This window comes from Dama dama, chromosome X (assembly GCF_033118175.1).
Source record: "Dama dama isolate Ldn47 chromosome X, ASM3311817v1, whole genome shotgun sequence".
Classification (NCBI taxonomy): domain Eukaryota; kingdom Metazoa; phylum Chordata; class Mammalia; order Artiodactyla; family Cervidae; genus Dama; species Dama dama.
Window position 1 is genome coordinate 24,237,385 of NC_083714.1, and position 120,346 is coordinate 24,357,730.

The 120,346-nt window shown below is 39.2% G+C and overlaps 2 protein-coding genes across 7 annotated transcripts; one reads left to right on the top strand and one right to left on the bottom strand.

The window, feature by feature from the left end:
* Window positions 1-40,675: 40,675 nt before the first annotated feature.
* Window positions 40,676-84,686, bottom strand: CUL4B (cullin 4B). 4 transcript variants are annotated; one of them, XM_061137275.1, is made up of 21 exons: window positions 84,593-84,686; window positions 69,504-70,052; window positions 67,326-67,441; window positions 57,950-58,054; window positions 57,240-57,308; window positions 56,388-56,461; window positions 55,417-55,579; window positions 55,041-55,130; window positions 54,720-54,802; window positions 53,982-54,049; window positions 52,630-52,748; window positions 51,833-52,025; window positions 50,750-50,854; window positions 50,149-50,259; window positions 49,601-49,686; window positions 48,380-48,487; window positions 47,342-47,455; window positions 46,500-46,605; window positions 45,359-45,531; window positions 43,143-43,295; window positions 40,676-41,221 (listed from the first exon to the last, which is right to left on the bottom strand). In XM_061137275.1, exons 1-21 carry the CDS (start codon window positions 84,669-84,671, stop codon window positions 41,126-41,128), a joined length of 2,760 nt encoding a protein of 919 aa, XP_060993258.1. In that variant the 5' UTR covers window positions 84,672-84,686; the 3' UTR covers window positions 40,676-41,125. The 4 variants fall into 4 exon arrangements, with proteins under 4 accessions (XP_060993258.1, XP_060993257.1, XP_060993259.1 ...); XM_061137274.1 differs by having other exon boundaries at window positions 49,595-49,686; XM_061137276.1 differs by lacking the exon at window positions 84,593-84,686 and adding an exon at window positions 70,805-70,921 and having other exon boundaries at window positions 49,595-49,686.
* An 18,478-nt stretch (window positions 84,687-103,164) lies between these two features.
* MCTS1 (MCTS1 re-initiation and release factor) lies at window positions 103,165-112,833 on the top strand. Of its 3 annotated transcripts, none has more exons than XM_061136204.1 (7): window positions 103,165-103,527; window positions 104,107-104,211; window positions 104,758-104,910; window positions 105,450-105,547; window positions 109,541-109,674; window positions 111,325-111,392; window positions 112,627-112,833. In XM_061136204.1, the coding sequence occupies exons 2-7, from the start codon at window positions 104,198-104,200 to the stop codon at window positions 112,706-112,708; spliced, it is 549 nt and encodes a 182-aa protein (XP_060992187.1). In that variant the 5' UTR covers window positions 103,165-103,527; window positions 104,107-104,197; the 3' UTR covers window positions 112,709-112,833. The 3 variants fall into 3 exon arrangements, with proteins under 3 accessions (XP_060992187.1, XP_060992188.1, XP_060992189.1); XM_061136205.1 differs by having other exon boundaries at window positions 103,165-103,429; XM_061136206.1 differs by lacking the exon at window positions 104,107-104,211.
* Window positions 112,834-120,346: the final 7,513 nt, after the last annotated feature.

Sequence of the window (120,346 nt, forward strand, 5' to 3'; positions counted from 1 at the left end):
TATCATCTTGGATCCCACAAGCTTCCTGAAATTCCTTGTGCCTCAGTAGTTGTTAGAGGAGGGAATTTACACATGTATGAAAATACAAAAGACAGTGATGTTCTGTGATAAGGAATGCCGGCAGCCTATAGAAACTAAAAAAGGCAAGGAGAGACCTCCCTGGTGGTCCAGGGGTTAAGACTCTGCGCTTCCACTGCAGGGGGCACAGGTTCCATCCCTGGTAAAGGAACTAAGATTCCGAATGCTGCACAGAGCAGGCAAAAACATTAATAAACTAAAAATACTTTTTTTTTTTTTAAAAAAAGGCAAGGAAACTAATCTCCCCTTGAGTCTCCAGAAGGAACCCAGCCCTGCTGACATCTCGATTTTTGGATTTCTGACCTCTAGAACTGTAAGATAAGTTTGTGTTGTTTGAAGTCACCAAGTCTGTGGTGATCCATTAAAGCAGGAACAGAAAACTCATACTGCAGCCCCTATATTAGCTTGTTGTTTAGCCGCTAAATCGTGTCCGACTCTTTTGAACCTATATGGACAGTAGCCTTCCAGGCTTTTCTGTCCATGGGATTCTCCAGACAAGAATACCAGAATGGGTTGTCATGCCCTCCTCCTGGGGATCTTCCCGACCCAGGGATCGAACCCGCATCTCCTGCCTTGCAGGTGGATTCTTTACCACTGCGCCACCTGAGAAGCCCATATTACCTCAAACCAACCAAATAAATGAGAACTCAGAAACTTCATGAGGGGGGAGTACAACACTCCACCCTGAAATGTGCCACTGTGGCAAACCCCAACAGACTCAGGAAAAGCTCTCCCCCTCCCCCTTAACTCCCTGGAAGAATTGAGGTAGGCAGCCTGCACCAGGAAGAGAGCAATTAACAGAGAACTTTTATTATATCAGAAAGACTTCCTTGACTGGCCTGGGAAACATTTGTTTACCAAACATTTCCTCTTCTCATCTCCCTGAGAATGGTTTTCCTTTCCTTTGAAGCCCCAGAACCCTACCCCCTTCTCCTCAGCTCTGGAATGTACAGAAACCTCAAGTATCTGACTGCTACTGACTCCTCATTTTCTCCGTGGGGCTTCTGTATATATGTAAGTAAACGTAATTTGAATTATTTTTCTCCTGTTAACTTGTCTTATATCAACTCAGCAAAAGAATCGAGAAGGGAAGAGAAATTTTCTGCCCTTACACTTATATAAAGGTAGATTTGACCTGGGAGTGGCTATCTGCATTTCAAAGGATGCCTCAGTTCACAGGACGAATTTACCACAGGGCTATTTCAGTTGGTTTGCTCAATTGAAAATGTTGGAATTGAATGTCTCAAAATGGAGGATTAAGTAAACCATGTCACATTCATACAATGGACTATCCAAGGGTCATTAAAAGTTGTGTTTTTCATACAGTGGGGATATGCAAGCCTTGTTTTGAGGGAACATAAATTGGAAACAAAATTCTATCATTATAATGATTTTTTAAAATCCATAGTAAAAAGCCTGGAAGGAGAGACATCAAATTATTAACAGGGATTGTTTCTGAATGTTGAGATTGTAAACAACTTCCTTTTTGTCTTTTGAGTTGTCTGATTGTCCATATTTTCTATAATAAGTGTAGTATTTTTATCACAAAGATTAAAATAAGCCTTTAAAAGCAAAAATCAAGGTGTGAGTTCTAAAAATTCAATTTGCAAAACTTTTCAGAATTGTCACTGGTGGGGTGTGCCTGTGGAGGGGGGTCGGAATTTCAGCACATCCGTTTATCATCTTCAGCTAATTTCCCATTTGCTTAAGAATAATTATATAATAATTCAGTAACTATGGGAGAGGAACGGGGGGGAAAATCAACACCTTTTAATATCTTTTCAAGAAAATGCGTGGCAGTTGCTTCCGTAGAAAATGAGGGAGGAAACTATGTTAAGTGGTTATTTAAAACCCCTATCTCATCATTTTACCGGCTTGAGATGAATTGGTGAAAGGAATTTAACCCGTGAGTTATTTGTTCTTTGTACCGAATGGGAGAATTCCCTGTAGAAATTCAAAACTGGCAGGTAGGACTATATCAAAAAAAGGTGAAGGCGGTGACGACAAACCAAGACATTAAAGGAGGCGGCTTGGAGAAATCGCTGAGTCAAGAGTCGGGCAGTCACGTGAAGTTTTTAATAAAAACGAAACTTAGCCAGAAGTGGTTGGCTCCCTCCCTTCTCCACGCCCTCTTGGTGGTGTTACACGAGCGGGGAGTGTGGGTTTCTATGCTTTGGATCCTCGGCGGGCGAGGGCCGGAGCGGCAGGGGTGGCAGAAGGAGGGGGATCTGGGCCAGCTAGGCGCGCCTCGGAACACGTGGGTCAGCGTTTCGGGTGGAACACATCGATCTGGGCGAAACATTGGCTTTTTGTGTCTCCTGCGTTTGGTACCTTCGGAGGGCCGGCTGCAGCTGTGGGCGGCCGTGCTCGCTGCCAGCGGTCAAGGCGACCTTGCTCAGCAAAGCGACAATTGTACTTTGAGCTAGTGACTCCGGAGGCTTTGTCGCTTTCCAGGCATTCCTCCAGGACCATTCTACCCCTGGAGGCCTAGCCTTTAAACGCAGTTTGTTTTTGCAATGTGATGCTGCTTTATTCTTGGCTTCGGCGCCGAGTAGCCTGTAATTCTTAGCAGTTAATCACGACCTCTCGGAGAAAAGAACAGTAAAGTACGGTCCTTTATGTCCAAAGTTGGTGCTTTCAGAAGTTCGCTGACAGTAGGTGCTTTGACGTCTTTCTCCGGCGCACTTAGTCACCTGGTATCCTTTATGGCTGCAAGAATCTGCACCAAAGCCTGGCGCCTCTGCTGGGTTGGCTATACGTGACTTAGACACCACAACTGGTTCGTAAATGTGCCTATGTCAGAGCCCATCAAATGGTACATTTTAAATGTGTATAGTTTTTTCGTTGTTTTGGTTTGGTTTCTGGCTCTGCGGTTCAGTTGGTAAAAAAAATCCGACTGCAATGCACTCCCTCGATCAAAATACCTATTATTTTGTTATTACTAGTGGGGGAACTACCTACCTACCCCATAGTGTTGTGAGTACCGCATTAATGAAATAAAATAAGTTGGTAGCAGAGAGCCCTAGATGAAAGAGATACTCAGTGGGTGCTGGTTCTCTTCCCTCTTTTCTCTCGCTGCTTTGAAATGTTCACCTGAGATTCAGCCCACTCCAGGAAGCTTTCCCTGCTTCGCGTCCCTCAAGGCAGTGTCTGCGGCCTTTCTCGTGGCTAAGGGCCGGGACACAGGGAAGCCTCGTGCGGGGGACCCAGGGTGTGTCATCTGGTGCTGAACTGCTGGGAATCATCTAAGTTTGCACTGAAGTGCTGCCCTGGACTTTATGTACTTTAGTGGAGTTGCTGTGAGGGCAAGAAGTGGGGTGTCACAGCTTGGGTTTTCCAGAAGCAGATGCTGAAGTAGAATTGGGGGTGCAAGATGTTTAGAGATCAATATCTGTGAAAGGGCAGCATGGGAGGCAGGACTGGACAAAGGGGAATGTGGAACAGTGATGCCAGGCTTACAAACCGTGGACAACCCCACAGGGAGGTCTGGAGCGAGTGTTGCCCGGCAGACTGTCCCCGATGGGCTGACAAGGCCAGGCCTTTATTTGCCTCTCTCTCTCAATCATCTGAAGCAGGCTACCCCCATGACCTTGAGATCTGACATGGAAGCGGACCCCAAAGTGGCTGGGCTGACGCTGGGGTCTGAGCACATTCTCTGCAGCTGGGCATCAGGTCTTTCCTTGAACGGGAATCAGATTAGGGTGTAAACCAATGGTGCAGAAACACACACCAAATTGCTGACTGTTCGGAACACTGAATTCCAAGCATATCTCAACATGTTAAGGAAGATTGGCAGTCCTCCCTTGATAGAGGATAGTAGGAAAAGTGAGTTGAAATGTCTGTGCTCCAGACACTTGTACATGTAAGAGCAGAGTTTGCTCTCCCCAAGAGGAAAGGAGAGCAAGCTATTGCCAGGTGGGTCCTGTGTGATTGGTAGGCTTTTCTATAGCATGGAAATAAGAAGTTAGAATGAGGGGAGGTCAGGGGCTGAAAGTAAGTTGCACAGTTGTGTCTGACTCTTTGCGACCCCATGGACTATACAGTCCATGGAAATTCTCCAGGCCAGAATACTGGAGTGGGTTGCCTTTCCCTTCTCCAGGGGATCTTCCCAACCCAGGGATTGAACCCAGGTCTCCCACAATGCAGATGGATTCTTTACCAGCTGAGCCACAAGAGAAGCCCAACAATACTGGAGTGGGTAGCCTATCCCTTCTCCAGGGGCTCTTCCTGACCCAGGAATTGAACCGGGGTCTCCTGCATTGCAGGCAGATTTTTTACCAACTGAGCTATCATGGGAGCCCAGGGGCTAGAGGCAGAGTAACTCTTAGCTCAGGGCTGCCCCAGAGATCAATCTGGCTTCATAACAATGTTTCTCATGGTTTGGGATGCTTCTTAAATTCTCAGACCCAGGTCACTACACTGTTCTAGCCAATTAGAATCTCTCAGGTTAGACCCAGGATCAGTGTGTATAATAGGCATCCACATCACTGCTGCTTCTTTTTTTAAAATCAGTTAATTAATTAATTAGGCTGTGCCAGTCCTTAGTTGCGGTATATGGGATCTATTTCCCTGACCAGGGATCGAACCCAGGTCCCCTGCATTGGGAGCACAGAGTCTTAGCCACTGGAGCACCACAGTCTTTTAACGGAGATCACACGCCTATCTCAGGACTCTCAGGCTCTTGATGTCTCATCAAAGAAAGAATTCAGCCAGAGACAACGTGATAGGTAAGAAATGGATTTATTTAGAGAGAAGCATACTCCACAGAGAGTGTGGACCATCTCATAAGGCGAGAGCAGCCCACACTGCTTCTTCTGCAAGTTTCAGTTTGAGAACCCTGCACATCTGAACAACAACCAGTGATAATCCATCTCCTTTTCTGACCCTTTTCAGACAAACATAGTTAACCTTCCCACGAGGGATAAAAGGAAATGTGCTCAGATCACGGCAGCCAGGGACAGCTATCATCGTCAGGTTTCAGGTGGTGTTGGAAGATGTATTAGACACTGTTCCACTGCCCGCCCCCTGCACACTGGCCGGTTGTTTTCTTGCCTGTGAGTTCCAGATAATGAGTTGTAGAAGCTATCAGGTCTCTAGTTGGAAGGGTCAGTGGGAGATGTGGGAAAATAAGGTTAGGTCTACGGGAAAGATGTGTCGGGAACAGAAGCTAGCAGTCCTTCCAAACAGTCTGAAGATTCTTGCAACTGTGGTTGTGTAATTTCTCCATAGTAGAAATCTACAAGTATATTTTATTTATTGATAATGCTTTTCTATTTTGCAATAAATCCTCTTAGAGGTAAGGAGCACAAGTAAGATGAAAGTATGTGTTTATAAAAATCTAGGCACTGAAGTTGATGACATATATGTAGCTCACACATAATGCCTATTGATGTTTACTATTCATGGAGGCCACAGTGATATAACCACACAGAAACCAGAAGACATCTATCTGCTGAAGAAGAATCACCATCTACTTCAGAAGAAGGGTTCAAAGATTTCCACGTGCGGGTATAGAAGGTTTACACGTAACTCTGTGCAGCGTGACTTGTCAAGTATATCAAGTGGTTCTCCTAAAATTATTTTGCTTACTTTTTACTCTAAATATCCTTGTGCACATATGAAAAGTGAAACAGTAGCCATGAAGGTGTTGGCTGAATTAGCCAAATGAATGGTTCCATGACGCCAACTTTATATTAGTGCCTTCAGGTGCTTCAAATAGAAGAGAAGCTAAAATAATAATGGTTCAGTTATTTCATCCAACACATGCAATCAAATAATAATTTTGACTTTTTAATTTTTTTTAGCTGTGCTGCACAGCTTATGGGATCTTAGTTCCCCAGCCAGGGATTGAATCTGGGCCTTGGCAGTGAAAAGTGCTGAGTCCTAACCACTGGACCACCAAGGGAATTTCCCAAATAACAGTTTTGGAAGTAAATTTTGATGAAGGTGAAACATTTGCCAGCAATGTAAATACTATTTTAAGTTCAGTAAAAAATGTTTAACATTGAAGATAAAATTATTTGGGGTTTTTTTTTTTTTTTTGGTGATGAGCATAAATTTTAACAGAGGAAATTGTCATGGTAAAAAATAGTGTTCTGACTTGATTAAGAAATCTGTAGAGCAGGAAGATCCTTGGGATGGTTGTAGTTCACATACAATTGATGACTGCCTCCAAAGTAGCTGTTTGGATCCTTATTGAAAGAGATTATGTAGTGTCAAATTTACAAATATATTTTTTTCTATAAAAACAATTAGGGTCTGAACTATTATTTTTGTATGTGACAAAATTTATGTTGAATATCCAAAATAAGAAAGAAAAACTCAGCATGTGCTTTCTCTCTTTGCCCGCCATCATCAGTCAGATGTTAGAAATGTTTGTGCTTTTGAACCCCTTTGTTAGTCCACCTAAGTGTACTACAGTGGTATTGAACCTTTTATAATGAGTTCTCTGAACTTGGGGTTATTTTACTCAACATTAGTTGGAAATGTTTAATAAAAATATTCAATAAATAGAGTCCTTAAAAAAATCCCTTTGGCTTTTGAAGCTCTCAGCAAATCAGTTCAGTTCAGTTCAGTTCTGTCACTCAGTCATGTCTGACTCTTTTCGACCCCATGGACCGCAGCACGCCAGGCCTCCCTGTCCATCACCAACTCCCGGAGTCCACCCAAACCCATGTGCATTGTGTCAGTGATGCCATCCAACCATCTCATCCTCTGTCGTCCCCTTCTCCTCCTGCCTTCAATCCTTCCCAGCATCAGGGTCTTTTCCAATGAGTCAGTTCTTCACATCAGGTGGCCAAAGTATTAGACTTTCAGCTTCAGCATCAGTCCTTCCAATGAATATTCAGGACTGACTCCCTTTAGGATGGACTGGTTGGATCTCCTTGCAGTCCAAGGGACTCTCAAGAGTCTTCTCCAACACCACAGTTCAAAAGCATCAACTCTTTGGCACTCAGCTTTCTTTATAGTCCAACTCTCACATCCATACATGACTACTGGAAATACCATAGCCTTGGCTAGACGGACCTTTGTTGGCAAAGTAATGTCTCTGCATTTTAATATATGCTGTCTAGGTTGGTCATAACTTTTCTTCCAAGGAGCAAGCGTCTTTTAATTTCATGGCTGCAGTCACTATCTGCAGTGATTTTTGCAGCCCTCCCAAAAAGAAAGTCTGCCACTGTTTCCACTGTTTCCCCATCTATTTGCCATGAAGTGATGGGACTGGATGCCATGATCTTAGTTTTCTGAATGTTGAGTTCTAAGCCAACTTTTTCACTCTCCTCTTTCACTTTCATCAAGAGGCTCTTTAGTTCTCTTCACTTTCTGCCATAAGGGTGGTGTCATCTGCATATCTGAAGTTATTGATATTTCTCCCAGCAATCTTGATTCCAGCCTGTGCTTCATCTAGCCCAGCGTTTCTCATGATGTACTCTGCATATAAGTTAAATAAGCAGGGTGACAATATACAGCCTTGATGTACTCCTTTCCCAATTTGGAACCAGTCTGTTGTTCCATGTCCAGCTCTAACTGTTGCTTCCTGACCTGCATACAGATTTCTCAAGAAGCAGGTCAGGTGGTCTGGTATTCCCATCTCTTGAAGAATTTTCCACAGTTTGTTGTGATCCACACAATCAAAGACTTTGGCATAGCAAAATAGCAGTTAGCAAAAACAGGAAGGCATTCAAATGTATCCCTAATAAAGGACTGGAGCAAATTATGGTAAACAGTGACTAGGATTTAATTGTGAAATTCTTTTAAATAACTTCTGTGGAAGTATTTCCTGAAGATAGCCTATAAAAATACTGAATCACTATGTGTGCTGTACACTTGAAACTAATATAATATTGTAAATCAACTGTATATAATAAAATATTATATTATATTATATTTTTATTTATTATTATTTATTTTATTTTATTTATATTATTTTATTTTATTCTAATAAAATATTATTCAATAAAAAATAAAATAGGCAGAGATTTCCCTGGTGGTCCAGTGGTTAAGACTCAGCTCTTTCACTACAGGGGGCATGGGTTCCATCCCTAATTGAGGAACTAAGCCCCCACAAGCCATATGGTGTGGCCAAAAATGAATAGATTAATTAGACGGTATGTTAAAGAAAGAAAAATAGGGTGGTTTACAGAAATGTGTCAGTTGAAGACATGAACAATTTGAAATTTCTTAACCATCAAATTCAAGGTTGAAAATTATTGCACACAATTTTATTTTAGAAATTTAAAAATAAGAATGACATATTGAAAAAAATACGTTTTCCACGAAGATGTATTAATGATTCACTGTAAAAGGCAGGACTAAGAAACTGATCAGATTATGTGAATATGTACCAATAAAAATTACTCTATGTATGCTACTTTTTGATGTTCAGACAATCAATATAAGTAACTTATATTTTGCTTTAATATATACAAGTAGATTTAATTTTCATTTTTTAACAAAATATTTTACTTTTGACTGTAAGTTTTGCACAGTAGATAATTAAATCAGATTTGGTGAAAAAAACTTAATATTTCAAAAATTATATAGTTATTTTTAGAGTTCCTTCACTCTCAAAAATGTCTCGGTTTGGACAAGAAGTTTTATCACCATAGGTATAGCATACTTAAATATGTGCTTGGGCAGCAGCTGGCCAGGGCTTCAGCCACAGCTCTGCAATTTAGTAGCTTTGTGATCTTAAGTGGTCACACACACACTCTTCCAACAACACAAGAGAAGACTCTACACGTGGACATCACCAGGTACTCAATACCAAAATCATATTGATCATATTCTTTGCAGCCAAAGATGGAGAGTCAGCAAAAACAAGTCAGCAAAAACAAGACCAGGAGCTGACTGTGGCTCCGATCATGAACTCCTTATTGCCAAATTCAGGCTTCAGTTGAAGAAAGTAGGGAAAACCACTAGACCATTCAGGTATGACCTAAATCAAATACCTTACAATTGTACAGTGGAAGTGACAAATAGATTCAAGGGATTAGATCTGATAGACAGAGTGCCTGAAGAACTATGGATGGAGGTTCATGACATCGTACAGGAGGCAGGGATCAAGACCATCCCCAAGAAAAAGAAAGACAAAAGACAAAATGGTTGTCTGAGGAGGCCTTACAAATAGCTGAGAAAAGAAAAGACATGAAAGGCAAAGGAGAAAAGGAAAGATATACCCATTTGAATGCAGAGTTCCAAAGAATAGCCAGGAGAGACAAGAAAGCCTTCCTTGGTGATCAATGCAAAGAAATAGAGGAAAACAATAGAATGGGAAAGACTAGAGATCTCTTCAAGAAAATTAGAGATACCAAGGGAACATTTCATGCAAAGATGGGTAAAATAAAGGACAGAAATGGTATGGACCTAACAGAAGCAGAAGATATTAAGAAGAGGTGGCAAGAATACACAGAAGAACTATACAAAAAAGATCTTCATGACTTAAATAACCACGATGGTGTGATCACTCACCTAGAGCCAGACATCCTGGAATGAGAAGTCAAGTGGGCCTTAGGGAGCATCACTACGAACTAAGCTAATGGAGGTGATAGAATTCCAGTTGAGGTATTTCAAATCCTAAAAGATGATGCTGTGAAAGTGCTGCACTCAATATGCCAGCAAATTTGGAAACCTCAGCAGTGGCCACAGGACTGGAAAAGGTCTGTTTTCATTCCAATCACAAAGAAAGGCAATACCAAAGAATGCTCAAACTACCACACAATGGTACTCCTCTCAGATAATAGTAAAGTAATGCTCAAAATTCTCCCAGCCAGGCTTCAACAGTACGTGAACCATGAACTTCAAGATGTTCAAGCTGGATTTAGAAAAGGCAGAGGAAACAGAGATCAAATTGCCAACATCTGTTAGATCATCAAAAAAGCAAGAGAGTTCCAGAAAACCATCTACTTCTGCCTTATTGACTATGCTAAAGACATTGACTGTCGATCACCACAAACTGTGGAAAATTCTTCAGGAGATGGGAATACCAGACCACCTGACCTGCCTCCTGAGAAATCTGTATGCAGGTCAGGAAGCAACAATTAGAACTGGACATGGAACAACAGACTGGTTCCAAATTGGGAAAGGAGTACATCAAGGCTGTATATTGTCACCCTGCTTATTTAACTTATATGCAGAGTACATCATGAGAAACGCTGGGCTAGATGAAGCACAGGCTGGAATCAAGATTGCTGGGAGAAATATCAATAACTTCAGATATGCAGATGACACCACCCTTATGGCAGAAAGTGAAGAGAACTAAAGAGCCTCTTGATGAAAGTGAAAGAGGAGAGTGAAAAAGTTGGCTTAGAACTCAACATTCAGAAAACTAAGATCATGGCATCCAGTCCCATCACTTCATGGCAAATAGATGGGGAAACAGTGGAAACAGTGGCAGACTTTCTTTTTGGGAGGGCTGCAAAAATCACTGCAGATAGTGACTGCAGCCATGAAATTAAAAGACGCTTGCTCCTTGGAAGAAAAGTTATGACCAACCTAGACAGCATATATTAAAATGCAGAGACATTACTTTGCCAACAAAGGTCCGTCTAGCCAAGGCTATGGTATTTCCAGTAGTCATGTATGGATGTGAGAGTTGGACTATAAAGAAAGCTGAGTGCCAAAGAGTTGATGCTTTTGAACTGTGGTGTTGGAGAAGACTCTTGAGAGTCCCTTGGACTGCAAGGAGATCCAACCAGTCCATCCTAAAGGGAGTCAGTCCTGAATATTCATTGGAAGGACTGATGCTGAAGCTGAAAGTCTAATATTTTGGCCACCTGATGTGAAGAACCGACTCATTGGAAAAGACCCTGATGCTGGGAAAGATTGAAGGCAGGAGGAGAAGGGGACGACAGAGGATGAGATGGTTGGATGGCATCACTGACTTTATTTTGAGCAAGCTCCGGGAGTTGGTGATGGACAAGGGAGGCCTGGCGTGCTGCAGTCCGTGGGGTTGCAAAGAGTCGGACACGACTGAGTGACTGATCTGAACTGAGCTGACCTTAAGTAACTTCTCTGATCTCTCTCAAACTCGATTTCCTCATCTTTAAGATGGGAAAATAACAGAAATTCTTTCAATGGGCTGTTGTGAGGATGAAATGAGATAACACGTGTAAGGCACTTGGCACAATGCCTTGGCCTACCCAGCCCTGAATAACCATTATTGAATTACTGATAAATATCATTACCATGGTTGTTGTTATGATTATTAAGAAGCTATGATCTTGATTATTGTCAGAGTTTATCACTGATGTGGTGTCCTGACATTAGCAGATTGCTCACTTAACCTTGCCATGGGTGATCAGGAAGACTCGCCAAATTAAATTATAGCACAGACCAGCATTTTCAAGCATATTTTTCTTACAATATTGACATTGCAAGATGCTCTGCCGGCAAAGGGTTCTGCAGTCAAGAGACACTGGAAAGCTATAGTCACATCTTGCAAATTCACAACATGCACTGTATGAACACTGCAAAGTCTGAGCGCTCCTGCAGTCAAGAAACTTATTTTGTTTAATCTCCATTTTCCAGATTTATTTGCTAAGGTAACCTCTCCTCTCTCAATTATGTGTATGTGGTATCTCAAAATTAATAGAGTAGTCTACAAAGTACATTCCATGAAACATGGATTTTGTCTAACTTTTTAAAAATTTTATTTAGTTAGTTAGTTAGTTTTGGCCATGCTGGGTCTTCATTGCTTCATGAGGGCTTTCTCTAGTTTCAGGGAGTAGAGGCTACTCTCTAGTTGTGATGCACAGGCTTAGTTGCCCTGGGGCATGTGGAATCTTCCTGGACCAAGGATGGAACCCATGTCCCCTGCACTGAAAGGTGGATTCTTAACCATGGATCACCAAGAAGTCCTTGTCTAACTTTTTCACTTGAAAAATGAGAGACCTAATTGGGAGAAGGACTTTCCCCAAGGTCACACAGTAATAATAGATACATAGGTCTTGACTCCAGGTCTCCAAATCCTTATGTCTTTTCTTCTAGGAAAGTCTCTTTGTATGTAATAATCATGGTCCACTGGAGAATGGAATGGCAAACCACTTCAGCATTCTTGCCTTGAGAACCCCATGAACAGAATGAAAAGGCAAAAAGATAGGACACTGAAATATGAGCCCCCCAGGTCAGTAGGTCTCCAATATGCTACTGGAGAAGAGTGGAGAAATAGCTCCAGAAAGAATGAAGAGGCTGAGCCAAAGCAGAAATGACACCTAGTTGTGGATGTGACTGGTGATGGAAGTAAAGTCCGATGCTGTAAAGAACAATACTGCCCACTACAATATTGTAAACTAATTAGCCTCCAACTAATAAAAATAAATGAAAAAAAAAACCAACAAAAAAAAGGAAAAAAAAAGAACAATACTTCATAGGAACCTGGAATGTTAGGTCCATGAATCAAGGTAAAATGGACGTGGTCAAGCAGGAGATGGCGAGAGTGAACATCAACATTTTAGGAATCAGTGAACTAAAATGGACAGGAATGGGCAAGTTTAATTCAGATGATCATTATATCTACTACTGTGGGCAAGAAACCCTCAGAAGGAATAAAGTAGCCCTCATAGTAAACAAAAGAGTCCAAAATGTAGTACTTGGGTGCAATCTCAAAAACAACAGAATGATCTCTGTTCATTTCCAAGGCAAACCATTCAACATCACAGAATCCCAAGTCTGTGCCCCAACTACTAATGCCAAAGAAGCTGAAGTTGAATGGTTCTATGATGATCTACAAGACCTTCTAGAACTAACACTGAAAAACAGATGTCCTTTTCTTAATAGGGCCCCGGAATGCAAAAGTAGGAAGTCAAGAGATACCTGGAGTAACAGGCAAGTTTGGCCTTGGAGTACAAAATGAAGCAGGGCAAATGCTAACAGAGTTTGGCCGAGTAACAGACTGGTTGTAACAAACACACTCTTCCAAAAATACAAGAGAAGACTCTACACATGGACATCACCAGATGGTCAATACCAAAATCAGATTGATTATATTCTTCACAGCCAAAGATGGAGAAGCTCTATACAGTCAGCAAAAACAAGACTGGGAGCTGACTGTGGCTCAGATCATGAACTCCTTGTTGTAAAATCCAGACTTAAATTGAAGAAAGTAGGGAAAATCACTAGACCATTCAGGTATGACCTAAATCAAATCTCGTATGATTATGCAGTGGAAGTGACATAGATTCAAGGAATTAGATCTGATAGAGTGCTTGAAGAACTATGGACAGAGGTTTATAACATTGCACAGGAGGTGGTGACCAAAACTATCCCCAAGGAAAAGGAATGCAAGAAGGCAAAATGGTTGTCTGAGGAGGCCTTATATAAATAGCTGAGAAAAGAAGAGAAGTGAAAGGCAAGGGCAAAGGAGAAAGGGAAAGATATACCCAACTGAATGCAGAGTTCCAAAGAATAGCAAGGAGAGACAAGAAAGCCTTCCTCAGTGATCAATCCAAAGAAATAGAAGAAAACAGTAGAATGAAAAAGAACAGAGATCTCTTCAAGAAAATCAGAGATACCAAGGGAGTATTTCATGCCAAGATGCACAATAAAAGACAGAAATGGTATTAACTTAACAGAAGCAGAAGAGACTAAGAAGAGGTGGCAACAATACACAGAAGAACTAATCAAAAAAGATCTTCACGACCCAGATAATCACGATGGTGTGATCAGTCACCTAGAACCTGACATCCTGGAATGAGAAGTCAAGTGGGCCTTAGGAAGCATCACTACGAACAAAGCTAGTGGAGGTGATGGAACTCAGTTGAGGTATTTCAAATCCTAAAAGATGACGCTGTGAAAGTGCTGTCCTCAATATACCAGCAAATTTGGAAACCTCAGCAGTGGCCACAGGACTGGAAAAGGTCCGTTTTCATTCCAATCCCAAAGAAAGGCAAAGCCAAAGAATGTTCAAACACAATTGTACTCATCTCACACGCTAGCAAAGTAATGCTTAAAATTCTCCAAGCCAGGCTTCAACAGTACATGAACCATGAACTTCAAGATGTTCAAGCTGGATTTAGAAAAGGCAGAGGAACCACAGATCAAATTGCCAACATCTGTTGGATCATAGATAAGGCAAGAGAGTTCCAGAAAAACATCTGCTTCATTGACTCCGCCAAAGCCTTTGACTGGGTGGATCACCACAAACTGTGGAAAATTCTTCAAGTGATGGGAATACCAGACCACCTGACTTGCCTCTTGAGAATCCTGTATGAAGGTCAAGAAGTGACAGTTAGAACCAGACATGGAACAACGGACTGGTTCCAAATTGGGAAAGGAGTATGTCAAGGCTGTATATTGTCACCCTGCTTTTTTAACTTCTATGCAGAGCATATCATGCCAAATGCCAGGCTGCTGGATGAATCACAAGGTTGAATCAAGATTGCCAGGAGAAATATCAATAACCTCAGATATGCAGATGTTGTTGTTGCTCAGTCATGTCTGACTCTGCGACCCTATGGACTGTAGTACGCCAGGTTTTCCTGTCCACCATCTCCCCAAGCTTGCTCAAACTCATGTCCATTGAGTCCATCTCATCCTCTGTCGCCCCTTTCTCCTCCTGTCCCCAGTCTTTCCCAGCATCAGGGTCTTTTCCAATGAGTTGGCTGTTCGAATCAGGTGGCCAATGTATTGGAGCTTCAGCTTCAGCATCAGTCTTTCCAGTGAATACTCAGGGTTGATCTCCTTTAGGATGGACTGGTTGGATCTCCTTGCAGTTCAAGGGACTCTGAAGAGTCTTCTCCAACACCACAGTTTGAAAGCATCCATTTTTCGGCACTCAGTCTTCTTTATGGTCCAACTCGGGCTTCCCTGGTGGCTCAAAGAGTAATAATATGCAGATGATAACCCCCTGATGGCAGAAAGTGAAGAACTAAAGAGCCTCCTGAGGAAGGTGAAAGGAATGTGAAAAAGCTGGTTTAAAACTCAACATTCAAAAAATGAAGATCATGGCATCTGGTCCCATCACTTCATGGCAAACAAATGGGGAAACAATGGAAATAGTGACAGACTTCATTTTCTTGGGCTCCAAAATCACTGTGGACGGTGACTATAGCCACAAAATTAAAAGACGCTTGCTTCTTGGAAGGAAAGCTATGACAAATCTAGACAGTGTATTAAAAAAACAGAGATATCCCTTTGCTGACAGAGGTCTGTGGAGTCAAAGCTATGGTTTTTTCCAGTAGTCATGTATGGTTTTGAGAGTTGGACCACAAAGGAGGCTGAGTGCCGAAGAATTGATGCTTTTGAACTGTGGTGTTGGAGAAGACTCTTGAGAGCCCCTTGGATAGCAAGGAGATTAAATCAGTCAATCCTAAAAGAAATCAACTCTGAATATTCATTGGAAGGACTGATGCTGAAGCTGAAACTCCAATACTTTGGCCATCTGATGTGAAGAGTCAACTCACTGGAAAAGACCTTGATGCTCGGAAAGAGTGTGTGCAGAAGGAGAAAGGGGCGACAGAGGATGAGATAGTTGGATGGCATCACTGATTCAATGGACATGAGTTTGAGCAAACTCCAGGAGACAGTGAAGGACAGGGAACCCTGGCGTGTTGCAGTCCATGGGGTCGCAGAGTCAGACATGACTGAGCAACTAAACAACGGTAACAACAATAATGTGAACTGAGGGTAATAAGTAGCTGTTTGATACCTTTGAAAATTCAAGGCCAAGGACACTTTATGATAGCCAGAGGTTTTGTATTGCAAAACCTGCAGCTTTAACAACCTTCACATTCTCTGGGACTGAGAGTTTCTGCACAAAAGGCGATAGGCAAGGGACCACAGATCACAATGGGACATTGTCTCTTGAACTGACACAGGATGAACGCCAGAGGGCGCCCGTTCCCAAGGTTATCAATTTAGACGCGAAGAGTAGGAAGCCACAGAACCAGCAAGCTTCAAATAAAGACTGACTGAGGAAGACAGAAGATATTGTCACTAGAGGCATGATAATATTTAAGATATAAAGTCATGGAAGACAAATTAGAAAATAAAGAGAGGCTGAATAGGAGTATATCAACGTATAAAACTTCTGTTTTATAATCAACAAAACAAAGATAAATTTAATTTGAAAAAACTATAGATATGGGTGTCTATTTATGTATATGTATATACATATATCCTATAAAAATATATGAGATCAGCAATTTTCCAACCAACCAAATTATGTCAAGTTCATATTAGATGAAATAACATAGAAATAATAATTGCTAATATTTATTAAGCACATTCTATGTATTATGTATCTTATGCGCGCTATCTAATGAACTCTTATACAAGCCTATGAAGTAAGTATTATTAGAGTACTATCCTCGTTTTACACATGTGGAAACTGAGGCTTAAAATCTTTTTTTTTTTTGAGGCTTAAAATCTTAAATGACTTGTCCAATTTTACACTAAGAAGAGACAGCAGAGACTGCAAGTGTCCTCCTCATTCCCTCCCCATGGTTTATAAGGCCCTGTGTGGCCTGGCTCCAGCTTCTCTCTGCAGCTTTCCTCATCACAATTTACATCCAGCAGGAATGAAGTCCAGTTCCCTGAACAGACCATATTTCCTGCTTAGAACCCTTTTCTCTCCATCTTTACCTGACTCAATCCTACTTGTCCTTCTGGTCTCAGCGTAGACATCACTTCCTCCAGCGGTCTTCTCTGCTTTGCAAGTCTGGTTTAGGTGACCTTCCTTTCTGCTTCTCTAGCTCCCCATCATATCATCACACTGCATGGCAGTTGTCCATTTCCTGATCTGTTAGACTGAGAATTTGGGGAGAGCAGAGACTGGGTCTCTCTTGCTGGCCATTGCACTCCCAGCTCCTGGCACAATGCCTGGCATAAGTAAGTTCCCTATATGTACAGAAACTCCTCTACTTGAGACATTTCTTAGAGCCACAAAGCTTTATGGAGGGCAAATGTCATCAACTTTCTCTGCTTCCAGCAGCTTATTGACTGTCATTTTAATCTCTGGCATTGGCATTCATCAGGTGTGTTTGCTGTGATTTTGCCTAGGTTTGACCAGTTCAATGAACATTGTTAATATATATGATACATACAAAAGCAGTAAGAGTGTTGAAAGTCCTAGTAATAAGTGACATAGGGTTGGAATAGATAGGAAAATTACCAGTGTTGTACAAAAATATACATGAATAATTGAAGAATAGTAAATATTCTGATGGGCAAACACTAGATTATGCAACATGCGAACAACCTGGAGCCTATGGAGGCCAAAAAATCAAGAAGAACTAGGTATTTGGCCTGAGGAAATTAATGTCCTAAGCTAATTCCGAGAGCACTTTATTATGGGGAGAGATAGAGGTCTCTGCCAACTTTCTGGAAGTCATTTTTCAGTCCTTTAACGACACTACTGTCAGAGCTTCATTGAAAACCATTATTGTGAAATCTTGAATTTAAAGATGTTATAGCCAAGAGCCAGGATAATCAATCTTTATGAAGAAGGGCTACATCCTTAAAAAAAAAAAAAAAGCAAGTTGCCCCCACTGCATATACCCTTGTTCCATTTGTATAGAATTTTATAAAATATTATCATCTAGGTTTTATAATTGATTATTACTTCTTAAGTGCCTGTTAGAGGTCAGGCACTTCCGAACATTATCTCACTTAATCCTCACAATATCCCTGTGAGACAGATACTGTTATCCCATTCTACAGATTAGGAAACTGGCCCTGAAAGGTTAAGTGACTTCCTGAAAGTCACACAACTATGGAGTATTTATACTGGAGTTGGAAACATATGAAAGAGTTAGTCGCTCAGTTGTGTCTGACTCTTTGTGACACCATGGAGCCCACGAGGCTCCTCTGTCCATGGAATTCTCCAAGTGAGAATGCTGGAGTGGGTTGCCATGCCTTTCTCGAGGGGATCTTCCCGACCCAGGGATTGAACCCGGATATCCTGCACTGCAAGCAGATTCTTTACTGTCTGAGCCACTTCCCTAAAGTTCCACAACTATGAAGTGTTTATATTGGAATTGGAAGCATAATTTTGTTGAATCCAACATGCTCTTATTTTTTTTTAATTTTCATCCCATTATATTCAAGTTTATTATTGATATGGTTGGATTTACATCCTGTATTCTACTTTTCTTTCCTACATGCCTCATGTCTTACTCTTTTAAATAATTAACTAAGTTTTAAAATTTTGGCTGTGCTGGGTCTTCATTGTTGCACAGGTTCTTTCTCTAGTTTCTGCAAATAGGGGCTACTCTCTAGTTGCAGTGCATGGGTTTTCCATTGCGGTGGTTTCTCTTGTTGTGGAGCACTGGCTGTAGAACTCGGGCTCAGTAGTTGTGGCACACGGGCTTAGTTGCTCTGAGGCATGTGGGATCTTCCCAGATCAGGGCTCGAACCCATGTCCCCTGCATTGGCAGGCAGATTCTTAACCGCTGGACCACCAGGGAAGTCCCAACATGGTCTTTTCACTACACCAACGAGCCTTCCTTCTATCTAATTTCATCCTCACAACAGTCATACAAATGAAGTTAAGAAAAATATTTCTCTGTCTTCAGATGAAGCAGGGAAGCCCAGAAATGCTCAAGGTCCCACCATTAGGAAGTGTGAGAAACAGAGGTAAAGTCAAATCTCTCTCTTTTTTGGTGGTACCACTCCACTTGCGGGATCTTGTTCCTCAACCAGGGACTGAACCTGGGCCACAGCAGGGAAAACCCAGAATTCTAACCACGGAAGCCCTAAACTCAAATCTTTTATCTCTAAGTCCAGTGCTCTTTCCAGGTGACCATACCTTTGCTTCGGCCGAGGAGTGTGTGCCTGAGGAGAGGTAAGGGAGGGGCAGTGTGCTCTTTTGGTGGGATGAGGGAGGGAGCTGCACCTGAGGCCCTGGCCCTTGGATCTTGTCCCCTAACTTCTAGGTACTTGCCCTTGCCCTGGCCTTTTAGTGGCATTCCTAATCTGTCCGATGGAAAGTGTCCCTTGTTGACCTTTACTCTTCAAATGCAATCCTGGCCAGGCTATATGGGGTATGATAGATTTCGTGTGCCCTTTCAAAACACTGTGTTCTGGATTAGGAGGCCTCTAGATAATTGGTTTGGTGACACACTGGTCTTGTATGATTAATTGCCAGCTTGTGTCTTTAGGGAAATTGCACAGGATGACCCATTTGTGGATTAATGCTTTATAGGTCTTCCTTTGTGGCTCAGACGGTAAAGAAGCTGCCTGCAATGTGGGAGACCTGGGTTCGATCTCTGGATAAGGAAGATCCCCTGGAGAAGGGAATGGCAACCCACTCCAGTATTCTTGCCTGGAGAATCCCATGGAGAGAGTAGCCTGGTGAGCTACAGTCCATGGGGTTGCAAAGAGTCAGACCTGACTGAGCAACTAACACTTTCACTATGCTATCCTGGAACTCAGGGCTGCCTGGGAGGGTGCCAGGGTCCCGGAGCAGATATTAAACCCTGAGAACAGATTCTGGTCAAATTTCCTGAAATGATTTCCCTGAGAGCTATATGTTTTTCATTTTAATGAGATTGTATCCATTTCTTTCTTTTTTTAAAAAAATGTTAAATTGATTTTATTTTTGGCTGTGCTGGGCCTTCATTGTGGTGTGGGAGCTTCTCCAGTTGCAGTGCACAGGCCTGTCTTATTGCAAAACATGGGCTTTAGAGTGCAGGGGCTCTCTAATTGTGGTGCACAGGCTTAGTTGCCGTGTAGCATGCGGGATCTTAGTTCCCTGACCAGGGATTGAACTCACATCCCCTGCATTAGAAGGCGAATTCTGTTTTATTTTTTTCCAATTTAAAAAAATTAATTTATTTTAACTGGAGGATAATTACTTTACAGTATTGTGGTGGTTTTTGCCATACATTGACATGAATCGGCCACAGGTACACATGTCCCCTCATTCTGAACCCCCCGCCCACCTCCCTCCCGACCCATCCCTCTGGGTTGTCTCAGACACCAGCTTTGAGTGCCCTGCTTCATGTGTTGAACTTAAACTGGTCATCTATTTTACATATGGCAACATACATGTTTCAATGCTATCCTCTCAAATCCTCCTACCCTCGCCTTCTCCCACAGAGTCCAAAAGTCTGTTCTTTACATCTGTCTCTTTTGCTGTGGAAGGCAGATTCTTAACCACTGGACCACCAGGGAAGTCCCCAATATTGTTTCCATGTCTGACGTATCTATCTTTAAGAATTTCAAATATTATTATTAGTTTAGCTTGCCATTAATCTGATGTTGAACTTTTATGCAGTTGTGTAATACTTATGCAGAATACTAATGCATAATACTTAAGATAAATGTATGGAAATGTAGAGGACTCCTGCCTTCAGCTAAGATGGAGTAACAAGGACTGAATTTATGTTCTGCCTGAAACAGCCAAAAAAGATTAAAAAAAACATACAAAATTCATGAAACAATGATTGGTTTTTAAAGACACATCAGGTAATAAATAAAAACTGATCTCTGAAAGATGGTTAAAAAATTAGATGAGTCTTTTGATGGATGCCGGCTACATAAGCTGCAGGGCCCAGTCAAAATGAAAATGTAAATGCCTTTATGCAAAAGGCACAAAAAAAGTTTTCCTTTTCCCCTCACAGTCTCTCTCTTAACCCACCATGGTGGCTTTTATGTGCTGTTTAATGCTACACTCTCTCAGACATGGGATTCTTGCAGGGCAAGTGCAGACCCTCACAAAGGTGCCCAGAGGCTGTGCCCTCTGACAAGGCATGCACACACATGCTTGCAGCAAACCAGCTGCTGGCTTCTGCCCCATATTGTTCATTCGCTCAGTAGTGTCTGACTCCTTGTGACCCCATGGATTGCAGTATTCTAGGCTTCCTTGTCCTTCCCCATCTCTCCAGAATTTGCTCAAACTCATGTCCATTGAGTCAGTGATGCCATCCAACCATCTCATCCTCTGTCGCTCCCTTCTCCTCCTTCCCTCAATCTTTCCCAGCATCAGGGTCTTTTCCAATGAGTCAGTTCTTCAAATCAGGTGGCCAAAGTATTGGACTTTCAGCTTCAGCATCAGTCATTCCAATGAATATTCAGGACTGATTTCCTTTAGGATGGACTGGTTGGATCTCCTTGCAGTCCAAGGGACTCTCAAGAGTCTCCTCTAACACCACAATTCAAAAGCATCAATTCTTCGGTGCTCAGCTTTCTTTATGGTCCAACTCTCAACATCCATACATGACTACTAGAAAAACCATAGCTTTAACTAGACGGACCTTTGTTGGCAAAGTAATGTCTCTTCTTTTTAATATGCTGTCTAGGTTGGTCATAGCTTTTCTTCCAAGGAGCAAGCATCTTTTAATTCCGTGGCTGCAGTCACTGTCCGCAATGATTTTAGAGCCCAAGAAAATAAAGCTTGTCACAATTTCCATTCCCCCCCCCCCATCTATTTGCCAGAATCCCATGGACAAAGGAGCCTGGCTACAGTCCATGGGGTTGCAATTAGTCAGGCATGACCAAGCAACTAACACACACACACACACACATTTGCCATGGCGTAATGGGACCAGATGCCATGATCTTAGGGTTTTTAAAAAAGTAATATTTTTACTTATTTATTTGATTGTGCCAGGCCTTAGTTGCCGCACATGGGATCTAGTTCACTGACCAGGTATCAAACCTGGGCCCCCTGCATTGGGAGCACAGGGTCTTAGCCACTGGACCACCAGGGAAGTCCCCATGATCTTAGTTTTTAGAATGTTGAGTTTTAAGCCAGCTTTTGCACTCTTCTCTTTCATTTTCATCAAGAGGCTCTTTAGTTCCTCTTCGCATTCTGCCATTAGGGGGTGTCATCTGCATATCTGAGGTTATTGATGTTTCTCTCAGCAATGTTGATTCCAGGGTGTAATTCATCCAGCCTGGTATTTTGTATGATGTACTCGGCATACAAGTTAAATAAGCAGGGTGACATAGCCTTGATGTATTCCTTTCCCAATTTAGAACCAGTCCATTGCTCCATGTCTGGTTCTAACTGTCCTTTCTTGACCTTCATACTGGTTTCTTAGGAGGCAGGTAAGGTGGTCTGGTATTCCCATTTCTTTAAGAAGTTTCCACAGTTTGTTGTGATCCACCCAGTCAAAGGCTTTAACATAGACAATGAAGCAGAAGTAAGATGTTTTTCTAGAACTCTCTTGCCTTTTCAATGATCCAACAGATATTGGCAATTTGATCTCTGGTTCCTCTGCCTTTTCTAAATCCAGCTTGTACATCTGCAATTTCTCAGTTCACATACTGCTGAAGCATAGCTTGAAGAATTTTGAGCATTACCTTGCTAGCATGTGAGATGAGTGCAGTTGTGTGGTGGTTTGAACATTCTTTGGCATTTGCCTCTCTTTGGGATTGGAATGAAAACTGACCTTTTCCAGTCCTGTGGCCACTGCTGAGTTTTCCAAATTTGCTGGCATATTGAGTGCAGCACTTTCACAGCATCATCTTTCAGGATTTGAAATAGCTCAACTGGATATTCCATCACCTCCACTAACTTTGTTCTTAGTGATGCTTCCTAAGGCTCACCTGACTTCACATTCCAGGATGTCTGGCTCTAGGTGAATGACTGACCCATCATGGTTATCTGGGTCATTAAGACCTTTTTTGTATAATTCTTCTGTGTATTCTTGCTGCCTCTTCTTAGTCTCTTCTGCTTCTGTTAGGTTAATACCACTTCTGTCTTCTATTGTGCCCATATTTGCATGAAATGTTCCCTTGGTATCTCTAATTTTCTTGAAGAAATCTCTAGTCTTTCCCATTCTATTGTTTTCCTCTATTTCTTTGCATTGTTCACTTAAGAAGGCTTTCTTGTCTCTCCTTGCTATTCTTTGGAACTATGCATTCAGTTGGGTATCTTTCCATTTCTCCTTTGCCTTTTGCTTCTCTTCTTTTCTCAGCTATTTGTAAGGCCTCCCCAGACAACCATTTTTGCCATCTTGCATACCAACCACTGAATCAGTGCCCTCAGAAAGGTGAGCCAGGAATCTCCACTTCCCATGGCTCTGACACCCCAAACCACTGTGGATGGGCAGCCCCCAAGAGTATTGAAACTTCTGTGCCAAGATGGGTAGATAACTAAGAAAGTAGGCAAGAGGTTCACCCTAGCTGAATCTCCTGTGAGGCTGCCAGCTTGCGGCAGGGATGGTTGCCACCATGCCCCTCCCTGAGATGCCACAGGGACAAGCATTTGATCCTGACTTTCCTTGTGCCCATGCCCAAGGCCCCACTGGTGACAGACAGCAGCATTAGTTATTAGATGAAGGGACGAGGGAGGAGGTTGGGGTGTCGAGAGTGGAGAGTGGTCAGCAAGAAACTATCCAAAGAAGTAGTGAGACAGAGAGAGGAAGGGCAGCATGTGAACCCAGGCTCCAAGCCCCCAGTGTATGTTCTCTCATCTCATGGGATTTCACTTACAAAACACAAAGATAAAATTATTATGAAGTTCAAGATGGTGGCCACAGAGTATTAAAGCCAAACATGGGCTCTTTTGGAGCTTGGGGCCCTGCGCTACTGTCACAGGTCCATGGAGCCAGCCTTGTTTACCAAAAAAGATGAACCAAGGCATCTGGCAGACTTCCTAGACTGAGTAGACACAGATGAGCATCTGGACACTCCAAGGCAATTGGAGCACCTAAGACAGAGTAACAGGAGAGAACTGCACAGAGGCAGATCTCCAAAGATCTGCAGGTGGTGCCCCTCAAGTGTTCAGCAGAAAACTAAGCAGTGCATTCATGTGAGGAAAATAACTCACACAGAAAAGAACCATCTGAAAGAATGTGAAGAAACAATGCGTGGTGCTCCTGTAAGCCCAGGAATGGTGCCTGTTCCCACCAGCCTGAATAGAAAACCTCATGACATTCAGGGCACTGAGTACACAGACAAGTCTTGCTGGAGTAGTGGAGAATAATTAACACTAGAAAGCTCAAGAAGATTCATAGAAGTACAAAAATATACAAGACCCAAATGGTAAAATTGACAGTGCCCGGCCTTCAATTAAAATTACTAGACATGCAAAGAAGCAAGGAAACACAAGCCATGTTGAGGAGAATAATCAATTGATCAAAAACAAAGCAGAAATGTTAGAAGTAGCAGGAAATATTAAACCAGTTATAAGTGTATTTCATATGTTCAAAAAATTAAGTAGTCACATGGAAGATATAGAAAAGACACAAATGAACTCACAGAGATAAAAACTACAATGTTTAATAAGAAATATATACTGGATGGAATTAACTGCAAATTAGACATTGTGAAAGAACATATTAGTGATCTTAAAGGTATAGCAATTGAAAATATCTGACAAAAAAGAAAGAAATTGGACCCCTATCTTATACCGTGCACAAATATCACCTCAAAATGGATTAAAGACTTTAATGTAAGGCCTAGATTGATAAACTAAAGAACTCATAGAATTCAACAGAAACAAAACAAAAACAAAAAATCCAATCAATAAATGGGCAGAGGAGCTGAACAGATATTTTTCTAAAGAAGACATGCAAATGGCCAACAGGTATAATAAAAGATACTCAACATCATTAAGCATCAAGGAAACACAAATCAAAACAATGAGATGTCACCTCATGCCTGTTAAAAGGAATACAAATCAACAAAATGTCTACAAATAACAAATGCTGGAGAGGATGTAGAGAAGAGGAAATACTTACACACTACTGGTGGGAATGTAAATTGGTGCACCCACTGGTGAAAACAGTATGGAGGTTCCTCAAAAACCTAAAACTAGTCTTTCCACATGATTCAGCAATAAGTTGGCTTAAAACTCACCATTCGGAAAACTAATATCATGGCACCTGGTCCCATCACTTCATGGCAAATAGATGGGGAAACATAGATAAGCTATTTTTTGGGGCTCCAAAATCACTGCAGATGGTGAATGCTGCTGCTGCTGCTAAGTCACTTCAGTAGTGTTTGACTCTGTGCGACCCCATAGACGGCAGCCCACCAGGCTCCGCCATCCCTGGGATTCTCCAGGCAAGAACACTGGAGTGGGTTGCCATTTCCTTCTCCAATGCATGAAAGTGAAAAGTGAAAAGTGAAAGTGAAGTTGCTCAGTCATGTCCGACTCTTAGTGACCCCATGGACTGCAGCCTACCAGGCTCCTGCATCCGTGGGATTTTCCAGGCAAGAGTACTGGAGTGGGGTGCCATTGCCTTCTCCAGGATGGTGACTGCAGCCATGAAATTAAAAGATGCTTACTCCTTGGAAGAAAAGTTATGACCAACCTAGACAGCATATTAAAAAGCAGAGACATTACTTTGAAACAAAGGTCCATCTAGTCAAAACTAAGGTTTTTCCAGTAGTCATGTCCATACATGTGAGATTTGGACAATAAAGAAAGCTGAGTGCCAAAGAATTGATGCTTTTGAACAGTGGTATTGGAGGAAACTCTTGAGAGTCCCTTGGACCGCAAGGAGATCCAACCAGTCCATCCTAAAGGAAATCAGTCCTGATTATTCATTGGAAGGAGTGATGCTGAAGCTGAAAGTCCAATACTTTGGCCACCTGATTTGAAGAACTGACTCACTGGAAAAGACCCTGATGCTGGGAAAGATTGAAGGCAGGAGGAGAAGGGGATGCCAGAGGATGAGATGGTTGGATGGCATCACCGATTCAATGGATATGAGTTTGAGTAAACTCCGGGAGTTGGTGATGGACAGGGAGGCCTGGCATGCTGCTGTCCATGGGGTGGCAAAGAGTCAGACACGACTGAGTAACTGAACTGAACTGAAGCCGTATTAATATGAATCACTCTGATGTAGTTCAAGCAAGAGATTAGTAAGCAATGTATCTATAAAGTAACATAAATCTTAGATTTTCAGCATTGTACCAAATATGATATTTAGAAATGTTAGATAAATGATACATCTTTAACATATTTAATATGGGGCTTCCCTGGTAGCTCAGCTGGTAAAGAATCTGCCTGCAGTGCAGGAGACCTGGGTTTGATTCCTGGGTTGGGAAGATCCAACCCAGGGAGAAGGGAGCAGCTACCCACTCCAGTATTCTGGCCTGGAGAATTCCATGGACTGTATAGTCCATGGGGTCACAAAGAGTCGGATACAACTGAGTGACTTAAAAAAAAAAATTATGGCAATAAACTTCAAGTTCGGGTCAGTAAAAATGTGTCAGTCCTGCAATCAGAGAAAGTGTATTTGCTTCCCAGACAAATCCCTCCATCTTGTTGCCTTAGTTCTCTTTAGTTTTCAGGCATATGGCAGAACCAGGTCCTCAGGGTGCTGAATTGCTATAAACATACTTCAAACTTTCAAGTAATCTCAGTGGAAGTAGCCCAAGTTAAGCTTGAGCTGAAGGAGTTAACAACTCATCTGCCTCTCCCCTCCCTATCCCAAACCTCTCCATTCATGAAGCATAGCATGGCCATAAATTTTCCAAAGAAATCTCCAGAAAATCTCTAATCCTTTTTTTTCTTTATATATTTTATATTACAAATAGGATGAGAAATTTTAAAAGTTGTACAATAAAAAAAAGTTGTACAATCAGCTTTGAAATGTTTGTTTACTACACATGGTGATCTCTTTCATATTCAGATTGGCCCTTAGTCAAAATGAAAGACTATTCCCAAATGACATCCTCTGAAAAATAACTTTTTGAAAAAACATTGTTCTATCAAGGTGTATAATTGACAAAATTGTAAGATATTTAAAGTACATTGTGGCAATTTGATATATATACAGGTCAGTTCAGTCACTCAGTCGTGTCTGAATCTTTGCAACCCCATGGACCAAAGCACGCCAGGCCTCCCTGTCCATCACCAACTCCTGGAGTTTACTCAAACTCATGTTCATTGAATTGGCAATGCCATCCAACCATCTCATCCTCTGTTGTCGCCTTCTCCTCCTGCCTCCAATCTTTCCCAGCATCAGGGTCTTTTCCAACGAGTCAGTTCTTCACATCAGGTGGCCAAAGTATTGGAGTTTCAGCTTCAACATCAGTCCTTCCAAGGAACACTCAGGACTGATCTCCTTTAGGATGGACTGGTTGGATCTCTTGCAGTCCAAGGGTCTCTCAAGAATTTTCTCCAACACCACAGTTTAAAAGCATCAGTTCTTTTTTTTCCATTTATTTTTATTAGTTGGAGGCTAATTACTTTACAATATTGTAGTGGTTTTTGTCATACATTGACATGAATCAGCCATGGATTTACATGTATTCCCCATCCCGATCCCCCCTCCCACCTCCCTCTCCACCCGATTTAAAAAAAAAAAAAAAGCATCAGTTCTTCAGTGCTCAGCTTTCTTTATAGTCCAACTCTCACATCCATACATGACTACTGGAAAAACCATAGCCTTGACTAGATGAACCTTTGGTGGCAAGATAGTGTCTCTGCTTTTTATTTTATTTATTTATTTATTTATTTTTCTGACTCTGGGACCCCATGGACTGTAGCCAGCCAGGTTCCTCTGTCCATGGGATTTCCCAGGCAAGAATACTTGGAGTGGGTTGCCATTTCCTTCTCCATGTCTCTGCTTTTTAACATGCTGTCTGCTGCTGCTGCCATTGCTAAGTCGCTTCAGTCGTGTCTGACTGTGCGACCCCATAGATGGCAGCCCACCAGGCTCTTCTGTCCCTGGGATTCTCCAGGCAAGAACACTGGACTGGGTTGCCATTCCTTCTCCAATGAATGAAAGTGAAAAGTGAAAGTGAAGTCGCTCAGTCGTGTTCGACTCTTAACAACCCCAGTCTAGGCTGGTCATAACTTTACTTCCAAGGAGTAAGTGTCTTTTAATTTCATGGCTGCAGTCACCATCTGCAGTGATTTTGGAGCCCCAAAAAAGAAAGTCAGCCACTGTTTCCTCATCTATCTGCCATGAAGTGACAGGACCAGAAGCCATGATCTTAGTTTTCTGAATGTTGAGTTTTAAGCCAAATTTTTCACTCTCCTTTCACTTTCATCAAGAGGCTCCTTAGTTCTCTTCACTTTCTGCCATAAGGGTGGTGTCATCTGCATATCTGAGGTTATTGATACTTCTCCCAGCAGTCTCGATTCCATGTTGTGCTTCATCCAGCCTAGCGTTTCTCATCACGTACTCTGCATAGAAGTTAAATAAGCAGGGTGAAAATATATAGCCTTGACATACTCCTTTTCCTATTTGGAACCAGTCTGTTGTTCCATGTCCAGTTCTAACTGTTGCTTCCTGACCTGCATACAGATTTCTCAGGAGGCAGGTCAAGTGGTCTGGTATTCCCATCTCTTGAAGAATTTTCCACAGTTTATTGTGATCCACAGTCAAAGGCTTTGCCATAGTCAATAAAGCAGATGTTTTTCTGGAACTCTCTTGCTTTTTTGATGAGCCAGCGGATGTTGACAATTTGATCTCTGATTCCTCAGCCTTTTCTAAATCCAGCTTGAACATCTGAAAGTTCATGGTTCACGTACTGTTGAAGCCTGGCTTGGAGAATTTTGAGCATTACTTTGCTAGTATGTGAGATGAGTACAATTGCGTGGTAGTTTGAACATTTTTTGGCATTGCCTTTCTTTGGGGTTGGAATGACAACTGACATTTTCCAGTCCTGTGGCCATTGCTGAGGTTTCCAAATTTGCTGGCATATTGAGGGCAGCACTTTCACAGTGTCATCTTTTAGGATTTGAAATAGCTCAACTGGAATTCCCTCACCCCCCACTAGCTTTGTTCATAGTGATGCTTCCTAAGGCCCACTTGACTTCACATTCCAGGATGTTTGGCTCTAGGTGAGTGATCACACCATTGTGATTATCTGGGTCGTGAAGAACTTTTTAGTACAGTTCTTCTGTGTATTCTTGCCACCTCTTCTTAATATATTCTGCTTCTATTAGGCCCATACCATTTCTGTCAATAAAGATTGAGTCCATCTTTGCATGAAATGTTCCCTTGGTATCTCTAATTTTCTTGAAGAGATCTCTAGTCTTTCCTATTCTATTGTTTTCCTCTATTTCTTTGCACTGATCACCGAGGAAAGCTTTATCTCTCCTTGCTATTCTTTGGAACTCTGCATTCAAACTGGTAGATCTTTCCTTTTCTCCTTTGCTTTTCACTTCTTTTCACAGCTATTTGTAAGGCCTCCTCAGACAACCATTTTGCCTTTTTTGCATTTCTTTTTCTTGGGGATGGTCTTCATCCCTGTCTCCTGTACAATGTCACGAACCTCCATCCATAGTTCATCAGGTACTCTATCAGATCTAATCCCTTGAATCTATTTGTCACTTCCACTGTATAATCGTAAGGGATTTGATTTAGGTCATACCTGAATGGTCTGGTGGTTTTCCCTACTTTCTTCAATTTAAGTCTGAATTTGGCAATAAGGAGTTCATGATCTGAGCCACAGTCAGATCCTAGTCTTTTTTTTGCTGACTATATAGAGCTTCTCCATCCTTGGCTACAAAGAATATAATCAGTCTGATGGCTTACCTTTTCTTTTACTCAAAAATTATTTAGGGCTTCCCTGGTGACTCAGTTGTAAAGAATCTGCCTGCCAATACAGGAGACACAAGTTTGATCCCTGGCCTGGGGATCCCACATGCTGTAGAGCAACTAAACTTGTGCACCACAACTACTGAGCCTGTGCTATAAAGCCTAGGAGTTGCAGCTGCTGAAGCCCACCCGCCCTAGAGCCCATGCTCTGCAACAAGAGAAGCATGGCAGTGAGAAGCCTGTAGACTGCAACCAGAGAGTAACCCCCACTCGCCCCAACTAGATAAAAACCTGTGCAGCTATGAAGACTCAGCAAAGCCAAAAATAAATAATTATATAAAAAATTACATAATGTAGTACACCCTCCTTCTTATTGTTCGTGTATTTATCCTAGAAAACAGGCAGGAGGGACTTCCTTGGTGATCCAGTGGTTAAGAATCCACCTTGCAATGCAGGGGATGCAGGTTAGATTCCTGATCAGGGAACAAAGATCCCACATCCATGGAACAACTATGCCTGAGTACTGCAACTACTGGGCCTCTGTGCTCTGGAGGCCATGAACCACAACCAGAGTCCGTGTGCTGAAACTAAGACCTGACACAGTCAAATAAATAAATAATAATAATAAAAAAGAGAAAACAGGCAGATCTAGAAAAGCAGAGAAAAATTAAAACAAACATTCTATGATCCAAAGCTTGAGAAATCATACAGTGATTTATTCATGGGTCCTAATTTATAACTCCTGATTTCTTGCTAACAAACTACTTAGAGAATTCAAACTATTAACTGAAAGTCTTAAAATAGTACAAAATAGTATCCAGAAAATTAATTTTATAGGGCTACTTTTGAATTGTTCACAGATCGGAAATATTCTTTTTAGTGGCAAGGGGTTTATACATAAAAATTAAGCCATTAAGAGACTTTTATTTTTACTATTTATCTAGCCACATTGGGTCTTATTCATAGCACATGGGCTCTTCCAGCTCTTGGTTGCTGGCACACAGGCTTAGTTGCCCTGCAGCACATGAGACCTTAGTTCTCCGGTCAGGGGTCAAACATGTGTCCCCTATGTTGAAGGAAGATTCTTAATCACTGGACTACTAGGGAAGTCCTGAGACTCTTCTTTTAAAGTTGAGTTGTGGAGATTATTTTCTTGTTATCACCTATTTGGTTTTTAACCTAGATAAATGCTACCTGCATTAATGTTTTAAAGGAAGAAATATTCATTCTATTAAATATTTGCCATGCTCTTGAATACTTCAAATTTGAATACACTGCATATTGAAAAATTTGAATACATTGTATATAACAATGAAGTTTGTAACAGTTAAATATCAGATGTATATGACCATTGAATCATTTATCTTAAGATAGATCCATTTGCAAATGACAGCAGTGATCCTTAACCCAAGTCTTTAACAGCTCATTTATTTTTGACCCATTTTTTGATATAAACTGATAACTGTTACAATAAAAACTGCTTTTGAAAACAAGCAACAAACAAAACTACCCAAAAGGAAATATAAAGGGACTTCCCTGGCAGTCCAGTGGTTAAGACTCTGAGTTTTCAATGCAGGGGGTGAGGGTTTGATCCCTGGTTGGCAAACTAAGATCCTGCATACCTCATGGCCAAAAAAAAAAAAAAAAGGAAACAGAAAAACCAGACCAAAAAGCATAAATGAACTGTGAGAGAATCTTAAATGGCCTAACTGAAGTTCATAAAGGATGGAGAGCAGAGAAAATGTCTGAAAAAAAGGCAAAAGAGTTTCCAAACTTTATGACTACTATAAACCCACAGATCCAAAAAGCTCAGTGAACCCCAAATTACAAGAAACAGGAAGAAACACCACCATAAGGAACATCATAATGAAATATTTCAAAACATGTGGCAAACAGAAAAACTTAAAAGCAACCAGCGAAAAAAAGAAGTTTTGTACACAAAGAATGACATCAGATTTCTCACTGGAAACCATGCAAACAAGAAGGCAGTGGAATAAAATATTTAAAGTACTAAAAGAAAAAACTGTAGACCTAGAATTATATATCTAATATCTTCCAAAAATGAAGGTGAAACATGTTCAGACATAAAAAAAATACAGAAAGAATTCATTACCAACAGATCCCCCACTAAAAGAAATGTTAAATGACGTCCTTCAGACTGAAGAAAAATTATGCTAGGTGGAAATCTGGATCTACACAGGGAATGAACAGCTTTGCAAATGATAACTACATGGGTAAATATGTAAAATTAAAATAAAAATTTTTATTTACTTATTTGGCTGTCATGGTTCTTCAATCTTTGTTGTGGCTTGCAGGATCTTTCAGTTGCGGCATGCAAACTCTTAGTTGTGGCATGTGGGATCTAGTTCCCTGACCAGGGATTGAACTCAGGCCCCCTGCATTGGGAGGGCAGAGTCTTAGCCACTGGATCACCAGGGAAGTCCCAATATCTAAGAGTTTAAAAAATCATTTAAATCTCTTTATTAAAACAAAAACAGTAACAGCATTTCATGTAGTTTATAAAATATGTAAATAGAAGGGAAGAATACTATTGTGTGATTCTTGTAGTATAAATGAAGTGGTACAGTATCACCCAAAAGTAGAATATGACAGGTTAAAAATGTATGACTATAAAATCTAAAGTAACCACTAAAAAAAAAAAAAAAATCTAAAGTAACCACTAAAATACCTTCAGAAGTTATAGTTAATAAACCAGTAAAAGTGATAAAAATAATGTTTTATTAGGTCAAATTTATCACTTTTTCCATTTATGAATCAAATCATATTTTGATTTGATCTGAGAACATTTTAGCATAAGTCCCCATAGATTTTTCTGTTTTTTTTCCCCAAAAGTTTTATAGTTATACATATTTCATTTAGGTTCACAATAAAATGTTTTTTTTTCATTTATTTTTATTAGTTGGAGGCTAACTACTTTACAACATTGTAGTGGGTCTCGTCATACATTGACATGAATCAGCCATGGATTTACATGTATTCCCCATCCCGATCCCCCCTCCCACCTCCCTCTCCACCCGATCCCTCTGGGTCTTCCCAGTGCACCAGGCCCGAGCACTTGTCTCATGCATCCAACCTGGGGTGGTGATAAGATCACGATAAAATTTTAAAATTGAAACCAATTTAAGACATCTCTGGGATAACATTAAGTGTACCAACATTTGCATCATATGGGTCCCAGGAGGAGAGAGAAGATTGAAAATGTATTAATGAAATTATGACTGAAAATTTCCCAAACCTGAAGAAGGAAACATCTGTACAGGAAGCACAGACATTCCCACACCAGGACATATCATAATTAAAATGGTAAAAGCTAAAAATAAAAGAGTTCTTGGGACTTCCCTGGCGGTCCAGTGGTTAAGACTCTGCTTCCACTGCAAGGAGCATGGGTTCAATCCCTGTTTGGGGAAAATTCTGCATGTTACATGGAATGAGTTTTAAAGGCAGCAAGAGAAAAATGAAGAGTCATGTACAAGGGAATCCCCATAAGGCCATCAATGGATTTCTCTGCAGACACTTTGCAGGCCAGTAAGGAATGACATGATATATTTTAAGTGCTGAAAGGGAAAAACCTACAATCTAGGATACTCTACCCAATAAGATTATCATTTATATGGATAACCAACAAGGTCCTACTGTATAGCACAGGGAACCCTGCTCAATGTTACATGGCAGTCTGGATAGGAGGGGAGTTTGGAGGAGAATGGATACATGTATACATATGGCTGAGTCCCTTCACTGTCCACCTGGAATTATCACAACATTGTTAATCAGCTATACTCTGACATAAAATAATAAGTTGAAAAAGATTACAATTTAGAAAAGAAAATGAGACAAGGAACCTTCTAAGACAAGCAAAACCTAAAAGATTTATCAATACTAAACCTATCCTGAAAAAATTCTCTAAGTGGATAAGAAGACTCTACAGGAAAGGGAAAATCCCACTCAGAAAGGCAATTATACAGTAGGACTGAAAATCAACCACTTAAATAGGCCAGTATGAAGATAAAAAGACAAAAATTCATAAAAACTAACTATAACAATTAAGGGATAAGCATGAAGATATAAAATAGGACATCAAAAATACAAAATGGGGCGGGGATATAGAAACATGTTATCTTTTAGAATGTTTTTGAATTTAAATGACTACCAGTTTAAACCAAGTAGATATAATTGTAGGTAAACATATATGAACCCTATGGTAACTACAAATTAAAAACAATAGATACACAAAAACTAAAAAGATAGGTACTTAGTTCAGTTCAGTCGCTCAGTCGTGTCCGACTCTTTGTGACCCCATGAATCGCAGCACACCAGGCCTCCCTGTCCATCGCAAACTCCCAGTTTACTCAAACTCATACCCATCGAGTTGGTGATGCCATCCAGCCATCTCATCCTCTGTCGTCCCCTTCTCCTCCTGCCCCCAATCCCTCCCAGCATCAGAGTCTTTTCCAATGAGTCAACTCGTCGCGTGAGGTGGCCAAAGTACTGGAGTTTCAGCTTCAGCATCAGTCCTTCCAATGAACACCCAGGACTGATTTCCTTTAGGAAGGACTGGTTGGATCTCCTTGCAGTTCAAGGGACTCTCAAGAGTCTTCTCCAACACCACAGTTCAAAAGCATCAATTTTTCGGCGCTCAGCTTTCTTCACAGTCCAACTCTCACATCCATACATGACCACTGGGAAAACCATAGCCTTGACTAGACGGACCTTTGTTGGCAAAGTAATGTCTCTGCTTTTTAATAGGCTGTCTAGGTTGGTCATGACTTTCCTTCCAAGGAGTAAGCGTCTTTTAATTTCATGGCTGCAGTCACCATCTGCAGTGATTTTGGAGCCCCCCAAAATAAAGTCTGACACTGTTTCCACTGTCTCCCCATCTATTTCCCATGAGGTGATGGGACCAGATGCCATGATCTTAGAGTATACTACTAAAGAAAATCATCAAACTACATGGGATGAAACAGAAGAAATAAACAGAGAGCTACAAAAACAACTGGAAAACAAGTGATAAACTGGCAATAAGTACATTGTTGTTGTTTTAGTTGCTAAGTCGTGTCCAACTTTTTTGCAACTCCCTGGATCAATAATTACTTTAAGTGATAATAAAGAGTTCTTAACCACATCGAGTTCTTGCCAATCAAGACATAGGGTGATACGATTAAAAAAAAAAAAAACATATATTTCAATATTCTGCCTACAAGAGACTCACTTCAGGACTAAGGGCTTCCCCAGTGGCTCAGATGGTAAAGAATCTGCCTGCTAATGCAGGAGACCTGGGTTGGGAAGATACCCTGGAGAAAGGCATGGCAACCCACTCCAGTATTCTTGCCTGGAGAATTCCATGGACAGAGGAGCCTAGTGGGCTACAGTCCATGGGATCACAGAGAGTCAGACATGACTATAAGGACACACAAAGACTGAAAGTTAATATTCCTAACCATTAGGCCACCAGGGAACTCCCTATATCAAGCATTTTTTTCCCCAATCATAATGACATGAAACTAGAAACCAATACAGGAAGAAAATGGAAAAGTACAAACAAGTGAATACCAAAAATGTTATTCAAAGAGGAAATCAGAAGGAGTTCCCTGACAGTCCAGTGGTTAGGACTTAGCACTTTTAGTGCCATGGCCTGGGTTCAATCCCAGCTTGGGGAACTAAGATCTCACAAGTTAAGTGAAGTGGCAAAAAAAAAAAACAAAAAACAAAAAACCAAACCCCAAATAAAGAGAAAGATTAAAAAAAAGGATAAGACAGACTATCCATAAGAAAAATGGCAAAGTATTTGAACAGAACACTACAAAAGAGGAAATCCATATGGTTAAATTAATATATGAAAAACATGCTTAACCTTAACCTTATTAGTAATCAAGAAAATGTAAATTAAAATCACAATGCAGATGATAACAAATATGCAAGGAAACAAACCACCCTCAATGAATCAGCAGAAATAATAAACAACAAATACATATCCCTCAAGTGCTTTAGATATTGGAATTACCCAATACAGAAAACAAAGTTGCTAGTGTAAAAAAAATTAAAAGAACCACAAAAATGAGCCATCAACAGCAGACTATAGAAATGATCAGGTAGATTTATAAAAGAAGCAAACAGGATTTTTAGAAGTAAAAAAATGTAAACTGTTTAAAAGTTCAGTAGATGAATTAAACAGAAGATTGGGCAGTGAAGACAGAATTAGTTTATTGGAAAACAGTTCTGAAGAAATTACCAAGAATGCAGCCTTACAGGTGGAAAATGTGAGAGAGACACTGTAAATAAAATAAGAAGCTTTGTATGTCTGACTTAGTTCCAGGGCGAGAAAGGAGAAAGAATGGAGGAGGCAAGAGTTGAAAAACAAAATAATGGCTGAGAATTTTTCAGAACTAATTTAAGACATGAATTCACATGCAAATGAAGCACTATTATATGCCAAGGATAAATAAAAGCAAATCCACAGTTCTCCATATTGAAACTGCAGAACATCTGCTGCAAAGAGGCAATCTAAACTGTAATCAAGACTGATAAGTCATGATCATCTGTAAAGGAAGAAAAATGAGGCTAACGGGTAGATTCTTTATCACAATAATGGAACCTGGAAGGCAGTATGATGGTATCTTCCAAGTGCTGAGAAAAAGTAACAGGCAACCAACAATTGTGTGGCTTGAAAAGTAACATTTCAAAACAGACTTGAAACAAAAATGTTCTTGGTCAAGAAGAAACAAATTTACACAATGTACCTACACCCAATACACTTCTAAAAGATGTACTTCAAGAAGCAAAGAAAATTAACTGAGAAAGAAGCTCTGAGATGCCAGGAGGTATGGTGAAGGAAAAATCTGACAAGTATATAATCTATATTTGGTATAAAATAAATCATTCATTTACTTAGCATGTATCATTTATCACCTACTATAGTAAGCTGAATAATGTTCACCTAAAGATATTAGGTCTTAATCCCTGGAACATGTAAAATGTCACACCTTATTTGGAAAAGGGGCTTTTACAGATGTGATTTAAGGATTTTGAGATGAGATTATTTTGAGATTATCTGGTAGGTCCAGAATGCCATCACACCTGTCCTTTAAGGAGAGGTAAAGAGAAATTAACCTTCCCTGGTGGCTCAGACAGTAAAGCATCTGTCTACAATGCAGGAGACCTGGTTCGATCCCTGGGTGGGGAAGATCCTCTGGAGAAGGATGGCAACCCACTCCAGTACCCTTGCCTGGAAAATCCCATGGGAGGAGCCTGGTAAGCTACAGTCTGCGGGGTCGCAAAGAATTGGACATGACTGAGGGAATTTACCTACTTCAAAGAGAAATTACACACAGAAGTCAGTCATGTGATAGAAGCAGAGTCAAAGAAAAGATGCTATGGAACCAGCTTTTAAAGTGGAGGAAAGGGACATGAGTCAGGGAATGTAGCTACAGAGGGAGTGTGGCCCTGCCAACACCTTGATTTCAGCCCAGTAAAGCTGATTTCCAACTTTTGGCCTCTAGAACTGTGAGAGAATTAATTTCTGTTGTTTTAAGCCATGACATCTGTGGTAATTTGTTACAGCAGCCACAGAAACCTACCATGGCTAGAAACTTCCCTACGTGTTTGAACAAAACAAAGGTCTTTACCCTAACAGAACTTAAACTCTATTCTCAACAGACAATATGCCATGAGTATCATTAACAAGTAAACTGCACAGCATGTAAAAGGTGACAAATGATATGTGAGAAAGGCAAAAAAGTAAGGTGAGTGTGGAATTGGTAGTGTGTGGTCGGGCTGGTGAGCAAGTTGAAATTTTAAATATAATGGCTATGGTAAGCTTCCCTGAGAAGGTGGTATATGAGCATAATAATGTTTTAATTTGTGGTATTCATTTTTTAAAAAGAGGACAAAACTAAAGCACTGGACAATAATACTGTGTAAGTTGGGGAAGAGGTGATCAGTATTAAAGTTTTCTAACATCTTTGTATTAATTGGGAGGAAAATTTAGACATTCATTTTAGATTTTAAGCATACATACTAAGATATCAAAGGTAATCAGTAAAAGAAAAGAAATAGAATATATACTTTCCAAATAAATAGTGGGGAAAATGGAATAAGAAAGTAAACAAACAGAACTCAATATATGTATTTTTTAAAGCTGAGAAAGGAGAAAAAGCAAAGAAAATTAGGATAGAGAGCAACCAGTAAGACGTTAGAAACAAATGCAAATAATTTCCCAGTTAAATGACAGAAATTGTCAACTATACTCCAATAAAAAAAAATTTAATGTGTATTATGCAAAAAAAAGACAAAAATTGTCAGATTAAGGGAAAAAATGGGAAAACCCATCTAACATGAAGAGAATATGAGAATATAAGGAAAGGCTGTTAAGCAATAAGCAAATACTAGACAAAAGTCATAGTAGTTATTTTAAGACAAAATACTAAAACCAACTCAAGAATAGAAAATCTGAAAAAAAACTGTTAAGTGGAGAGATTGAATCAATAATCAAAAAATTCCCCATAAAAGCAAGCCCAGGACCAGATAGCTCCATTGGTGATTTCTAGTAAATATTTAAAAACACCAATCCTCAACTTTGAGGACTTCCCTGGTGGCTCAGATGGTAAAGTGTCTGCCTACAATGTGGGAGACCTGGGTTCAATCCCTGGGTTGGGAAGACCTCCTGGAGAAGGAAATGGCAACCCACTCCAGTATTCTTGCCTGGAGGGCTACAGTCCATGGGGTCACCAAGAGTTGGACGTGACTGAGCAACTTCACTTTCTTTCTTTCTCAACTTTGGGGCTTCCTCAGTGGCTGAACGGTAAAGAACCTGCCTAACAATGCAGGAGATGTGGTCGGGTTCAATCCCTGGGTCAGGAAGATCCCTGGAGAAGGAAGTGGCAACTCATTCCAATATTCCTGCCTGGAAAATCCCATGGACAGAGAAGCATGGTAGGCTACAGTCACTCCATGGGGTTGTAAGAGAGTCAAACACGACTTAGGGACAAAAACAACAAGTAACTTCTCAACTTTAATCTAGACTAGTTTCATACTGACTTTATAAACTATTTGACTTTAAAGATTTGGATGAAATGATGTTTATACTTGTGCTTGATTTTTCTAAAATAGGACAGTTAAGAATAAATACTCACCTTGAGGATTCCTGGAAATCACCCGTTACCATCCCTTCCCCTCTACACTCCTATAGCATTATCATCAAATCACCACAAAAATAAAGAGAAATTTTAAAAATAAAATTGACAACTATGAATTCATTAATCATTAGGAAGAAGATTTTAAGTTCTGTGGTTTTATAACATTCTTAGAATATCTGAATTTTAAAGATCTTCTCCACAAATTTTTTTTAAATAAAAAGTTTTATTGGAGAAAAATAGAACCACCACGTACACAGGGAAAAGAGCACAAAAATTCAACTGATACAGAACTGAAAGTCACAACTACCCAATGTTGTTTGCGATTACTTTTCAATTTCTTAAATGGCTTCCATCAATTTTTTAAATAGCCTTGCCAATTTTCAGCTGAAATAGAATCAAGTTTTCAAAAAATTAAGAGCCTCAGCGAAGGGACCAGCTCTTAAGATAACAAAGGTGACACCAAGAGTCTCCTAATAGGACCAATTCTACCGAAAAATTCCTGAAGCACATAACTACTGAGTCTGGTAGAACAGTAGCTCAGAGACCATCAGGGATTAGTTAGAACACTGACTCAGACGGTCCAGTATGCAGAGAGGGCAAACAAAAAAGCTGCATTTCCCTGTCAGATGAGTTCACATAAGAAAACCAAGGAGGCGCTAAGAAAATACAGGCAATGGCTGCTCAAAATAATTAAGAAGGCATTCTAAATACCACATATTATTAGACAACAGTGTGTAAAGTGATGCAATTAGAAAACAGGCAACTTAAAAAAATATGGTCACAGGTCTTTGAGAACTCAAGAAAACAATCAATAGCAAACACTAGAGCTGAAAGTCTTCTCAGCTGAGGGTTGAAAGTGAAAGTGAGAGTGAAGTCGCCCAGTCACATCTGACTCTTTGCAACCCCGTGGACTGTAGCCCACCAGGCTCCTCCGTCCATGGGATTCTCCAGGCAAGAATACTGGAGTGGGTTGCCATTTTCTTCTCCAGGGGATCTTCCCGACCCAGGGTTAGGACCTAGCTATTCTTCCCAATAGTTTCAAATAGTCAAGGAAATAAACTACTGCAAAAAGCATTATAGCAGTTCTGATTTTTTTAACCCAAAACAAAATTTCTGCTTCTCTTCCAAGATTAATTCCCTTCAAAGCTTCAAGGAAAAACAAACAAGGAAGCAAAACACAACCCCAAATACAAAAACAAAAACCCACTGATGGTAAAGAGAAGCTTTTTACTCACATTATCAATTTGAAAAAGACAATACTTTTGCTGTTTTCTATGTATGAACAATCCTAGGATGTTCCTCTGAAAAGCAGGTGTCCAGTGGCTATGAGAACTCTTTATCTTTAAGCAACTTTGAGAAGAAGATCAGCACAATACAGAATTTGAAATTCCAACTAGGGGGTGTGTGGGGGAAAGGAGGAAGGATCTAGTTCTATCTAGGGCTTTAAGGAAGTTAAAATAAGGATGACAGGAAAGACTAATATGCCAACGAAAAGGAGTTGAGGTGCTTCCAAAAAAAACTTTGGTAGAGAAAATAGGAATGCTAAATCCCAGGAAGCCTGGAACAATCTACAATTGGTCCAAGTTAAAGACAAAACTGTCCAAACAATGTTGAAGTCTAAAGGAAGTTGAAAACTAGTTTGTGAATTTTTGCTTTTGTAAAAAGTTACAAATGTGGGTTTGGTCTCTTTTGCAATGCTCATATTAGATTCATTTTTAATATGAAGAAATCATTGGGTTTTTCTCTCCTACCATGTTCTTCTAGCACAACTGATCAGCAATTTTCTATTTCAGCTATTTTTATAAGTACCTGTTAATCAGCACAGTAAACTCAGGGCTGAACCATACACACACATCTCATAAATGGAACATTTTAGGATGTGTGTATATAAGACAATATGTAAGCAACTGTCCCTCTACTTGAAAACTTGTTTCCAAATAAAAATTTTAAAAACATCCCTTTCAGTGTAACAGAACATTACTTAGTAAAATATCAAGAGCTATGACAACGTATTTTTCTCTTCAAGGGAAATCACAAAACAGGTGAACAATCAAGTCCAGGGTGGTTTTTCTATTTGATAAATACATCCAGAACTCTGTACAGTAAATAAAGTTTGCATGCAGTTTAAGTATCTTTAAATGACATTTTAAGCAAATAAACCTTTTGCTTCATAATTAAATGGTGTATAAGAACCCCTTCCTCCTTCTTTAATAGCCATAAGGACCTCTTCCCCAGTTCCAAATAGGAATCATGAAAACCGGGTACTTTCTTAAAAGAGTTTTCTGCACATCATACTAAATAACATGCAAAGAGTTCGACAACATTCTTCTTAAAGGTAAGTATTACTCTTTAAATGGGCATGTTAACCACTGAAAAGTCACTCAACTATTCCCATTACACTGCTTCATTTGGTCATTGGTAGTATAAAAGAATTCAAACAACAACAGGTTAGTTTATCCACTGGCTATTGTATATGACAGCAAATGCTTCAAGGCCAACAACATTTTATGCAATGTAATTGTACTGATTTGGATTTTCTTTGTCTCTCTCCATGTAGTCCCGGTCAATTAAGGATTCTATTCTCTTCTTAAGATCAGCAGGCTGTAAGAGAAGGCAAATTTTCAGTGCATAGTTCATAACCCACTGGCTCAAACCCCTTTATCAATATTCAATTTAAAAAAAACAGCTTAGGCTCACTGAATGTATTTAATTTCCTTAATTTTTTTTTCTTTTTCAAATCTCCTTAAAGAGGAAAGCATGATGAAAATAAATCAGGTTAAAAATGTTTTTCTACTATACACATACTGTCATATCTTGTCCTATTGTTATATAGTACATTCTCTATTTTAAAGAGGTCTGCTAAGAACCAGCTCTTCTCTGCACAAATACAAAAGACCATCATAACTTCACACGAAGAACATGTTATAGTTTAAGGAAACAGAATACTATTTAGTTTTGCCAAGACAGTTTGAGAAGATAACTAGATCCTAAATTTGGAAAAAAGCTGGTTCTCAAAGTCAGGTTTTGTTGCTGTTGTTGTTGTTGAGTAGCCAAGTTGTGTTCAATTCTTTGAGGCCCCATGGACTGTAGCACACCAGGCTCCTCTGTCCTCCACTATCTCCCAGAGTTTACTCAAATTCAAAGTCAGGTTGCATTTTTACAAATTACAGATATACTATGGAAATCACTATTTACACGACTACTACAACAACTGGCTTGGTAAGTGAAGTATCATCTCATAATTTAAATCTCTGTATTCCAGGTTTAATGTGAGATTTAACTGTTACTTGCCCAAAATGATTTGAATTTTTAAATTCTACTTGTTGAAAAATCGTTAAGAAAGCTTATAGCTTGTTCTCAATTGCATTCTTAGCTGTTGGGCAACGAAAGTCCACTGTCTTTTGTATCTAGCCTTAAAGAGAATATAATCTTGCTTGCTAATAGCTTTTCAGGTTGTGTAAAATGTGTACTTGATCAAGAAAGTTAAAGAGCGAAAGTAGTTTGATCGGGCAGTCAAAATTTCAGTGAAGTTTGAATTCCAAGGTTTGAAAATCAAAATGACTTGCTCTTAATTATGGTGAAAGACCAAGAATATCAGCATATTTATTATAGTGGTCCTAATAACTTCCTTAGCTATCCAGTATCAGTGAGCTCTGGCTGGAGGTGAAATGATTGTTAAGGCATAGGATAAGGGTGAGAGTGTGGTCATGAGGAGACAGTATCAACAGCTAACAAGCATTTATGTGTCAGGCCCAATGCTAAGTTTTTAAAAATATCATCTCATTTAAGCTTCACCAAAATCCTATGAGGTAAGTACTATTATCATCTCCATTTTACAAAAGAGGAAAACAAGCTCAAAAGGTGAAACAGTCAAGAGTCTATCCAAAGTCTAAAAAGTATTTATCATCACAAGAGTTTAGGAATCTTCTATAACATGAGATACAGTCCAGTACACCACCACATTGTCTAAGGTGCTTCATTACTGGGAATTTATATTGAAACATATCCATGTGATGACTAATTTTAGTTTGCCAGAACTATGACTAAACTTTACAAAAAGATGCCTAATGATGACTTTATAGTTTTATTAAATTGGAATATAATTGCCTGTATGGTTTTTAATGGACCTTTACACAAGCTAACTAAACAGAAGACTTAATTAAAATAACCAAATCTGTCAAATAGCAAGGTATTCTTAGGAGAAAAAAAATTTAAAAAATAACAAATAAGCTAAAAAAAAAACTAAAGTGAATAAACTTGGAAATTTCAATTTTCAGGTATAAGAACTTTTATAAATTGTTTTCCCCCTTTGTCACAGCTGCCCACATATGCCAATAAAGGGTTTTTTAAAAAATCATATATATAAGCATGAGAAATGAAAACTTTTGTCCCTCTAAATGGTCTTGAGGTTTTATTCTATGTTTGTAAGATTTGTGTCTAAAAAATCTAATTTATATATACATATAAAACAATATAATTTTTATATATAAGCAGCTCAGTAATAAAATACAGAAGTACCTACCTTGACTGGAAATTTCAACTGGTTGTACACTTCTGAAACAAGGAGATTGTGGCTAAGTGTCTTTCTCATCTTCATAATTCGAACAATTGCAGCATCAATTTGATATTGTCTATCTTGAAATACTCTTTCTGTGGTACTAGCTTGTTCTTCAACCTAATAAAAAAAGTTTTAAACTTAGGAACTGTACCTGAAGTGAAACCTGATTACTTATACAAACTGTATGTTTTAGGGCCATGACACAATTAATGCTTTAAATATGCTGAATTATCAAAAGAAACCTCATAAATACAATGACCAAAAAAACCCTACAAACATAATTCCTGATCGTCCTAGTGGCCTGTATCAATGAAGTAATACCAATATTAGTTAACAGAAAAATGCCATCTTGGTTTTTCTAGAGAGACAGCTGATGAAGAATGTATCATTTCCTTTTATTCTGTTCTCAAAATCTTAATGTGTCACAAGCAGTTGCTGACCAGATTTCTGTGTGACATTAGCTTATCTGTAAAAGTGACTGACACTGACATCTGACTCAAACAAAATATGGTACCACCCAGCTAAGCTAATTAGAGTCAAACTTTTTTTTTGAGAGTCAAACTTTAAAATTTATTTTTATTTTGTAATACACAAGTCAGAAATACACAGTTTAAAAAGCCAGTTAACCAATTTTAATGTTACAGCTAGCATGTTCCTCTTTAGTACTTAAATTAGAGGAGTAGCTTGGACTTCTTTTTATTTTTTGCCACACCGTGCAGTTTGTAGGATCTAAATTCCCCGACCAGGGATCGAATCCATGCTCCTTGAAGTGGAAGCACAGAGTCTTAACCACTGGACTGTCAGGGAAGTCCCTAGTTTGGAGATTTTGTAGTCAGCTTCTTTCTGATACAGTATACATGTTTTAAAATGACACAGTAATTTAAGGGAATATCACACCTTTGGTGTGAATGTTAACAAAAGAGGAACTTGTCTGCAACACTGACCTCTGTGCTATGCTAAATCACTTCAGTCGTGTCCGACTCTTTGCAACCCTATGGACTACAGCCTGCTAGGCTCCTCTGTCCATGGGATTCTCCAGGCAAGAACACTGGAGTGGGTTGCCACACCCTCCTCCAGGGGATCTTCCTGACCCAGTGAGTAAACCTGTGTCTCTCATGTCTCCTGCATCGGCAGGTGGGTTCTTTATCACTAGCGCCACCTGGGAAGCTTAACATGGACCTCTGAAAGTGAAAGTGAAGGTCGCTCAGTCGTGTCCGACTCTTTGTGATCCCATGGACTGTACAGTCCATGGAATTCTCCAGGCCAGAATACTGGAGTGGGTAGCCTTTCCCTTCTCCAGCAGATCTTCCCGACCCAGGAATTGAACCAGGATATTCTGCACTGCAGGCCGATTCTTTACCAACTGAGCTATGAGGGAAGCCCACATTGACCTCTACCCCATATTAAAACTTTTTCTCAAGTACTACATTAAACCTTGTTGAGATTGAAACCAACTGGTTTCAGGAAATGCTGCAGTTGCTGGTTTCCTTAATAAAAGTCTCTAACAAACTCAAATGACAGAAACGAAATAGTCACTGCTGATCAAAAAAGTACTAACTAAATCATTCCAATTTTTCACCAAGGAAGCTGGCAGAGAAAGAAAAAGAAAATATAATCTTTAGTGCTGGCGAGGGCACAGTGAGACAGGCACTCATGCTATTAGTGTAAATTAGTCCAGTCTTTCTGGAACACAAAATAGCATAATGTATTAAGACTCTTAAAACGTTCACACTCTTTAACCCAAAAGATCTACTTCCATGATAAATTTATAAGGAAAGATCAGAAAGATTAAGATTTAGGTACAGAGATGCACCTTGCTGTTTTATTTATAATACTAAGAAGTTATAAATTTAACTGCCCAACAATAGACATTGGCTGAATAAATTATTAGAGCTGCGTAAAAGAATATTGTGTGGCCATCTCCCATTTTACAAAGATGTTTAATAGCATGGAAAAATAAAGACCTAAAACACACAAAAAAGCAGTATATAAAACTATGTTGAGTATTAGGCCCTACAAAATCAAATACTGAAATACACTGAGCTAGATACAGGCCCAGATAATATTAATGCTGGTGGTGGTATTCTAGGCTAAAATCTTCTTTATAAAATCTTTATTACTATGAACACATATAATTCTAGTACATCAGGATGCGGAGAATGCAAAAAAAAAAAAAGTACCGTTTCTTTCATCTGAATTTGATTGATCTTTATCCTGAAAAGTTTGTGCTTGAAATCATCATTACAAATGAACTTGTCACCATCTTCAATATCTTTACCCTTTGGATTTTTCGCCAGAACTCTGGCTTTGCCACAGGCCAATGACTGCAATGTTCTCCTTAACTCTCCATCCTCTGAAGAAGAAAGAGTGGTTTAGCTATCTGTTACTAGCACATCAACATGGTCAGCTACATTCAACCTCAGTCTAGCTTCTACCCTACCCATCTATTACAATTGTTTCATTTTTCCTCAAGGTTCATGAACAACATCCTCTTTGTCCCACCCAATCACTTTTTTCCTGGTCATCCTCTAAAGGCTTCAATTATCATTCCATGTGGATAACCATCACACCTTCAGAAATGACATCCCACTTTTCCCCAGCCCCACATTTAAAGGCTACCTCCACCTGGCTCTTTTATGCTCATCAATTTCAGTATGTCCAATATTTTAGTCACCATCTTCCCTTTAAAACTGTATCTTCTTTCCAACTGTCAGTCATGAAGCTACCAACCTACTCTGGTGAGAAATCCTGGAATCATCTTTTAACTCTTTCCTCTCCTTCATCCTCCATGTATCTAGTAGTTGCTTCCTTAGAGATGCCTTGTCTCTCTTCTCATTGGTCTCATTGTAGTCTAAGCTCTTTATCACTTTATGCCTGAATTACCCCCAGGAGCTTCTGGCCTGGAATCTCTTCAACTTCCAAGCTGCCCTACTATCTACTGATTCTAGGCACGCTGCCCAAATGACTCCTGCCCAAGGTGTGCTCATTCCTTTCTCCATACCTTTTCTCATGGTATTTCATCTTGCAATGTAACTAAAATTTGAAGGCCCAGCTCAAACCCTACCTCCTTCATGAAGGCGTTCCCCATTGTGCCAGTCCACACTGGTCTCTTGCTTGAATGAACTAACACACTCCGTCAGCACCACAGACTGGTACTCACTGGTTGTAAAACTATTTTAAGTGTCATTTCCCCCTTTCCCCATGGGTCTAAGTCCTGAGGAGAGGGATTATTTTCTTAGAGTCCCCCAGACCACTTAACCAAGTGAGGTGCACATAGTGGACACTGAATAATGCTTGCTAATCAACTGATTCAACACAAACCTATTCCAGTAGCCTGCTTGATCTCTTCTAAACTGAACTCCTCTCCCTCATTAAACATTAGCAGCACCAGTGTTTGAAAAAGAGAGACCTGGAGTTCTTTTTTACCCTGTTGGAGAAACAACAGTGTTTAGCCATCATTTTTTAAAAAAAGCACATGAAAATTAATCAAGTAACTAATCTCTTACTGGAAAAGCATTTTTCAATTAGTGGATTTAAAACCACAGATTAACATTATCCAGAAAAGTCAGTATGTTAAATGGAGGTTTTAGGTGTGATCCTACCTAAAATAGGAGGAAGGATTGAGTGACCTTTCTACAAGTCTTTTTTAAGCCTTATAATTAAAACAGAACAACAAAGTAATGAAAATTAATAACTCAGCTTTATGTGTCATTACAGATATTTATTAGGAGCAGTAAGAAACCACTATTTCAATGCATTTTCAGTATGTCTGATTCAGATTAGTCATGAAAAGCTGTAGGAATTTTTTGAAATTAGATATGAGAACTGTTCCCCTTAACACCCACTCTCTTCTCTAGCTCCCAGCAACAAAAAAAGAAGTTTCCTGTCAAAAGTGGCAGCTTGAATTTTGCATCCACAGGTGAGGAAAGGATGTGGGAGAAAAGAGTTACTGGTTTTGTTTTGTAGTAGAGCCCAATCAAGTGTGGAAAAGACCACATTCATATACACAGAGCTGTGACAAGCTATCACTATGTCATGCACATATATAAGACAAAGTTATAAAACACCTTAAAAAAAAACACCTTAAAAACTTTTAAGTTAAGAGGGATGATCTCAGTATAAAAGATGAAGATGAAAACTAAGTTGGGGGAATATCCACTTACCTCTTTAAACTCTGCCTTTAGCACGCAGTGTCCTAAAGTTGATTGCCATTGAAGTTTCCTGCCGCTATGTTTGCCAAGGTAAAATGTCTTGAAAATCTCCTGAAGTTTTACCATCTACAATAAATAATGCTTTATTTAAGCTCTGTATCCAGTATCACATTCACTACTTTTTTATATTTACATGTGTAAAATTCTGTGGAAGTTTTATATACCCAATAGGGCCACTGATCACTTTGATGTAAGGTTAATAACCACCAAATTTAATAGTATTAATCAGATTTACCCTCTCTGATCTGTCTGCAACATTTTATCATCCTCTCTTTTTAAAACAATATTTATTTATAAACTTAGTTGCAGTATATGGGATATAGTCCCTGACCAGGGATCAAACCCGGGCCCACTGCATTGGGAGCTGGTGGTCTTAGCCACTGGACCACTAGGGAAGTTCCATCCCCTCTTCTGAAACATTCATCTCCAGTGTTTTTTGTGCCTCTGCATCATGCTGGTTCCTTTATCTCACTAGTGCTTCTTCGTTAGTTTCCTTCATAGGGACCTCTTCCTACCACCTACCAATTGTGAGCCTTTTTCAAAGTTCTGCCTTAGGTCTGTTCTTTTTGTTTCCACATTTTCTCTCTTAATGAGGAAGATCTGTTCCCTGGGCAGATCATCTTCATGAAGGACTCAGTATCTATCTCTCTAGCCTTAACCCCTTTCCTAAGCTTCAGTCTTGGGTTAAGACATTTCCCCAGGAGTTAGGATGGATTTACCCAAGTATCCATCACTCAGCAATCCCACCCTCCGGCCCAGGTAATATACCATCACGAATTTTTGAGAGCTGGGCAGTGATGGGTACTAATACAATCTGGGGAACTGAAAGAAGAGTCAAGGAAATTAGCCCCAAACTCAGGAATTGGCATCTTAAGCTATGCTCTAATCATACAAGTATAGAAGTAATATAAATAAAAGAACAAAACATTAAAAACAGTTGACATTTGGTATGGGTGTGTTTACATGAACTTTTAAAACAGTAACTCTTACCTCTGGTGGTAAATGAACTTCCATAGGCACATATGTTGGCCAGTAACCCATTGTCAGGATATTCACAGTTAATTCAATATTCCCAGGTACATTCTGGTTCTGCATATACTACAATAAGATCAACACATACACTGAGATCTTAAAAAATTAAAATGCATACGTTTCATGCCATAAAAATGACCCATTATAAGAAGCTCCTCACTACAAAACTACATGTGAATACTGACCATCTTTAAAATAAAAGGCAAAACTATTAAGAGAACTATAAATGAAGCCTATATTAAAAGCTCCAGAAAAGTACACCAGGTAACATTTTGCTACAATGTACACACGGATCAGGTGACTCCTTCAGAGGCATTAACAACTTAAATAATTTCTCACATATGACTGGGCTGTTACAGGATTTCTTCTCCATTCTTTTCCCCATACCACCTGCAGTATCCATTTTTGGAGAACCCTACATGGCTTGGAAAACCCGGCAGCAACCCCCCATTCCTCACCCCACCAGCAAGCCCAAGTGTCTGGTTTTTCACTTGTTCCACTGTGTGTTTGCAGGGAGTGACCTGAAATGGGGAAGGAAGAAGAAGGGGAGAGGGCAAAGCAGGTAAATCCTATTCTGTAGCTACTACTACAGGACCCATGATCCTACTAATCCTGATCTTTCTCTTGAGTCTTCCACTCTCATCTCCCACCATAGCAACATAGTGATAAAGAAATCACTGTTAAAACCCTAGGAGAGGAAAATCTATCTTGCTATCACTATTACCTATAATCTTACATGTTTCAAAACTAGCTTCTACCAACATCTGCAAAATATATAGATCTAGCGTTTCATTCCCAAGGTCCCCAAACGCCTTATACAACCACTCTATCACCTCTTCCATCTCTATCACTAGCTCTGAATATGCAACTCACCACCAGTGGTTAGATGCTAGAAGCCCTGTTTTCACTAGCTACAGCCTTTCCTGTCCTGACTTCTTCTGCTCAATACATTTCATGTCTATTTTTGTGTTATTTTGGGAGTATATTGAGAATAAATTTTGATGTAGGTCAAATATACTTACTTTTCATTGGTTATTATTTTCCTCTACTGTGACTATCATCTAAGTTGCTATGAAGTATTTATAACAGATACAAGTTTCTACTTATCCTCTTCAGTACAAACCAAAATAAGAAGATAACATTTAAGTTGGAGGAATTAAGAGTTTAACTCACTTTTACCTGTTTGAACTGAATCATGATGTCTTTAGAAAGTTCCATGTCTTTAAACATTCCTTCAAGTTTGCTGGTGAAAGCAGCTCCACATTCTAGTAAAGATGTTCGTACATTTACAATATTTTAAAGTGGTTAAAAACAAAGAATTTAGAATTGAAAACATGAAATGTAAAACTTACTTTAGGATGAAATATGGTCTGTAACTATTCATAAGAATAAAAAGAGCCTTACCCCAAAGTGTATGCCCCACTAAGTCAGTCAAATCTTAATCCTGTAGTAACTTTATCTACTTTTTAGGCACAAGATAAATGGGAAATTTTATACAAATGATAAAAACAAGAACAATATTTTATTTTTTTAAAAAATTATGACAACTCTGCACATGTAAGTAGGTTGGAAACCTCATGAGCTTACTCAATTTACATTTTTAATCATATGAACTTACAATGACTGACAAAAGAGTAGAATGTACAATGACTGAAAGAGTAGAAATTAAGCTAATATTTTCTGTCAGAAATTAAAGAAGAAAAGGATCAGAAGAATGACAAACATACCATGTTTAAGTTTGGACAGCATTGATTTTTCAGCATCGACAGATGCACTTTTCCCAACTAAAAGGCGCTTGGCTAAATCTTTCTTATAGAAGGCCTCAAAAACATCCTTACCTATATAAATAATAAAACACAACTCTTACATTCCAATATAAGGTTTTGACACAATTGACTCAAAGTGCTTAATAAATCAAACCATTAACCCAAGTCATTTAAATGTACACATTTTATCCAAGTTTGCTAAATGCAAGAAACATTAGAGGTAGATTTTTGTGCCAGACATTTCAAGACTTCTTTGCTGTACAGAATTAAGACTGAATTAACTTTTCTTTAGAAAAACTTTAGTTGACTAGTAGTTTTAGCATCAATACTCCTGAGATTAAAATAAGCAGCAAAATTCAAGACTCTTAACAGTGGAAAAGTCAGAGCACAAGGCAATTAAGCAACGTTCCTCAAGTACCCCAATAATTTAAAAGCAAGGAATTTAATAGAATTTTAAATATTTAGCCCCCAAGTAAATATACCTTACAGGTTGATTTTACTCGCCAGTTTCTCTGTTGAGTGCTTTGTTTTAAGAGAACAATATTAAAACAAAAATACATACCATATATAAATCTAAATATAATCATAATCTTATCCAACATTTTTTCAAGTTCTTCATCGGTAGCTTCTTTGTTGCCTGCACGAAGCTTTGAATCCACATACTTCGCTAAAATGGGGGGAAAGTTTGTTGTTCAGTGATCATCAGTACCCATGAGATACTGGTCACTATAAATATCAAACAGGAGTATGATATACTGAGTATATCAATGTTTTACATGTACACATGCATTTTAAAAAAGTTTCCAAAGTCAGGGAGATCATCAAGCGACTTGTTCCGTGTCACAGAGTTAAAAAAATACAAGAGCTTCAGCTCAAACCCAAGTCTTCTGGCTCCAGACCTAATGTACTTTCTACCATACTAATGGGATAAAGAAACTCTGGTGGGGGGATGGTGGTGGAGGTGTTTACAGCCTTGTGCAGGAGGTCAAAGTCACTGAAAGACATGGCATATCTTCTGGAATGTTCATTTTACACTGATGGTAGGCAATCTGAAATACTACTTTTCTATTAAAACAAATCAGATACATTACAGAGTAGGAGGCAAAAACTGCAAAAATTGAAAGGGTAAACAGTAAACCAACAAAATTTCATCCTTTAAGTGAAGGGTCTTCTCAGGCACCTCCTCCTCTGACCCAGGTGGGGAAAACTGAGAAGAACTGCAGTACACCACACTCTTTACTCTAAATAGGCCCAGATTCCTAGGTTTATTTTCATCCTGAACATTCTTTCTCATTGGCAACTGTAATTTTGTGCTAGCCTTTCCTGTGTGTGGGCCTCAAGAAAAAGTACCCTGTCCCACCTCTAAATTGCTGTAGGCTTGTAAAACAGCTATCAAGCTTTTTATACATAAAAAGTAAACAGGGTCCAATGTACTGTCTTACAAAGAAAGACCATGTTTGATAATGTGGGCTTTGAGATATTCTTTAGCATGAAGGACTACTCCTTGCATCCAGCTTCTTAGAAACCACCACCAAAGTAACTAGAAATAAATTAGACTGTTATTGAAAGACATGGCACAAAGATGTTAATATACAAAACCTTATAAAAGAAGAACATTAAATGGGAAAAGGGACTGGAAAAATACCTATAAGTTCAGCAGGCTTGTTTGGTCTTTTGTTAATGAATGTTTCAAATGCTTCTTTCATAGCATTGATAAATTTTTCATTCTTCAGGAAACAGATATCAATTATATGGTCAACCTTATCTTTAAAATCCAGCAATTCTTGAACCATGGTTTTATCCTTTTCAGGATTAATTACAATAGTGCTACCAAATGCCTAAAAAAACAAAAATGACTTTTTACTAGAATTTAATTATCTGCAATGAAGACAACCCCCCAAATCATATTTTAAGTATATACACATACCCACATACTTTAAAATTTCAGAAAACTAAATAAAATAAAGCAGGTTCTGAAATCAAGAAAAGAAAAGATAAAGTGATAAAACATCCAGACTGATACCACTCATCTATAATCACAAGGTAAGGAACAGCCACTGGGTATAAAGTATCATAATGGGATCTTATTGTAGAAGTTTCTAGGATTTTTTCCCCTACTTTTAAAGTCAGCTTGAATTTTTAAAAAATGGCAACCTGCCTTCAGTGTAAGACCAAAGGAAAGAAATTTGGATCCAAAAAAAGTCCTATTCCTTTTTCCACATTCACTACAATTATTGGAGCTAGAAATCACATCACACATCACGAAGATAACTGTTTTATTGTTAATTTGCCACATGGCTATTATTCTCAGACTGACTGCTCTCAAAACTCCCATTACTTGAAAAAAAAGGGATCTAACAAAAAAGAAAACACTTATTCATATGTACTCTAGGTATACAGATTATAAGCCATGAGAGGAAAAAAAATGGTTAATGTTAATACCTTAATGTACTCAATCCACTGTTGTAAGAGAACCTGAACGCCACCTCGAACTCTACTGAAGAGCTGATACAGGAGAGATAAATCTTGAATTCGGTTTTCATCAAGGAGGTTATTTAAACCTGATTTTTGAAACATTTGGTATTTAAAAAAAAAAGTGAACAAAAATGTCAGGTATTTAAATAAAAAAGAAGTTAAAATTATTCTGATACTGGTTTGAACTATGACTAGTCTGTGAATTTTAATATAGAGTGTGCTTTGAATTAAACTCAAAGAGATAATTACCTTTCCAAGTGAAAACTAAATATAGGGAACTTACATAAAAACAAAAATTATATAATGGTCTGTACCATTTAACATAGTAGATCACATGTATAAACCAACTTATAAAAATTGGTCTGTGTAAATACAGTATTCTTGGGCTTCCCTTGTGGCTCAGATGGTAAAGAATCCGCCTGCAGTACAGGAGACCCAGGTTTGATCCCTGGGTTAGGAAGATCCCCTGGAGAAGGGAAAGGCTACCCACTCCAGTATTCTGGCCTGGAGAATTCCATGGACTGTACAGTCCATGTGGTCAGAAAGAGTCAGACATGACTGAGCGACTTTCACTTCACTTTCAAATACATGTTACAAATACCTCATATGTGCAATAGCCATATTATATTTGCATTACTGTACACAGTTATATTTCAGAGTATTGGATAGGGCCTGTGGTATATAAAAATTATGCATCAATAGGCCAAGTTTAAATGAAGTCCTAAGGTATTTGATTTTTAGAATGAAATAAAAATATAACTGCATTAAAGTTCTAAGATATTTTATACAAAAGATGGCTGGAGAGAAAGGTAAGACTTTTGCCTATTTGTAACACTGTTAAAGTAAAATTCAGGGTATACTCATATATCACTTAGGATTAATAGAAATGCTTGGTTTTATATGCTAGAAACAAAAACACTTTAGTGCAAAAAGGAATGCATTTCCTTATTATTGCTTATTATTTAATATTTAATATAATTAATATTAATTTAATATTAAATACTTAATATTTAACATTTCCTTATTATTATTCCTTATTTCATTATCCTTAAAAATTAAATTAAGAATCCCCAAATTCCTACTGTTTCTTTACTGGAGTTGGTTAAGACTCCTCTCATCTCGCTTCCTGTATCTTTGTAAAGTTAAGGAAAGAGGCACCTCCTACAAGTTTACTGTGATGAATAGGGGCAAAGCGTTGTGTCCTACCTCAGGAATGCAGTGATCTGCTATCAAACCTTTAAAAAGGCAAGCTTTAAAAATGTTTTTACTTGTTTGCTACTATTTTAAAAGTAATCTCTTATTTGTAAATTGCCAATTACCTTTCTGAAGAATAGCTGTTAAGTGTTCTCCTAGAAGTTGTTTTTCCACAGTAGCAATTAATGACTTCCTATAAGGAAAAAAGAAGTTTAGAATTAGACAAACATCGCTTCTTGGCCTTTAGGCAAAGATCAAGTGTAGAATTAGACAATTGATTCTGCTGAAAATTTAGTCTCTCCTGGGGGATAAAAAAATTAACTAGCTCGCTTTGTTAATTTCAATATTCCTATTCTTCTGAATAAATTTATTGTGCTCAGAGTTACTCTACTTTATGCCTAGAAGGAAAATATTGTGTATTTCAGAATTTTGGTATATCACGAAATAAATATTTCAATGGTCTTGCCATGGCTGGCTTTTCCTAAACTTCTCTGCTTTTACTAGGAAGTATTTACCTATCTGCTTATAGGAATTCCTTGGTTGGTAATATTAAGCAAAGCAGAGAAATACTTTCTCCTATGAATGCTCGCTGAATTTTAATCAGTCTGAAGATTTCAAAGATCACATCAGCTTTTAATACTATTCTTTAATTACATCCTAAACACATATGGACAACCAATAATCAAACCCTTGACTAAACTAAGTAGGGGAAGGAACAACTTGAAGTTTGCATTATGAAAACAACTGTTAAAGTCTCAAGTTTTACCTGAAAATACTTACTAACATGTTTGGGGATGCCCAAAGTGCCTTAAGTGATTCCGCAGCACAGGTTAAGGCTATTAGGCTAAGCGTGTAATACTTACTGGGTGGTCTGATCTAAGTAAGTAATAAGTCTGTCAGCTTCTTCTTCTAGACGTTTATTAACATGATGAAGGTATTCAGGAACCTACAAAGATAAGTTATTTATATATTGTTTTCCTCTCCATAAATCATTTAGTAAATGTCAAGTCCAAAAGATCCTGGAGTAGTCCTGTCAAATGTGACAGGGTTGAATCATAAGTAAAATCCCATGTAAAATTATCGCAGCGTAACATTTGGAAGATAAATGAAAGGGCAGCTTACGTTCTATAAAGTAGGGTCTATTATGAGACACAGTGGATTTATTCATCATGATTTTTAAATACCTCTCTTTCCTGCATTAATTTTTGGCCTTCAGCTGCATACAGTCTGTTAGTTTCTTCCAAAAATCGTTGTTCAAAAGAATCCTGATAAATCTGGGAGGGGGTAACAAAGTAAAGAAGTTCAATTATTCAATAAATGTTTACTGAATGCCCTGTATGTGAACAGCATTATGAGTCTGGCTTTTTTTTTTAAGTTTTTTTGGCCACACCACAGATCTTGTGGGATCTTGGTTCCCTGAACAGGGATTGAACCCAGGCCCCTCAGCAGTGAGAGCATGGAGTTCTAACCACTGGACCGCCAGGAAATTCTGTGTTTGTTTTTTAAACATCAGACTAGGTATAGCAATCAGTTCTGTAGTAAGTGAAGTAGTTAACTTACTTGCAAATCAGAGAGCATGCTTAGAAGGCTTCGGAGTAAACTTCTATCGATTGCTTCACCATTCCTCTCCCTCTCAATCAAAAGAAGAATGCCATCAATTGTCTTATTCTGGACTTTCTGATCACTTATAATATGAGCCCTAAATAACTCCAGTCCCATGTCCCTAAAATAAAAAAATATACACATAATCTAAATTAATTTAAAACGATACCACTTCTGGAGAGGCTTGCCTAACTTCTCACCACATGTTAATTAGGGTTCCAGGCTTTGAAGCAACTACTGTAAAAGTATAAAATCCACATATTTAATTTTAAATAACATTATTAGATGAAAGCATACAGGAAACTCATTTTGTCTTTAATGAGAACTGAAGCTAAATTCCCATCTTCCTCCATAACAAAGTTTTATTGATTTATTTCCTTTGGTGGATTTCTTCCTTGGTCAAATCAAGAGACAAAATTAGTTCAAAGCTATAAAATGGTCTTCACTGTACTCGTAATGAAGGCTTAATTGCTCATTTGTCATCTGCCTTCAGTACTCAAAAATCAGTGAACTCTGATAATTGCTGTAGGTAGAGGCTAGGCACACGGTGGAGGGAAGAGCTCATTATACTCTTCTATTTTTGTGTATACATGGAATTTTCCCTAATAATGTTAAAAGATAATGAGTGAACTCTTGATCAGCAACAAAATGATGCACATTCAGACAGTCCAGAGCAAACTTCAATCCTTTTGGCTAACAAAAAAATGTCTTCGTAAATTTTTATATGCTCAGGGAATGTTAGCTATCTCCAATATTAGCATAGAAAAGACATAAATAAAAAAGTAAAACTGCTATAAATACAAGTCTAGAAGCTAAATGTGAGTTTTTAGGAGAATATTCCCTGTATTACTCTCTTCTATTAGTGTAATTAAGATTTGACTATGATTTGTTAACAAATCTTTTCATAATTTTTTTTCTTGCATCCTTACCAAATGGATGGTAGCATTGAATTCTGAAGAACGTAAGTCCTATCCAGAAACAAAAAAATGCTCCTGATCATGATCTGTCAATGAAAAAAAGAAATCAAACAATTTTTTATATGTTGTGAAGCTGAAATATTTTATAAAATAAGACTGCAGGGTTTACTTGTATATGTACTAGACTACTAGGATCAAACATACAGATTAACACATCTGAGAATATGCCCATACCATTTTTTATTAAACTATTAATAAATCTTAATTCTTGCTGTAGTTTCTAGGAAAAAAAAGGGGTCCATGACCTCTTTGCAACTTGAAAATTAACTAAAAATCAAAACAGAATCAAGGGGCATATAATTTTTCGTCAGCAACGGTTCTCAGGGTGAAACTGTCTTAAAATTGTATATGTGGGATTTTGGATGTGTGGGACAGATTTTAAGATTTTTAACTTGCAGAATATAAGGTTTAAAATAATACCAGATTAGGGAAAAAGGAAAGGTTGTGATGTGAATAAGCTAAAGTGCAGGACCAGCAGGCACTTTGGTAGGTAACCAAATAACAGGTGGGATAGCCATTAAGACTGACAAAATGTAACACTTATTTGCATTTTACACTTGTAACACTTATAGTGCTACAAAAATAAAAATGATTCTAAGGTATAAGTCATTCTAAAATACTGGTCTACCTATAACTTGCAATTTTAAAGTAGAAAACTCAACCAAAATTAGTTTTTATTTTTTTTTCCAAAATTAGTTTTTAGTCCCCCTATTGCAAAACTTTTAAAACTAATATTCTTGTATTTGAAGAAACTTATTTTAACTACAATATTTAACTGAAATGTAATGCTTTTTTCCATCTTACCATCTGTCTACAATGGTTCTGCCAACATCTATCAATCTTCTTGAGAAAAAGAACACTATCCAAAGAGTCTGTGCGATACACGTTAAGGATATTTTTAAAATGCTTAGGACAAGCTAATACATGCAATGTTTAAGAGCACATTTGTCTTAAATATGGAAAGCCCTACATACTAAATGAAACTAAATAATACTTATAGAACAAAATGCTACTTCTTAAACTGTAAAAACATGTTAGATTCCACTAAGAAAGAAAAAAACCTTTAAAAACAAGTCTTAGGGACTCCCCCGGTGGTCCAGTGGTTAAGACTGTGCTTTCACTCCAGGGGCCATGGGTTTGATCAATCTATGGTTGGGAACTAAGAACCCACATGCCACAAGGTCAAAACAAAACAACAAAAAGCAAGTCTTAGGTATAATTCAGCATTGTGTTTTCAGTTTATTATTTCCTGATTATCTTTCCTCAAATGGAAATTTGTTAGGACAAAAAGAGTAAAGACATAAAGAAATTTTATTTACATTAGTAGTACAATGTAGATTTGGACCCTAATTAGAGGTAAAAAGTGAAATTTTGCTTTTTTCCCTAGAGGCAAGATGAACAAAAAACAACAAATCTACAAAACACAGGCATTCCATTCTAAGCTGGTTTAAAAAGTGAGGGACAGAGAGGAAGGAAAAGATGAAAATACAAGGTTTTTTGTTTTTAAAAGGATATTCTCTGAACTGATGAATCTGTGCTTTGATGTGATCTTCACAAATCTGTCTCAGCTGTTTGTACAAGTTTGCAGAAATCTTGTAAGAACAGAGATTTTCCACAGCCTGCAAAATTAAACACATACTTTCTTAAGGAGTGAATGTGTGTCTGTGTGTATATATTTCTTGATTATTTACATCTAATTCCTATTATTTGTTATTTCTACCATGTCAAATTATTAAAAAGGATTATTCATCCATTTAAAACACAAGGTAAAACAACCAAATATCAATGCAAGTAGTGAACTTTTTTCATAACCAGTGTACTATACCACCCCTCCCCAAATTAATCTGTTTATTCTGGCAGTACAGTTTAAGTATGGGGGGGAATCAAGTCAAATTCTTCCCTTCTAAAGATATCCAATTTATAACAACTGCTACATATAAATTCTGTCTTATTTCATAAAAATGTTAATTGTTTTCATAAGCAGAATTCCATTTTGAGTTTGAAAAATAATTTCACCAATTGTTTATTAGATGGGTTAGGGAGAAGGGAAAGGCTACCCACTCCAGTATTCTGGCCTGGAGAATTCCATGGACAGTATAGTCCATGGGGTTGCAAAGAGTTGGACACAACTGAGTGACTTTCACTGGGCAGTCCAACTACCACTGAGTTTAAATTTATTTATACTTTCTTTGGTTTCCTGAACAGAGAAATGCAGAATTTATTGCAAGCAGTGTTATGAGAATGAAATAATTATACAAGGATTTGTCTCCAATGTTGCAGCTTAAGAATATTTAAATAAAGATGTTTCAAATTTTGCACAATGGAATAAACATTAATTACTAAAGAAATACTAAATTTTTATTTCTTCTAATTGTTGGATTGGTCTTTTATAGTCAGATCCCAAAAGGACAAAACTGAGATTTCACTGAGTTTCTTCTTAGGTGTATCAAAAGACTTTCAAATTTACTACAACAGGCATGGTAGGACTCTGAAATAATCTACGATTCCAACTAGTAATGACTTAAGTATAACACCAGGATTTCTTTCTCACCACAACAGAAGGCAAAAATTCCATTAAAATTGACTCTAAGGGACTATCCAAGTCCTGTTGGTTGGATTGGAATTTTATAAATATGTAGTTGGAAGTCATATTCCCAGCATGCAGGTCCAGCAAATAAACTCATAAATGAAAAGAAAACTTAAAGGAAACCACTTACACCAAAGGAGGAAAGGTGCTACACCTTACCAGGAAATAGCAGACCACTTAGATCCAGCAGCTAAAGAGGAATAAGAAAGCTAAGTTCCTGCTGGCCACCACTTACGATGGGGCCTTGGGTCAGGCCACAAATGTCTAAGAGTGCGTTTATGTTTATTTCATGTGCCTGACTGGTTCACAATGGTCCCCCCTCTATGGACTCTCTCTCTTCCTCCTTCTCATTGTATCTTGGTGTTCCTTTTGAATGACTAATTTTCTTAGCATTTCTTGTTTCCCTGCTTAAATTCTCTTTGTACTGCATCTTCTTCACATTTCCCACTTCAAGTACTTTTCCAAGTCCTACTTCTACCATTCCCTTCTGCTGTGATACTTTCTTCCATACATTAGTTCTCATCTCACCTGTTTATCTTCTCATACAGGATACCACATTCCCTTACTACTCAGCGAGGTTCCACTTCTTCCAATAAGCTTTCCTTAGCTGTCTCAGCTACCAATGACTCGTATGGCGCTATCAACAATCATACCACACTGACTTGTCACTGAATCAACACTGAATCTTTTAATGTGTATATCCTGGCCCCCAACTCTCCTTAATGACAGAGAGAGACCAGACCATGGGCTCATGTACCTGTATGTTCTTTAATACTTCTGGGGCTCTAAACCAGGTGAATATAGTAAATATTAAAAAAACTAATGTACTTATAAATAGCAATGTGTCCTACACACAGAAGGGGCTTACAGCATAAAGCAAAAACTGGTCAGAAAATATGTATTTACAACACACTATTAGGTGCTATGATGGGGATAAACATAGAGGTGAGGTCTCTAACTCAATCTTTATGGCATGGAAAAGTCAGGAAAGGTTTGCTGAGCAGAAGTAAAGAGGTAGAGTTCCAAAGACCCAGAGGGATGTGGATAAAGAGCTTATGAGAATAGTGAGAAACAGAGAATTGGGCCCAGGTGGAGCAATGGTAGGAAATCCACCTGCTAATGCAGGAGATGCAGGTTTGATCCCTGAGTTGGGAAGATGCCCTGGAGTAGGAAATGGCAACCCACTCCAGTACTCCTGCCTGAAGAACTCCATGGACAGAGGAGCTTGGCAGGCTACAGTCCATGGAGTTGCAAACAATTGGACACAACTGAGCGACTAAGTGCGTGTGCACGCACATTATATGCATATGCCTTCACGTGTGCTTAGTCGGAGAGTGGTTTAAGATTGTTTGTTGTTGTTCAGTCACCAAGTCGTGTCCGACTCTTTGCAACCCCATAGACTGCAGCACACCAGGCTTCCCTGTCCCTCACCATCTCCCGGAGTTTGCCCAAGTTGACGTCCATTGCATTGCTGAAGACATTCAGCCATCTCATCCTGTCACCAGGCTTAAGTTATTAGAAGCAATAAAAGAAGGAAAGGCAAAAAAAAAAAAAAAAAAAAAAAAGGAAAGGCAAAGGCAGGAGGATCTAAGATGAGTTTTGAAGGTCAAGATGGACTAGAACCCCTTGCTAGTCTCTAATATAGCCTTGACTGCTTAACATATAGACCAGATCCAGTAATTTTCCATCTTTAAGAACTTTTCCATCAAGCTCTTCAGGTACTGTTATGGAGAAATTCCCTAACAGGTATAAAAAAACAAAGTACTGAATGGTGTGGTGCTGAATGGTGGTCTACTATCATTTATATATATAAAAAAGAAAACTGAGAAAACCTCCACACAGCTGTTTTTGCACACATGAAACATTTCTGGAATGATACCCCTAATAACATTTGTTTGCTGGAGGAGGGAGGTTGGAGTGGAAGCGAAACTTTTCACTACATGCTCTCTAATATTTTTTGGGTTTTGAGTCAGATGAATATATAAAATATTCAAAAAATTTAAGTACTTGCCTCCCCCAATAAAACACTATCTTTCCCACCATCATACTTTCCAGCATGGAATTCAAGGTTCAATATTACCATTATTTACTCTCATGTCTGTTTATAATCTTCCATACACCCCGTGATCTAAATACTCTTTCTTCACTTTCAAGCAAGGTTTGTTTGGAACAATCATGTGTGCCTAAAACAGTGGCTTCCAGAAGTTTTTGACAAGCCACAGTAAAATACATTTTATGTCACAATCCATTGCACATAAAATTAATTTATGTAAACAAAACAGTATCTTCATGAACCTGCACTTACCATTACTATACGTGACCTACTCCGATATTTTCTATTTTACTTCTTTAAAAAAATGCTGGTCATGAACTACTAACTTCATGAGCCTACTAGAATATAAAGACCTCAGGGGCAAGGACTAAGTGATCTCTATATGTCCATGGCATTTGTCTAGCTTTGCACATAGTAAACAGTCACTGACTCAAGAAGAATGGGGTGTTTACTAAGAACTCTATCCTGTTAGATGCTGGGATAGAAATACAAATAAGAGTTAAATCACCACTTAGGAGTTTGAGGTAAACTCTATTTTATTCCAGATCTTTGAAAAGGAATTTTAGAAATGTATTATTTTACACTTCATTAAACACTCTGGAAATCCTTGGAAGTTTGATCTGGTATAATTATTACTAATATAACCTCATTTCACAGGTAACTATAGTAAACAATCTAGATAATTCTATAAGACTCTTAAATAAAAACTATCTTTTTATTTAAGCTCCCAATCACTACTGGTTAAATATGCTGCCTTAAATCCTTTTTGCAGGTGTCAGCTATAAAATAAGAATATTTTAATAAGGTTTTAACTTTTATTGTTCCAAATCCCAGCCTCTTCCCTCCAAGTTGCATCAGAAACATGTTTATCTGAAGAAAAACAAACAAATAATACTCCAAAGAAAATATAAATGTGTAGCAAATGAAATGCAAAACTATAGTTCCTGAAATTAGATGCTTTATGGAATACAAGATTTAAGAAACAGCAAAGGCACATAAGCTTCCATTTAGGACGAAGAGTGGAAATGAGGTTAAGACTAGAATTTAAAAAATGAGGATTGAAATAAGGATAAAAAATACAAAGAATGCAAAAATTAATGGTAAGGGAGGAAATCTAGAAAATTTTCTGATTCAGCAACAAGAGACACTTAAAGATTCAATTCCCTCCAGGGTGCTGAACTCTGGTCGCTGATCTAATGAGTTGGGGCTTCTTTTTCAAACCATATGCTTAAATAGAGAAAGAAAAACCACATCACAAAACTTTTCAACTGATATAGCAATAAAACCCAAATTATGTCTTTTTATGTCTAGTAAAAATGGCTAAAATAAAATGATCAGAATATATAAAAAACTGAGAATTGCAGGAAGGAAGCCAAATAATGAAACCTAAATTATTTTTCTTTTTACATCCAGTAAAAACACCTTAAATAAGACAAATTATCAAGGACTAAGAATTTGTAGTTGGGTAAATAGCAGGGATAGTATTAACAATGCAGTAAAAACAGTAGTAATAGTAATGTGACAGACTAAGCTTAAAAATATCAACAGTTAAACTCACAGAACACAATAGCTAGTTATCAACACAGAATACAATAATCACATCTGCTAAGAATCTTCCTAGTCGCCCATATCCAATGACTACTTACGAAACCCCATTTTACAATGGGAAATAAACTATACTTGGATGGATGTACTATTTCTTTCTAGTATTGTGGCCATCCACTAGATTAATACATCACTAATTGATTCATTTACAATCACTAATTGGCTCGTTATTTAATATTTATTTCACAAGCAGCAAACCAAACAAGAGTTCCCATTATTAATGAATTATTTTCATCAGATCTGAAGTAGGAACTAATCTTCAAAGATAAGAACTAGACATTTATATCAAGAATAAATGTAACACTTTCATACAGAAATAACCAGCCAGCTTCAAAAGAGGCAGCTGATTTAAAAACACTACACAGGGGCTGCCCTGGTGGCTCAGTGGTAAAGAATCTGCCTGCCAATGCAGGAGACACAGCTTCCATCCCTGATTCAGGAATATTCCACATGCCATGGAGCAACTAAGCCCATGCGCCACAACTTTTGAGCATGTCCTCCACAAGAGAAGCCGCCTTAGTGAGAAGCCTGAGCATTCCAACTAGAGAAGCCCCCGCTCGCCACAAGAGAAACTTCTGCACTGCAATGAAGACCCAGCACAGCCAAAAATAAATAAAATTATAAAAAAAAACCCCAACAACACTACACAGCTACTCACACAAGGCTGAGAACATGAGGAAAATAATCCCATTACTTAAAATATTACTTAGTAAAAGTCACACACTAAAACCAAGATTTCAACTATTAAGATACCACATGTAAAAACAAGACACATTCTTGAGAAGTGCAGAGGGACACTGTTCCTAGACAGTTCTCTTTTTCTATCATTTTTCAGTTTGGCTAATGATGGTTTCTTTCCTTTTTTTTTTTTTTTATTAGTTGGAGGCTAATTACTTTACAATATTGTAGTGGTTTTTGTCATACATTGACATGAATCAGCCATGGATCTGATGCACCTTCGGAATGTAATCTATTTATGAGCCAGCTGTTCTGGCCTAGTGTGGATTTAGAATTTAAAAATATGTGTGGCTTTAGAGCTGTATAATAAAATGTAATCTCAAAATAAAGATATCTTTTTTTAAAGACTCAAATACTACTTATTATCATTATCATCATCGATGACACAGACATATAGCAGGCTGTGTATTTAAGTACTTTTTCGCAGTATTTATTTATAACCACGCCATACAGGTAGTGTTAGTCTCCCTGTTTTGCAAATGAGAAAACCAAGGCTTAGAGAAGTAACAGACCCAAAGTTATCATGAGTTGCAGATCTCTAATCTAAGGCAGGCTGATCAACTCAAAAGTCAGTGCATTTAACTATACTCCTATCTGTTGTCAATCAAAATTAAACTAGCAGAGACTTCCCAGGTGGTCCAGTGGCTAAGACTCCGTGTTTCCAATGCAGAGGGCCCAAATTTAATCCCTGGTCAGGGAATTATATCTCATATGCTGCAACTAAGAGTTCACATGCCACAATGAAGAATAAATAAATATTAAAAAACAAACAAACAAAAATATCCAAACCAAAACAACATGAACCACTGCCTCACTCTTATAGGATTTCAAGGTTGTGGAGGAAAGATAAGTCTCACTTTGAATCACTTTTAAAAGATGATATTTACTTACTGCAAATATACTCAGAACAGCAAGTTCTTTTCTAGAAATTAAAAACTTAAGAGGAAGTATATGCAATCTACACTAGGGAAGACTTCCATGCTGAAGCTTTAAAGCAAAATGGTTTTTCATTCATAGAAAAAAGTTCTGCATAGACATATGCCAAATAAGTATTTACATCAAGGATAGAGAGAGAGGCGGGGAATGAGGAGTTTGGAGAACTTTTGTTTGGTATGCTACATATTTCTATATTGTTTCAATTTTAGGAGAGTACTTTTAAATTACATTTCAACCACTCAAAAATGAAACAACCACTCAAAAATGCAACAAGCACCTGAAATCCAGATGGTATGAAACAATTTAACTTTTTTATCCTCTTTTTTGAACTTGAACATCTCAATATAATCTTTCTGAGAACAATCCAAAGGAGCATTTACAAAATTAAGGTAAAAAACAACAAAAGAGCTAGAAACAAATGCTTTTAAATTTATTATAGCAGAAGTAGTAAAGTATTATAAAAATGCTAACAGTAAAAAGTTATAACTGATTTTAGGCTAAAGAAATGCAACTGAACAACACCAGGTAGAAATTCTGAAGCATAAGAAAGGAAAAACACACAAAAATGTGAGCTATGAGCTCCTGAAACATAAAGAGATTTAACAGAAACAATGTATCAGGAAAAGGGACGTCCTTGGCAGTCCAGGGGTTAAGACTCCGTGCTTCCACTGTAGGGGGCGCGGGTTCAATCCCTAGTCAGGAAACTAAGATCCCAAAAACCACACTGCATGGCCAAAAAAAAAAAAAAATTTATCAGGAAAAATAGTTTTTAACCCACATGCTCCAGAAAAATATTCAAAGTACAGCAAATAGAGTTCATTAACAACTACAATCATCACAAAGATAAAAACAAGTATCGTATATTAAGGCACTTATACAGAACCTAGAAAAACGGTAGTGGATGAACCTAGTAGAGAATGGACTTATAGACACAGTAGGGGAAGGTGAGGGTGAGATGAATTGAGAAAGTAGCATTGACATATGTACAGTATCATGCGTAAAATAGATAAGATAGTGGGAAGTTGCTATATAACACAGGGAGCCCTGTCTGGCCTTTTGTCATGACCCAGAGGGGTGGGATGAGGGGAGGGGAGGGACACTCAAGAGGGAGAGGAATATATATATATATATATGGATATATAATTATGACTGATTTGTGTTGTACAGCAGAAACCAACACGACCTTGTAAAGCAATTTTCCACCAATTAAAAAATAAAATTAAAAACTAGAAACTAAATGTTATAAACATGAAATACATAACACATTACTGAAATTAAAGCTGTATGCCAGCATCTCCAAAGAAACACCATATACATGCATGTATGAACAAAAATTACCTTCTCTGATGACAGACTTTCTTTCCCCTAAAGTAAGACTATTTGCTTCAAACACTGCACTACAGAGGCATGTGGAGTGCGTGCACTGGACTAAAAATTTGGGTATCTCAGTTTAAGTCCCCTGCTCTGCCAATATGCTCTCCAGTGCAGAGTCCCTTTGAGACTTCATTTCTTCATAGAATGGGGATAACAACTACTACCTTATCTAGTTCACAAAGCATTTCTATAATGCTTAAACGAGATAACCCTACTTTGTAGGCTATCACAGACACTGCATGAAGAGAAAACACTGGACCACATAACCACTTCAAGTCTAACTGCAATTCCACATTTATTATTGTACAACTCAGGACCCACATGTGTAATGTACCAACACAGCCAAAGGAGGTGGGCTTGGCCTTAGTAATACCTTAGCACTACTCCTCTTACCTGACACGTGTGTATACCACACAGCATGATTACTGTGCAGTGGGCACCATTCTGAGAGTTTGGCATGTGCTGATACATTTTATTTAAATAGCAACAGAAACTGGTGATCTCAATTGACACACTCTAAGTAAAAAAATCATACTGTGGCTTATGAAAGAACTAGTGATAACATCAACTTATATTTCTATCATAGTGCTTCACGGTATTTTTCACAAACATCTTATTTGAGCCTTATAGGCAACTTGGTGAAATAGATACAGCAGTTCTTCCCCCTGTTTACAGAGGAGGAAACAGAAGCTGAGAGAGGTTTAATACCTTGCCCAAGATCACAGGCTAATACAGCCAAAACTAGATCCCTTTGTCTTGACTCCTGATCCACTATTTGTCCATCACCATACTACTTCCACAACTAAAATGAATAGATGAAAAATACAAATTTTAATAAACTGAACCAACATAATTTCTTACAAGGTACTCATTAATACAAAAACTCAAGCCATTGCAGCACTTTTTTAAAATATGAAACTGCTAACACTATAATGGAAAGTAACTTCTTGAATTGGTTGTGGCAAAAATACAGTAGGGCAAAGTATCTTGGTAACAAGAAGTCTAAATCTGTAACTGTATTTTTAAGTTAAACATTTCAAGGACAGATCAATTTGTTAAGCAAAAGAAACAAATCTGAACCTCAGACCAAGTTGATGAACAACCTGCTGCTTGTTTTGGGGGCTAAGGTGTGTCTTGTAGGTCAAGAGATACGACAAACATAAAGAAGAGAAATAAACGACAAGAGCATGCCAAGAGGAAAGAGGTAGAATAAAGTATACAGCATTTCTTGAGGCCTTTCCTATAGGTAATACCACTTAGCAAGAAGTATCACAATAGAAAATGTCACCAGAAATTATCTTTGGGATCCAAGCTATAGGTTTCTATTACAGGTAAAACTTACTATACCAAGGTACTCCAAACTGTAAATCCTAATTAGAAGGGTCCAAGATAAGCCCAATTTATACCAATAAGACTGTAGCCATAGTTGATGTCAGAATATATGGTCTGTTTATAAAACAGTGCATGCATTAATCAAGAAATTGGAACTAGAAGGGAACCAAAAATCTACATAAGCACCCATTTCAGAAAGCAAACTCCATATGCACTGCATCTCAATTTATGCTTACCAAATCTGGTTATCCACACCTATACATACCTGATAGAGTTCTTCTAAATTGTACTTAATTGAAGTACTATTCTGGATAGCTTCCACTGCTTCTTTCAGTTTCTGCCATGTTTCATCTGTGTAGTTTTCTGGTAATTTAGGCTTATCTAGATGATATAATAAAAGGTTTGATAATCAGAATAACATGCAAGATATACTAACAAAAGGATCCATAAACTACTAGTATTATTGCTCTTCAAGGGTAAATTGTGATGTTTATAATTATCATACCTAATTATTAACCATTATATTTAGGCTTAGTAATAAAATTTCAAATGCCAGAACACTGTGCAAGTCATTTTATCTCCCCTATTAAAACGGAAGGTGAGAGTTTTTTTCTATTGTTTGAATTGCTTCAAAAGGCAAAAATCTGAAAATGACAGATAAAAACTAATCCTGATCCTATTCCAACATGTGTAAAACCTAAGTCAACATGAATTTTGTATCTGAGATTTAAAATACTGAATGCCTGCTATGTACAAAGTACTTTATAAACATCTTAATCTTCCTAATAATGTCCTAAGGATGGTATTATTATCCTTATTTTGCAACTAAGGAAACTGAGGCTGGAAGACTCATTTACTAAAGTTTGCCCAAGGTCACCACAGATGGTCAATAGCAAAACTGGGATTCTAATTCAGGTCTGTCTGACTCCCATATTTATGTACCATCTACAGAAATGGAGAGAAACATCCTAATTCATGTTTTAATTTAAACTACATTTATGAGCAGAATGAAATATAAAGAAATCAAAACATTCTAATAACTCCAGAACCTATGTAGCACTTTCAGAATAAACAGGAACATCTTAATCCAGGCTTTAATTTAAACTTCCTTGACCAGCAATTTTTTTTTATTAGAACATCCAGATACCTTAATAATGTGTTTCTATTTTAGGAGGGGGAGAAACAAAAACCCAAACAAAATCTCTGAAACCAGTATACAAATGCAATTAGGGTCATAGCTCATATCTTTAAAAATCCTTGGCTATTAAATTGATATATTTAAAGTAAAACAGTGAACAAACTAGTCAATTATAATTCATATTTACTCAGACAGGTCTACTATTAAATCAGAAAGATTACAACACTTCAGAGCCTGGAGGTGGGAGTGGAGTGACAGGAAAAAGAAAAGGTTAAAAACAACACTATAACCCTCTGCTTGAGACAAAATAGAGCATATTCCTGATTTCTACACTAATGGTGAAAATACAATCATGGGGAATCTAATTTTCTCAATCCTAATATTTAGTCACAAGGCACTGATCTGGTCAGTATTACTTTAGTTCATTCATTTCACTTCTCCACTTAATAAACATTTTAGCATTAGTTGCCAGTTAGGGTGTTGAAAAAGTCAGGCAGAGAAACCTAAACACACTCAATAGATTAAAAAGTAGCTCAATTACATTATGCAAAATTGCTGATTTTATATTTGCATCAATGCATTCATAATACTCTCAATCACATACCTCAAAAACTTGAACAAATTCTCCTAAAAGCTGCAGGTCAGTACTTTAAAACCCATTTCAGTGATATGATAAAAAAAAATAGATGAGCTACTACTAGAGTTACTACTTCTGTGTATACACGGTATTTTTCACTTCCAAACCCTACCTTTGGAAAGAAATGTAGAGATCATAAATACTTTTCTCCAACTACTGCTCCCATGAGTTCCAAGAATGTAGTATTCAACATTATAAATCTACACAAAAGTCTTCTTGGAACATGAAAAGATCACTATTGCTACCTGAATTTCTAGAGACTAGATAATATGGCCTACTGAAGCATAAAAATAAAAATCCCAGCAGTGCCAAGGTTCACTATGCACCTGAAATAAATGAACATTTTTAGAGTACAAATTTCTCACCTGTAAAATCCGGATCAATCATATCGGTTGCCAATATTATGAAGAATAACAGATCAGATACAATAGGCTGAGACAGACCTCAAAATACTGCACAGAAATACCTGGTGTATGCTTCAGCAGGAGGATACTAACCACCCCCGGAAAATGAACCCTCCACCCAAAAAGGACCTCCCTCCTCCTCATTGATTATGCATAAAACATTAGGCCACCTCTATACTGTTTAACATATTAGCATAAATAGAGCACGTGACCACTCAAGTGTCAAATCCTGAGTACGTGATCATGGATTTTGGCCCTGGTTACCTTTAAAGTTCTTGATCACTAACTTCTTAGCAGAGCCAGGCTTGCTGTTAGCAAAGCTAGACACGGTGGTGGAAGATTTGGCCAGGCCGTTTGCGTGATGCACCGAAGCCACAGTAGAGATTAATATACTCTTATTTTTAAGTTGCTGCTGCTGAGATGTTGCAGCAGTTGGTGAAGATGAGGACGAGGACGAGGAGGATTCCTCAGCCATCTTCGCATCAAACCCTACAAACTCCAGGTTATCTTCAAAACGTAGCTTCTTCTGTATCGGTACGTGGCTGGGAGCAGTCACTGGGACCCCCAGGCACGAGAAGGACGAGGTTGAAGGGGATGCCGAATCCCTGGGTTGTAAAGGAGGAGTGGAAGAGGAGGAAGAGGTGGAATCAAAGTCTTCTCTCTCGTTACTACTGTTACTGCCGCTACTGCTGCTGCTGCTGTTTAACTTTCTCTTCTTGGCAGAGGTGGGCGGAGTGGTGCTGGTATTACCATCAGTGGCTGATCTGACCTCTTGAGCAGCAGCAGCAGCTGAGGGATTGGGGGAAGAAAAACCTGTTGGAAACATGAAAATAGCGGGGTCAACAGGCAGACGAGCATCAAAAACCTACGTTTATATGCCTGCGTGCGTGTAGGAGAGAAGGTGGCAATGCTAGAGGGGGAAGGGAATAAAGAGAGGAGAAACACAGAGGACGAGAAGGAAAGTGAAGGGGGGGCTCCACCCGGGGAATGGGAGGGTTTGGGAAGGAGGATAGGCTGACACCAGGAGTAGGCAGAACAAGGGGGGAGAGCGAATGAGGAGGCAGACAGGTAAACGGCCGTGCCGTCCCCCTCCCCTGCTTTTCAGTCTCTCTCCCCCCTTTCTGCAGGAGCGACTCAGTAAGTCTGAGAGGCTGCAGCTCCTCCTCCTTTTCTCCCTCTCTCTGGGAGGGGAGATGCAGTGCTTGGGGGGAGGGGGGAGGGGGAGAGAACCGGAGCTTGTTATTGTCAATAGCACAGGAGGCTAAAGATGGCGCCACTTCCGGTCACGCGGCACCGAGGGAGGAGCGGCGTCAAGTCTGCGAAAGGGGGGTGGAGAGAAACACTGCAGGCGCCCGGGGGGCGGGGGAGCTGGCGCGGGGGGAGGCGGTGGGAAAGGGGCCGCTGAGGCGCCGGAGACGCTCGCGCTCCTGCCCTCGCGCTCGCTCTCCCTACCCCTCCCTCTCCAGCTCCCCTTCCTAGGCGGCACTCTCCTCCCCCGGCCCACCGATAACTCCCACCCTCTCCTAAAAGGTCCCGCGGGAAGCTTCGCGCCGCAACGCCCTTACCGGAAGTGACTGGGCAGACACTTTTCATAGCGCCCAGATCCCGAAGCCCCCAGGTCTGCAGGACTGGGGGGGGGGGGTAGGGAGAAGGGGGGGCAGAGAAGGGGACAGGAAGGAGGGGGCGGGCCTTCGAGACACCTTCGGAGCTCCGGATTGGAGCTTCCTGAAGGCGAGGCGGGCAGGGAGGGGTGGTGGCGGGAGAAGGAGCGGGAAGGAGTCTGCAGGGGAGGGAAGGTGGTGACGGTGAGGGGCGGGGTGAGCTAGCTGGGAAAATAAGAGGGAGGGAGGGAGTAAAAGGAAAGGAACGGAGAATAGAAACTTTGAAAGAGATAAAAGAATAAGGAGGGGTTGCAAGGCGAGAGGAGTAACTTGAAATGAAGGGAAACAGTCATGCCATTATGCCTGATGCTAGGGAGGATGTCATGATAAGACAGGAAAGGAAAAGAAAAAGAGCTTAGATACAAAGAAGATAAATGAGTTTTTCATTCAGTTGAGCTATATACATTGTTTCTCTTTCATGTCAAGGACGCCGCTGACTCAATACTGAGTTTTGATACTTTTCTCAGTAACATAGATGCAAATCCTGTTACCTTCCTACCGGGAGCATTCTCTAAGATGGCTGGCTAGAGTTAAAAGGGTAATACATTCTAAGATCAAGGAACGGGAAGGTAACTAACACGTCCCTCTAGCACAATTCCTAGGGCCAATCCCAGCTCCAGCTTCCATCAGCCGTTAACCCGGTAATTTACAGACTAAACAAAACCACTTCTTTTTACGAAATCCTGGTTCATGTTATTTCTCCAGGCATTTTAAGAGAACAATATCGGTAAAAGTCAATGTTTTCTACCAATATAGTACACAAGCCCAAATTTTAAAACATTAATCCTAAAAACAAACCTTTAAATTTGGTTACATTAACAACAATAAGCCATGTAAATCCCCTGTTGGGAGTTTTTATTTAACCCGAGGGTATTGGAGGAGGGGAGGTAGGAGAACCTGGCAAAGAAAACTAAATCTGACAACCTGTTGCTCTTCCTAACCGCAGAAACATTCAAGGAGCATGCACTGAAACACTGTATGCCAGACACAATACCAGGTCCTGTCATTGAGAAGCAGTGGGAGAAGAGTTTCAAAATTAGTTTCTGTAACAGTTTTATAACGTACAAAGTGCTGTGGGAACAGGTGAAAGACATTTGAGAGAAGTCTGCAATAGTTTGAGCTTCATGGAAGAATTGAGGTTGATGCTGGGTCTCAAAGAGGGAGTTGCCACAAAGACAGGGGAGAGGACTGAAAGGCACCCTGAGCAGTGGAAACAGGGGCAAAACAGGGAGTTGTGCAAGGACCGGGCCTGTTTATGGAAATATGAAAAATGCAGTGAGGCTGAAAAGTAGTATGTCTGGTTGGAAGTAAGAAAGATGAGGCTCAAGGATGCCTGGCAGGTGAAGTAAAAAATTTTGGAGTCTACCCTGTAGGCCAAAGTAGACAGTATAGAGACCAAACTGGGCTTTTAAAAGCCGGGTAGTAAGGGGATTGTGAGGGAATAAAAGCAGTTTGTATTGTATAGTTTGAGATAGACAAATCAGAATCCTAAGAATAAATCAGTTTTCTAATTTTGTTTACACAGTTCCACTTTTTATTTTTTATTGTCTTAAAAAGTCCTTCATTAAAAAGCAAATCCTCCTAGAAGAGGTACCACCTTGGGCCACTATCCAGCTTTGTGCGGTTTGATGACAATAGGCTGAAAGCCAGGCTCTAATGGAACTTAGGGCCCAGGACCACAGAGAGAGAGAGAAGAGGCCTCAAAGGGGAAAGATGGGCTCCTATTTGTTTTGAATGTGCCATGTTGTTCTTCCTGCCCAATATGAGACATGTAAGCACTTAAGGCCAGGGAAGGTGTCCCAAAATATTAAACCCTCCCTTATTGTGTCTCACATTTCACACGGTGCTGAACAACTGTAAATGCAGAGTAAATACTGAGTTGAATATTTCATTGAATGAGAATAAAATAACACCATGTCTTCGTAAGGGAAGATTAACTGGCCAATTTTCAGGACTTAATGGTAAAGGTCATTCTCATTTATGTAGTTATATTCCTTAGAAGGTTATATGGATGGGCCAACTGATAATAGCCCAAAGTGGTATCCTTTCTAGGAGGATTTGCAGTTTAACCAGGGACCTTTTAAGACCAAAAAAAAAAAAAAGTAGGCTATGTTCTACTTCATGTAATTATATTCCTTAGAAGGAATATAGGGAAGTGTTAGCTATTTAAAAAATTACAAATCTTAGTGCCAAAGATAAACTTTTGTGCTAATATACAGGATAGCCGAGTCCTGTTAATATTCAACTATGTGGTTGTAATAATAGCTCCCAATCTGACGTGGTTATCTAAGCCCTTCAGTCTTCCGTGTTACATGTTAGCTCTAAAAGCACAGATCCTTGGCTCCTGAGCTCTAGGCTCACTTTGAATGACCCAGTAGCTAACCTACTAGTTAAGTTTTCCACAAAATATCTTTAAGTGAGATTTAGAGGAAAATATTTTTTCTTTTTGATTAATAAAAATCTTCCTTTTGACATTTTACAACCTTAACTTATTTTGTCCAGGTCGATTCTTACATATTTAGCACATCTTAGTATGAATATGTAATTTATGTAATTTAAAAAATTTAACATTTACGTTTTGTGGCACAAACCAACTTAGATATTACTGTGTAATGTATGAAGACTAGAACTTTGTGTCTTTTTGGAACTTTGGACCAATTTAAAAGGAAGAAAAACCCACGTTGCTTTGTAAAACATCTTTGACGTCAAGAATCAACTAATTGGGGCTAACCAAAACATACAATCATGTGTGCGTGTTCAGTGGTGTCCAACTCTTTGTGACTCCAATGGACTATAGCCCACCAGGCTCCTCTGTCCATGGGACTTCCCAGGCAAGAATACTGGAGTGGGTTGCCATTTCCTCCTCCAGGGGATCTTCCCAACCCAGGACTCAAACCCATGTCTCCTGTGTCGCCTGCACTGGCAGGTGGATTCTTTACCTCTAGGGCCACCTGGGTGTCTACTGAAATGTTTGTCAACAAGTACTAAAGACATTCTCAACAGTAAAATACATTTTTCATGGTTAACTCAATGAAACCACAATAATAAAACTGTGCAATGTAGACACCATACATTTATGGCATTATCAGATTAAACCCAATTGGGCACTGTACACATATTCCATACACAGAATCTTTCATCTTGTAAGTTCAACTCATACCTTAGAAACATTAGTTAATACCCCCAGATGAAGTATTACTGGCCTTCTTTTAATCAAGTAAATAAATAAATCTGTAGCTATTTATAAAGGTAAATATATGCATAAAGGAAGAGATACAAATAAAGACAGGACTCTCTAATGTCCATCCCTCTTTCTCTGTAGGCATCTCTCTAAATAGGCAGAGTGTAAGCAGTTTTCCTTTTTTGATCACGGGGATTCCCCAGGGTGCTTGGTTTGGGTTCTTCTCTAGACATCTCTGAGGAGGGGCTTGTCAGTGAATAGTTACTCTTTGAAGCCTTGTTATTTATGGGTGGGATTTTCCTTAAAAACAGCAGACAGTGCTTGCCTAGAAACATGTTTCTGCAGCAAGCCTTTTTTAAGAATCTGTCCAAAAAAGACAACTTCTGGGGAAAAGTGGTACATGTTCTCTATCCATTTTTCTGAAGGACCGTCTTTGAAGGAGAGAAATACAGATGCGTCAAACCAAGCAGTGGTGACATAGTAAAAATTTTATCATAATAAGGGCTTTCTTATGCTATCAGCAGCAAGGGACTGCTGGGGGATGACTGAGGAGGCCAAAGCTTAAGCAATGATGCTCCAACTATACATTGTGTATTCACACTTTGCCCATCCTGGAACTGCTTTATAAAGCAAGGAACTTAATTACAAATGCTGAATCTATGATGTTCAGTAAAATGTAAATAAATGACACAGATCTCATGTTTTAAAACAAGATCAAAAAATAAATAAACAAGATCATTTCTGTGTTATATCATTTCTAAAGTTATCAACTGAAGATTTACTGACTTGGAGTAAATTTATCCCCTTGTTTCAGAAATTTTATGTGCTGTCCTACCTGTGAACCATCTGGAAAGTAGATTTAAGGACTAATAGGGCCAGGCAGTTTCCTCTGGGGGTTTGGGAGTGGGGGACAAATCAGTCACAGACTACTTCTTCCTTTGGTGCTGCCAAGCACTTGCTTATTATGGAGTTGAGTCTTTCTACCTCCATCCTACTTTAAGGTTTAATCTTACAATGGCATTCAGCTTTTCCTTCTCTCAAGAGCAGGGCCAATTTAGGTTTAAATCGGGTTCCCAAAAAACACCCATGCCCAGGTCTGAACGTAGTCCTTAGGAAGCATCACTATGAACAAAGTTAGTGGAGTTGATGGAACTCCAGCTGAGCTATTGAAAATCCTAAAAGATGATGCTGTTATAGTGCTGTACTCAATATGCCAGCAAATTTGGAAACCTCAGCAGTGGCCACAGGACTGGAAAAGGTCAGTTTTCATTCAAATCCCAAAGAAAGGCAATGCCAAAGAATATTCAAACTACTGCGCAATTACACTTATCTCACATGCTGGCAAAGTAATGCTCAAAATTCTCCAAGCTAGGCTTTAACAGTATGTGAACCAAGAACTTCCAGATGTTCAAGCTGGATTTAGAAATGGCAGAGGAACCAGAGATCAAATTGCCAACATCTACTGGATCACTGAAAAAGCAAGAGAATTCCAGAAAAACATGTACTTCTGTTTTATTGACTATGTTAAAGCCTTTGACTGTGTGGATCATAATAAACTGTGGAAAATTCTTCTTTTTTTTTTAAACTGTGGAAAATTCTTAAAGAGATGGGCATACCAGACCACCTGACCTGCCACCTGAGAAATCTGTATGAGGTCAAGAAGCAACAGTTAGAACTGGACATGGAACAACAGACTGGTTCCAAATTGGGAAAGGAGTACACTGAGGCTGAATATTGTCACCTTGCTTATTTAAATTATATGCAGTGTACATCATGCGAAATGCCAGGCTGGATGAAGCACAAGCAGGAATCAAGACTACCAGGAGAAACATCAATAACCTCAGATATGTAGATAACAGCACCCTTATGGCAGAAATCGAAGAAGGACTAAAGGGCCTCTTGATGAAAGTGAAAGAGGAGAGTGAAACAGCTGGCTTAAAATTCAACATTCAAAAAATGAAGATCTGGCATGGCATCTGATCCCATCACTTCATGGCAAATAGATGGGATAAAAATGGAAATAGTGACATACTTTATTTTCTTGGGCTCCAAAATCACTGCAGATGGTGACTGCAGCCATGAAATGAAAAGACGCTTGCTCCTTGAAAGAAAAGCTATGACCAACCTAGATAGCATATTAAAAAGCAGAGACATTCCTTTGCCGACAAAGGTCCGTCTAGTCAAAGCTAAGATTTTTCCAGTAGTCATGTGGTGGCTCAGCTGGTAAAGAATCCGCCTGCAATGCGGGAGACCTGAGTTGGGAAGATCCCCTGGAGAAAGGAAAGGCTACCCAGTCCAGTATTCTGACCTGAAGAATTCCATGGACTGTGTAGTCCATGGGGTTGCAAAGAGTCAGACACGACTGAGTGACTTTCACTTTCACTTTTCATGTTTGGATGTGCGAGTTGGACTATAAAGAAAGCTGAGTGCAGAAGAATTGATGCTTTTGAACTGTGGTGTTGGAGAAGACTCTTGAGAGTCCCTTGGACTGCAAGGAGATCAAACCAGTCAATCCTAAAGAAATCAATCCTGAATATTCATTGGAAGGACTGCTGCAGAAGCTGAAGCTCCAATACTTTGCCCACCTGATGCAAAGAACTGACTCACTGGAAAAGACCCTGAAGCTGGGAAAGATTGAAGGCAGGAGAAAGGGACCACAGACAATGAGATGGTTGGCTGGCATTGCTGACTCGATGGACATGAGTTTGAGCAAGTTCCAGGAGTTGGTGATGGACAGGGAGGCCTGGTGTGCTGCAGTCCATGAGGTCGCAAAGAGTCGGACACAACTGAGCAACTGGACTGCTTGAACCTAGTCCAATGGAATTAAATCTCAATTATCAGTATTTTAAAGAAGTTCTCTGGGTGATTCTAAATAACTCCAGGATTGAGACCACAGCAGTAGGTGAAGTACCATGGTGATCTGAATAAGGCTGATAACCCTTAGTATTTCTTTTAATGCCTGAAATTTCACAACTATTTATTCATTCCTTTTGATAAAAATAGTCGCCTTCTCTAGGAATCCTTCTTTCAAATGCAAATTAACCAGAGAGACTTAGTTCCTGACCCTTTTAGGTGAATGCTTCTTAGAAACAAAGGATAATACAAAAGTCTTCAGTGCTTGGAGGTAAACAGAACTCTGTGTAGGCCCTGCAGTGTGGGTAGGAGGAAAAGTTACCATCAAGGGAGGAAAGATTTCTGAGAGTACATTTTGCTGACCTCACAGTATTGCCTGGGGCCAACCCTGCTTTGAAAGGACTGAATATTTAGCTTCAAGTCAAAATTAACAGCTTATCTCAGCTGCCAAAATCATGTTAAAAGAAAATTCATCTTTTTAAAATAAGCAAAACAAAGAGCAGACATTGGGAATGTGGGTTTGGAGCTATCCATAAATGCCCGACTTCTGAATTATCACTCACCATATGGATGTTTCTATTGCCAAATGATCTGTTTTTTCTGATTCTATTAAATGTCCTTTATTCCCACAGATAGCATTATCTCTCTTGCCAATTCATTTGGTCATTCAACAAAAATGTATTGAGCAAACTACTCTGGGCAAGGCATGGTGCTAGATCTCAGAAGGGAGTACAGAACTAATACAAAATTCCATTTGCAGTTGATTTTACAGTTTTCCAAAGCACTTTCACACACAATCTTATTTTATCCTCATAACCACACTGTGAGATAGGTCAAGTGCCATCCGAATTTTACAGATGAGAAACAGGCTTGTGGAAGGAGGTTAAAATGACTTGCCAAAGTCACAAACATTTGAATACTGACATTTAAGTCTCTCAGTCATGTGGGACTCTTTGTGATCCCATAGACTATAGCCTGCCAGGTTCCCCTGTCCATGGAATTCTCCAGGCAAGAATACTGGAGTGGTAGCCATTCTCTTCTCCAGCAGATCTTCCCAACCCAGGGATCCAACCCGGGTCTCCCGTACTGCAGGTGGATTCTTTAGCATCTGAGCCACCAGGGAAGCCCAAAAAAGCAGACTTAACCAAATCCAGCTTTTCTCTAACTCCAAATACAGTACTTCCCATAGTTTATAATTTAGTAAGGAGATATGCCATAAAATTGTTTCAAGTATAGACAAGTTGGGAAAAAATGTCCAGAGCCCCACTCACCAGGACAAAAAAAAAATGAGGAATAATGAAACAACTCTTTTATTGAGATGAGCCAAATCACAGTGCCCAAAAGGAGAGCAAGCTTCTTGGATTTAGTGCAGGCTATCATCAAGTACACAGAACACAGCAGCAAGCAATGCACATTCAAGGAGAGAGTGGCAATTTGGCTCTAGAAAGTCAGTCCATCCCCTGGCTGGAACCTCAGCCAGTGGTGATCTTCACTGGAGACTGAATCCAGCTCCTTCTCCTAGTCAAATCCAGGCATATACTGAACAAACCTTGTCTCAGGACCAGTTATGATCCAGTCACTGAGTATACAAAGACAACCCTTGCCCTCAAACAGTTCTCAACTGGCCTAGTGGGTGAGGCAGACAATTATAGGACAGAGTGGATAAAGGCTGGTAATGGGAACACAGTCCCTTACAATTATACAGTGGAAGTGACAAATAGATTCAAGGGAATAGATCTGATAGAGTGCCTGAAGAAATATGGACAGAGGTTTGTGACACTGTACAGGAGGCGGTGATCAAAACCATCCCCAAGAAAAAGAAATGCAAAAAAGCAAAATGGTTGTCTGAGGAGTCCTTACAAATAGCTGAGAAAAAAAGAGAAGCAAAAGGCAAAGGAGAAAAGGAAAGATATATCCATCTGAATGCAGAGTTCCAAACAATAGCAAGGAGAGATAAGAAAGCCTTCCTAAGTGATCAATGCAAAGAAATAGAGGAAAACAATAGAATGGGAAAGACTAGAGATCTCTTCAAGAAAATTAGAGATAGCAAGGGAACATTTCACACAAAGATGGGCACAATAAAGGACAGAAATGGTATGGACCTAACAGAAGCAGAAGATATTAAGAGGAGGTGGCAAGAATACACAGAACTGTACAAAAAAGATCTTCATGACTCAGATAACCATGATGGTGTGATAGACTCACCTAGAGTCAGACATCCTGGAATGTGAAGTCAAGTGGGCCTTAGGAAGCATCACTGCAAACAAAGCTAGTAGAGGGTGATGGAATTCCAGCTGAGCTATTGATGAGCAAAAGATGATGCTGTGAAAGTGCTGCCCTCAATATGCCAGCAAATTTGGAAACCTCAGCAGTGGCCACAGGACTGGAAAAGGTCAGTTTTCATTTCAATCCCAAAGAAAGGAAATGCCAAAGAATGTTCAAACTACCGCACAACTGCCATCATCGAACACGCTAGCAAAGTAATGCTCAGAATTCTCCAAGCTAGGCTTCAACAATACATGAACCAAGAACTTCCAGATAATTCAAGCTGGTTTTAGAAAAGGCAGAGGAACCAAAGATCAAATTGCCAACATCCACCGGATCAGAGAAAAAGCAAGAGAATTCCAGAAAAAACATTTACTTTTGCTTTATTGACTATGTTAAAGCCTTTGGTTGTGTGGATCACAACAAACTGTGGGACATTCTTAAAGAGATGGAGAATACCAGACCACCTTACCTGCCTCTTGAGAAATCTGTATGTAGGTCAGGAAGCAACAGTTAGAATTGGACATGGAACAATGAACTAGTTCCAAATTAGAAAAGGAGTACATCAAGGATGTATATTATCACCTTATTTAACTTGTATGCAGAGTACATCATGCAAAATGCCAGGCTGGATGAAGCACAAACTGGAATCAAGACTGCCATGAGAAATATCAATAACCTCAGATATGCAGATGATACCACCCTATGGCAGAAAGCGAAGAGGGACTAAAGGGCCTCGATGAAAGTGAAAGAGGACAGTGAAACAGCTGGCTTAAAATTCAACATTCAAAAAACAAAGATCATGGCATTTGGTCCCATCACTTCATGGTAGATAAATGGGGCAACAATGGAAACAGTGATATACTTCATTTTCTTGGGCTCCAAAATCACTGCAGATGGTGACTGCAGCCATGAAATGAAAAGACGCTTGCTCCTTGAAAGAAAAGCTATGACCAACCTAGATAGCATATTAAAGAGCAGTGATATTACTTTGCTGAGAAAGGCCCATCTAGTCAAAGCTATGGTTTTTCCAGTAGTCACACGTGGAAGTGAGAGTTGGACAATAAAGGAAGCTAAGCACAGAAGAATTGATGCTTTTGAAGTGTGGTGTTGGAGAAGACTCTTCAGAGTCTCTTGGACAGCAAGGGGATCAAAGCAGTCACTCTAAAGGAAATCAATCCTGATTATTCATTGGAAGGGCTGCTGCAGAAGCTGAAGCTCCAATACTTTGGCCACTTGATGTGAAGAATTGACTCATTGGAAGAGACCCTGATGCTGGGAAAGATTGAAGGCAGGAGGAGAGGGGGACGACAGAGGATGAGATGGTTGGATGGCATCACCGACTTGATGGACATGAGTTTGAGTAAACTCTGGGAGTTGGTGATGGACACAGAAGCCTGGTGTGCTGCAGTCCATGCAGTTGCAAAGAATTGGACACGACTGAGGGACTGAACTGGAAAAGGAACACAGAGGAGAGACCTCTGCACATCTTAGGAAGGTAGGGTGTGGTGGGGTGGAGAAAGGGTTGGGCTGGGGAGTTAAGAGTAGCTTTCAGAGAAAGTAAATCTCAGAGGGAAGTGGGAATTAGCCAGGCAAAGGGAGTGTGAATGAGCAGAGGGCACAAAGAAGGAAAATAGGGAGCACACTGGGCTTCCCTCATGGCTCAGCTAGTAAAAAATCTGCCTGTAATGCGGGAGACCTGGGTTTGATCCCTGGGTTGGGAAGATCCCCTGGAGAAGGGAAAGGCTACCCATTTCCGTATTCTGGCCTGAAGAATTCCACGGACTATATATAGTCCATAGGATGGCAAAGAGTCAAACACAACTGAGCAACTTTCACTTTCACTTTAAATCCTGAAGGTGAGAGAGAATAAGGCATATTCAGGAAATTGCAAGGAAACTAGTTTTCAGGGAATAGCTTTAGTCCTAACTGGAAACCCCAGAATGCTCAGGAGAGAAATCAAGGCAGCATCCCAGCCTCAAATCTGGTATAGCAATTCCTAGGCCTCTTAGTACTGGGCCTTACTTCTGTACCCTACTTGCTGTTGCAGCTGTGGCTACTGATAATAATTCTTGCTTTGAGTCACACTCATTTAGGAATTGGACTTAAAAGTTGGCCTCATCATTAGCTACAGGAGCTCAGAATCACAAAGGGCAGGATGAGGGTGTGATGAGGCATGGGAAATAAGATAATGAAAAAGAAATGAGATGATACAGATGCACGTTATAGCCATGATAGTGGACAATGCTACAGGAATACAGCTGAACTTGAGCAGGGTTTGGGAAATGATGGCCAGTGGACCAAACTCAGCCAGCTGCCTGTCTATAAAGAACGTTTTATTGGAACACTGCCATACTCATTCATCTACATATTTTCTGTGGCTGCTTTTATGCTAAAACAACAGAGTTCAGTAGCTGCAGCAGACCATATGGCCCGCAGAGCCTAAAATATTTCCTACCTAGTCCTTTACAGAAAAAAAAAATTGCTGATCCTTGCTCTTAAATATGCCAAGTGCTAAAAAAGATGCATATGGAGAATGTTTAGTGGTGGCACAAAGGACAAAAGGATTTAAAACATGCTAAGGATTTTCTGTTCCTAGTCTGTATCACCTGTGACACAGATTTCAAAGAATGGCAAGAGAATATTCTTCAACAGAATGACTAAACGTGGTATATTCACACAAGAAAATACTACAGTGTTAAAAAATAAATTGTAGCTACATCCATAAATCATAGGAATGTTACAAGAAAAGAAGCAAATCACAGATGAATACATACAATGATACTTCTTTTAAAGCTCAAAAATAAGAAAACTCATGGATATATAATGTGATAAAAATAAAATATGGAAAGAAAATAATAAACACAAAATCCATGATAGGGGATTGCTTTAGGGGAAGCAAGGGGGAGGAGAATCTAGGTAGATTCAAAAGCATTGGTAATGTTCTAGTAGGAACTTCCCAGGCTGTCTAGTGGTTAAGATTTCCACAATTACTGAGCCTGGTCTGGAGTCCCCAAGCCACAACTACTGAAACCCGAGGGCCCTAGAGCCTGTGCCCTGCAACAAGAGAAGCCACTGTGGTGAGGAGCCCAAGCCCCTCAACTAGAGTAGCCCCAGTTCTCCGCAACTGGAGAAAACCCAGACTCAGCAACAAAGACCCAGCACAGCCAAAAATAAATATTTATTTTTAAAAAAAGTCCCGTTTAAAAAAAAAAAAAGCAGTGGTAGTGTTCTAGTTCTTAAGCTGATGATGGGTTCTTGGATGTTTGTTTTATTATACTCCATAAATTACATGTCACATATATTATTTTGTATATATTAAAATTATATAATAAAAAGTTTTAAAAAGTATAAAGACAGCAAGCGGTGATCAGTTGAATGTTAGCATAGCAGTTTAGAGAATGAATACCTGGCAGAGATGACAAATGACAACTAGGACTGATTTTTTTAATATTTATGCATTACTTGAGGATTCCCCAAAACTATTCCAGAGCTTGAGGAATCGCCCTCCAACCTGGTGGAAGAATAGACTTTCCATAGTCCACAAAATGGGGACTTGGAATTGTTATTATACAAATCTGCACTTAATTTGTCATATCACAATGGTGCCATCTAGAAACGTACAGGTTAACTGAAAAAGGCAACAATGTGTACAAAGACATGGAAGTATGAGGAAAAGAAGGGCGCATTTAAGCAAATGCAAGCATGACATGCTGTGCTACTGGCATGCGATAGGATGGTAGGAGATGAAGACAATCAGGTAGGGTTCAGATCATGGTGAACTTTGAACGTCATGCTCCAGGGTTTGGATTCAATCCATTTAGGTCATGGGTAGCCCACTGAAGGGCTTCAAGCAGGGAAGAGAGTAATATGATCAGTTGTACTAAATTAGCGATGTCCAAGTCTCAACAATCTTTGACTACAAAAAAAGGTGACAGCTTCTTCCAATCCTCAAAGGTAACTTTAGTTAACGGTTTTCTAATTAAATATATTTTTTCTATATATTTAGCTATTTACAGAGTTTTGCTTTAAAAAAAATAGATCGCACTGTGTGAATTGTTCTGTGACTATTTATTTCACTTAATGTTATAACATGGACATTTTTCTGTGTCAGTACTCATAGAATTCACCTTACCATTTTTACGGGCAGCGTAGTACATTCAGCCCTCTGTATCTACCAGTTCACAGTAGCATATGTGGAGTTCAGACTGTACTACACCATTTTACATGAGACTTACACAATTTTAATAAGAGACTTGAACATCTGGGGATTACAGAGGTAGTGGGTGGGGGGGGAGGTGGGGGCATATGGGGGAATAGGGGTGGGGAGGGAGGCGGGTGTGGAGACAGGATTGTGGAACCAATCTCCAGTGGACACCAAGGCACAACTGTTTATGGGTGTACATATTCCTGTCATTTAAGAAAAAAATTCTAATTATCACACTTCATTGTTTCTTTTTCCCTTTTCCTTACTTTTGCTGGACTGACTGAATTTCCTTTTTTGTTTTTTTAGCTATTAGTGGTTGGGAAGTTCTATAAACTATTTCTATTCTATTGATGCTTATCTTTCAGTTTTGTTTATTTATACAAATGACACACAAACATTTTGTAAATGCAAAGTATAGAAGAATATAGGATAAAAAGTGGAAGTGTCTGTTCACTAAGTTTCATGTATAGCTTTCCTCAGTATTTATGTGTATATATATATATGTATTCAAATAGAAAGCTTTGTGTTTTTTTTAAATGGTGTCATTACTATATGTATAGCTCTACAATTTGCTTTTTAAGCCTAATATAACAGTACATGAAGGTCTATCTAATTCTTTTTAAGGGCTTCGTACTCTTTCATAATAAAAACATGCCACATTTTATGTAACCATTCCCCTATTTTGGAACATTTGGTTACTTCCAATTGTTGCTACTACAAACAATGAATATCTTGTAACACAGACCTTTGTGCCTGTGTAGAAGTATTTCTGAGGATATATTAGAAATAGAATTGGGTCAGGCAGAAGGTATATTTAAATTTTGATAGACAGATATATTAGCGTTAAGGAATGTTGCAGATACACACCCACCATCAGAATGACCACCGATTGTGTACACCATTAGCAACACTAAATATGATCAAACTTTATTATAAAGTTTTTGTCAAAATATTACATGAGTTCATTCTCACTAAAACAACCACAACAAAGTAAAAGCAGAAATGCCCACTTGATCACCATCCCCTGATCCCTCTCTGGTAAACTGATTTCCACCTTGCTATTAGTTTTTTTATTAAAGGTTTCATTATACTTGATCTTCTCAGGAATAACTTGGTAATTGACTCAAGCTCCCTAGACATATTCTTAACAATTATTTGGACTTAAAAGTGTTACAAGTTTACTCACCAGTAAATGCCTCACTTTTACTGCCTTCTGGGAGGGCTTCATCGTCACTTCCATCCAATGATCCAGGTGATTGTGACATCGTCTGTATTTGGGAGCTAGGTTAAAGAACAGAGAGTTTGGTTTTACAGCTGCCCTCTCCCATTTCTCTATGGCCTTATGGATTCAATGACTCTGGTTTCCCAACTAATTTTACCATATTTGTTTCCTATCTTCAAGAAAATCCTCACAATTTCGGCCCGCTAATCATACCTTTCCCTTGTGATTCCCTTTGGCTATGGATCTGTTCTTATTTCTCTTCTTTCATTGAAAGCTAGTTCGGGGGAGAAAAAACACATTTGTTCAGACAAACATCTTCAAGTGGAAGTCTGATGTAGCCTTTCAAATCCTACCTCAAATTACGATGGCTTAGAGAGAGCGGGAAGGTAAAAAAAAATTTTTTTTTCCTATGGCTTGAGCCCCCGCTGGCTTGAATGCATAGAACTAGGCTCCCCTCCAACAGTCCCGCGACTATCTCGAGGGCTCTCCCAAATATGAGCTCACTTGCGATTTGAGCCAGGTCTCCAATGGTCATCTATTGTGACCTCATCAGGGCTACCGACCAATGGCGGTTGAGGGTCCTCCTCTGGTCATCACTTTCCCAACGGCAGTTTTCGGACAGATACGCTCTCACATACTTTGCCTTTAATTCTCCATCCCGCACATTAATAAAAGCTGTAACTCTAATCTCCCTCTTCTAAAAGTTAGAGAATAACGAACGAAAGTACAACACATAGAATAACTGAAAACCTCAGTAAAGATGTGGCACCACTTAGGGTCTCTTGGCCAAAAAAGTAGGTCCATGTCAGTAAGTTCAGACATGAAACCCTCCCCGCGTTACCCAATCTCAAAGGAGCCACTTCACTCACCGTCCTACAGGCATGATAGGGTTGGTTGTTGTTTGTTGTTCTATCTACTTCGATCTCAAAACCTCAGGGCTCACGAGGTCGCGCTAAGCGGCAAGTGCCCAACCGTCGAGTTAAGTCCTGCCTACCAAGGTTGGATTTCCAGTGGACTTATTGGGTTTCGAGGATAATTGACAACAAATCTGACCAATCCCTTCAGGGGAAACCCCTCTTGCAGCCTAGTGAGCGCCAAAAAAAGAACACCTCAAAAGATCTACTGTCGATGGATATGTTTGTTTCCCAAAGTCTGAGTTTATTCACTCTTTTATAATAATACCTATGGGACATCGGCAGGTCAACCAAAGTTGTTCAGTTTCAAGACCGGTGCACTTCCTGAACTAACACTAATGAGTGGGAAAGTTCTGACTCTCCTCAGGGGTCTCCTTGCGCACCATCCCAGTGGAGAGGGAGGGGCGGCAGGCTCCTCACGTGGTCTCTGCTGAGCAACGGCGTGGGAGAAATAAGATGGCAGCCTCGAGGCAGTCTGCCCAGGGTGGCATGGTTGAGGGGTGGGGCGCAGTTTTTCCGTGGCATTTGGCTAGAATACATCACTTTTCTAAAATGTTGCTCCTTTCTGATCCTTTGTCTAGGGACAGCTGAATTTGGGGAGTCCTCATTTGTCTTGCCAGTTGATGTTTCACACAGAACTTTTCCACTATTGTAAATGGGATACTTCTTTTTCCTGTTTCTATTTCTAGTACTGCTAGAATACAATAAAGCTATTGGAATATAATGATAGGATGTCAATTGTACAATCTACCTGGGGGGTATATTGGTGTTCATTGTGAAATTCTTTAAACTTTCCTTTGCGTTTAAAGGGCTTCCCAGGTGATACTAATGATAAAGAACCTCCTGCTGATGCAGGAGACGGAAAAGACTTGGTTTCTATCCCTGGGGTGGGAAGATCCCCTGGAGGAAGGAGGAAATGGCAACCCACTCCAGTATTCTTGCCTGGAGAATTTCATGGACAGAGGGGCTTGGTGGGCTACAGCCTATGGGGTCACAAAAGAGTCAGATGCAGTTAAGCACGCATGCACATACCATACAATTTACACATTCAAGGTGTAAAATTGAATGATTTTTAGCGAATTCCAAGTACATGTAACCATCACTAGTCAGTTTCAGAACATTTCTGAAACCCGTGAAAGACACCTCATACCCTTAAGGTTTTGTCCCCTCTGCCTCTGCATCCTGTGGTTGGGAAGACTCCCTGAAGGAGGAAATGGCAACCCGATCTAGTATCCTTACCTGGAAAATCCCAGGAGGAGCCTGGCAGTCTATAGTCCATGGGGTTGCAAAGAGTCAGATACGACTTAACAACTAAACAAGAACAACCCAAAGGAGTGCCTTTTTCTAATCAGCTCACCGAGAGGGGGCACATTTTTTTGTGTACAGTTTTTCTGAGATCATGCCTGCTATTTGCCACCTTGGTGCTCTCAGAAGCACTGGCCTGCAGAAAACTAGATTAATCTTAATGCACCCTTATTAGAAGTCTTGACTAATCAGAAGCCAGAACTGGAAGAGGCCTTTTCCTCTGGTCTCTCAGAGTGAGCCACTATCATTGCCTCAGTCAAATTGACAGAAGAAAATGACTTTGTTAAGATTAGATCAAGATGGCAGCCTAAGTGCTTGTAACTTTGTCTCCATCCTCTCTTCTCCAAATCTCTTAAAACATCAGAATAGCAAAAGGACTGAGACTGGTATAATTAAAGCAAACTGTACCTTCAGCAGTTCAGAAATTGTGAAGATCCCTTGAGGATAGAAATTGAGTATGATCACAGTGATAAAAGAGAAGGAGGAGTCCAGTTCAAAACCTGCAAGGGAAAATTACTGGATTAAGTCCAGAGAAAATAAAATTTCAGAATGAATAAATGCAAAGAGGAGGGGAAGCTCTCTTGTCAATTAAAGAATTACATTCAGGAAAGAAGGATCAGTTGGGCCCCCTTGTGATCAGTCCTACACCCCCTTCCCCAACCCATTCCAAGGTTAAAGCCTAAAATTTCACACTAAAGAAAGTGAGCTATTTGCTTCCAAAAATTTGCTAGTGTGAATACAGGATCCTAGGGGAAAAAAACAACAACAGAACAGACCTTGGTGTAATCTGGACTTCTGCAAAATATATGGAAAAACAAAAAGAGAGAAGCAACTTTGGACAGGAGAGAAATACACTAAAGTTCTCCACTGCCAGAGTAAAATTGTTTAGGCAGTTTGCAGGGAGTAAGGAGAATGAATGGCCCTTTCTGACTCTGGCAGAGGCACTTACCTTAAAGGGGAGCCTGACAGTTCAACACACACAACCCACTTATACAAAGTCCTTCTGCTAAGGAGAGGGGACAGAGACACACAACTGCAGAGGGAACCCAGGCAACCTATCTTTGCTAATCAAGTTGTCCCTTATTCACCAATATGCACAGACAACAAAGGATTACCAGAAATAGTTGGAGAAAGCCTACAACATAAAAAGAAGAACCAAGGCTTTTGACAGAAAATAATCCAGAAAGTTCTGAAAAGCAAAACATGAATTTGCAGAGCTGGCCACTGTATACATAGCATTTACATTGTATTTACATCTATTTACATAGCATTGACATGTATTAGGTATTATCAGTAACCCAGAGATGATTTAAAGTATCATGGGAGTTTTAATAATAGCTCTAAATGGTATATAACCTTTAAAAATGTTAATCACTGTATTGTACACCTGTAACATATAATACTGTAAATCAACCATACTTCAGTTTTTTAAAAGTTTGTTTTGATTTTTCTTTGTTTCTTATATTCTGCACATGAGTAAAAATCATACAGTATTTGTTTTTCTCCCATTTAACTTGTTTCACTTAACATAAAAACCTCAAGGTCCATCCATGTTGTTGCAAAATGGCAAGATTTCTTTTCTTTGGCTTAGTATATTCCATTGCAACAATATAAATGAACAAATCAAACCAAAACAAAGACATAGACACAGAGAATAAACTAGTGGTTACCAGAGGAAGGTGGGGAGGATGAAATGGGGATCAACTGTAAGGTTATGGATGGAAACTAAATTTTTGGTGGTGAGCATATTGTAAGGTATACAAAAGTAGAAATATACATATGAAGCTTATTTAATATTATAAATCAACATTACTTCAATAAAAATAAATACACTCCAAAATATAATAATAAAGTACAGGGCAGGATGTGCATAGGTTATATGCAAATACCATGTCATTTTATATGAGAGTTGAGCATCTGAGGATTTTGGCATCCACTGGGGTCCTGGAACCAATCCTCTGTGGATCCGGAGGGATGACTGTAAATAGAATGACTGGCCCTGGTGGGGAAGGATGAGGAGTGAAGTAATACAAGGAACAAAGCTCCAATTTGCAGATTCTAATATTCTGATATATTCAGAACACATTGTAGGCATATTCAGAACCTTTATGAATTACTCAGGTAAGTATTACAGCAAGTGAAAGTGTTAGTCACTGAGTCATGTCCGAAACTTTGCAACCCTATGGACTGTAGCCCACCAGGCTCCTCTGGCCATGGGATTCTCCAGGCAAGAATACTGGAGTGGGTTGCCATTCCCTTCTCCAGGGACTCTTCCCCACCCAGGGATTGAACGTGGGTCTCCTGCACTGAAGGCAGATTCTTTACTGTCTGAGACAACACGGAAGCCCAATTACAGCAAAATGAAATAAATGAATCTGAAAAAGAGAATGATGTGAAATAGAAATAGCGGTGGAAAAAAAAAAGAAATAGCGGTGAGCAAAGAAACAGTTAAAAAAAAGTTAAATGGAACGGGATGAGGGTAGACAGTTGTAAGTTGTATGTTTGATACCAGCCAGATGAAGGTGATCCAGTTTGACCCTTTATATCTTATATATAAAGTAGGATGTGATGATTAGGGGAAGGGTAGCAAAAATTTGAGAAACATGGAGAAGGTTTGAAATAGTTCAGAATAACCTAACAAGACATAAGTACTGGGGCTGCTGGGCAGACTTTCAGACATATTTGAAGTGAGGTATTTCTCTAAGAAATCATCAGATCATGTGAATAAGTAAGGATATAGAGAAGCTCATACCACTACTTAACAGGGTTCAGTATATATATATATATATACTGAGTTCAGTCCCTCAGTCGTGTCCGACTCTTTGTGACCCCATGGACTGCAGTACACCAGGCCTCCCTGTCCATCACCAACTCCCGGAGTTCACCCAAACCCATGTCCATTGAGTCAGTGATGCCATCCAACCATCTTATCCTCTGTTGTCCCCTTCTCCTGCCCTCAATCTTTCCCAGAATCAGCATCTTTTCAAATGAGTCAGCTCTTCACATCAGATGGCCAAAGTATTGGAGTTTCAGCTTTAGCATTAGTCCTTTCAATGAACATTCAGGACTGATTTCCTTTAGGATGGACTAGTTGGATCTCCTTGCAGTCCAAGGGACTCTCAAGAGTCTTCTCCAACACCACAGTTCAAAAGCATCAATTCTTCGGCACTCAGCTTTCTTTATAGTCCAACTCTCACATCCATACATGACTACTGGAAAAACCATAGCCTTGACTAGACAGACCTTTGTTGGCAAAGTAATGTCTCTGCTTTTCAATATGCTATCTAGGTTGGTCATAACTTTCCCTCCAAGGAGTAAGCATCTTTTAATTTCATGGCTGCAAACACCATCTGCAGTGATTTTGGAGCCTAGAAAAATAAAGTCAGCCACTGTTTCCACTGTTTCTCCATCTATTTGCCATGAAGTGATGGGACCAGATGCCATGATCTTAGTTTTCTGAATGTTGAGCTTTAAGCCAACTTTTTCACTCTCCTCTTTCACTTTCATCAAGAGGCTCTTTAGTTCTTCTTCACTTTCTGCCATAAGGGGGATCATCTGCATATCTGAGGTTATTGATATTTCTCCCAGCAATCTGGATTCCAACCTGTGCTACATCCAGCCCAGCATTTCTCATGATGTACTCTGCATATAAGTTAAATAAGCACGGTGACAATATACGACCTTGATGTACTCCTTTTCCTATTTGGAACCAGTCTGTTGTTCTATGTCCAGTTCTAACTGTTGCTTCCTGACCTGCATACAGGTTTCTCAAGAGGCAGGTCAGGTGGTCTGATATTCCCATTTCTTTCAGAATTTTCCACAATATATGAGATTACCTTGTACAAATATAGAATGCATTTATTTTTGCAAATACCCATAAGAACATTTTCAGAAATAACTCATTTTTTAGTCTGCAAAAATTCAGAAATCACAGGAATAACATTCTCTGATCACAATACAATAACACTAGAAATTAAAAACAGAAAAAGGGCCCCCTGAATTAACACACTAGAATTCTTTTCTGATTCAAGTCCCTTAGATAACAGCTTTCTCCAGATAGAATTTATAGGCCATAAAATTCACCCTTTTAAAGCAGACAATTCAATGGTTTTAGTACATTTACAGAGTTGTGCAACCATTGTCACATTCTAATTTTAGAACATGGTCACCACTCCATAAAGACATCCTGTCCCCTTCCTCAGCTGCCTCTAAAGTGATCGGTCCTTCTGAGGAAGCTGAGGCCGTGTTGAGGTGAGGCCCTCACTTCATCCAGCCACTAGGATCATTTCAGGCAGCCCCTGCTTAGCATTCACCTGCAGCATGGCCTCCATCTCCGAGCTCACCTGCATCTGCTGGTCTTCATCCTGCACAACAGTGAAGTGACAGTCCCGGAGGATAAGATCAATGCCCTCGTTAAAGCAGCTGGTGTAAATGTTGAGCCTTTCTGCCCAGGCTTGTTTGCAAGGACTTTGGCCAATGTCAACATCTGAAGCCTCATCTGCAATGTGGGGGCTGGTGGACCTGCTGTGGCAGGAGGTCTTTGCCCCTTCCCCACTGTTGCCCCACCTGAGGAGAAAAAAGTAAAGCAAAGAAAGAAGAATCTGAAGAGTCTGTTGATGACATGGACTTTGGCTTTTTTTGACTAAACCTTTTTGGTAACATGTTTAATAAAAAACCGAGCTCTTTGCTGCAGGAAAAAAAAAAAAGACTCCTGTATGCATTAGCTGACACATCCTATTCCCACCTTTCCCCATACCCTGGCAACCACTGATCTACTTTCTGTCTCTATGTACTTGCTTATTCTGGACATTTCATATAATGGAGCTATATAATATGTGGCTTTTGTGATTGGCTTCTCTTTTGTGATTAGCCTAATATTTTCAAAACTCATCCATGTAGTAACATGTCTCAGAATTCTTCCTTTTTATGGCTGAATCATATTCCATTGAATGGGTAAGTCAGATTTGTTTATTTCACCAGCTGAAGGATATTTGGGTTGTTTCTACTTTTTAACTATTATGAATAATGTTGCTATGAATATTCATGTACAAGCTTTTGTGTGGGGCTATGTTTTCATTTCTTGCGTAGTTGCCTAGGAGTGGAATTGCTGGACCATTTGGTAACTCCATAGTTAACATTGGGCTTCCATGGTGGCTCAGATGCTAAAGAATCTGCCTTCAGTGCAGGAGACCCAAGTTTGATCCCTGGGTGGGGAAGATCCCCTGGAGAAGGGAATGGCAACCCACTCCAGTGTTCTTCCTTGGAGAATGCCATGGACAGAGGAGCCTGGCAGGCTATGGCCCACGGGGTCATAAAGAGTTGGACATGACTGAGCGACTAACACTTTAACTAATTAACATTACATGGAACAGCTAAATTGTTTTCCAAAGTTGTACTATTTTATCTTCCCACAGTGATGTGTGAGGGTTCCAGTGTCTCCATATCCTTTGCAACACATGATATTTCTTGTATTTTTAATTATAGCCATCCTGATAGGGTATTTTCCAAACATTTAACAAACTCTTTTAGTATAGTTTTAGATTGACAGAAAAGACATAAGAATATTACAGAGAGCTCAGTGGAGAAGGAAATGGCAACCCACTCCAGTATTCTTGCCTGGAAAAGTCCATGGACAGAGGAGCCTGGCAGGCTACAGTCCATGGGGTTACATGACTGAGCATGTGTGCACGAGGGTGGAGGGAGATGGGTTGGTAGCAATAAACTGGTAGAAGTGAAAAAAAAAGAAAGAATATTACAGAGAGCTCAAATATACCCTGTATCCAGTTTTCTCTATTGTTAATATTACTATGGTACATTTATCACAACTAATTAACCCATGTTGTTGTTCACTTGCTCAGTTGTGGCTGACACTTTGCGACTCCATGGACTGCAGCACACCAGACTTCCTTCTCCTTCACCATCTCCTGGAGTTTGCTCAAACTCATGTCCATTGAGTTGGTGATGCCATCTAATAATGAGCCAATATTGATACACTATTATTAACTATATGTCCATATTTACTTCAGATTTCCTTAGTTTTTACCAAAATGCCCCCTTTTCTCTTTCAGGACCCCACCCAAAATCCACATTATCTTTAGTGATCATATCACTTAAGGCTGTTCTTGGCTGTGACCATTTCTTAGACCTTCCTTGTTTTTGATGACCTTGACAATTCTAGGGAGTCTGGTCAGATATTTTGTAGAATATCCTTCAGCTTGTGTTTGTCTAATGCATTTTCCATAATTCTACATCACAGCAAGGGTACATGTTCTCAACATGACTTATCATTGATGAGCACATCTTGAGTGCCTGGCTGAGGCAGTGTTTGGCTTTTTTCTCTATTGCAACACTCCTCTTTTTCTCTTTTTCCAAACTCCACTCTTTATAAGGAAGTTATTATGCACATCCTACACTTAAGGAGTGGGCAGTTATGCTCCCCTGGCTTTAGAGAGCATCTACATAAATTATTTGGAATTCTTCTGTACAGAAGATTTATCTACTCTCCTTTTATTTATTTATTCAATCATTTGTTAATATCAGTATGGATTTGTTAATATTTATTCTATACTTTGAATTATAATACAATGATATTTAATTTTGTTACTCAAATTGTTTCAAATTTGGCCACTGAAAGCTCTTTCAGTTGGCTCCTGTATCCCTTTAACATATATCTATAATTGCAGGGGTTTCTTGTTTATCTGCTTGTTCAGTTTTATATAATTACAAAAAAATTATGGTGCTCCTGGCTCATTTTATATTTTCCCTGCCCCAGTCCTAGAGTCAGCCATTTCTCTATGGAGCCCTGGCTCCTTCTATTGGAGAACAGAGAAAATTTGGTGCTATCTACTAAATTAAATATCCACTTAGGCTTCAACTTTACTATTCTGCTAGGTATATAGCTCAAAGAAATATTGGCAAAAAAAAGAAATATTGGCATTTGTTTGAAAGGGATATATGCAGGCAATTTTTGTGTGTAAGCATTTAAAATGTGGTATTCTGTGTATGAGCAATTCACTGAAATATTTATTGCATGCTGATTATGAGCTCAGCACCAATCTAGGCCTTGGTAATACAGCAGGATTCTGGGAATTTACCATTTAGTGGGGGAAACAATAAAAAAAAAGATAGATAAGTAATATCAGGCAGTCCTTTCAGTCAGGGTACTGGCAGAAAAGAGAGGTACATTTAAAATGAAGGATTGATAAGGATTTAATCATTAAAATCTACTGCAGGGCACAGAGCGGGGTGGAAAGGGGGAAAGTGGATCTGGATAGGCAAAGCAAGAATATTCAGGGAAGGGGTGATAATACTATGGGGAAAGGTAAAGAAGAGTAAAAGAGAGTGTAAAATGGGGCACTCTTTTAGATCGTGTTAGGATGAGGTGGCCTTTGAATAATGGCATGAATGAAGGGAGGGAGAGAGACAAGTAGGTATCTAAGAGAAGTCATTCTAGGCAGAGGGGAAAAATGGCAAGACCCTGAAGTGTTATTCACACAATGAAATATTATACATCAATCAAGATGAATGAACTATAGTAATATGCAAAGATACACAGATGAGTCTTAGAAAAGTAAATATTAAGGAGGAAAAATTAGGTTCTGAAAGAGTACATACAGCATAGAGCCTAATAACCTTTCTATAAAGTTAAAATAAATTATAATAAATAATATACTTTAAGAGGGGCTTCTCTGGAGGTCCAATGGTTAAGTTTGTGCACTTCCAACACAGAGGGAACGGGTTCAATCCCTGGTGGGGGAACTAAGATTCCACATGCTGTACCATGCCACCAAAAAGTTTATATATATATACTTTAAGAAAGACCCATATCCACATATGTATGCATACACACACACACATATAACATATTTGTATGTTATATATATATATATATATATATATATATATATATATATATATAAAATATACATATATATCTATATATGTTAGTGAATATATGTGTGGGCTTCCCTGGCTCAGTGGTAAAGAATACACCTGCAATGCAGAAGATGCAGGTTTGATCCCTGAGTAGGGAAGATCTCCTGGAAAGGGAATGGCAACCCACTCAAGTATTCTTGTCTGGAGAATCCCATGGACAGGGGAGCCTGGCAGGCTACAGTCCATGGGGTTGCAAAGAGTCAGACAGAAGAACACACTTAGCGACTAAACAACAACAACATGTATGTATAAAGTAAAACTGTATTACATAGAGCACCAAAAAATGATGAACACAAGATTCAGGATGATGATCCTTTGCCAGGGGCTGAGGGGAGGCCGACAAATGAGATTGGGGGCCATATAGTTAGATTTAGTTATTAGGTTCATGGATGCTTGTTATATTATTAAAAACAACTAACTAAAAGTGAATATGTTTGGATTAATAAGAGAATGTGCCATCAATCAAAGATTATGATTAATTTAATTCTATTCATCCAAGGCCCAATGGAAAAAAATAAGACTCTGAGAAACAAGGGACCATACTTGGCATACTTGTGAAGTAGCAAAAAAGCCAGTGTGGCTGGAGCAGAGGGAGGGAAAGGGAGAGTAATAGTAGATGGAGGGGTGGAGGGGGCTGAACTGTGCCGGGCCTTCAGGGCAGGAAGAGGACCTTGGATCTTATTATCACTGAGATGGGAGCCACTGGAGGTTTTGAGCAAGGGAGTCAGAGGATCTGACTTATGTTTTAAAAGGTTCATCCTACCTACTGTGTAAAAAATAGATTGTAAGGGGGCAGGCATAAGAAATGAAAGCGAAAAGGCAAAACAAGTAAGAGACAAGTTTGATAGTCAAGGTGACAGATGATAGTGATTTTGACTCAAGTCATACTGTTGGAGGTATGTGAGAAGCGATCAGATTTTGGATATATTTTGAAAGTAAAAATATTTGATAGAGACAGTATTTTGTGATGGACTAAGTGAAGGATGTGTGAGAAAGAGAGGGCTTCATGGATATTTGACACAAGAAAATACGTGGATAGAACTCCCATTTATTGAGATGAGGATGACTGCATGTTGGGGAAGGGGCTGAAATTAAGAATTCTATTTTGGATATGAATTGTTTTCCAGTGTCTATTATTCAAGTGGAGATATTAACTTTGGATAGTCTGAAGTGTAGAGGTGATTTCCAGATTGGAGATTTAAAATTTGACATCCATGGTATATAGATGGTATTTAAAGCTATGAAACTGGCTTTTAGTGTAACCAAGGGAAAAAACATGGACAAGAAAGTCACAGATGCTGAATAGAGGAGGAGAATTAACACCACAAAAGATGTCCTTTTCATTATAGGGGACTGGAATGCAAAAGTAGGAAGTCAGGAAACACCTGGAGTAACAGGTAAATTTGGCCTTGTGGAGTACAGAATGAAGCAGGGCAAAAGCTAATAGTTTTGCCAAGAGAACACACTGGTCATAGCAAACACCCTCTTCCAACAACACAAGAGAAGACTCTACACATGGACACATCACCAGATGGTCAATACCGAAATCAGATCGATTATATTCTTTGCAGCCAAAGAAGGAGAAGCTCTATACAGTCAGCAAAAACAAGACCGGGAGCTGACTGTGGCTCAGATCATGAACTCCTTATTGCCAAATTCAGACTTAAATTGAAGAAAGTAGGGAAAACCACTAGACCATTCAGGTATGACCTAAATCAAATCCCAAATGATTATACAGTGGAAGTGAGAAATAGATATAAGGGACTAGATCTGATAGACAGAGTGCCTGATGAACTATGGACAGAGGTTCGTGACATTGTACAGGAGATAGGGAGCAAGACCATCCCCAAGAAAAAGAAATGAAAAAAGCAAAATGGCTGTCTGAGGAGGCCTTACAAATAGCTGAGAAAAGAGAAGCGAAAAGCAAAGGAGAAAAGGAAAGATATTCCAATTTGAATGCCGAGTTCCAAAGAATAGCAAGGAGAGATAAGAAAGCCTTCCTCAGCGATCAATGCAAAGAAATAGACGAAAACAATAGAATGGGAAAGACTAGAGATCTCTTCAAAAAAATTAGAGATACCAAGGGAAAATTTCACGCAAAGATGGGCTCAATAAAGGACAGAAATGGTATGGACCTAACAGAAGCAGATGATATTAAGAAGAGATGGCAAGAATACACAGAAGACTGTACAAGAAAGATCTTCATGACCCAGATAATTACGATGTGATCACTCACCTAGAGTCAGACATCCTGGAATGCTAAGTCAAGTGAGCCTTAGGAAGCATCACTACGAACAAAGCTAGTGGAGGTGATGAATTCCAGTTGAGCTATTTCAAATCCTGAAGATGATGCTGTGAAAGTGCTGCCCTCAGTATGCCAGCAAATTTGGAAAACTCAGCAGTGGCCACAGAACTGGAAAAGGTCAGTTTTCATTCCGGTCCCTAAAAAAGACAATGCCAAAGAATGCTCAAACTACTGCACAACTGTAGCCATCTTACACACTAGTAAAGTAATGCTCAAAATTCTCCAAGCCAGGCTTGAACAATACTTGTACCATGTACTTCCAGATGTTCAAGCTGGTTTTAGAAAAGGCAGAGGAAACAAATTACCCGCATCCACTGGATCATCAGAAAAGCAAGAGAGTTCCAGAAAACCATCTACTTCTGCCTTATTGACTATGCCAAAGCCTTTGACTGTGTGGATCACAATAAACTGTGGAAAATTCTGAAGGAGATGGGAATACCAGACCACTTGACCTGCCTCTTGAGAAATCTGTATGCAGGTCAGGAAGCAACAGTTAGAACTGGACGTGGAACAACGTCCAGATTGGTTCCAAATAGGAAAAGGAGTACGTCAAGGCTGTATATTGTCACCATGTTTATTTAACTTATATGCAGAGTACATCATGAGAAATGCTGGGCTGGAGGAAGCACAAGCTGGAATCAAGATTGCTGGGAGAAATACCAATAACCTCAGATATGCAGATGACACCACCTTTATGGCAGAAGTGAAGAAGAACTAAAGAGCCTCTTGATGAAAGTGAAAGAGGAGAGTGAAAAAGTTGTCTTAAAGCTCAACACTCAGAAAACAAAGATCATGGTATGCCGTCCCATCATTTCATGGCAAATAGATGGAGAAACAGTGGAAACAGTGGCTGACTTTATTTTTCTGGGCTCCAAAACCACTGGAGATGGTGACTGCAGCCATGAAATAAAAACACGCTTACTCCTTGAAAGAGAAGTTATGACCAACCTAGATAGCATATTAAAAAGCAGAGACATTACTTTGCCAACAAAGATCCGTCTAGTCAAGGCTATGGTTTTTTCAGTAGTCATGTATGGATGTGAGAGTTGGACTATAAAGAAAGCTGAGCACAAAAGAATTGATGATTTTGAACTGTTCTGTTGGAGAAGACTCTTGAGACTCCCTTGGGCTGCAAGGAGATCCAACCAGTCCATCCTAAAGGAGATCAGTCCTGGGTGTTCATTGGAAGGACTGATGTTGAAGCTGAAACTCCAGTACTTTGGCCACCTAATGCGAAGAACTGACTCATTTGAAAAGACCCTGATGTTGGGAAAGATTGAGGGCAGGAGGAGAAGGAGACGACAGAGGATGAGATGGTTGGATGGCATCACTGACTCGATGAGCACGGGTTTGGGTGAACTCCGGGAGTTGGTGATGGACAGGGAGGCCTGAACTGAACTGAAGAGAAGGAGGTGGAGAGTAGTAGAAAATGAAATGAACCAGGATCTTCAATGAACGGGTGAGTGTGTGTGTCCTCAGTCGCTTCAGTCATGTCTGACTCTTTACGACCCTATGGACTCTAGCCCACCAGGCTCCTCTGTCCATGGTGATTCTCCAGGCAAAAATACTGGAGTGGGCTGCCATGCCCTCCTCCAGGAGATCTTCCTGACCCAGGGATCGAACCTTCATCTCCTGCATTGCAGGCAGATTCTTTATGGCTGAGGCACAGGAGAAGCCCTCAATGAACCATGAGTAGAGGACAACACAGAGGAAGTCGAGGTGTAACCAGAAGGTCTGAAACTTAGAGGAAGGAGGATCAGGGTTGTGTTGTGTGTTTTACCTGAGAATGAAGGAGGAATCGTCTGGAAGTTGTAGTTTGGCTGGAAGAGGATGCCAGGTCACCTTCTGACTCCCCAATACATGTAGTGTCTTGATGTGAGTGGAAAGGGCTGAAAGGGAATTTCCAACCTCAGGGGAGAGCCAGGAATATCAGTGGACACTCAGGGATGAGTTGGAGGATGGGTAGGAGAGTTTGTTCATCTTGGGATGGTGTTCCAGGGAGGCGTCAGTAGCACCTGGAAGTTAAGGTAGAAATGAGAGCTCAGGTGGCAGGAGGAGAAGCACAGAGGAATGTAGGAATGAAGTTAGAGAAGCAGAATAACAGCAACAGTAGTTTAATAACAGCAATACAAATAATTTAACAACACTTTGCCTGGGTTCTCTCATTTAATCCTCATAACAGCCTCAGAAAGCAGAGCCTTTGTTTTGCAGCTGAGAAGAGAGGCACAAGAGTTTCAGTGACTTGCCCAAGGTCACATAGCAAATAGACTCTACTGGATGCTTACATATTTAAAGTGAAAGTGAAACTTGCTCAGTCGTGTCCGACTCTTTGCAAACCCATGGAATATACAGTCTATGGAATTTTCCAGGCAAGAATACTGGAGTGGGTAGCCTTTCCCTTCTCCAGCGGATCTTCCCGACCCAGGAATCAAACTGGAATCTCCTGCAGTGCAGGCGGATTCTTTACCAACTGAGATATCAGGGAAGCCCCTTGGACAATGACAAAAGAGAACAGGGATGTGAGTGAGGCACAGTGCGTTTGGCTTACCATAAATTTGGCAAGATGATTAGTTCTGACAGTTCTGATAAACAGGGGTCTCTCAGCTCTCCCCAGATTTAACTGTATTTGGGACTGGAGTTAGGAGAGGCTGTTTTGTTGGTGTTCCTTATATTGTTCTGTATGGAAAGATACAGGCAAGTGGCTGGGCCAGTGTATTTTCTCACTTGTGGTCTGCAGAGTGATTGATAGGTGGGGTTAGTGGTGTGATTCTTAGGTATGTCTTGATCTTGTGGGGGATATAAAGCCAGGCTGCAGGGGTCTGTAAAGTATAAGGGTGAGGGGCAGTTTGTGGGAAAAGTGACCTTAAGGAAAGGCTTCCCAGGCTGCATATTCTGAGATGAGAGATCCATCTCAGGGGATCTGAGGGGTCTCAGGGGTCTGGCAGTGGCCCAATTCTTTCTTGCATTGAAAGCACCTCCCCCAGTGTTTAAAGCTATGGCCCACCTCCTAAAGAAACCATTTTTTACTGGACACTCTGAAGGGTTTCCTGGTGGCTCAGTTGGTAAAGAATCCGCCTGCAATGCGGGAGACCTGGGTTTGATCCCTGGGTTGGGAAGATCCCCTGGAGAAGGGAAAGGCTACCCACTCCAGTATTCTGGCCTGGAGAATTCCATGGACTGTATAGTCGGACACGACTGAGCGACTTGCACTCACTGAAGGGTTTTGGTGCCTTGCTTGTTGCTTGAGGAAGTTGATGAAGAAGAAAAGGAGGCCTTGCTGTAAGCTTCCTTGGGCAGCATTTTTGAGCCTCATGTCAAGATGACCCTAATAAAATTCTTTCGAAATTCTGAGATGGCAATACAATCACGCAATGTTTAAAGCTTATTATAGCTAGGTTACTTGTTTTAGTAAAATGTATGCTAGAGTTGAGTTTTCTGTGTCCTGTGCTGCATATACATTTAGGTCTCTTGTAAAATAAACTGAGAAGAACATTTCTGCATCAAACATAGTAGAGACAGCATATATGTTTAAAACATCAGGGTCCTTTACGACTAGTGTGTGAATGAATGAAGTTCATTGTTTCGGTTTTTGAAGAGGTTTATTTTGAGATATTTCTTCTTTTATGACATGCTGTTTGTTGTAGCAGTGATTTATTTAGAGATGAGTTCTGTCAGGAATAACCCCCCAATTGCAGTCTTGGAAAAACAGAAGCCACTTTACAATGATCCTCTGAACAACGCAAAACCAGAAACACACTACAGTGAAAAGTGGACCCTGCTCATGTATCTGTGTAGGTGGGTTATGAATAAAGGTGTTCATGCAGCATACATAACTAAATATCTCCCTTATTAATACTAATGACCTCACTTGGCATTTGTTATATTAATACTTCAGATTCGGTCTCTGTGATTATCAGAGTATATGAAAGTGGATTAAAATATGTATGCACATATAGCTATATGTCTATTCCATGTATGTGGGATTTGTTATAATTTAGAGTATATATAATTTCTTTTTCTTTTGTACTTTCTGGCTGTGACTGGCGGCAAGCAGGATCTTAGTTCCCTAACCAGAAATTGGACCCACAACCCCCTGCAGTGGAAACGCTGAATCTTAACAGCTGGACCACCAGGGGAAGTCCCCTAGAGTATGTATAATTTTTATAGAATTAAATGTTGGCTATTATTTCCAGCACTGCAAATATTAAGCATAATACTTTTTAATAAGTCTAAAATTAGTTCCTGTCTGTCCAGTGGTTAAGACTGCGAACTTCCAAGGCAGGGGGCGCGGGTTCCACCAATGGTTCAGGAACAGCTGTGCCTCAGCCAAAAAGTAAAATTAAAAAAAGAAATTAAGAAGTTCAAGAAATTAGGAATTTCATCAAGGTGTTACTAGTTTGTGCTGTGTACCTAGTTGTTTCAGTCCTGTCCGACTCTGTGTGACCCCATGGACTGTAGCCTGCCAGGCTTCTCTGTCCATGGGATTCTCCAGGCAAGTACACTGGAGTGGTTTGCCATGCCCTCCTCCAGGGGATCTTCCCCACCCATGGTTGGAATTGGTGTCTCTTATGTCTAATCTGCATTAGCAGGCGGGTTCTTTACCACTAACACCACCTGGGAAGTTTTTAGTTTGGGAGTTCAGCAAGTTAAAATTTATTTACTAGTGGAATACATTGTTACTACTATGGTGTTACCATGTTTAGATTAGATGCAAAATATCTGTTTTCTCCCACCTCAAACTGCTTAATAGTAACTGTTTATGGCTGTTATAATGTATTAGCTGTTCCATGGCAGGCTTCTAGGATGATGTGAGAGTTGCCAGTAATATTCTCCTGCTTTGTAAGAAGTCCTAGCAGGATAACACTAACCGCAGCTGGGGGTCTGGGCTTCAGTTTTGCATGTTCCTAAACAATATTTTCAATGTTAGGGAGTCAACTAATGCTGGGAAAGCAGATTAATGCTAAAGACATTTACAACAAACTGATGTATAAACTGAACGACAATTTATTAATTTACAGTTGTTCATGCAAATATGACTTGAAAATAGAGCTCCTTCTGGGCAGAGCTTCATGGGAAGCTAAATTATAATCAGAAGATTGTTGCTACCATAGAATCAAGGCAAGGTGAGTTGTTAGTTGTACAATTCAAACACATAATGCTGTTTGCTGTGATTGTTCCAAGCGTCCATCTCCCCAGCAGAGTGTTTGCTCTTGGAAGAGACTGCTATATTTGTTTTACAGATCAGTGCACCCTACCCCACCGCCTGGGTAGTGCTTATTCAGGTTTTTTATTTTTCTACGCTTTCTCTTGGAGAATAAAATGGCAACCCACTCCGGTATTCTTGCTTGAAGAATTCCATGGAAGAGAAGCCTGGAGGGCTACAGTCCGTGGGGTCGCAGAGTCGACACGGCTGAGCGACTAACGCACGCATGCTTTCTCTGCAGATCAAAACCCTTGATTTGCTCTCCTTTTTAAAATTACAGGTAAAACGTGTTTATCTGTTATCTCTTGAATCAGATTAGCCTAGTATTGATCGCCTAGAGGCCATTCTACCATTCAAGGGAGGTACCTCTTTAGGTTTATAGCTCAACTCATATGAGGGTGAGGCAGGGGACAGTAACCTCGTGAATAATTCTTTGGGGGCACCTCACTGGTCAGTGAACACGGTTGCCAGATTAAAATACAGGATGCCCAATTAAATTCAGATAGCAAGTTTTTTTTTTTTTTTTTTTAGTCTTAAGCATGGATGAGGTATAGTTATACCTCAAAAAAACAACAACAACAACAACAAAAAAAAAAAAAACAAAAAAACCAAAGTATTCATCGTTTATCTGAAATCCAAATGTCCTGTACAGGGCGTCCTGTATTTTTATTTGCTAAATTTGGCAAGGCCACGAGTACGTTAACATAATGTCAAGAGGTTTGCCCAGGTTCAAGCTGGTCGGTAAGCACCAATCCATTCGGTTGTCTCAGGGAACAAAACCCATTCCCACGAAAAAGTAAACAGCAGGTAGCAATGAAACTCGGAAGAATCTTGACCCTTTGAGGAACCCGTAGTGACACACCGGCCTTAACCACGGCTTTGATTGATTGCCCGGTGTGCTCCGTTCTTCTCTTTCTGCTGCTAGAATGATGGCTCTATCTGTCTTCCTTCTCTAGTCCCGCCCTTTCAGCTACCGGCTCTGGACGGGGATCGATAACACAGAAAGGGCCAGCAAAAGCGCCGACGGGTTTAGAGGAGCGGAAGTAGTCAAATGTCTCTGAACACCGTCAAGTGCAGCTGGCTGTCTCCCTTTCCGGATAAAGACAGCAGCTCCGACTGTCAGTGCCGGCCTTCCTCCTGTAAGGGAATCTGCCGGACCCTTGCTAATTCAGTTTTTCTTCCCCATTCCGGGCCCTTCCCTATCGTCGCCCCCTTCACCTTGGATCATGTTCAAGAAGTAAGGACATGCCGTGGCCTCCCTCGGCTGCTCACGAAGGTGGTGGGGGTGGGTGGTGGGGAAGAGGACAAGAGCAAAGATTCTCTTTCTCTCTCCCACGCCCCTGCCACCCTTACTCTTTAAGGTTTTTCTGTAGTACCATGCTCTCAACACTATATATCTCTGTATGTCTCAGTACTATGCTTGCAACATTTCTTTAAGCTTTTCGTCCCTAATCCTCAATCGGGTTGGGTCCTCCCACTCTCATTTTCTATTTCGTTACCCCTCTTTCTCATTTGCCCCCTTTCCCAGTCCTAGCTCCATTCCTAGGATTCTACCAATCACATCCTTGCACCGTGATTTAGGGACATGCCCTCTTTAGCAAGAGGACAGCCCTGCGCTCTCTGCCATGTGGTTACTAGTTAGGAACTGAACAAGGGAAGGCTTGACTTCCTGGGTCATGGGCGTGAAGGAGTCTGGGTGACAGGAAGCGAGCGGACTGTCATACCTATTGCCTAGCTGCCAGATTAACCTTGTCTTGAAAATAACGTGATTGCTCCATAGGAACCTTGTCTTGAAAATAACGTGATTGCTCCATAGGCTATTCAGTTGAGGAAGACAAAAATTCTTTGGAACGCACCTAGTGGCTTTGCCTTGCAGATTTGGTAGACGCAAAAAGCAAAGGGGGAACATGGGCAAAGGAAGGTGGGTTTTGTGCATGACATTTTGAGCAAAAATAATTAGGGATGTTAAATACCGTCATTATCACTTCAAAAAAATCTCAACAGATTACATAGCATAGGAGGGGCTGCTTTTCTGTGTTAATGTTTGGGTTGGTCATTTGTATACTAATGCTTGAGGTATTTTCGTTTTGTTTTGTTTTACACAGATTTTGTTATAGGTGGGAATCTGTTTCTTTCTGGGTAGAACTGAGTAAGATTTTCCAGGAAAGGCACTTGTGTAGCTGATTACAGTTTATTGTGTTATATATGCCTCATATCCTTCCCCCTTCCCTGCCCCCCTACAGCTAATTGTGTGTATATGACAGTTTAATATTGTATTAAGACATTGGTTTTGTGCTGGACAGAATAAAAGGGAAGTTGTATTTTAAAAAGCAATTTCTTCCATAATTATTTTAGACATCTAAATATTTGCTTGGGAATAGGTGGATAATTAAAAAATACCTTTAGCTATTCTGTTGTGTCTTCTTAGAAATGCTTTTTGTTTTTCCTTGCAAAAATCATTTGGCAGATTTGATGAAAAAGAAAATGTGTCCAATTGCATCCAGTTGAAAACCTCAGTTATAAAGGGTATTAAGAATCAATTGATAGAACAATTTCCAGGTATTGAACCATGGCTTAATCAAATCATGCCTAAGAAAGATCCTGTCAAAATAGTGCGATGGTAAGTCTTTGCTTTTTTTTCTATGTATAACTCACAGAAGCTGAATATAATATGATTGGATTGCACTCATGATAACTGTGATTATCTTTATATTAACTATTTATCTACTCTAAATGAGTAACCCTAAAACTTATCAATATTTGTATTTTCACATGTTTTTCTATGTGAAAAATGTGGCTTTGTGTACTGATTGTTTTATTAAAGAGTTAATTAAATGTTTTTATTCAGAGTCAGATTTATTTCAGCTTGTGCTTTAGAGATTTGTTTTATTAATTATCTACCAAGGAAATTAAAATATGTAATAAAATGTGAAATAAAATTGTAGCAGATCATATTTTTCTCTAATGGACTGGTGTTACTTTAAGCAGTGTTTTGTGGGGTTTTTTGGGGGGGGCCTGGATCTTTACTGAAATTAGAAAAAAACTTACTGTATTTCTATATATGCATACTTCATATTATACATTATTTAAAGGATGTTTGGCATATTCATTTTTGAAAGAAAATATCTAACTTGGTACTTTGTGATGTTTGTTTTACAGCCATGAACATATAGAAATCCTTACAGTAAATGGAGAGTTACTATTTTTTAGACAAAGAGAAGGGCCTTTTTATCCAACCCTAAGATTACTTCACAAATGTAAGTCTTGTTAGAAAATATGTATTTGGGGATATGAAAAGACACAAAAGGAATTGAAAGTGACTTCTGGTAGTTAACTTTTTGAAAGAAAAGTGAAAGTGAAGTCACTCAGTCGTGTCTGACTCTGTGACCCTATGGACTGTAGCCTGTCAGGCTCCTCTGTCCATGGGATTTCCCAGGCAAGCATACTGGAGTGGGTTGCCATTTTCTTCTTCAGAAAATCTTCCTGACCCAGGGATCGAACTCAGGTCTCCTGCATTGCAGGCAAGCTCTTTGCCCTCTGAGCCACCAGAGAGTCCCACAGTTAACTTACTAGTACTAGGTTATATGGAATATAAAACTAAAACAATTTCCCCCTTCTCCATCTTGTGGTAAATCTGAAAAATGCATATTCTCTCATTATGCATTCCAAAAGCCCAAGAAAGAGCATTCATTCACTCATTCATTTAAAAAATATTTATAGTTTTTGAACTTATTCTGTGCCAGGCACTGAGCTAGGTATTGAGAATGTGATAGGAAGCAAAGATAGACATGGTCCCTGTCCCTAGGAAGCTAACAGTCTAGTGAGGTGAATAGACAACAATTAGATAATTACACATATATATTCACAAACTGTGTAATTGCTGTAAACTTTTTTTTTACATCTGTATCCAGATTTGCTTCATAGAGATAATTCTATATAAGGGAAAGCATGGAGTCCCAGTTCTTAGTAGTGCCAAGGCCAGGTGTTAAGAAACAAAATAATGTTTGTTATGTACCCACATTTGCATGTTGTTAGATTGATTACATTGCAAAATAAAACCCAAAGGAAGCTGCTATCCCAGTGTACAAGAGTTTTCCAACTGTAAGTAAAATTTCTCCTTTTCAAGCCAGTATCTGTCTGGCATGTATGCTTATTTATGGTGAAGCATTGTGTCTGAAATGTTAAATGGTAGAGGAAGACTGTCCATTGAACTGTTCTTCCAGTTTTTCTATATGTTAAGCATTTTCATGATAAGTTGGAAGAAAAAGATGTTTCTATTTAATAGTATTTTGCTAGGAACCAACCTTTTAGAACATCTTAAAGTTACTCTTGGGAAGAAGCAGGATGATATGGTAGTTAAAACTGTGAAATTGGAGTCAGGCAGATCTAGGCTTAATTCTCACTGCATGTTACTTTTGTCAAGCTACTTAACCTGTTTAAGCTTTGTTTCCTCATCTTTGAAAATGGACACAATTGTATGGTATATCTCCCAGGGTTGTGAGAATTAAATGAGATAGTAACATAGATGTAATGCACCTAACACAGTATCTGGAACATAGTAAGTGGTCGATATATTATACCCACTATTATGATACAGTAATTGTTCAGTAAATGTCCATCCACTACTGCTACTTGTCATCATCCCCATGATCTGGATCATCATCATCATTATTATTAAAGGGCAAATATTAATAAGGATGGAGATCTAGAAAAGAAATTATGACTTCTGAGTAGTAAACACATTCATTTATTCAGGTTCCTTTTTATCAGTAATATGTTTTCATTAATTTGGAACATGTTTAATTTCTAGTCTTGGTAGGAAAAAGACTTATTTGTTCTCTGACTAATGGGAAGGCTATTGGTAAGACATTAAAGTGATTACATTTTACCAATTATTATTATTCCTAGAGAATCCTGAGAGGTCTAAAAAGTTTTTCTCATAGTTATTGTTTTAAATCCTTCAGGGATTTAGTTGTTAGGTTGTGAATTATTAGTCGACACGTACGTGCATGCGATGTCGACTCTTGGCGACTCTCTAGACTGTAGCTCACCAGGCTCCTCTGTCCATGGGATTCTCCAGGCAAGAATACTGAAGTGGGTTGCTGGGCCCTCCTCCTAGCGATCTTCCCAACCCAGGGATTGAATCCGCATCTCTTACATCTCCTGCATTGGCAGGCGGGTTCTTTACCACTAGTGCCACCTTGGAAGCCCAGTAGAAATATATACACACACACAAATACATTTTTTTAGGATTATAAAAGGGATATGTGTTCAGTCTAAAGATCTGGAAAATACAGAAGTAAAATCACTTGTATCCCCATGACGTAGAGGTAACTTACCATGGTTAGTATATCAGTGTACTTCCATAGCATTTTTTCCAATATTGTGTGTGTCTATGTGTTATGTGTAAATGCATATTTTTTCCTTTTTTTTAAATTAATAAGCTTTATTTTTAGAGCAGTTTTTTACACTTTATTTTATTATGGAGTATAGCTGATTAACAATGTTGTGATAGCTTCAGGTGGACAGCAAAGGGACTCAGACATACATACACATGTATCCATTCTCCCCTAAGCTCCCCTTCCATCCAGGATCCAGGCTGCCACATAACATTAAACAGTGTTCCCTGTGTTTTATAGTAGAACCTACATGGTTATCCATTTTAAATATAGCAGTGTGTACATGTTGATCCAAAATTCCCTATCACCTCTCCCATCCTTTTCCTCCTCCGGAAACCGCATTCTGTAAGTCTGTGAGTCTGTTTCTGTTTTGTAAATAAGTTCATTTGTATGATTTCCTTTTAGATTCCACATATAAGGGATGCCATAGGGATATTTCTCCTTTGTCTGACTTCATTCAGCATGATGATCTCTAGGTCCAGCCATGTTGCTGCAAATAGCATTATTTCATTCTTTTTTATGTCTGAGTAATATTCCATTGTATACATGCACCACATCTTCTTTATTCATTCATCTGTTGTTGGACATTTAGGTTGCTTCCATGTCTTGGCTATTGTGAACAGTGCTGCAGTGAACACTGGGGTACATGTATTCTTTCAGACCATGTTTTTCTCTGGTTATATGCCCAGGAGTGGGATTGTAGGGTCATATGGTAGAGTTTTAGGTTTACAGAAAAAATTAACAGAAAGTACAGAGAGTTCCCATATACTTCCTTCCCTCTCTTCTTCTTAATATCCTGCATTGGTGTGCTTCATTTGTTACAATTGATGAGCCAATATTGATATATTATTATGTATATTATTATAATTAATCAAGTCTATAGTTTATATGAGCGTTCATTCTTTGTGTTGTACGTTCTGTGGTTTTTGTCAATTGCATAATGTCATATATCCATGGGCTTCCCTGGTGGCTCAGTGGTAAAGAATCTGCATGCAATGCAGGAGATGTGGGTTTGATCCCTGGGTCAGGAAGATCCTCTGGAGGAGGGCATGGCAACGCTTTCCAGTATTCTTGCCTGGAGAATCCCATGGACAGAGGAGCCTAGTGGGCTACAGTCCATGGGGTCGCAAAGAGTCAGACATGACTGATGCGACTGAGCAGGCACTGTTTCCACTGTTATAATATCCTACAGAATAGTTTCACTGTCCTAAATATCCCTTGTTCTACCTACTCACCCCTCCCACCTCTTCCCCTCCTCCAACCCTTAGCAACCACTGATCTTTTTGGCAATTTTTATCATTTTTTTTTCCACTCATCATATATTATGAATATTTCCCAGGGTATTACATATTCTCCAAAAACATGGTTCTATTGTACAGATATTATACTTTAAGTCATTTATCTCTTAATTGTTGGACATTTAGGTTGATTCCAGTTTATTTCTAATATAAATATTAGTGCTATAATGAGTATCTATCTACCCAAATATATTGTGCATTCCTCATTTATTTCTTAGGATAAGGTCCTAGAAGTAGAATTACTAAATCAAAGAGTTTGAACCTTTTCAAGGCTGTTGGTACATATTGCCTAGTAGTCTTAAAGAAAGCCTGTACCTATTTATAAGCCTTCTAGCAGTAAATGGGAATGCCAGTTTTCTGACATTCTTGCTAGCACTGGGAATTACTTTTCTCAAAAATATATACCAATTTGATAAGTGAAGGAATGTGTTTCAGTTTTATTTCGCATCTGTCAAAGTACTATAATTTCGGGAAATATTTGTTCATGTCATTTGCCTTTTTCTGTTGAGTCTTTAGTTTCATTAATTGGTGTAATGTATTTCTTTTCTTCTAGATCCTTTCATCCTGCCACATCAGCAGGTTGACAAAGGAGCCATCAAATTTGTCCTCAGTGGAGCAAATATCATGTGTCCAGGCTTAACTTCTCCTGGAGCTAAACTTTACCCTGCTGCAGTAGATACCATTGTTGTATCCTTCCCAGGCTCTGCTGAAAAATGTGTTCATTGTATTCTTGTTATCACTGAAAGAACTACCATCCAAGAGAACATTCGATGTATTTTTTGGAAGTTACTGTTGTATCTTTCTGCTTACATTTGAAGATGTGGGAAGCAACATTATTTTGTGTTAGAAGTTAAATGATAACAAGTAATAAAAAGAGTCCCAGCTGCATTTCAGCTCTGCTAGGGCCCAGTGTTATGAGACTTGGGACACAGTATAAAACTCCTGATTATTAATAGAGGTTTTATATGATATGATTGAATCACTTATTTGAACATCATCTTGCTACTTTTACATTTGAATTACCCTGGGAACAAAACATTCAAAAGGGAAAAGAATTTAGGCACCAGGTGGAATGTTGGTGAATAGTAGGAACCATTGGCAATCCCTATGGCTTTATTTTAAAGTCCCAATGAACTTTTATTTTAAAATTCATTTTTAACTTGGTTGTTTGGGCCTTGGAACATGTTTCCTCAAAGAGAAACGTTGACGTCAAAGATAGCCCTTAAGAAGTTATTCAACTCATGACATAGCTGAATAATTCTGCATTCCTTCCATTTCTCTGGTGTTGTTTCAGCTATATTCTAGATTAGTTTTTTGTGAACTAATCTGGACAGGATGACGTCTTCTCTTTTGTCATAGATAAAGTGACCATTTGCCTCAGGTTGAGGAAAGGAACCATATTTGGTGGGAAATCACTGGAATGGGAAGGCCATTGGAATGGGTTTACGAGTGCTCAGAGGAGGGTGTCCTCTCTTGTGGAAGTTATATCTAAGGGGTAATGTAAGTTATATGTCTTAGGAACAGCTTGTATTGACATAGATACTGGTCACATAATAGTTGTTCAAGTATGTGTGGAACATTGAAGGAATGAATGAATGAATTGAAAACCAATGGAGAAAAGTATTCTCTGAGGACAGGTTACCCTTTTATGTTTATGATTGCTCTAAGTTTTTAAAGTTTATAAAGTTCTGGAGTTTCCCCTAAATGGAAAATTTTCCTAGTATCTGGCCTTTACTTTTTAAATTACTTTTATTTTGAAATAATTATAGACTGTTGGAAAGCTGCAAAACTAGTACAGAGAGGTGCTGTGTACACTTGAAACTTTGAAAATATGGACTGTAATGTTTACCAGTTTAGATACTTCAGATGAACCAAGAACATTCTGTTTGTTCTGGAGAGATTGCAACTTACATTGGGCTCTTAAAGATAGATAGGAGATATAATTATTGTTTTAATGTATCCTTTATATAAAACCACCATTTAGTGATTAAAGCACTAGAACAATTGATATTTATTTCTTTTTAATATTTATATGCAAAAATTTTATCTCCTTTTTTGCATGGTTTCTTTTTCTTCTTCTCCTCCTTCTTTTGTTGGCATTGGGTTATAGTATTAGCATTTGACCCAAAAATCGAGAATGATTATTAGATTACATTCATTTAGCATTTAGTGAATATTTGCAGTGTGCCCATAAATGGTGCTAGGTCCTTGCCTTCAAGGAGTTAATGGACTAGGTGAAAATGCAAGTTGGGTTCCCAGTGGCTTAAGCAGTAATGTGACACCCCCTCTCGAAGGTATTTTGATAGATAAATGGTTTTCTTAGCTGTGTGTTTTCAGGCAATCATGGCAGAAGGAAAACAGCATGCTCTGTGTGTTGGAGTCATGAAGATGTCTGCAGAAGATATGTAAGTCTCCTGTTAGTCCCCCTTAATTTTTCAGATATAGGTAACCTATGCAGTAAGGGGCTTCCAGGTGGCACTAGTGGTAAAGAACCTGCCCACCAATGCAGGTTAGACATAAGAGACACTGGTTCGATCCCTGGGTTGGGAAGATCCCCTAGAGAAGGAAATGGCAGCCCACTCCAGTGTTCTTGCCTGGAGAATCCCATGGATAGAGGAGCCTGGCAGGCTATAGTCCATAGGGTCACAGAGAGTCGGATACAACTGTAGTGACTTAGTGCACATGCAGGAGGAATCAGAATTACAGGTGAACTTTGCTCTCGTTCATACCACATCTTACAAATGTTTACGCACAGAAGCCTCATTTCTGATTTTTCCTAAGATTTAGGAAGCCATTGAAAGTTATTTCCTCTCAAAGAGATTGCATTCTTTCTTTAGCACGCTGAAAAGAACCTGTGTGCCAACACAGCTGTATTATATGTATGTGTGTGGTATTTTAGGAATGTTTTTAGTTAGTGTGATTTCACTTACGTGTGGGGAAAGGTATTTTGCTGCTGGTTTTTAAAAACAGTGACATAATTTAGTGCCACACAGTATTTATCTTGTATTTTTACCTGGTGGCATAAAATACTAAGGAAATATTAGTGATATATTACCAAAACATTGGCTTCCCTGATGGCTCAGCTGGTAAAGACTGCTTGCAGTGCAGGAGACCTGAGTTTGATCCCTGGGTTTGGAAGATCCCCTCGAGAAGGGAAAGGCTACCCTTTCCCAATCCAGTATTTTTCCAGTATATTTTCCAGTATTCTAGCCTGGAGAATTCCATGGACTGCATAGTCCATGGTGTAGCAAAGAGTTGGACATGACTGAGTGACTTTCACTTTCAGTTTACCAAAATATAGTCAATATGCTTAAAAATGTTGGACTCATTTGATGACCAAATTATTCCTACTACTGTTGTTTCAGGGTTAATTATAACACTTTGATGTTCTCCTGGTCTGGCAACATCATTACTCTGTTTCTGTGATCCTACTAGTTAGATCACTAGAATTTCTTTAAGACATGAACTTCAGCAGAGTAATGTAGTTTAATGTAGATGATCATGTTAGTGTAATATAAGTAAATTCCCTATATATGGCTCAATAATTGCAAAATAGCAATGCACCCTGAATTACATTTACTATGAGCAAGCCTATAAAAGTACTTAACAACATGTTTATGTGCTTTATTCCTTCTGCAGTGAGAAAGTCAACAAAGGAATTGGCATTGAAAATATCCATTATTTAAATGATGGGCTGTGGCATATGAAGACATATAAATGAGCCTCAGAAGAAATGCACTTGGGCTAAAAATGGATATTGTGCTGTTTCTGTGTTTGTGTCTATGTGTGACAGCATGAATACAATACCTCTGTGGTTATGCTGAATAAATTCAACAGATGCTAAAATTCTGTTAGCTCCAAAAATTATTTTAATTTTTCTTAAACTCAAGTTAAATTTGGGTTACAAAGTTGGACATTAAAAGGTAGCTGGTAAGTAACCAAACCTAATTAAAATAACTTAATGTCCTTTCTTAGGCTAATGGTGCAAGATGAAGGGCAAGACTTGGTAAATGAACTTGCTAGTATATGGCTGATGCCTCAGAAAATCTGACCAATGAATGGGGCTGGAAGTGAGACTGGTTTTTTTAAACATTTTTTATTTTTAATTGGAGGATGACTGCTTTACAGTGTTGTGTTTATTTCTGCTGTACAACAGTGTGGATCAGCTATAAGTATACATATATCCCCTCCAGCTTGAGCCTCCCTCCCACCTCCCCCCATCCCACCCCTCTAGGTTGTCATGAGCACCAGGCTGGGCTCTCTGTGCTATACATTGTCTTCTCGCTAGCTACCTATTTTACACATTATAGTGTATATATTAGACTTGGATTTTTATCCCGTTACCCAAGGGTACCTAGAAGTGCCCCTTCTCTTTTGTGTATGTTTTCAGTTTGGTTGCTATTTCCATTTTTGAACTTTTCATTATGGAAAATTCTGAGCATAGAAAAGTATGGGTAGATAGTATATTGGATTTTCTAATCCATCACCCAGTTTCAATTCATGGCTGATATTGTTTCGTCTCTGTCTCACTCCTTCCCACCGCACTCCCCAATTATTTTGAAGCAAATCTCAGATATACCATTTCATCCATAGTGTCTTTAATATGTATTTTTAAAAGATATGTTTTCTTTTAAAAAATAACCACAATATCATTATCACACCTAAACATTTAGCTATTTCTTAATATTATCAAATATCTGAACTGTGTTCAGATATGTGACAAATGGACTTGTTTCTCTTTTTATTTTATTTATTTCTTTTTCTTTTTATTTTTTTAATCATTGGTTTGCTTGAAGTTGGTATCTGCCAAGGTTCTTATATTGCATTTGGTTGCTATTTATTTGTCTTTTTTAATCTATAAGTTCCCCCTCCTTCGTTTTCCCTTTAAATTAATTATTTAAGAAATCTAGTTGTTTTGTCTTATAGTTTCCTGTCACATTCTGGATTTTGTTGATTGTATCACAGTAAAGTAATTTAACTTGTTTTTATACTCCTTGTATAGGCCGTAAACAGATAGACTTGATCAGATTCTGGTTCAATTTATTTAATGCCCTCTCTTGAAGCTGGGGGAACTCATACTCCACAGATGCCCAGAACTTCCAGATTTGAGTCCCTACTGTATTCCTCAAAGGATGTGTATCTCTTATCATAAGTAGCATGTGAAGACTATCAACCTACTTCAGTAAGAACAGTAAGCTGTTTTGAGAATTAAACAGCAGTTTTGAATTTATATAGTGATAACAGGTCTTTCTTCCTAATAGCATTGCTGTTATGCTATGTCTCAGCCATTTTCATTTGATTGTTGACAAATATACTACATGTGATTTTATTTTTCAGATGGATACAGACATTTACAAGATTGTGGTGACCTGTGTTACAGTTAGAAGTTGGTGAGAAAGGTGAGGGTGGATAGTAAGAAGAGAGATACCATTGGGCTGGCTGTTGCAGCTGGGCCTTCACAACATAGGTGAAGGTTATAGACTCAGGGTCTGACTCAGATTGAGAAACTATTTCCCACAAAACCTGTAAGACTTGGAGATTCCAATGTTAGAATGTAAGTGTATTAATTTATAGTAGTAAGTTTGCTTAGGGTAAACAATTAGTAAACAAGAGGTTTCTTGGTGAAGATGGATTAGAGTAAAGGAAGGTTGATAATTTGGGGGAGTCTTTCATCTGGGGTAGGGCTTGGAGAATTTTTCCTCCTTCATCATTAATTAGAATGCTTATGACTGCCAAAATCTTTCTTAGCCCATAGAGATGCCCTGATATTTTTCTTCCTATATCCTTTTTAAGTCCTATGCATTTTACTTTGTTATAACAGTTATATTCTACAACTTGCTATATTTTTAATATTTTATTATTTATTCCTGGTGGATAAAAGTGTAAATAATCTGATCGGTGGCATAAGACATTTATGTCAAAACCAAACTTTGAATCTTTATTCTTGGTACTAAGATAATGTTAATGGACCAAAATTGCCAGTGGAGTGTTAACAATGAAAAACAAACCACACACACATATTAGAGAAATTTTAATTGTGAGGTTTCAGAAATAATTGATCCATGTTTCTGACCACGGTTACAGTGGGTATAGGGAACACTTTTAAAATATTCAACATCATCTGTGCTTGTTTTTCTACTATGTTCAGGTACATTGACTTTGTTGCCTTGGTGATGTGGGCTAAATATGTACATTTCCTACTTCCCCCGGGTCTGAGGCCTCAGGTCATGGAGTTAATCGGGGGTGTGATTCCACAGGCGGGAGCCCAGTCATGCAGCCCAGTCAACCAATTCAAAGAGGTTGAACTAGCAGGTATATCAACCTCTTGATGCACTGTGCATAAAAGAAACTTAGTTTACCCACATTCCTGAGAGTAGGAATGTGGGGAGAGCCTGTTTTCTGATAGGTAATGTGTCTTCAGTTCACTTTTAGTTTGAAAATTACTTTTGTGTCAGGCAACCTACAGTCTAGTCATTTTTGTGCACTTTTCCTCAGCCAAGGTCAGTTCAGCTCACTGGACATTTATTGAATATCCATTAGGTTCTAGGTGTGTAGCACGAAGATGAATAATAGACAAGTTGCCCTTGCCCTTAAGGAGCTTCCAGGCTAGTGAGTAAAGTTACATTTTTAAAAATCTGGGTAATGGTGACAGCCCAGTACCAATTTATAAAGCTAGTAGGAAGTTACTAATACATTTCCAATTTCAGTCATCAAAACTTACAAATTATACATGAACCAAATATAAACATATTCCTTAGATTGTATCCACTGTGAGGTTAAAAAATCCAGGTGTCTTGAAGTTGCAACATTCCAACTCAGATGGTTGTCCTGTTTTGCCATAGTTTAAAGACCCGGTCAGCCCTCTTCTAGCAGACTGACTATTATAGTAGTTTGGTGGTGCTCGGTTGGCAGCTGCATTTTTCCTTTTCTTAATGTTCTGGACCCAAAACAAGCAGCTGGATTTAGCTAAAGGACAGCCATGAACATTTCCAATTGGAGAGATTTGATAGTCCCCAAACATAAAGTCAGATGGCATTTGTCAAATGATTATATCCAGCCCAGTTCCCCCTGCACATACAAATCAGCTACCAAGGATACAGTATCTCTAAGCAAAGTACTTCAGAAGATATAAGAATGGTAAATAACTAAATTTACAGAGGTATTTCATTATAATAAGTATTTCACCCTTTTGTTGTTCATGAGACTATTAATTATGTAGCAATTATATATTAATGGGAATATGAAATGAATGTATGCCCAAACAAAATGTGGTAAATATTTTAACTTTGTTTATCTAGATTCATTAATTTTGAGAATACATTTCTCAAGGCTCTTCAGGAAACTCAAAATGTTCCAATTTCTAAAGGAGCATCTACTGAAACTCATTTATGATGAGAGAAAAAACAGAAAATGTATGTATACATCCTGTGTCAATATAACCATCACTTCTGAGGTCTCAAGCAATCAGAAATTTACTGAGTTATTCAATAACCTGTAAGAATTAGGCCATTAAAATATATTTTGAAAGCCCTTCAGAACACTTATGTTTAGTATGTCATTAATTGTATCAGGGCAGTAAAAATTACACTAAATATACTTAATACCCTAGTCTCTCAGCAATACTCCTAAAGAAAGCTTGCCTGTCAACGTGGAGATTGATGCATGTAAATGTTTATTTGTATTCTATGTTTTTATGCATCATGTGTATACTTTATTATGCTTTGTTTTCTAGCAGGTAAAAGCATGAGTAGATATAATGAACTATAATGCTAATTTATTTGATATTGTATTAAAACTAATTAAGTACTTGTAAAGGACTACAACTCCACCAGAACAGGAGTGAATGAACAGGATTGAGAACCAGTTTTTTTTTTTTTCTTTTTTTTTTTTGAGAACCAGTTTTAAAATCTATGTTGAGACTATCAGGCTGGTTGGTCAGTTGGTATAGGAGCTGGCTTCCTGGAGAATATAATTTATATATGGAAAAGGACATGGAGATGATTCACAGGAATTTCTACTAATAATATCATGTTCATTAGAACAGGTCATAGGGAGGAAAAATAGATAAAAACATCCAAACTAATTGTACTATTAAAGATTTGCCTCTTGGAGTGAAAAGTTAAAGTACACCAAATTTTGTCCCTGAACACTTTGAGAAATAAAAGGATTAGTGAAATAATTTTTTATATTTCTTTATTTATTTGGCTGTGTCAGGTCTTAGTTGTGGCATGTGAGATTTTCCTTGTGTTACCACATCAACTCTAATTATGGCACATGGGCCCCAGAGCACACGGACTCAGTAGCTGCAATGTGCAGGTGTAGTTGCTCTGCAGCACGTGGGATCTTAGTTCCCTGACCAGGGATTGAACCCACATCCTGCATTGGAAGGTGGCTTCTTAACCATTGGACCACCAGGGAAGTCCCAAGACAACTTTTAAAAGCTGCATGTTCTTAACTTCTACTTTTGTTTTCCTATCTGTGAGGCATGGAATGTCTGTTTCATCATATTGATGTTTTCACAGATTTTTAGTTTTTCATGAGCTGAAAGATTTTGTATGTACTTGTTAATCTGGATACTGTTCTCATCAGTTCTAATGCTGCCCCATCCAGAATTCCTTTTTTTTTTTTTTTCAGAATTCATTTTTTAAAGTCAAAATTCACTGTTCACTTAAGCATCTGGATTAACGTGGGCAGGGTGTGGAGGATGGGTGGTGGTGGTTTAGTCGTTAAATTGAGTCTGACTCTTGCAACCCCATGGACTGTAGCCTGCCATGCTCCTCTGTCCATCGGATTCTCCAGGCAAGAATACGGGAGTGGGTTGCCATTTCCTTCTCCAGGGGATCTTCCCGACCCAGGAATCGAAGCCGGGTCTCCTGTATTGCAGGCAGATTGTTTACTGACTGAGCTACGAGGGGTCCTTTTTGCCCTGTAGGCTTTCTTAGAGAGTTGGCTTATCCAGGATGAGGAAAAAGTATGCTTTTGCATGACTGAAGTCTTTCTAAAGTTTGGTTATGTAAGCATTTTGGGTTTAAAAGAGTTCAACCTTGGAATTCCCTCTTGGTCCGATGGTTAGGACTCCGTGCTTCCATTGCAGAGGGCACGAGTTCAGTCCCTGGTCAGGAAACTAAAATCCTGTAAAAAGCTCAACCTGAACTGTATTTGAATATATAGTACAAACAGCTTCATTTAATGGGATAACAGCAGTCTCTAACCCATCAAATTAACCTCTATCTCCTAAATAACTTTCAAAAAAGCACATGACTGGAAGGTAATTTATCACTGGCAATGCTTTATTCTGCTTAAAAAATAGTAGGGGCTAAACTGTCATAAAAACTTGTAAGCTTACACTGCACTTATTTTGTGTTTTACAGGGTAAAAATTCTTATGTTTTGTAAAATGTTTTTAAAGGAGTCCACAAAGTAATTCTGCTTTCTTGCTCCCAAATGCAGAGGTCTGAGAGAAGGCACATGGCCTCGTGAGCTTCTTGATATTGTCAAATCCAGTTCTCTCTCAAGTACCAACTGCCCAGATACTTTTACTGTGGATGGAAGAGTCTTAACTAAAGCAGTAGTTTTTTTTTTTTTTTTATATAGAAAAGCATCTTCCCTGGTGATCCAGTGGTTAGGACTCTGCCTTCCAATGTGGGGAGGTGCTGGTTTCATCCCCTCGGGGAGCTAAGATCCTACGTGCCTCATGGCCAAAAAACCAAAACCAAACAAAAGAGACTGAGAGAGAGAAGTATCTTGATTAAAGTGTGAGGAGATAGAAATCATATTAATTTGGGCAATTTCGGCTCCAATAATGTCTAATTTGCTGTGAAAGGGGAACATGTATTAGGCTAATGTTCTTCAAAGGAACTTCCAGTTTTCTCCTTAAAAAATATTTACTTTATTAAAAAGTTGCTCAAGGAAGAGCTGTTTTATTGCATGGCACAGATTCAGTGTAGAGATGTTGTCTTAGAACTATTAATGAAGGAGTTCCCTTGTGACTTTGAATATTCAGTATCAGCTGTTATTCACATCAATATTTTAATATTTTACCAGAAAGATACTTAATAAAAAGGATTGATACATATTTAACTGTGTAAAGTGCTAGTTAAACTTGTTCAAATGGGCCAGAGGGAAAGGGAAATAACATTCCTTGAGTACCTACTGTATATATAAGCTCTATTTATATATCTTGCTTGATCTTTACGACTGCTCCATGAAGTGGATTTTATTTATTTTTATAGATTTATTTGACTGCGCCAGGTTTTAGTTGTGCCACACAGGATCTTTAGCTGTGGCCTGTGGGATCTAGTTCCCCGACCAGGGATTGAACCCGGGCCCCCTGCACTGGGAGCACAGAGTCTTAGCGACTGGACATACCAGGGAAGTCCCTCCATGAGGTAGGTTTTAATTCTCATTTTGCAAACGAGGAAACAAGGGTTAACTTTCCTGAATATACATTGCTGATAAATGGCAGAGTTGGGATTTGAACCTCATTTCAACTTGATTGCTCAGCCTGTTTTGCAGAAAATCTCCCCTCATATTTCATAAAATGTTAGTCTCGGCCCTCAGTTGCATCACCATCTTTGTTTATGGGCTACTGGAGGTAAGTTTAAGTTGGCCAAGCCTGTATACCAGAGTGGGAAAATATGAGTAGGATTAGAATGAGGTAAGAGTGGGTGGCTGCCTAGCCTGGGTGGCTAAGATAGTAAAGAATCTGCCTGCAGGGGCTTCCCTGGTGGTCCAGTGGTTAAGAATCCACCTTACAGTGCAGGGACATGGGTTGATTCCTGAGCTGAGAAGATCTCACAGGCCGAAGGGCAACTAAGCCTGGGTGCCCTAGAGCCATGCTCTGCCACAAGAGAAGCCACCGAAATGAGAAGCCCATGTACCACAACTAGAGAGTAGCCCTCTCTCGCCACTACTAGAGTAAGCCCATATGCAGCAACAAAGACCTAGCAGAGCCATAATAAATAAATACTTAAAAAAAGAGAATCTCCCTGAACGCAGGAGACATGGCTACAGTCCATGGGCTCCAGTCTTGGGTCAAGAATTTCCCCTGGAGGAGGGCATGGCAACCCACTCCAGTATTCTTGCCTGGAGAATCCCATGGACAAGGAGCCTAATGGGCTCCAGTCCAGGGGGTCGCAAAAGAGTTGGACACGACTGAAACTGCTAAATAACAGCAACAATATAAGGGAAAAGGCTGAGGGGTCTAATTTATATTTCACTTCAGATCTACTGAGTTAATTTTGAGAAGGAGTATCCAATGATACTTTGTTGTGAGAAGGAAGATCCAGTAATGGAAATGGTACAAGGAGATGGCCTGGGGCCTGCTAAAAGTCAGGTTGCAATTTCCATAGCATTCAAGA

Excerpts from the sequence above, each read along its gene's own strand:
- CUL4B (XM_061137274.1), bottom strand. The coding sequence starts at position 84,671 with ATGTCACAATCACCTGGATCATTGGATGGAAGTGACGATGAAGCCCTC. Across the intron at positions 58,055-67,325 it reads ATTTAGAAGAACTCTATCAG|GCTGTGGAAAATCTCTGTTC; the intron begins GTATGTATAGGT and ends TTAATTTTGCAG. Across the intron at positions 49,687-50,148 it reads GCTGTCCAAACTTAAACATG|AATGTGGAGCTGCTTTCACC; the intron begins GTATGTTTGTCA and ends CATCTTTACTAG.
- MCTS1 (XM_061136204.1), top strand. Across the intron at positions 104,911-105,449 it reads CCTGTCAAAATAGTGCGATG|CCATGAACATATAGAAATCC; the intron begins GTAAGTCTTTGC and ends TTTGTTTTACAG. Across the intron at positions 111,393-112,626 it reads AAGATGTCTGCAGAAGATAT|TGAGAAAGTCAACAAAGGAA; the intron begins GTAAGTCTCCTG and ends TTCCTTCTGCAG.